This window comes from Tachypleus tridentatus, chromosome 13 (genome assembly GCF_004210375.1).
Source record: "Tachypleus tridentatus isolate NWPU-2018 chromosome 13, ASM421037v1, whole genome shotgun sequence".
NCBI classification, from domain to species: domain Eukaryota; kingdom Metazoa; phylum Arthropoda; class Merostomata; order Xiphosura; family Limulidae; genus Tachypleus; species Tachypleus tridentatus.
The window spans coordinates 169,609,756-169,729,378 of NC_134837.1; the positions used below are offsets into that span (position 1 = coordinate 169,609,756).

The 119,623-nt window shown below is 33.9% G+C and overlaps 1 protein-coding gene across 1 annotated transcript; it reads left to right on the forward strand.

Moving 5' to 3' along the window:
- Positions 1 to 14,638: 14,638 nt before the first annotated feature.
- On the forward strand, positions 14,639 to 61,213 carry LOC143238315 (T-box transcription factor TBX10-like). Its single transcript, XM_076478417.1, has 8 exons — positions 14,639 to 15,315; positions 25,529 to 25,787; positions 52,018 to 52,134; positions 52,446 to 52,602; positions 54,860 to 55,012; positions 56,051 to 56,118; positions 58,567 to 58,700; positions 60,835 to 61,213. The coding sequence occupies exons 1-8, from the start codon at positions 15,033 to 15,035 to the stop codon at positions 61,152 to 61,154; spliced, it is 1,491 nt and encodes a 496-aa protein (XP_076334532.1). The 5' UTR covers positions 14,639 to 15,032; the 3' UTR covers positions 61,155 to 61,213.
- Positions 61,214 to 119,623: the final 58,410 nt, after the last annotated feature.

Here is a 119,623-nt window from a genome sequence, read left to right on the forward strand (position 1 = left end):
ACAAATAAGACTCTCACATCTCATTTGCTCTGGAGACATTTAGAGTTCGTGGTTGTTAACATTTAGGGCATAACAAAATGCGATTCGATTTCAATGAAAACGACTCACTTAAGTAAAAGTACATATGACATTTTGTGAAAAATTTATGCATGATGGAGAAAAAATAAAGATCAGGATTCAGTGTACAGGGATTACTGTAGAACACGTACAAATTTCAAGACAATACAACCATCGCAGGTCAGTGTAGTCAAAGAAATAAAGAGTTTTTGATCGAGAAGTGTTGTCAGTGTCTCATCACATTGAAGGAATATAATTCATCAGTTCATCGAGAAAAAATGAAATAAATAGAGAAGAGTTTTGGAAAAAATAATCACAGATTAGAGAAGAGTTACTGATATTAATCAACATAATTATTAAATTATCGAATGTTTGTTTGTTTGAATTTCACGCAAAGCTACATGAGGGCTATCTGCTCTAGCCGTCCCTAATTTAGCAGTGTAAGACTAGAAGGCAGATAGCTAGTCATTACCACCCACCGCCAACTCTTTGGCTACTATTTTACTTACGAATAGTGGGATTGACCGTCACATTATAATACCCCCACGGCTGAAATGGTGAGCATGTTTGGTGTGACGGGGATTCGAACCTGTGAACCTCAAATTACGACTCGAGTGCCTTAACCACCTGGTCATGCCGGGCTATATCGAGTGTCACCAGGTTCACTACAATAATTTTCTGTGATTTCAGAACACTTTTTGAGTTCGATACAGAAGTATACAGGATTTTTTGTTTCTTCTGTCACCAGTTTACTTAATAAATGATTTTTTACCACATATTTATCGATGGATATATATATGTATATATATACCCCCACCATCTTTATAAATACTTTTTTATGCGCCAGTTTTTTTAGGCCCATTAATTAGTTAGTTGTACGGCCGCTCATAGTAACAAACGTGTCAATCAAAAATAAAATGAAAATAAAAAGCGAACAAAAATATCATCAGTCATGTTGCAACTGGCCTTTATAATTGCGGCTTCAAGTTCCTTGTGTATTTTACACAGATAACTGAGATTTAGTCCACATGTTTTTATCAGTTTCTTACGTTGGGATCTAACGTGACTTCGTGGACTGCGTGTGTTGACTGTGAATCCAAGGATTTGTAGCTGATGTTCATTTAGCACAAAAATACTTTGTATACTTTGGAGCCGTGGGTGTTATACAAGAATGACAATAAAATTCCACTATTAGCGCAGATCGAAGTAGTTTAAGAGTTGGCGGTGGGTATTGAGGCTAAGAAACTGACATTACTTCTTTTAATAACGCTAGCCAGAAAAAAAATTTGGTCCAATGAGAGTCTGGCTTGTAATACTTAATTAAATTTTAAGAAAAATATTGGCCATTGTTGTTTTCACAATTAACTAACTATTCAATTATAACCATTGATTATAAAGGCAAATAATTTACAGTAACGGACCTATTAGACAGCTCTGAGAAGCTAAATGAAATGCACAGCTTGCTATACACCAAAATCATTTTTCACGAAAATACAACAGACAAGATAATCTTCCTGAGAAGATAATCGTTTGAGTTACTACGTTACAGTAAAGCAGTTGGGCACCAAATTGTTTAAGAAAACTAGCTTTACGTTTCACTGTGTGATATTTACCAGATGCAGAGAGAGTTAAGGCAGAGAAGACAAGTACAGTAATACTGTTAAGAGTGCTAATAAAAAGTGCTTACAATTAACACTGAAGGACATCTACCCTTCATTCCACGTATTAGCAAAAACGCTGGTGGTTGTATATTATCTTCAGTGTACAGACCATGTACGATCAAAGCTTATTGATTGTCGATAATAGATTATTTAGCCAAACAGCTTCAGAATCTGATAGAATAATAGAACAAATAAACAATAAAATAACACATATGCTAAATGTTCAATCAGAGACTTTAAGCTTCAGGCATATTTATCTCTAACTTAAAGCTTCTGATAAGAGTGAGACGAAAAAAATGGCTGCCAGTTACTAGCATTTGCCACCTATACGGCTATTATTAACAACGGGTTTAAATGTCACGGTTATAATATAATGAACGCTCTTCAAATGAAAGTGCGGAATATGTCCTGTAGTTTATCATAGCTCAAACCTTGGACCTCCAATATTACGGAGCGTTAAACATTAAGTTGTACCGAATTCCTGATACGCACCACTGATTATTCTAGTAAAATGTAGCTCGTCTGTATTTTTCTGTTTAAGCTATGCAGCCTACTGAAGTTTCATTCTAAATATGCCATAAGAAAAATGTTACATCTCATATGCAGAACATTCATTTAGACAGGTGTAAAGGTCAAACAATATCTACGACTGTATTTTGTTTCACGTCACTATAATACAACAAACACAACTACAGGCATTTAGATGTTGAAAGGGGAAAAATAAGTGCAATAGTTTGCAAAGAAGTCCACAGCAGGATGACATAAGTTACACAGAGGTAAACAAATATAAATATCACCTGAATTCTTCTAGAGGGATAATAAAATACCTAACTCCCAGACATCCAAGCAAAGCTGTTGTAATTTCTAGTTATGGACGAAGCTAAATTATTGTTTAAGAGTGAGAGGAGAAAATTTATTGAAGGACTTGCAGTAAGATTAGATACAAAGTTTCAAGGTTCTATGAAGTGCTTGTATTGGTGATACAACTATAGATAGTAGTGGATAGCTGAAACATGTAAAATGTATCGACCCACTTCTGAATCTATATGAATGAATTCTGATGCATAGAAAGCATTGAAAAACTATGGGAAATCAGGTTTCAAGAAAATTGTGGCACACAAAAACCATCTCAATTCAACGCTTCTAACTTGTGAAATGTTTATTACAGAAAAATACACACGCATATATAAAAATAACCATGCAACATTTCGGCTTCCCACTTTGGTCTTCATCAGGTAAGAGGAAATAACAATAATTTGACACATTGGAGAATATAAGATTAAAATAATGTTCTAATCGCGGGAAGCGAGAACAACAATAAACTCAAGCAATAATATTGTTGACTATTTACAAACTTTACTACGGAGACAGGGAAATAAGATTAGAACACCCGTACTTTTTGGTTTGCTTTTATCACAATTATTTTATTTCGTATAAGCATCCTATTTAAAAGTGGTTTATTATAAATTCGTATTTTAGTATACGAGTAAGTAGCTTTAATATAAATTAAGCCTAAAGGGGTGACTGTGTTATATTTAAAACGGGGACCATTTTTATACTTATGTGCCTATTTTCTGTAATAAACAAGTCCTTAGTATGATGATATAAGTTACATAGAAGTAAACAAATAGAAACATCGATTGTAATTTGCAAGGTAGAGGCAATGAATAAAAATTGGCTATATTCATCATTTCTGCTAGTTGTGATGGAGATATTTCTGATGGAGATGTAATTATAACTCTCATCTCATAGAGCCTACAAAGAATCTAAGAGAATTCTTAGTTTTGTAAACCAAGCTTTAGCTAAGCTGTTCAGTTCTTGATAGAAATAAAACTGTATATCTTGTTAATAGAACAAATTGTCAGATCAAAAACGTCTAAAAATGTTATAATCTTATAACATATTAGTGTTGATAATGTCAACAAAACTAGGTTAGAGAAGTAACTTTAGAAAAATATTTTTAACCAGCATGGCATATTGAATTCCATAGTGCCTACCTAATCAAACTTTTAAAAATAAACTGGTAGAAATTGTTAAACCACAGGTGATCTGATTACGGCAGAGCAGATTATAAAAGTGAATAAATAATTTAAATGCATTTATAATGGGTGATTAAGGACTTTAAATCAAAGCGTCATCCTCTAGAAATAATAGGTATATAAATAGTTTTGAGCAATTTGGATCTATTAATTTATTTCTCTGTCTGTATCGCCTATACGATTAATTATTTTTTTCCCAACAAACTATGGAATTACAGAAGAGTTAGTATGGGATTGAGAGAGGTGATATAATAATTACGAGAAGAAATAATAGACTGAAACAATATTCGTAATCCCATTGCGAATAGAGAACTGAGTTTCTATCTGGAAATACTTCAGGTATTTTATAAAACTAAGAAACTGTAACTTTTATGGAAAGGATAAAAGCAATATTGAGTAGAATTAGTACATTGTAAGGTATTGTAGTATATTTTTTGGAGACTAATATACATCAGTAATATCAATATTTTCATTTCTCCTCTTATTTTATGATATTTATGTTTGTATTTAGAATATCAGAAATATTGTTATATTTGCTCCTTAAGGGGCATATTGCAACAGTATGGCATGAATTGTAAAAGTTTTAATGCGTGTAACTGCATACAGCTGATTAATTTAAAAAAAGTTTTATCAAATAGTCATCTATATCATTTACAGCGCATTTTTACCCACTTGTTGATTAGCCAAGTTTTAAAGTATATTTATATGTATTGCATATATATCAGATTTAATGTCTGACTATCAGTAATAAATAACAATTGGAAACAAATGTTTTTAGAATTACAATATGATCAACAGAAAAGCAAGGAAACTTAAATTTATTACTGTATGATTGAGTCATAAAGAAGAGGAGTATTAGCGAACTAAAGTTTAACTTAGAAAAGAAATCAATGTATTGTGAGTAAAGGTAGAACTTCGAATGAAGCAATACTTTGTTGATCATGAGCTAAAATACACTTAACATTACTTCAAAACTTAACACCATACTTGAATGAGAAAGTTTTCTGCAGTTGAAACGATGCATCTTCAAAGGAATGTGAAAGATCCAACAAAGAGTCATGTTCAGTACATCTTTAGTCTTTAGTCCTTAAGACACTCGACTCGTAATCTGAGAATCACAGGTTCGAATTCTCGTCACACCAAACATTCTCCCCCTTTCAGCCGTGGGGACGTTATAATAAGCGGTCAATTCCACTATTCGTTGGTAAACGAGTAGCCCAAGAGTTGGCGGTGGGTGCTGATGACTAGCTGCCTTCCCTTTAGTCGCACATTACTAAATTAGGGACTGCTAGCCCAGATAGCCCTTGTGAAGCTTTGCACGAAATTCTAAACAAACCAAATCCAAAAAAGTCAACAACAACTCCAAACACTGAACTTAAAATGAGAATTTCTACAAGAACATTAAATATCATCATCAGTAAAAGTCAGCGGTGTGAGGCCAATCAAGCTAGCTAGCTAGCTCAAGTGACGTGTGAAAATATCAACTTACAATTAATTTGTTCGTTGCCGACATGGCTTGTCGATAATATATTCATTTCTTGATATAAGACTCAGTATTATTTGTAAGTTTGTAAAAGTGCTGTATATAAGCCATTATTTCTAATAATTATTATAATAAATCGTATTATTTTGTTTGTTTGTACATTAAAATATACTCTTCAAAAAAAGAAACGCAAAAGGGATATTTTTGTTATTTTAAAGAGAAATATATGTAAAAACGTCACAAGCTCAGAGTATGTGATGTTACACGTGTTAAGGCACTGATTGTCAGACCAAAATGACAATAAAAGTTGTGCACTTTGAAAACGGAGGAATACATCGGATTTTTCGCCAAAACGCATTCGTGTCCATTAAATTTGTTTGAGAGATCTGCATGTTCTGCAAGTGCAACATGTGCAAAATCCCTATAAAAGTGACGGGTTCTCGGTTTCCATAGCTCAGTGTTAAGCCACCGACACGCAATACAGTTACGCCAAGACTGACTGAAGCACAACGCAACAACGTCATTGGTCGCTTGGAAGCAGGCGAATCTCGATCAGATGTTGCCAGAGCTGTGAATGTCCACCCAAGCACCATCACAAGGCCATGGAATCGTCACCAACAACATGGATCAACTCGTGACCGTCCACGATCTGGCAGACCTCGTGTGACCACGCCCGCACAAGATCGCTACATCCGGTTACGTCACCTTCGGAATAGGAACACCACTGCGACGTCTACTGCCTCAACCATACCAAGGCTGCGTAGGATTTCCGATCAGACCGTACGCAACCATCTACGAGATTCTTAGGCCCCATGTGCAACCCATCATGGTGAACGTCAACGACGTTGTTCAACATGACAACGCCCGTCCTCACACAGCCCGACTCACCACTGTCTTCTTGAGACACCACAAAGTTCTTCCCTGGCCCTCCAGATCACCAGATTTAAACTACATCGAACATCTTTGGGACGAGTTGGACCGACGTCTGCGACGACGACAACCTCAACCGCAGACTCTACCTGGGCTTGCAGCAGCTTTGCAGGCTGAGTGGACAGCCATTCCACAGGATGTGATTCGTCATCTCATCGCTTGCATGGGCAGGAGATGCCAAGCAGTTATTGTTGCTCACGGGGGGGGGCATACTCGTTATTGACGTTGAGTGACGTTAAACTTTAACTAGTGAGCGTGGACCTCGCCTTTGCAGACTTTGGATGTTCAGCAGTGAATGTGCAAAGTTTCACACATGTCATACAGAACTACCCGGAATAAACTTGTTAACAATATGTCTCAAATTTTGCCTTTTGCGTTTTTTTTTGTTGAAAAGTATACATTTGTGTTGAAAAAGAAAATTGCGTGTATCAATCTTGTTAGGAAACACCATAAGTTTGATGCATATTTACATTCAATGAACTTCCAAATTCAAATTTAAATTTTCGGTTATTTAAAATAGTAATACGTAACAGATTTAATGACACAAGCTATACTGATGAGTTTTAAATTGGCGAATATGCTGTCCACAGCATAAAATATAGTGAATCAAAGAATATATGATTATATTTTTAATTTTACTGTTCGTGAAACAAAAAAGAAATCTGTAATATAACTACTAAAACTGTATTTTCTACTCTAGTGGTACAACGATGTGTCTGCGGACTTAAAACGCTGGACACTGGATTTCGACATGTTTCAATTACAAATCACTCAACATAATGCATAATCACAGATAAGATGAATATATGTTTAAATTTATATGTATTTCCTTTCAGATCCGGGCACAAGACAGGTAAAACTTTCGGCGCCTGTCCTGTGAAAGTGGATTTTCTCGGGGCACTCCCTTTCTCCCCACATATAAATCTCAGGCATTGGATCTTTAGAACCCAGCCAATGAAATACTTTTCTTTTACCCAGCCCTGAATCAGGCCGTTTAAAGCTGATATCTCATCCGTTTTTCGGACTTCGGGCTCTGGACTGATTTAATTCTCTTGTTTCGCCCCTCCCCCTTCATTTTCTCACCCGTCATTTTTATGATGCCCCAATACACTTCATCACCTTAAACAAATCAAAGTAGAATACAGGTAAATTTCAAAGCAAAATTAAATAATCTTTCATGTGAGGGGACGAAGAGGAACCACAACGTACCTGACCACACCTGTTGGGGAGAGAATTCTCACTTTACTGACTTCTCTCTCTCTAAACTAAACCCCTGCCAAGTTCGTTTTCGTTTGCGTTCGGCACGCGTACTGGGCAGAGCAAACGTAACCTATTGTGTTGTTTTGTGCGTAATTACAAACAAAATTTATACTCATTCGAAGTGTCTGTACATGCATATCCTGATTTTTTTTTCAGTTTTCGTTTTTGTCATCTGAGTCTGTGTTGTTATTCACTCTTTGTCATTGGAACATGAGTATTTATCTATTTTCTAATTTTAAAAGTGCTAAGCTGGTAACGTGTATGCAAGCTATTTCAGATTTTACGTAAAGAAAAAGGAAACTGAAATAAAGTTTGTTATTATATTCACTAATATGTGAAGTATTCCTAACATTCAGTAAAACTATTTCTGAAAAATAGACACCTTTCTGTTAATTTGTTAGTTAAGCATGTAGTAGAATTTGTTGAATGCGTTACTACTAGATATTTTAATATGTTGGAAGTTATTTCATTGCATTAGAAAAAGAATGAGGCTTAAAATACGAGTCTTACAAAATGATCTCTGTTTTAATATAACTATGACAGTAAATAAGGTTATTTCCTTCTTTGCTGCGTATTCAACATCAAAAAGTAACTGTTTAAACAGATTTTCTGCACAAAAGTCCTATTTTTCATTCCCATCAGGCTGCTCCAAAGTTACTGATGTAATAAGGAGCCTTCTTCTCATCTTTGTTTATCTGGGAGGTCGTTAAACGTCATGTTTTTGACGTAAAGGTCTCGTGCTGTATACAGCTGAGAACACTAAGCTGACGTCTGGCCGCGTTTGATAGATGGCAGGGTTAATTAATTTTATGTAAACACCAGAAACGGAGATAACGCCCCTAACTGCAATTTCCCACCGCAAATCAGTGTTATGTCGGTACCACAATAATCCATCATAACTTGGCTCTCGTAAAATACTTGGTATTCGTCCCACTGAAATATTTAATTATTCCAAACTTTTCTGTCGCAAAATACGTGTCACATATACACAAGTATTATTAATTAATTGATAAGCACACCTTCAGAAGAGTTAAGACCAATTGGTTAAAATTGAACTTAACGTTCGTTAAACACGGAAACAAGAAATTCGGTAACGATTGGTCCTTAATTCTGATTTATTCGGAGGCTTATTTGATTGGTTTGGTTTGTTTTGAATTTCGCGCAAAGCTACACGAGGGCTACCTGCATTAGCCCTCCCTAATTTAGCAGTGTAAACTAGAGGGAAGGCAGCTAGTCATCACCACCCACTGCAAACTCTTGGGCTACTCTTTTACCAAGAAATAGTGAAATTGACTGTCTCATTATAATGGCTCTACAGCTGAAAGGGCGAGCATGTATATGAGCAAAAGTATTTCCGAACAAGGAATTGTGAAATACAAAAAATTAGGAATAATTGCTATCATACATATCTAATTCCAGTTAATAAAAATCTAACAAAAACTTTTACTAACTGTACAATGAAAAACACTTGCTTAGAGATGGACCATTTGACGCTAAGCACCCGCGACACAAGTACAATGTAATAAACTTTATTCCTGTTGTAAGGAATAAACCGAGGTGTCTTAACTGGATAGTCTGATGTAATTGTATTAAACTCTTCCCGTCAACAACTACGAGGTTTTTAAAAATAATTAAAAGAAAGTTAATTTATTGTGTTAATTAAAGGTTAATGATTTATTATACCATAGTCGAACTTACTGTGGTTGAGTTGAGATGGAAGCAAGAAAGAGCTTATTCAATTAACTGCTTTATCACTAGCAAGTCTGAGGACTTGCACTGCTAAAAACCGGGTTTCGTTACATGTGGTTGGCACAGCACAAATAACCGATTGTGTAGCTTTGCGCTTAGCAACAAGCAAATAATAAAACAAAGTTTTTTGTTGTTGTTTGACCTAAAAATATTTGAGATCGTTAAGTGCAAGAAATGTTTACGTTAATTAGGTTCAAACATTCTAATAATATAAACTGGGCTGTATAAAAAATGGTAATTTGGGCTTATATTAGTAAAAAAATAGTAAATTTAGGTTTCCTGCAGCATTTGGGTTTTTGAAGTTTCTACAATATCTCACTTTTGGTAATATTTTTACATTTAATCCACCCTACTCCTACCTCCTACCTCTCCATATCATTCTACGGAGCAGAAAATCCTGAATTCATTCCTACTTCATAGAGTTTTTTATTAAAAAGTAAGAACTATATCTTAAAACAACACACATTTTTTCCTAAGTAACTGGTTTCATAAGTATAAATGCTTAGGCATACAAAAGCACACAGAATTGACATATAAAGCTAGTACCAGATACAAACAACAAAAACTTAATAACCTTAGTAGGACCACTGATTAAATTCAAAGACAAGTAGTAAATAGAATGATATATCAGTGTTAATATTTATTTGTTGTAGACATAGAATGTGCAAAGGTTATTGTGTTTCCTTTCCGACAATACTTCTATACATCTTAAGAAAAGCAAAATTTCCAAACTTTGACTAAAGTGTTAGAGAAGTTAAAAGTATTAGCTTAGGAGTAAGAAAGGAAAGAACAAATATATATATACTATGTGTGTTAAATTTAACATGTAAAAGAAATAGTGTTTGAAAAGCAGCGTGTCTAGTTTTGACAATATTTTAAAACAACTTTTCGGAAATCAGAGCTGAGAAGGCGAAAAGCGTCACTCATAAATGACAGACCCCTGACAGATAAAGCTATGGTATAAAGTGTATCGTACAAATATTAAAAATTTTTAGTAAGGCTAACACCTGTAGAAGCTGAGATATATTATCTCTCAAATTTAACTTCTAGACGTAATTAGAATTTGGAAGAAGAATTCCAATTTTTTGTTCGTCTAGTAATTTTAAACTAGCCATTCAAAGATTCCTCGTGTCCCTCATGAAGAGGGTTGAGTTCGTTATATGAAAATAATTTTGGAACATTACTACGTCGTTATAGTTAATGTTGCTACGTTCATTCATACTTTATCTGACAACAATACATTTTGACCACATCTATACAGTATAGGTTTCATTGCATTATTCTCCTTCTTCATGCTGTCATGTACAAAGCAAACTGTTTCTCCCTGCATTGTTTCCATAATATATCTAGTGTACAAGGACGACGTTTCGTCAGCGCCAATTTCAATGATCGGTGACTTGATCGGTAAGTCTTAGTATAATAATATAGTAACATGAATATTCATCTCATTCTCGGATGCTTGAAGTTTGTTATGATTGAAAGAGAAATATGACTGAAAGGCTTATCTACGTAAACTCATACAATTTTGGTCTCGTTATCATACAAAGTCGGTATATTTGTGTGTTACAAAGTTTCTAAAATGTTCCTCTAATAGCAAATAGTATTTATATTGACCTTTGCATACAATCTCCTGATTTCTCATTTGCCCTTGACACAGTATTGACGACCATGCTGTGAACCACTTCTAGAAATACTTTCACCCATTGACCAGAAGAAAATGGCACGGGATTTTTTTACAGTTATTAAGGTAAATATATGGTTCGTCGAATGTTACTACGTATTGTCATTTTTCTTCGCTTAGGTACTCCTTGTGGTATATTCAGGTGAAATGAATTACCTCGAGAACTATATATTGGGCTACTCCATTAAGCAGGACAAAATATAGTGGTATATTAGTTATGAATGTTTGCTGGTTGATCTTATGTATAGAAATAATAGAACTGAATAAAACTGTAAGACACCACGAACACAATATTGGGTAATTCAAATACAAAAACACAGGGTGTGCACTTGCGCGGAGAAGTCAATGATTGCCTTTACTGGATCAATGTATGGGTCTTCAGGTTTCCTTCTTTTGAGATGAGTTCCTGGAGAACTGAACGTGTTGAATACAAAGTATAACTGCTTAAAAACGAAGCTTCCAAATCACTAGAAACCTCTTTTTCTTTATTTATGCTTATATAACCATGTGACTGGTTACTCTCTCAAAAGATTCCACGAGTGAGACGTACAGAGGTTACTCAATCGGCCAGTGGCCAGCAGAATAATTTTTGCAAGTAGAGTGGGCAACACCTGATAAGTAAAGAGAAGACTAAGCTACATGGCAACGACAACTCTATGAAACTTTGAAGCTTACACGTACCATTTTATCTCTCAAATAGTCTAGATTGTATTTTATTTGCCTGCTTTCTGTTTGTTTCCTGGTTAGAAGGTTTGAGAAGTTTATATATATATAGAGTAAAACTTCACACGCACCTAGACAAATAAGTGTGTGTGCGTTTTCGTATAGCAAAGCCACAAAAGGTTATCTGCTCAGCCCACCAAGGGGAATCGAACCGCTGATTTAAACGTTGTACATCCGGAGACATACCGCTGTACTAGCAGGTGGCAGACAAATAAGTCGTAACCACTTAATTCTAAAAAAAACACCTTTTTACCCTAATAAAGGATGTTACTGTCAGTAATTACAAAAACAAAATAGAAAGCTTAGAAGTAAAATGAATGGTTCCGTCTTTATTATGATGGGCTTTAACAGAAAAATGGTAACATCAGTGATTTTCAGATTGTGTATAATTAAATATCAGTAAGAAAGAAAGCTGTTCGAGCAGTTTTTCAAACATCACTGTGGCCAAATAAACCTGCTACAAAGGTGGAGATGTCATATAGCAACAGATGAGGCGGAACTTTCCTCTAAGCATTGGCAATACGAATGGCTATTGGTTTTGTAGGTATGGGTGGAGCAGTTGAGTTCACCCAGAGATCAAGGGCGTGGAATGAGCAATCACTGGTGATGACAAATTTGACTCCCCCTACTGTCACAGTAGTTAAATATGATCTCACTAGGGGGCGCGTATAAAACACTATATCTGCGGCTGTAACTTAACCAGTGGGAGGGAAGAGGTGATGATAGGGACAAGCTGGGAGCATACAAAGTACTTTTTAATGACTGTGTTATGGTTAACAGTAATGGATTTAATTACACTTCTTAAGATGTGTACGTAGATGTTAATCTCTCGTAAACACTTCTTTAGTTATCTATACATAATCTTGGAATATGTACACAGATGCCAATCTGTTGTCAATAGAAACTTCTTAACCTGTTATATATTCACGCACCTTTTTAACTGACTATAAAAAACAAAATTATTACTAGGAGTCGATTTCAGAATGAAATTTTCTTATTGTGTTTACGTAAGAAACAATAAAAGAGAAACTAAGTTGTCATACGCTGTGTTTCTTAGTCTCCTGCTCTACATAGGAGAACATACGAACAAATATGTTCTTATTTTTGCTGAAGTGGCGCTTATTTCATTAGCTTCACCTAGATGGCGGGACGACACTAAGGCAATACTGGATTGTGTCTCTGTGTGTGTGTGTTCTTATAGCAAAGCCACATCGGGCTATCTGCTGAGCCCACCGAGGGTAATCGAACCCTTGATTTTAGTGTTGTAAATCCGTAAACTTACCGCTGAACTAGCGGGCAATAAAGGAAGTTTAATGGTTGTTTAATCCCTGACAATAAAACAATGAATACAGTAAAGATTTAGAAACCCTGTGGAACATACTCAATAACTTATGAAGGTTTGATAGTGGTCAAAGGAGCTTAGGAAAGTATTGTCGTCAACAAAGAAAGAGACAGACATAAGATATTTTATTGTGTAGGTAAATTATATTTTGTTATTTTCTCTAAACTGTGTCTTCTGAGGAACGAATTTTACTTTTCTATTCTTGAAACATATATTCAATATTTTTTATTAAGAGAAAGTTCACTGATTACATGAGACCTGAGCGATTGTTTATATATAATTGACATAAAACTATACACAAAGCAACGAGGCCTTTTGATTCCCAGCTTATCACAAGAAAAGGGAGACAGTTTCTTCACAGTTTTAAACTTCCAGAAACAGCGTAGCTTTCTAAACCTTTTCGTTTTGAAAATTTTAGATCGAATTACTCATGTCTTACGGTCTGATGATAAAAAACAAACATTTTTTGTAGAAGACACTAATACTTTCGGTTTTGTCATGAGAACAAACGATTTAGCATGCAATTTTATCTATTTTTCTACCTGCCACCTTTACGTAGCTTAGGGATAGACAAAACAATGAATCGTGTTAGAGCATGGTAATGCATAATTGTTTAAATATTCTTTTAAAAAAATTTGATTTTTCACACATTTTATTCAATTACAAATAATAACGGATATTAGGCGATGAAATGAAAATGTAAAATCATATATAAGCTATGAGTATATAAAAAACATGCACTTCTATATCACGCATGCCATACGTTGTTGTATGCAGGTGTGCGCCATTTACTAACAACGAGAGTTAACTTTAACCTTTATTACACCTACATTTGTACGCGATAGATTTTCATCATTTTAGGCTTAAATATCAAGGATTTAAAAATTACCGTTTGATCAAAATGAGAGAGAAACTAAAGTTTCTGAAAACAACAACAACTCTGAAATAATTGTTTCTTCTCCTTTTAAAAAAAGTATGACAAATTAAATCATAGAGCAAAATTTCTAAGGATTATCTCGAATGAATGGTTGTCATTTTATTATTCCGTTATTACACGGTAATGTCAATATTTTAGCAATTACACCCGACTCATTATGTATATGAAGTCATTTTCAGATCTTACTTAACTATATTCTTTCTCCTCTGACGCCTCCTAGTGGCACAGCGGTATGTACACAGACTCACACTGCTAGAAACCAGGTTTCGATACCAGTGGTAAGCAGAGCACAGATAGCCCATTTGTTTAGCTTTGTGTTTAATTCCAAACAATCAATCATTTTCTGATGACACCAGAAATTCATGTAAACTAGTAAGTTCGGCTAGCAATAGGACTGTTATTAGAACCACAAATATTTCTTCCATATCAAATTTTATCAAGCAATTATATATACTGTGTTTCAATCTTGAGTAGTGCACCGTAGATACAAATTGAAAACAGTCTGAGTCGAATGTGATCCCATTTATCGAAAATATATTTTCAGCCGAAGACACGCATGTAATTTAATGAGTTATTCTACAAGTTGAAAATGTTTCGGCTGATTAATTGATTTGTATGAAGCAACATGTTACTCTCAAAACATCGCTGATTCGAACAGAACATTAAATGACTCTAAAGAAAGCAGGTTGTCCTACTAACATCTGAGACGAAGCCAAACATCGCAGAAGTAGACCACCCCCTGCCTCGTTTGTTTCACTCCTACATGGTGAGATCAAGGTGACAAGACAGAGGTGTCTTGTAACGAGGGAGAGGTCTTTTCATCCAGCTGCCGCTTCTCTGTGAGAGTTCGAAGAAACATAAGCCCACACAGATGTTATGGAACTGTTCAGGAACAAGGCACAGAGACAAAATGTTACAAGATATATTCTGCCTGCAGGTTGAGGCAGCTGAGTATATCAGGAAGCTGTGATTTTCTTGGTTATCTTTCCTATTGCACGTAATTAACAGTTCTTCTTGAAAGACGGTGATGTGGTTAACGTCATTCTCGTACTGTTTTAACATTTTACTAACTTTTCTGCGATTGTACCCTTTAGAAAATTATCCTGGTCAGTGGAGGCGGAGCTTGAAAGTATACGCGTGTTTTCTTCTCCCCCCATTACACAGTTGGGGATGCAGTTGGATCTAAATGCTGTCGTCTTCGACCACAAAATAAATATGTTTAACTCGTTAGCCCCAAAGACCTGCGCCGTTACCATTAATCCCTTGATAACCGAAACTACATCAGACCCTTACCTCGCGATAACAGACCAACAACCCAGTCTGCCTACATTAGAACTGGCAACAGGGACCGCAGTTCGTACTTCAGAGGACTGTTACTATGGCTGGGCAAGTTCGCCTCTGCAACCTTCCGTGGTTAGTCACAACTCTAGATCTCTGGTCAAAGACATGGAAGGTAAGGTCTTATTTTCGTACGACACCTCTGCCTACTTCATTTGTTTAGTAAAATGATTTAAGAACTTGTCAACACTTTTGTATACGACAGAAACACGTTAACTTGTTAATATGTTCTGTATTTTTATTTCTATGCATTTGTAGACTGCACTAGTTATAGCACATGTAGTGTGACATGTTCATCTTCAAGAGTTCTTAGGAATAAATATACTATCAATGCTAACAGCCATTCTGTATCTTTAATTTGTAATCATGAAACTTTTTCTATTATTTTAATATTTTTAGCTCTGCTATGGTTTCATTTTAATACGTACAACCCCAATTCATTAGTAAGTAATAATAATTCTATCTGTTTTTACTAAATTGTGTCTGCAAAATTTGATCTTGGGGCTAGATGGTACTTAATAAACCATTACTGTCTATATTGAGAATTTCAAAGATTTTAAACTGCGGAAAACATTTATAACTACAACAAAAAACTGGGCTTTATACAAAACTTTTCAAATGTTATTCTTATATTTACTGAATTTTTACACTGCTCTTGTTTTCTGAGAAATAAACAGATGTTTTTAAACAAACAAAACTTTCTCAGTAATAATATACAGAATATGCTACCATGAAAGTAAGCGTAGTTTAAAATAAAATAGTGATTAACTTGTTATGACACATAATATAACAGTAGAGTAGTCTTATAAGTTTGCACTTTTTAAAAAAATTGTTTTTGAAATATAAGATTCTCTCAGATAATACTTTGACTAAGAGAATATCAAATACTATACGTATAAAATTGAGAACGAAAACTGTGGTGTTAAGGTTTGAAACACACAGTGCTAATACTGGTAATATATCAAAATACATGGTGATAAGGCTGGTAGAACATTTACAATACATGTTGTTTACACTGGAAAAATATTTTAAACAATGGAATGCTAAACACTGTTAGGTTGCCATGATATAAGAATATGTTTGTAATAGTTCGAACAAGCTTATTCCGATAACCCAAGTTTATATATAAAGCTTTACTAGTTACCAATTACACTTTAAAACGGTGAGGAATATATAATAGACTCGACTAAATTCAGCCTACTTATTAACTTACAAAGAAATTAACTAAAACAATAACCCATGAAGTTTTGTAGAATACAATTCGAAAATGCTGTCAAAGTTTTTGTTTATTTCGAAGACTGTAAAATAATTACGTTTGCGAAGAAAACAAAGAAAAAAAAGATGCTTCAAAACTCCAAACGAATAACATGAAGATTTGATTTGTATTATCTTAGCGCAAAGCTACACAATAACTTATTTGAGCTTTGTCCATTGCGATGAATCAAAACCTAGATTTTAGCCCTTAAATCCCGAAGCTTAGCGCTGCTTTATAGAGAGATGAATATAAGGAGCGTCGATATTTAGTTATACTATTTTAATAGTTATTTCTATGCAAGTTTGGTGAATATGAATACATTAGGCTTAGCAAAAGATCTTGGATTTTAATTTGTATTCATAAGTTTTATTACTTTTATTTTATTTTAATAAATTTAACAGTGTTATTTTTGTTGTTATTACGTATGGTAATCAGTGATATTTAAAAAAAAAAGAAAAATTATGTAAAACAACTATTTATCCATGAAATTTATGTATTTGTGTGAATTTATTAGGATATCAGTATTGTGTGCTACGTACTACAATTTCAAATAGGCTGAAACTGAATCAAAAGATAATTTAAATTTAGAAATTAATTAAATATCCAATTTATGATATTCACCAACAAGTTTGGTACACACAGTTTTCTGTTTTGATATAGATATATTTTAATATACAAATAATAGCACAATTTACAAATAATGATCTATATACAAAAGTTTTACAAACGTACAAGCATTATCAAGTCTTCTTTCCGGTGTGGATCTGCCTTCATGTCGTATCGATGGTTCACGGTAAGTGAGTTAAATTCAAGTCGATAAAGGTACAATTCATTTAATACAGAGCAAGCTAGTCCTTCGCTGATCACACGTGGAGTTTCTCACAGCTGAAGTTATAGTGTAATGTCTTCGTTAAACTACTTATAGCTAATGTTAATCCACTGAAATAAATGGTTTGTAATGTTTGAAATTTATAAATGTTTCTGGTCAAATATCTGAAGTCCCAGAATAATAAGCTTTAATTACAGTTATAGCTTCCGAATTTTATAGTATACCAGCTGTAGCAAACAACTATTATTTGAGTTTTATAGCTTTGTAATAGTATAATTAGTTTTGTTTGTTTGTTTTAATCAAGCTACACTATGAGTTATTTGTGTTCTGTTCACCATGGGTATCGAAACCTGGTTGCTAGCGTTGTAATTCCGCAGGCATACCGCTGTGCTACTGAGGAACATTGTTATTTGTACATTACAATTAAATCAAGAAAGATTTATTTTAATTCTTGAAAACATGCATTAATTTTTTTATTATTGCTTTATCAACGATAAATATCTAGATCTTTAGCAGTTTTTAGTCTTTTTTTTTAATAAGAGAACATACTGTTGCGTTCTTTGAGTTTTAAAATAAGCACATGATGGAATTTAGAAATTATTTGTAATTATTTCATTTTAGTGTAAAATATATATTTTTTCACGAGCATTGCAGTGAAGGCATAATGTTTGTTTGGTTTGTTTTTAATTTCGCGCAAAGCTACACGAGAGCTATCTGCACTAGCCTTCCCTAATTTAGCAGTGTAAAACTAGAGGGAAGGCAGCTAGTCATCACCACCCACTGCAAACTCTTGAGGTACTCTTTTACCAAAGAATAGTGGGATTCACCGTCACATTATAACTCCCCCACGGCTGAGAGGGCAAGCATGTTTGATACGACGGGGATTCGAACCTGCGACCCTTACATCACAAATCGAGTGCCTTAACCATCTGGCCGTGCCAGGCCATCATAATGTTGAATCTTGTGGTCTTGCAATATAAAATAGTTTTGTTCGACTCTAACATAACATATTTCATGTATTTATTTGTCATAAAAATATCTAAAATGTTTCAAAAACAAAATGTATGAAGGTTAATTACAAACGGAAGCTTGGGATGTTTTTCCATAAAGAGAAAAGAGCTTGTAAAATTATTGTTTCGAAAATCATTTCTACATTATTAGTATTATAACACTGAGAGAAGTGTCCATTATAGTATTTATTTAAACTTACCTAATGATAAAATTACAACCAAACCTGAAGCTTATATTACAAATTTATCTGACAAAATAAAACAGTTTATTTAAAGATATGACAAAAACTTAACGTTTAGTCCTTTTACTTAAAGCTTTGATTACAATATTTTAAACTGACAAAACAGGTTGTTTGCGAATTATCTTTTGATAGTAAATTATTTTATAGCAAAGTAATCATTGTTAGTTTTGTTTAACATCTTGGTAAATCCCAAGAAGACATTACCAGGTAAACATTTGTTAATAAAATCAAATCTTTTTGATGATCATTGGTGCACTAATGTTATTGTTGTCCTAATTGAAACCACTATTGATGACTATTTCTTTAACTTAAGATATTTTTATGGGACATCTTCGGTGTCCCCACTGTAAGTCTGGTTTAGTTACTCGTGGCGCACACAATACAGATAGCACACTGTGTAGTTTGGGGCTTAACGACAAACAATCAAACAAATGTTTACATGTAACCAGTGAAGGTAATAACTCCCCCTCTCTCTCACCCTGATGTTTTTGGTTTGTATTTCGCACAAAGCTACTCGAGGGCTATCTGCGCTAGCCGTTCCTAATTTACCAGTGTAAGATTAGAGGAAAATCAGCTAGTCATCACTACTCACCCCCAATAGTGGGATTGACCGCACATAATAACGTCCCACGGCTGAAAGGGCAAGCATGTTTGTTGTGACGGGGTTTCGAACCCAGGATTACGAGGCAAGTGCCTTAACAACCTGGCCATGCTGAGCTCTCTCCGATCGTCTTCAACAAACTTGTGTTGTTATTCATGGTTTCTAATGAGTTTTGTTAATCACTTAATGTATTCACGTATTTTAAAAATACTCTTCTGATGACTATTTTTATTTGTCAACGTGATTGACATTATTTATTGACAACTAAGATTATAAGTATTTTAAGACTGTTTCAATTTTTACATTTAATTAGGAAAATAATGATAATTAAATTAATTGCAAAGAAATATACAAAATATATTCTACTTTTGTCCCTGCTGTTAAAATTAGTGTATACAGTATATAATGTCTGTAGTTTTAACTATTTTTAGAGGGTAAAGGGCGTTCTCGTAGCTATACTCTGGTGCTGATGTTTTGTATTTTGCGTCCGTTACAACTAAAAAATTCTCACTCCACAATTTGGGCCTTTTGATTTGCTATAAGAGTGACGGTCAAATTCCACTATTCTGTTTACTAAAAGTAAACCAACAGTTGACGGTAGGTGGTTTTAAATAGTTGCCTTCTCTATAGTCTGTAAACTTATAAATTTAGAAACGACTAATAAATATAAAAATTCCTCGTGCAGTTTTGGGGAAAATCCAACAACTAAAGAACAGTTGTTATTGATGAGTTAACCTATTTTGCTGCGTTCTGTTTAGGATATCTGTTTCTTATTCGTACGAGGTAACTTTATTTTATTTTGTTTTAAAGCAGAAAGTAAAACAAAAGTAAGTCGACTTAAATACCTAATAATTTTATCTTCACGATAGTCTGGCTTAGGAAGACATATGATTATTGCATGATACATATACATATAAATGTAGACTTTCTGTGATATATCCTAGAAAGGTATAGTACCAGAAAAACTTAGATACTCTATAAAGACATTCAAGAATCAGTAATGAAGTTGTAAATAAGATTTCGAATACATAGCTATTACTTATCCTATATAAAAATATCGCTAGTTTCACTACTTAGTAGAACTGTAATAATTGCTTATAAAAATTCAAGAAAACTTTATAATCTCTTCGTGTTTAATTGTTTTCTGAGTTTATCTTTGTTATGTAATATCAAAAGGATTCTAATTTTAGGGAACAAAATCCAGTTTTGGAGCAATGTCCCCAGAAGAAATCTATTCCTGATTAAGATAAAATTTAATTCCGGGTGTAAAAAAAGAATTAAATCGTACGTTTGGTTAAACCGATTTATAACATTACTTTGATCGAAACGAATTTTTTTTAGAATTTCGCCATTATATCGTGATAGCTTATTTACAGTCATGTGTAAAAATTAGAACACCCTATGAGAGCCTGTGTATTTTTGTAACATTTTTGGATATATAGATATTTAATTTTAACAATACTGAGAGATTATAGGAATATAACTAAACAATTAAACCTGAAGAAAATACTTTTCAAGATCTTCTGTAAATTTAATTCTACAAAAATGCATATTCTACCTGAGGGAAAGGTTAGGACATCCCCACATTTATTCCCACTTAAAATGGCTCAACACACATACAGGTGTATCACAACAGGTGCACATGATTAGAAGATCGTTACTCAGCATTGTGAATGAGGCTTGCCCTATTTAAACCTCAGACATTTAGTTTGGTGTACTCTTGACTGTTGAAGTGAGAGTGAGCACCATGGTGAGAGCAAAAGAGCTGTCTGAGACCTTCAGAAAGAAACTTGTAGCAGCTTATGAGTCTGGTAAGGGATTTAAAAAGATCCCAAAAGATTTTGAAATCAGCCATTCCACTGTCCGGAAAATAGTCAACAAGTGGAGGGCTTTCAAAACAACTGCCAACATGCCCAGGTCTGGTCGTCCAAGCAAGTACACCCCGAGAGCAGACCAAAAGATGCTAAAAGCGGTCTCCAAACACCCTAACATGTGATCACGGAACCTACAGCAGGCCCTGGCTACTGTTGATGTGAAAGTGCATGCCTCTACAATCAGAAAGAGACTGCACAAGCTTAACTTGCATAAGAGGTGTGCAAGGAAGAAACTTTTTCTCTATAAGAGAAACATCAAGGCCGGACTCAAGTTTGCCAGAGAGAATGTAGACAAAGACCAGGACTTCTGGAATAATGTTCTTTGGATAAATGAGTTCAAAATTGAATTATTTGGACACCAGAACAGAGGACATGTTAGGCGTAAATCAAATACAGCATTCCAGGTAAAGAACCTCATACCAACTGTGAAGCGTGGAGGTGGAAGTGTCATGGTTTGGGGCTGCTTTGCTGCAGCAGGACCTGGTCAACTCACAATCATAGAATCCACCATGAATTCTACTGCGTATCAGAGGGTGCTTGAGGATCATGTGAGACCAGCTGTAAGAAAATTAAAGCTGAAGCGGAACTGGACCCTGCAACACGACAATGACCCAAAACATACCAGTAAATCCACCAAGTAGTAGCTGAAAACTAAGAAATGGAGAGTTCTGGAATGGCCGAGTCAAAGCCCAGATCTTTAACCCATTGAGATGCTGTGGGGTGACTTGAAACGGGCTGTACATGCAAGAAACATCTCACAGCTGAAATAATTCTGCATTGAGGAGTGGGGCAAACTTTCTTCAGACCGATGTCAGAGACTGGTAGATGTCTATAAGAAGCATATCACTGCAGTTATTTCAGCCAAAGGGGGTAACACTAGCCATTAGGGGGTAGGGCGTCATAACTTTTTCCTCAGTTAGAATATTCATTTGTGTAGAATTACACTTACAGAAGATCTTGGTCTTTTCTTCAGTATTAATTGTGTAGTTATATTCCTATAATCTCTCAGTATTGTTGAAATTGAGATTAAATATCTATATATTCAAACATGTTACAAAAATACTCAGGCTTTCATAGGGTGTCCTAACTTTTTCACATGACTGTACGTAATGAATTATTTTATTTTCACATATCACTTTCACAACATATTGAAATGAATGTCAAAATCGTGTGACCTTGATAAGGTAAGTCTCTAATGTCTTTTGATAGAGTTTTTTTAATTTTAAACTCTTCCAGTCCTTCTCGTTACCTCAGTAACTCTAGTCACTGTAGCATAATATTCTGTTGTTGTAAGTTGCTAACTACGGGAAAATATTCTCATTGGTCAGTCGGTCAAGATCTTTAGTAAATGCGGTCGATTGCTTTCAAACTTCTGAAAAGCGTAGTTATATAATAGATTTTCATTTGAGGTTTTTGGATTGACAAATAAACCATGATGAAGAGCAAAACCTAACGATTGTTTTGAAAAAAAACAGAAACATTAGAGTTTGTACAGAATTTTCAAGTGGAAAACACCAATTTGGTTAGATTTTTGCCTCTTTTATTTCTTCGGAAATGGCATGTTTCACTTCTCATATGTAAGCTTATGTTACCATTTTTACAAATACTTACAATGTCTCAGTTTTCATGCCAGTATTCTAGTGCTCGCTTAAGACTACACCGTAAAATATCGGTAATTATTTAGACTTAAAATGTTAGGCGGTAGTTTATATATCATGGAAAATCTAATTTTATCGGTTCCGTTCAGCAGGAGTGATTTCAACGGCTATATTTCGAAACGTAAAACATATGATATCGAAAGTGTGTGTTTTACTTCTTTATTACTATGTTGATGACTATAACTGTGATACACACACGCATGCATTGTGTCTTAGTACAATAATAACTCAGATCATGTCGGATACATTTATGATATTAGTGTTCATAGATCAAACCTTAGATTTATGGATAACAGCCCTCTGATTCGGCTTTGATATTCACATTTAATCGATAATAAAGATACGTTTCAGTTTTGATCGGACCTGTATGGCCAGGGGGATTAAGGCGTTCGACTCGTCATCTGAGGGTGGCGGGTTCGAATCCCCGTCGCACCAAACATGTTCGCCCTTTCAACCGTGAGACCGTTATTATGTGACGGTCAATCCCACTATTCGTTAATAAAAGAGTAGCCCAAGTGTTGGCTGTGGGTGATGATGACTAGCTGCTTTCCCTCTAGTCTTACACAGCAAAATCAGGGACGGCTAGCGCGGATAGCCTTCGTGTAGCTTTGCGCGAAATTCAAAAACAAAAGTTTTAATTTTTTTCTTGCTGATTTATCTAAGAGTTAAGAATTTGTGCCGTCACTTAATCTATATGGTATTTGATACAGATATACTGAGAAAAGGCTACATGATACTTGATACAGATATATTGAAAAGATGTTATATGCTATTTGATATATATATATATATATATATATATATATATATATAAGACGTCATATGTTGTTTGATATAGATATCGTAAAATTAGGTCATATGGTGTTCTTGAAACAGTTAATCTTATTCTTTATTTTTACAAGCATGTCTCTGCTTTGCAGTAGGTCTTATAAAACATATGTGGTTTTTGTTTTATAAAGTAAGTTAATGTTTGAGACAGTTGTTTTACGTGAAATCAAACAAACAAGAAATAAACAACAAACTTTAACAAAAAGTTTAAAAGCAATCAGGCTTACACTGGATCTTTCAAGTTTAAATGAAAATAGCTAATAGGTTTTTAAGCTATAATGTTTTTAGATACGGAACTACTGAGTTTTTTTTAATCATAATTAATTTCTAAATCGAATCTAGTTTTATTCTTGACATAACAAAAAATATATTTTTCAGCCACCTGAATTTTTGTTAAGCACAACTAGGAAACAAAACAATGGCAAATATAGAAATCTTCAGCCTAAATTGCATTATTATTTACTAAAGTTTCGTACATCAGTGCTATTAAAAAATTCTAGAATCTCTAAAATAATTCGTATCCAGAAAACCTTAACTGATACATTGTTTTCTTTTAAGAACGAGAGAAAGATATTGAGATGTGAAAAAATTCGGGCTCCCTGCTGGTATAGCAGTTAAGTCCACGGATTTACAATCCTCAAATGAAGGGGTCGATTATCCTCTCGATACTCAGTGGATAGCCCGATGTGGCTTTGTTATAAAAAACACAAAGCAAAGTTCGAAATGTTAGCGGAATAACATATTTAAGCTAAACTGATTAACATTACAAAAATATCAAAAGGATTTTTTTTTGTAAAATAAATGAATGTGATACTTGTGGGAAAATGTGTTTTTGATTCCTTTTACACTGACTCTAAACTATGATTATTAAATTAATGTTTTGTAATGTTGCGATATTTTTTGGAGTTTTAAAAATATTTTTGCAAAAAATGGTGAAATTCGAATATCAATGCAATGATGGAGTAACAAAACTTAAGAAAATTTAAATAAAAGAAAAAACGTATAGATTTAAGTTCTAAATTTTAAAGGAATTAAAATTATTGTCTCTTACAGTTGTAAGATATAAAATTATTTAGGAAAAGTAGATTACAACATTAGATGTTTCAAGGAACGAGAAAACAATAATAATACAATGACTGCTGTATAATTTTAAGAAAATGAACTCGTTGCAACCTGATTAGAACGTCTTTTCTCGCGGGTATGTGAAATAAGGGCATATCGTGTTCAAAATATAATATTAATAATAATGGAAAAAAGTGAAAATTTATCATCGAATTAATAATTTAAAGATATTTAAACTTTGTGAGTATTTGTAAATACAGTTTCTGATTTAGTAGTTGGTCTTAATAAATTGTCTAAAAAGGCTTATAAACCTTATACTAATGCATTAGTTAATCCATTCAAGTATACTAGTAAAAGTGACAAACTAAATACTTGCTACATTTGGTTGTTTGCCAGTTTAGCAAATGTTCTTTTTACATCTATACTTTTACTATTCTTTATCGTGGATATATATTTTATTAAACACAAGTTTTAAACATATTTTTAATCTCCACATCACCCCTAGTGGCCCAGGGGTAAGTCTGCTTGCTTAACACACAAAAATTGGGTTTCAACTTCCTTTTTGCTCAAAGTGCAAATAACCCATTGTGTAGCTCTGTCTTTAACAACAACTGAACCAAATCAAGCGCATTTTTTACTTTATATAAAACTGACTGGACTATACTTGGGAGACACATGAATTTCAAACAATAATTAGTATTAACAGTTATTGAGATACAGCCATCAAATTCCGATGACGTGTAAAGTAGTTGAATTTCGGTGCAGTATCTGTTAGGGCGGATGGTTCTCTCCTGATCATAAAGTGGCACTAGGACTAGTTAGATTAAATACTTACAAATTGGCAAGAATAAGTATAGTTAAGTTACAATGATCGCATACTAATTTACAGGATGCTTTTTCACGCGAATTTATAAACATTAAGTTAGATCATAATTTCTAATTCGTCTAATTTTTATTCTTATCTTACAGAATTCCTTCTAAATAGTGGTACAGAAAGGCCGAGTTTAACGGAGGCTTACCGGGCATCCTCGGCTGACTCATTTCACGTCCAGCACTTCAAAGACCCCGGGAACTGTTCGCAATCTCCTGTTAGTTCTGTCCCTTCATATAGCACAAATAAGCCCATGCATCCGAAGTTAGTGAATGTCAATTGTACTTTAGAAATGAAACCACTGTGGGAAGAATTCAATCAGATGGAAACGGAGATGATTGTGACTAAAGCTGGGAGGTGAGTTGACATTTTTCTTTCACAACTATTTACGTGATAACTTAATTAACTGAATTCATTATGCATTTGGAAATCTCATAACATCATTAGAAAGTGCCACGAAAATATTTTTTTGAAGCGAGACGAATATTCTATACTGATTTATTTTTAACGAGACATTCTCTTATGCCAGTGTGAACAAAATTCTTATTTATCCTTGCCCTTCCGTTTTTTATTAAGTATGTAGATTGGATAACGTGTGCACTTACTTACTCTTGTAGCCTAGGACTTTATCAGCAAGCTAGTTTGAAGTTTCTGTCGGCTAGAAATAAGGTCTAGTTTATTAATATACTGCTGAATAAAAGAAGTATTTGATGAGGATATTTATAATATTTCCGTATATTACGCACTGGTCGGTACAATTTATATATTTACAAGAATATCGACATTTTCGGCTTAATTGTGCAATAGACATATATTAGAAGAATACTTTTATGTGATCTGTGTTCTTTTAATACTGTATTTGGGACTTCTATTAATAATTTCACGTTGTAGATGAAAAATTGTCCAAATTTTTCTCACTGTGTTTAGCATGCTGAGATATAAGCTAGTGATAAGGTTAGTAAATACATTTATTTCAGTACTAACCATAAAAATACTTTCATTTTTTCAATATAATCTCAAAACATGTATCGGCAACTTTTTAAATCAATTTAAAGAAAACAATGCTTAAATATAATTATTTATTTATTGAGATTGTTTGTGCAAAGCAACACGAGGGCTATTTGTACTAGCTGTCTATCCTCTGGTCTTACACTGCTAAATTAGGGACGGTTCTTGGACTACTCTTTTACCAACGAATAGTGGGATTGATCGTACATAATAACGCTCCCACGGCTGAAAGGACGAGCATGTTTGATACGACAGGGATTCGAATCTGAGACTCACAAATTACGAGTCAGGCGCCCCTAACAACTTGGCCATACCGGGCCGCTATTGAGAGAGAAAAGTCCGCAACGTTCGGACTACTTGGAATAACTGTGGCTTGGTCGTTCATTTTCCTAAATGTCTTTTTTTATAATAACATCGATAATCATGTATCGCCCACTGTATATAGACCACATTATATTGCTTAATATTATTAGTGCAGTTTTATTTTCTTTGTATTAAAGTGACTTTTAAACAGAAATATTAGTTTAGAAAACATATTTCATGTTTACTGGATCATTGCAGTAATCGTGCAGCTGCGAAAATAGAGGAAGGTCAAAATTAGGTCAAAGTTGGACTTACGATGTGTACTAGGTTATTTTTAGACTTACTTGTATCAATTTGGCTCATTATGAAAAAATAGCCTACTTGTACGTTTATCTCTTATAACAGAAACGTCATATAGGAAACTTGATGAAGTATTACAAAATGTGTTGAATAAATGGAAATGCTTTTAGGAAAATAATATATGAATGTTGAATAAAGCTCTTGATAAAAAGTTTAAAGTACTTTTTCCAATAGGGTATTTTTGTTACAATTGCTTTAATAAAATAGGATTACATTAGAGATAAATTGCTTATCCTTTCTTTACCAAATAATGATTTTCTTCGAGTAACAAGTAAAATCATTGAAGATATTAGCGACCATTTTTTTTATTCAAGCAACTGACAGGAAAAATTTAAACAGGACTGTACCTAACTGTCCCTGTAATAAAGTTAAGGAAATATATTAACAAATAAGATGGAGATTTAAAACTGGAATTAGGATATAAGGAACGTCTTGAACATATGTATTCGATTTTTAAGAAGGTGAAATTGTACGAGTGGGAATGCATCTATATTCGGGTACTTTATCTTAAGATGGTCCTTCAGTCTAATATTTGTTGAAATCAAAGCATTCAAAACAGTTGCTTTGGATTTCTAGGAGGTAGCTAACCGTTTTCGCCTATTCCTCCACCACCAGAAATGATTTTTAAGGTATTTTTTGTAGCAAAGCCACATCGGACTATCTGTTGAGTCCACCAAAGGGAATCGAGCCCCTGATTTTAGCGTTGTAAATGAGTAGAATTACTGCTGTACCAGTGGGGAGCTTTAAGTTTTAAAAGTTATTCTCACCTTTTTAGACCTTTCAACATCTGCTGCGCACTTTCCACGTTTATTTTTTTATATTAAAAAAATATTGCGCATGATAACTCTAAGCGGGTCTCATTGACCGGGTTCATAAAAATCCAAAATCCAATGGAGACAAATAATTTAGATTTAGGTGTAAGTCAGAATCGCATTAAACAATGTATATATAAATCGATATATATATATATACTTCTGTGTGTGTATGTTTCCACAAAAGGAAGCAAATAAATTATATCCCTTAACCATCACAGGTTTGTTTCTATAACATTATGCAGTCAAACTGACAATCATCAAATTATTGTTTTACCAACTTAAACATTATATTAGACAAAATTTACATTCAATGTCGATATTATTTTAATAATTTATTTTTCATATTTTTATTCACATTTTTAATAGTTTACATTTTACATATTTTAACTTTTAAACAGGCTCGGCATGACCAGGTGGGTTAAGGCGTTCGACTTATAATCTGAGGGTCGCGGGTTTGAATCCCCGTCGCACCAAACATGCTCGCCCTTTCAGCGGTTGGAAGCGTTATAAAGTGACGGCCAATCCCACTATTTGCCAATAAAAGAGTGGTGGTGATGACTAGCTGCCTTCTCTCTAGTCTTACACTGCTAAATTAGGGACGGCTAGCGCAGATAGCCCTCGTGTAGCTTTACGCAAAATTTAAAAAGAAACGATCTTGATTTAGAATAGCTTTGATATTTCATTGCTCGCCCTTTCAGCGGTTGGGACGTTATAATGTAACGGTCAATCCCACTATTCGTTGGTAAAAGAGTAGCCCAAGAGTTGGCGTTGGATGGTGATGACTAGCTGCTTTTCCTATAGTCTTACACTACTAAAGTAGGGACAAATAGCGCAAATAGCCCTCATATAGCTTTGAGCGAAATTTAAAAAAACATATTTTAGTGTTTAAACGACACATAAACATTTATTTAAATACTTGGTCTTTTAACTACTTATTTTCTATTGATGCTCACCGGTATTTACAGATGTTTATCATTTTATTCTGTGTTATACTCATTTGTTTTTGTTTTTTAAAAATCACTGTTATTCTCTTCTCTGCCTTCTTTTTATTTCTTATAAATATATACTTCTTGGCTTAGTGGTGAGAATGAGGGCTTATAAAGCCACAATTCAGAGTTTAAATCCTCTTTGTGGTTACAGTACAGTTAGCCTACTGTGTAGTTTTGCGCTTAAAATAAACGAATATTATTTTATAAATAGATAGATTTTTGCAAAACAAATAACAAGCCAAACACTTAACATTCATTGAAATATCCATCTAATTTCACTAAAACGTGAAACTATATTTACAAAATAACTTCCCGTTTGGTTCTCACTTTGTTCTCTACGATATCTGGAAATCCATTATGTGTTAGGAATGGCTTTAGTTAGCTTTCTTACCTTCTTTAGTTCCAACTGGACTCTCTGGAGGTTGTTTAAAATTGGCATAATTTATCCACAGTTTCTGCATGGGCACTATAATTGTGTAATAGACTGTAACGCAATCATCTGCTTAAATTCACAGGATGGCTCTAAGCATGGCGATCAGTAGTTTCTGGCAGTTGATGTCTATGATTTCTAAACGAAATGATTATCCATTTTCTTTATTATTGTGAGGACTAATTTGGAGTTGGCTTTAATCGGATAGTGGGTGTATATTAGTCTACCATTTTATGCAGGTAGATCCTGGGGGATAGGGGATACATCCTCCCCTTCATTTTAGTGGGGGGTATGGTGCATACAATCATCCCACCCCTACAGTTTGGTCTGTTGAATTGTTTTATTGAATCACAGGCTTACAAATTGTGTGTTTGTTCTTGTGATTCTCGTGTTCTTACCAATCGAATTACATAATTAGGCCTAGATGCAGGCTTTTTTAGTAGCCGAAATGTACATCTTTAATATAGGCGTGCTTCTAAGCTTTTCAATCTAAGTGATAGTTCGTAAGTATCAATCAGTAGGCCTAAGTATACATGCAAGGCTTGCAAGCACTATAACAGAATCTACCTACGTCTTGTACATAGTGTAAGATTAAGCAAAATTTTCACCACAACAGATTGAACAGAGCATGAAATTCGAAAATATTACTCCCAAGTGTAAACTCCTGTGATCTAAATCTGGCAGACCATTTGTAGCTTGTAGCTGCATCAATGTTATGTGTATATTGTGCGGTTTTCCTACGTCATTTGTTCTTATGCATGTCTAACCGGTTTTATTGTCGAACGCCTTACTCTCCTTAGCTGTTGAAGCCGCTAAACATAGTGTACGTTTAGTGTACAGTTAACGACAGGTTCGGGCCGCTCGGATCCAGACGCGGCCTACATCAGCCCCTCCGCTCCCTTTAGTCTGAGCCTCGATTTTACAACAGGGCTCATTAGACCTGTGTTTGTGGCCCTCATTAATCCATGAAATTTCAGATTATCACCGCTCTCTAATAAAGTGCTGGTGCTTTATGGTAAAAGAACAATATATTCTATTGTCATAGATAGTAAAAATATTGTATTTTCTTATATAATTAGAACAGAAAAGGAGCGATTTTAACGGCCTAAAGTCTCTACTCGAATTGTATTGCTAGTTTTTGTTTAGGTGTTTCTATTTAACAGACGTGCTTATAGATATTATATCACAACGTGTTTGCCTTTTGATGAGCTTTAACAGGAAAATAATATAGTTGTGATGGTTTAAGTATTTTTCGAGAAACTTGCAATTACTTGTGTTGTAACTAGAACACATTATTGTTCCAGCGATGCCCAGACGGTCAGTCGGCTCGGTTGTCACTGTGAGGTTCGCGCGTTCGACTTAAATACATTGTACAGTTCAGTCCTACTTCCATTTTGTTCTATCTTCGTTCGTTGTACGTTAATAGTTTTTCAATAAAGACTGTATTTTAGCCTGTTGAGTCATCTGGGAAACATATTCCAATTATGACTGGCAAGCGTCTGAAACTTTCCGATATTAGACACTTTTGCAAGCCAGTTACTTGTACTACAAGTGACAATGCAGACGCAGATAATCCAACAACCTCAAGCAAAGGAATAGAAACTTGACATACAGAGGAAATACCATGTTCATCAGAGGACGAGTCTGAAAATGCTTGTGCAACTATTGCACATCATGAACCACTAGATAGTTGTGAAACAAGTTTGTGTAGTAATGAAAAATCTAACACTCCACAGATACAGATACATCCAAACGCACAACTAATACCACGACAGAAAGCAAAATCTCAAAATATAAACTTCCAGGTCAAGTGGTTTGATGAGTTCCCATGGCTGCACTTCGACAATCAGACTCAAAAAGTCATATGCTTTCATTGTGCCAAGGCGGAAAATAGAGGCCTTTTTACAGGGAAATTGGAGAGGCCAGTAGAGTATACCTTCATATTCACCAGTTTTTGCAACTGGAAAAAGGCAAACAGAAATTCAACGAACACCAATCCTCCTCTCAGCACAGATTCGCTATATCTCCAGAAGGCTCACTTGATGTAACTCCAGTGACTGTCCAGCTACATGATGAAAAAAAGAAGCAGCAGAAAGAATACAAAAGAAGACTAGCCAACATATTCAGAAGTTTACGTTTCTTACTGCTTCAAGGTTTAGCATTACGTGGACATACTGAAACGGAGGGGAACTTCTTGCAGTTAACGAAGCTCCTGGAAGAGGAAGATCCTGAGTTGACGGCCAACTTGTCAAAGAAAACCACATTCACATCACCCTAGGCTCAGAAAGAAATAATGAAGAGGTTCAGCCATCAAATACTGAGGAACATAGCACATGAAGTGCAACAAAGTAAAATCTTTGCATTAATGGTTGATGACACTCAAGATGATACAGGTGCCAAACAGGAAGCAATATGTGTACGATACGTGGATGAGAACATTGACGTCCATGAAACATTTCTTGGTTTGTAAAGTGTTTCCAATACAACTGGTGAAACAATATCCTCGTCTATACTTGATGTACTGACTAGACTCAATTTACCACTGTCAGGATTAAGAGCACAAACTTATGATAAAGCCGCTAACATGAGTGGTGCGTACATTGGATGCCAGGCAAAAATAAAAGAGAAGCAACCGTCAACTTAGTTTTTTCACTGCGGAGCACACAAGGCTAATTTAATAATGTAACATGCAGTTGAAGCTTGTGAATGTGTTCGAGATTCAATCCAGTGGGTACATGAACTTGGTGTCTTGCTTCAGAGGTCAGGCAAATACAAGACAATATTTGAAAATATTGCATCGTCAGACAGCCACAATGGTCCAGTTAAATACATCAGCTCACTGTGTCCAACATGCTGGTTGTGCCGTCTATCTGCAGTTACATGTGCTAATGATCACTACAGTGACATTGTTGATTCTTTGTCCGAATTAGCAAATGAAAAATCAGATGTAACAGTGAAAGCATCCATTAGCTGCATTAGAGGAACTAAACCGTGCATTCCAAGCAAAATCAGCGACAGTATCTGGCATGACTGAAGCATCTGCAATGACAGTTTAGCAATTGCGGGTATTGCAAACAGAGAAAAATTACAACAAGATATTTGATGAAGCTGAGAAAAAGATAACTTCCCTAGATCTAGTGCCCATTGAACTACCACGCATTCGCAGATCCACCAGAAGAATCACAGGTGATGGCTCAGCACACCGTTCTGCAACAGCTAGAGATTACTACAGAAGCTAATATTTTGAATCTGTGGACACAGTCATAGAACATCTGACCACTAGATTCAATGCAGACAACAATGACTTGAGGCAATATCTGGCACTTGAGAACATGATCACATCTGGGAAGAATGAGAACTCGGTTATAAACTTCTATCCAGAAATCTCTGAACAATGGCTCGAGTTTCAGTTGTCCATGTTCAAAGGAACAACAAAAGTAGTATCTCTGAAAGATGCGAAGGATGCTTACTGTAAAATGCATGAAACAAGCCAGCAGATGTTTAGTGAAGTGTTTCTTCTCATGAAAATTTTGCTTCTATGTCCAGTATCCAGCTGCGAATGTGAACGCAGCTTTTCTGCATTAAGACGGTTGAAGACGTGGTTAAGGTTAAATATGTTTCAGTGCCGCCTCAACCATGTGGCAGCTTGTCACAATCACAAAGATGAGGTCGACAAGATAAATATAGAAGAGCTTATGAAAGAATTCATAAACAGATCATCACAAAGGAGGTCTACGTTTGGGAGCATGTAGACTAGAGGACTAAATGAATTTTACTTCAATGAAAATTATGAATAATTATGTGCTACATTGTATTGATGTGTAATTTTCAAGAGTTCGCAAAGATATTTTAATTATTTTTACCAAAGAACATGAAGAGTTTTTCAGTAGATATAAACTTATTAAGGGTAATTACTAATTTTATTAATATTTGAAAACGTAATTCATTCAATGAAAGTTATTAGTAACCTTGTAAAGTATAATAACCATCTTTTATACTGTGCAGTGTGCAGGAATAAATTCATGTGGCAGTTAATTTGTGACATATTTGTCTTTATTCTATTAACATTTTGAAAACTGTTCACAACACCTTACTTGTACAAACCTACATGGAAACCTTGAAGTATCGTGGCAACGAGATTACTCTGTGACTGCATGTTTACAGCTTTCAGGTTGACGTAATCAGAGATTACCAATTTGCAAATTGAACAGTCCACATAAGTGGTTGCAAAAATCGTCACCCCATCGGGTGTAAAAAATCTACACCCCTGATTTTATGTCTTGTACTTAGAGTCTGACCAGTCTTTCCAGTTATCCTGGATATGCATTGAGATTAATGGTTTCTTCTCAGTTACATTTAGGCAAATGGGAAATACGTTTCAATTTTCTTTTGGCATGGCAAACCCAGAGATGTGGCTCTATCTAATTTTTGTGATTGAAAAATGTTTACTACATTTCTTAGTAGAAAACTGAAAAAACAACAACTCGATCACTCGATTTAAGTCTATGAGAGTGGATGTTGCTGCTGCAGTTGTAATTTGCTGCTCAGTTGATCTTAGAAGTTGAGCTTCAATTTTTAGAATGGTTACTTTATCAAGGATGTCTTCTCCTGATAGTAATAAGCTGAGTAATTCGTCCTCAGAGAATATGGTAACTAGCAGAGATTTACTTAGAAAAGTTGTTTTTGTTGGGTTCATACTCACTGATTATTCTGCTAGTTTTGATTGTATGGCCATAAATTAAGCAGCTGGATGGTAAGATACCAGTGCAATAATGTACTCAAAAAGCTAGCTATAATCTATAAAGAAAAGCTACGTCAGTGTTGTTAAATACAAGCAAATAGAAGTAATTGTAAAATTATAAAAGATAGAGTATCATTTTCTCTTAGTATTACCGAGTCGAGTGTTGTCAACGTTATTATACCAAAAGCAAGACATTCCCTCTTATCTTCTTTCAATAACCAGTCTAGTGTAGGAAGATAAAAGTTTTCCATTGCATGTTTCAATAGTGTAATCATAAAAAACTTCTAAACTTTGTATACAGCAACATCACCGGTATGTTTTCATGGATATATATTTCATTATCTAACTGTTTGAAGTGTACAGTGGTTAAATGGGAAGTATGACCAGAAGCTTTATCTTGGTGGGCGTATAATCTGTCTGCCTCATTTCCATTTTAAACAAATATTCCTGTGGGTAGAAGGGTCAGAACATTAGTTTTTGTATTGCTTCTTCAGATGCTCTATCCACTAATTATCCTGAATTATTTTGAAAAATTGTGTAACATGCCATGTACCACCTTTGGAACCTTTTCATCCATTATCCAGTAGAAATTGTCACAAGACTTATGACAGTTATAAAAGTACACATATGTTTCGTCACTTACCATAAAATACTGCCAATTTACTGACTAGGAATCATTTATACAACTTTAATAATTGATTTGTGTTTCTTGGATGTGACGTAATTTGTGTTGCTTTATCAGGTAGACGATGACACTTCTTTATTACGGTTTGTACTGTTACATGGAGTATGTAAAACCTATTGCTAGTGATAAGTTTACTTAGATTCTTACACATACAAGATGCCACCTTTGCTTATCGCGGCTGAATGCATCTTGTTTTATTCCTCATTCTAGAAGGTCTTGATATCCAAAGTTGATTCACTTTTATTTATTTTTCGATGTGATTAAGTACAAGAGATACACCCACAATGATCAAAATGACATGTTGTTCTATAGCTGTAGCTCTCATATGACTTTTTGAGTTGCATATTTGAAATCGTTTTAATGTAACGTTATCTTGCTGAATATAGGTACGACTGATTATACTCTAATAGGTTTTATACTGGCGTGTCATTTTCTGATTGGTTGAGTAACAACAACTGTCATTATAAACTTGGCAAGACGTTACACTGGCACTTTCATTTTCACACGATAAAGGAGTACAGCATTTTAGCATTTGCATTTTAAACTCTTTATCCTTATAATTTCCATAGTTAATTTTCAATAGTGTGTGCTAAAAAGACAATTATTAAAGATAGATACTATCGACAGAAATGTCGTTCAGTTAAAAAAGGTATAAACTATGTTCTGTATTGCAATTTGAAACAGCCTGAAACTGAGTAAAATATTGATATAGATTTAGAAGTTATTAAATGTAGAGATATATCAAATGTATAATGTTTGCCAACAAAATTAAAACACACACTTTTCTTTTTTAGATGAGATATATTTTAATATACAAACAATAATATAATTTATAATGACGGTCATTACAAATATTGATTTATATACAAAAGTTTAAGACACTTACAAACAATATCGAATTTCCTTTCTGGTCTGGAACTTCCTTGATGTCTTATCTATGATTCATGATAAGCGAATTAATTCTGAGTTGATGTAGACACAATTTATTTAACTGGAAGCTAGCTAGCTCTTCACATATGAGATTTTTACAGTTGAAATTGTCTAATGTTTTAGTAGAAATACTAACGTTCGATGGTAATCCATTGAAGTTTAATGATTTTTAATGTTCGAAACATATCAATATTCCTGGTCAAATATCTGTAGTTTTCCGGTTAATAAGCGTTTATCACAGTTATAGCTTCCGAGGTTTATAATACACCCACTGCAGCAAACCAGCAATATTAACCTGTTTCTTCGCGTTGTGCTTGTTACCTTTTATAAGCTTTAGGGAAGAGTTTTCTTGGAATTACAGCTAAAACAACAATAATGATATTTACACATGTATACACATTGTTGATTTTTACGCTCGAGAATGTTCTACAAATTTAGTGAATAGGCGGGAATTTTGCAATTCACATTTAACAGTATAAGTTACATCCATTTATAAATATATACTTAACTGAAATAAACATCCATACTAAAACAAATTTATAGTAATCAAGCCATTATAAATGTAATGTAGATCTGCGGCTAAAACTCCATTCCGAAATCATGAAACAGTGCCCCGCTGGGACAGCGACAAATCTACAGATTCACAACGCTAAATTCAGGGGTTCGATGGACACAAAAGATAGCTCGATGTTTGTTTTGAATTAAGCACAAAGCTACACAATGGGCTGTCTGTACTCTGCCCACCACGGGTATCGAAACCAGGTTTTTAGGGTGTAAGTCCGCAGACATGCCACTGTGGGGCCTAGCCCGATGTGGCTTTGCTGTAAGAAAAACACACATGAAATATATGTAACAATTAACTTAAACTTAAAATCTGAGAAATTTTATGTGAAATTCCTGAAAATGATTACATATATATATGATGATATGACGCAATTGTTGATATTTCTAGTCTACTTGAGTTTACATATTTTATAAAACAATTAATTTTTGCTTCAAACTATGAAACAAATTTGTGGGTCGAAAACCTATTTCGAAGGTTCTACGTGACTTAAATAAAAAAATTGCTGTTCACTAACTTAACTTGGCTAACACTGAAGTAGCTGCTCACGTGGTTGATAATATAAACAGAGTGTCTGTTGTTTCCTGTGAATGTTTGTTTTGGTATTTCGCGCAAAGCTACACAAGGGATATCTGCGGTAGCTGTCTCTAATTTAGCAGTGTAAGACTAGAGGGAAGGCAGCTAGTCATCACCACTCACCACCAACGCTTGGGTTACTCTTTTACCAACAAATAATGAAATTGACCGTCACATTATAATGCCCCCACGGCTGAAAGGGCGAGCATGTTTGGTGTGACGGAGATTCGAACCCGCGACCCTCAGATTACGAGTCCAATGCCTTAACCACCTGGCTATGCCGGGCCTGTTTCCTATGTGAAAGGCAACTTCGGCACTAGATAATACAGATATATTTTGGCCAACATATTATGACACTAGCTGGAGTACTCGCCTCTGGACGGAAGTTGTGCAAATTCGTGATGAATGAAAGGTATTTTGGAGTATTAAAAGTTGTCTCCCTTATGTGTCAATGTAAAAAAAAAACAAAAAACACACCTATAAGAACAATAAAATATAAAATGTGAAACCGAAAATGTGCCTGTGTCTCCTCATGCACCATACAAACTTCATTGCAAATTTGGTGAAGATTCATCAAGAGAGAGCAAAGTAAAATGAAAAAACTGAAAATCTGTATATCATTAAACTAGTTTTGATGAAGATCCATTTACATCCGGCAAAGCAGTTACATGGACATACAACAGACGGTATTATTATGTTTATATAGATTCTTCTTTATTAAAGAGTAAATGAGACCAAATAGTTGGATCTGACCTTCATTTTCATAACGCATCCGCAGCCTCAAAGTCAGAGGTGCAATTGGTCTTCGTTTTTTTGCGACACGTACCTTGGATATTCAGATAAACCGTCCGGGATGTTGACCACTGGGCCTAAAAGTTTGGAATAAGGAAAGCTTAAGTAGATGGAAGTTAGTATTTATAATTCATTTATCCAGTAAGAAAATTTTCATTATTATAGTTTTTAAATCACAAAGTCCTTTCATTCCATTTCAGCGAAAGTATCACAGAATGCTTGCGATATACTCTTTAACCCAATACTCCTGAAAGTACAATAAATATATCAAAGAGTCCTTTAGTGAATATGAACTAACAACCTTAAATTCCAGAGTTCGATTCCCGCGTTACACAGAGTGTCAATAGTCCATCGTGTGGCCCTGCACCAACCCACAATAAAAATTACCAAAGATTAAAATTGTCTGATTTGGCAGATATGTAAATGATCTTTAACAACATTTTGAGGTTGTGGTAATCCAGAACTGGTCTGGTTGTGTTGTTGTTGATAGTTGTCTGCTTTCTCCAGACTCCCGAGTTTAATGTTTTTCCAAATGGTTCCTGTTTCTGTTAACAACGTTTTGAACCACTTGCACTTAAATTGCAACAGTTTGATGTGATTGGCTGATGTACAGTATTCCAATGACTCTCCTTATCTGAGGTTATTCTTCACATGAATGAAATATCCAAACATCTCTTTGAGGGATAGCCATTGTTCATGATCCACTTATATCATTAATTTTTAACTCTGTAATTTATTATAGCTGAATGGGTAAGCAAATCGTTCACGTTTTAAATTACATATTTCATATTTATTATTGGCGCAACGATGAACTAAAAGGTATGAGATATTAGTTATTACACTTATTTTGCTTTACAATGTCTATATCATTACAAAATGGAATGATCGTTTAATTATTTTGGACAATATATTCAGATATTATTATTGTAGAAAGTATAAAACAGTATCTCAAATAAAAATTGTAATTATGGTGTGGTAGTCTATGTGATTCAGACTCAGATATTAGTCTTATAAGTTTCTCAAACCGTTTTCTGTGAGATATCTTCTCAACAGGCAACATGTGGCCCTATTGTTAGGTCTTAGGGCTTGGAAACCGATGATTTATGGTTTGCGATCCGGTACCGCAAAGACAAAATCACTCATGGCCACGAGTGCACTATAAGTGTTTCATTTATATGCAACTATTCAGTCAAAAAACGAGTTGTACTAAAGTCGACAGTGGGTACTGGTCACTAGCTACTTTCAGAGTTCAGAGTTAGAGATAGCCCTTGAGTTGTTGTGTGCTGACTTTTAAAACCAAATAAATAAATCTGTTCCTCAAAAATATGTTTGTCTTAAACAGTTTTAGTTTTTATTTGAAATGAATGTTTGTGGATTATTAAAGCTTCCTGTGCCACATTTTCTCAGCTAGTCTAGAATGCAGAATTCTATTTTGCGTATACAAACTTATTTCACATAAAAGTACACATCAATATACATTGCCACCCGATCTGTAGTTAAACACGTGTAAGTATTACAGAGAGGAGCTAAATGTATACCTAGTGGTCATTTTAACATTGTTTTATTAATGAAGTTAAATATTAGAATTCTGAGGTATTTTTCTATATGGATATCATTCTGATACAGACCTACATTATATATATATTTATTATTTTTGAAATATATTCTATAAACGAAACGCTTTCTAGTCTGAATGGAAAAAAAATATTCTGAATTTTTTTTATTCAATTCATCAAATCTTATTCAAAGTTTATGAATTTTTCAGTGCATTGAGCATAGTTAGTGACACGAGATGCTGAGCAAGACATGATGCATAATCTTAGTTCATAGAATGCGTTTCTGGAAAATAACCATGTTGCCACTTATTATACAGCTGTTATGGATATTGGTCTGCACAAAACTTGTATACATGATAAGTCATAAAGTAAGACTTGATACTAGAGACTGTTTAGAACCTGTGGAACATTTGGAGTGACTACATGTTTTGTTTAGATTAAGTTCCCAAAACGGGCCCCGACTTCCTGGATTTCAAGAGAACACCCACTCTGAAAACAGTCAGTTGGCTATGATAAACTGTATAAAGCTCTACTAGAGAAAATCTTCCCACTGTGAGGCTGTTTACTAATATATAAATTGTATACATAAACGAATACAACGTAGGTAATTTTTCACGAACCAATGCTTTATTTTCCAGTGATACGCGTGTGAATTGCTTCTGATGGTCAGTAATCATGTGTTGTTTCTTGTAAGACCAAGTTAAATTCATGTTTCAAATCTATTTATTATTAAAAATAAAGCAAAAACCAACAAAAGGGTATATTATTTAGGAGGGCGAATAAGATAATGAAAATAAAACATCCTATTTCTGATCGTTTTGGATTACATACAATACATCTTTAGTCTGTAGTTAGTTAGTTAAATATGAAAATATGAAGATGAAATGCTATTTCAATGGTTGAAGGTACAGCAAATAAAATACAATATTTATAAATATACGTGAAAAGGTTTTAATTTAATAGAACTGGCAGTGTTGTTGAGAGTGAAGTAGTGTTTACTGATTATTACATGAGATGTCTTTGATTGCAAACCTGATGTCAAGATGATAATACCGTTAGATTACCATACATATACAAGGCATTATGACTTTATCATGGGGCTTGTGCTACAGAGAGTACAAAGTGGCTCAACTTTTAGTGCTGTCACTGCTAATTTTAAACAGAGCGTCGGCTACTGATATGTCTGTCATATCTCAGGCAAGCATGGACTGGTGAATGGGGCATTCAACTCGTAATTTGTGGGTGGCACGATCAAATCCTGACACGGAAAATTCTTTCTCTTTCAGTCTTGGGGCATTATAAAGTGACGGTTAATCCCACTTTTCTTTGTTAAAGAAATAGCCTAAAAAGTTACTTGTTTTGAATGTGATTAGGACTAATAGTGGGTTCTGCGACTAGATTGCTTATAACCTTCTCATGTGAACAAAATTTGAAATTAATACCTTCATTCAGCGGTTTCTGAATGGAACCAAAATTTACAAATTCGACCTGAAAACATTATATAAAAATAAACCCTGCTCGATGGCATTATTTAATGAAACAAACGGCTCGTAATACATTGTATATGCCTTTATTCTTTACCTTTACTTTGCATTATGTTATAAATAAATGATTATTGCTAAAAATTGCAGTAAGTTTTTAATTTCTACGTAGATAAATTGCCAAAAGAAAATTTTTGCACGAGTGTTGTATGAAGTCTGAATTACGTTTCTTCGTATAAACGCCAGGAATTACTTTGAAGGCGAAATTAAGATAACCTTTTACAAACCATATCTATTCCGCGGGAAGAAACATACTATGGAAACTCTGACTATATCAAACGTCGATCTGAGAACTGTTAAAGCGGAAGTATACATTATCTTTCTTTCAATCGTGAATGTTTACATATGTTCCCTGAAATATTCCCTATTCAAAGAAAGCTTGCTGAAAGAAATAATGGATTAGAAACATAATTTTAGTGTCATTTAAAAATTATTTTAATGAGAAATCGCTTACACCCTAAAAGTTGTGCAAAGAAACCACTGGAACTAAGCTTTACTATCACAGTTGACTTTTTGGCATTCCAGGTTATTGCACGTTACGAGTGCTAATTTTGTCTTTTCTTACGTAACATTACAAGTTTTTATTTTTCAAGTTATCTTTACACATTCATAGATATTTTACTTTTTTGTATATATGAAAACAACTGCTGCTCAACACGCAACGTCTCATTTAACCTTGAATAAGACAACAAAACTGTTTCCAGAGGAATACCATTTTCTCTATATAGTGTTAAAAAAAAAAAAGAGTAACCTGGTTTGTTTTGAATTTCGCGCAAAACTACACGAGGTCTACATGCGCTAGCCGTCCCTAATTTAACTGTGTAAGAACAGAGGAAAGGCAGCTAGTCATCACCACCCATCGCCAACGACAGGGTTACTTTTTTTTTTTTACCAAAGAATTGACCGTAACATTATAATGTCTCCACGGCTGAAAGGGCGAGCATGTTTGGACAGAGATTCGAACACCTTAATTACCTGGCCATGCCAGGGCAGATAAAATAAATAAATTCATTTAACTAAGACAAACAGTAAAGAATTAGATAATTAGTGTATTTTGGAGTTAAAGAAGAAATCGTCACTGATCTGTCTTATGTGTTTACATTGCATTTAAGCCATTATCCATCAAGTGCTTTGTTAAGCACAATTCTAGTCATTATCCATCAAGTGCTTTGTAAAGTCTTATTCTGTGTGCATACACTCGTTTGTGTGCTCACAACAATTAATTCTCTGATCCCTAAAATATGGGGGGGGGGTATGTAGTAAAAGTCCTTCAAGATAGGGAGACGAATAACTGTTCTTGTAAGAGTGGATTTGTCTGTCAGCAACAAATAGATAAGGCCTGTTGCAAAAAACAGCACCATTACCCCACCTGTCGAACGAACATGAACAGACATTAGGGCTAATGACTACTGCTATCCACTTGTTTCTTATTCTCTCACACTTTAAGAGACGGATGTCTCTGTCAATGACACACATTTATGTTTGATTGGACAGCTACAATTGGAAGATTTTGTTTTTTGCTTGTTTGTTACTAAATTTCGCGTGAAGATACACGAGGGCTATATCATCAAGCTGTCCATAATTTAGCAGTGTAAGACTAGAGGGAAGACAGCTAGTCATCACCATCCACCGCCAACTCTTAGGCTACTCTTTTCCCAACGAACAGTGAGATTGACCGTCACATAATAACGCCCCCACGGCTGAAAGGTCAAGCTTGTTTAGTGTGACGGGATTCAAACCCGCGACCCTCAGGTTACTAGTCGAGAGCTATAACCACCTGACCATGACAAGTAGAGGAGGTTCTAATCTTGGTGATCGATAAGAGCTATGATGGGAAATGTGGCTCTAAATATTTATCTACTACTGATAATTTTTACTTGATATTATTCGAAAAACACACCAAACTAACCAAGAGTAAAGTCATACAAGAAACAAGACGTCTTTTTGCTTTTTATTATTCATCTACATTAGATATGGCTGGGATGTTAGAATGAAAAATGTGAAGACTGAAATGACTTGTAACATCTAAACTTATCTCCAGTAAGCAATGTTTGCACTAGAAAATAATAAGGCCTACTACATACTGAACTTTGATGTTAAACATACTGTAATTGTTTGTAGATTTTTCTCTATCAAATTGGGAAAAGCTGGAGGTACAGATTTCACTCCAGGCTTACTTTGTTTTTATTAAGTTTCTTGTTTTGGTATTTTAAAGAGGACACTACACAGTTTAACATCTTTAATATCAAGGTATTATATAAACAAAATAATGTAGATACGTACAAGAGATGATTGCCAAAGTACTGTAGACATTCAAGTAAATTATTGTGCAAGAAAACTGAAACATATTTCTATAAATCGTTGACATGTGTAAAGAAGTTTGGAATTGTAGCCTGGTGGCTGCAATGCATATTAAACTTCTGAAGATAAAAAGTATGAAACAAACAAAACCTTTACTACAATACTGAACCTTTTTTAAATACAGCAGAGGTTCTCAAACTGTGGTTCGTGACCCCTGGGGCTGAGAGATAGTACTTAAGGGGATCTACAGTAATACATAATTTTATGAAACTATCATTTACTGTTGTTGTTGTTTGTTGTTAAGCACAAAGCTACACAAAGGGCTATCTGTGCTCTTCCCACCACGGATATCAACACTCGATTTCTTATAATATAAGTCCATAGATATACAGCTGTGCCACTGAGGAGCATAACTTATTGAAAGAGTAACGAAGACAATAAAATGATAAGACATAATAAAACTAAAATAGTAATATATATAAATATCAAATTAATTATTTTAATTAACTTAAATTCAATGATGTAAATTCGCTTTGCGTCTGACTCCTTTACCTGCCGATCGCAACAAACAAGACAGTTGATTTCCAATTGGTTTGACACATATAAAATCGAAGTATAGAAAATAAGATAAATATGGAGCCGGATATTTGTATGAAACTGTCAGACATTGACCCAGATATTTGCAAGATTGTTTTAGCAAAGCAGTATCATCCTTCACATTGAAGTAATTAATAATATTTGTTTAAGTTTAATATATGTAAATCTTTTTGATAGATTGTTTAGACAGAGTATTCATGATGAAACTTTGTAGAATGGACTGCAACTGCGTATTGTGGAGACACAAGTGTAGAGGACGACTTTCGAAACGCCGTCCTCTATACTTGTGTCTTCACAACAGACAGTTGCCGTCCATTCTACAAAGTTGCATAATATTTAAATCTCTTTCCATTGTTCTTTTCTTAAAACATGGATCACGCTGTAAAGCACATGATACGCAAGTTACACATGATAAGAGCTATTTTTAACTGAAGGTAGTCCGCTGATTGGATAAGTTTGGAAATCCTTGCCATATAATATTGCTTATTGCTGGTTTTGAGAGTTTCAAGAAATTTATGTTTATAATGGGGTCCCTGCTGAAATATTGATTTAAGTAGTTCTCACTTACACATGTAATTTATCTGTCGGAGTTATCAAGCACTCTGGAGCTTTTAACTACAGAACTGCAGGAAACTTCATTGTTTGTAACGTTCTCACGAACTTCCAAGAAAACTGTCTCACATATCTAGATAGCGCCCTCTACAGTTGTGTAACATAAATACTTAATAATTACAGATATTCTTGAATCTTTTAAGCATACACATATCTTCTAAAAAACTACAGACTTCACAAGTACTCAAGAAATATATTTAGGAATCTTCTGTCTCTTGACTTACACGCATAATACATTCACAGCCTCAATCTTATAACTTAGTTCTTTTAACATTATAGCTTAATGCTATAATTGAGGTAGCCTAGGTCTTTTAAACGTACTCATGTTATTTTCGGGAGCTTCTCGTTTGCAGTGTATACACATAGCATTTTCAAAACCTTTACTATTGTAACATACGTAAATAATACTTTTAAAAGTTTCGTTTTTGTGAAGTACACTTATAATAATTTCCAGAACTTCACTTTTGTAACGTACACACACATTCCATGTTTGTTTAGCTCTTTTAGTCTTGCAACATATACACAGATAATGACTTCTGAAATTCAAATTTTGTAAAATATCCATCTATTATATCCAAAATACAACGGTCTTGTAAGTTCATGTATTTTTTTATGAAATCTGTATTTTATAACATGTAATCCAACTTGGATCTTTATATTTGTAACATTTCTTTGTACTGTAACAGGCACATAATACCTTTAGAAATTCCAGTCTTGTAACATAAAGTAACATCTCTTGAAAGTTAATTTGGTTACGACACACAAACTAACTTATTTTCATCTTCAAGGATTTTGCTTTCTTAGCTTTAGTATTAGTCGCAAATGATGTCTTAAGGGAACTTAAAATATAGCTGTATTAATGAACACAGTGCTGACCTGGAGGACAGTGTTAGTTTGAGTTTCATTCACCTGCATTGAAACTAATTATAATTTTACTTTTATACATAATTATGAAGAAGAAAGTATCGTAACTTTGAAAATTCGGAAACATGTCCAGTTATTGGTTTCACAAGGTGTGAATTTCTCGCACTAACTTCTCTTTCAGAATGTAGGATAACGGACTTTGTAATGGTGATGTCTTCTGGAAAGTTAATCAAGGGAAGAAGTTTCCGAGATGCACCGTAGGTTAGAAATATGTTGAAATATCACAGTGATTGCAATGATTATTTTTCGTGGCTTGACAAAGAAACAAACAAACGCAAAATTAGTACAAAACTATATGAATCATATTGAACCCAGTCTTATGGTTAACTAGCACCTGTATATACACATGTCCGAAACGGCCGTCTGCATATAAGTTATTAGGTACAGTACTTTAACCAAGTTATGTTTGCAGTATATTTGTCAAGTGTCAAGTCGAAGCGATAATGCCTGACAAATGGAATGGGGGTGGAAAAGACTGAAATGGAAACCAGCTGCATGTTGAATATGTTGTAAGTTGTTCGTGTTTGACTGGATTCATGTAGGTATCTATGATGTCATTAGGTATTCTCTATAACTCCCACATCTTTGGGGAGCTGGTTAATCTCAGGTCGGATAACCTTTGACTTTTGACACTGATGCAGAGCACGATCATTTAAGATATTATCACAGTGACAGGTACTTTGTAAGAAAAACATTGTTCAAAATTTAGCACTTCACTATTTCATCTTTCTTAACAAGTAACACCTGGAGCAAATACCTCCAAATTTCAAATAATGTTTGCCTATTGATATTTAGGGCGCGTTTTAAAAATCCCTGGACCATTTCAGACTAGTCACTAAAGTAAATTAAAAACAAACTTCATTATGTCAGCATTTACATGTTTATTTTCTGCTTTCTTATTTATTTGTAAGAAACTTAAGTTTATTAATATACATATATAATACACAGGAAGAAGTAAAGATAAATTTTATTTATCTACTAGCTGCAATATCCGTACACTGGATGGAAGTTATATAAATTCATGATTAATGAAAGGTTATTTTAGGACATGCAAAGTATTTTTCCTTATATGTAATTTTATGAAACATCCATATATATATACCAGAAAACCGAAAATTTGGACTTAATGACATACATCGTCCATACCAATTTCGGTGAATCTCCATCGACACTCTGTGCAGTACTTACATGGTTTGTTTGTTTGTTTGTTTTTGAATTTCGCACTAAGCTACTGGAGGGCTATCTGTGCTCGCCGTCCCTAATTTAGCAGTGTAAGACTAGAGGGAAGGCAGCTAGTCATCACCACCCACCGTCAACTGTTGGGCTACTCTTTTACCAACGAATAGAGGGATTGGTCGTTATATTATAACGCCCCCATGGCTGGGAGGGTGAGCATGTTTGGAGCGACGGGGATGCGAACCCGTGACCCTCAGATTACGAGTCGCACGCCTTAACACGCTTGGCCATGGCAGGCCGTACTTACATGGATATACAACAGGTAGTACTATTAAATATATATATAATCTTATTTACCAAAGAGTACTATTGTATTTGTATCGATACATACATTAAAACACTAAAAGATTAGTTACCTATCATGGTGAAAATACTTTGAAACGCTTTTATTTCACAGTTTTTCCTTGAATCTTAGTGGAATTTTTGTCACTCAACAAAGTATAATTAAATCTTTCAGTATATTTTAAACCAAAGTAATGTATTTTTGATAAATTCTATTAAGATGTGACATGCACAATTTGAACAATAATAGCTAAAGATGAGTGCAAGTCAAATCAAGATAGTATGTTAACTTGTATCATGTATTTTCGTGTTTTTTCTTTAGGTTATTATGGTAAGACAAGAATAGCATAACATTTTTGTATGTGTTGATCTAAACTATCGTTTATAATTATTTATGAGTAGAACATGAGATAATTTCTGAATGAACTACTAAGATGTCTCATATGAAGTTTTATTATATTTATTAACATTGTTTAAAAATCATTTTTCGCATCACTTTTTTTGGTTATAACAATCCATCTCATTAACAAGAAGAAAGTTCCGTGTATAACAATGCGTATAATGTCTTTTTTTAGCGTATAATAACACAACTCTAAACAACGTCATACGTTATGCTCCAATTATTCATTATTGATTTTGTTTTACCAGGTACTTGTATTGTTTCTGTTTAAAAATCTAATGACTGATTAAACACTAGAAGAAATAAACTAAACACTTTTGGTGTTCCATTCCTATCCGTGTAGTTAATGACTGGATAATCTCTGTTAAAATGACATCATTCTCCATGAAGCCTGAAAAATAGTTATATAAAAATTCAGTTGTAATAATGCTGCTGATTTTATACGATTATGTTGTTTATCGTTGTGGAATGTCTTACAACTTACAACACATTCCTTTTTATAAACAGATGGACATCTTTAATATATATCAATGTTTTTTTGTTTTTTTTTTACAGTCACTTTATATGACTATAGAAAAAGTTAATTAAATGAGAAGTGCTTCTTGACGGGAAGATACCATAGATTGCCAAATGAATTATGGCTAGAAAGTTAATAAATCCTCAGGACCAACGAAATGAAATTACGATACATTAGTTTTTATCAATTAAAACTAAGATATGTAACTTAACAGAGAAGCAAGGGGCTCTATCAGTCACTGTGTTCTGACTCCCACCCTGGATGTCTGCGGACTCACACTTCTAGAAACTGGGTTTCGATACTCGTGGTTGGTAGGGCACAGATAGCCCATTGTGTAGCTTTGAGCCTAATTCCAAACAAACAAACACTATGTCTTTTTAGTAATAATATATCGTTAATTAGTTTTTGGTGTTGTTCAGAAACAGTTTGTATGTAAAAATGTAGACTGATAAAGCTTTGTTGCACGTTCCATATTGGAAAACAGTTTATAAAGCTTTGTATAGTTTTGTACTTAATAATAAACCAACAAACTAGTACCTTGCAAGTGCTTCTGTATGTACTGGTAATTTTGAGTTTTTCTCTTGGGTACTTTGACTTTTCTATTTTTAGTATTCGTACAGAACATTCTTATAATTTCAACTTTAATCTGAGATCGTACTAAGACATTCACAGATCGTGCTAAGACATTCACAGATCGTACTAAGACATCCATACATCGTACTAAGAGATTCACAAATCGTGCTAAGACATTCACAGAAACTATACCTATGTTGAATATTACTTGCTTCAGAGAGGATTTCAACAGAAAGAAAGAAAGAGTAAACTATATGAAATGAATACCAGTAAGTCTAGTTTCTGAGTCGTAGTTGAATTTATTTAGTTTCTGCGAAGGCTACACATAGAACCATATACGCTGTGCCCACTGCGAAAATCAAACCTCAGTTTCTAGCATCGTAAACTCTTAAGTCTACCACTGAGCCACCAGAAAGTGGTAAATGATAATTTAAAAAGTCTTGATATCTGGAGCAGAATAAAATCTCATTACAAATATGTTGTAAACTAATAATCACACACAATTAAGGTTACGTTTGAATTATATTTTATGATATACTTATTCACTAGTTGGCGAGAAGGTCCAATGCATATTTTTCCTACGTTGTCAATTCGTATATTGATATTCCTTTTATCTTGACGTTTATGATATTAGTTAATAACTATATCCAATGAATTACGTAAGAAACCTATTAACCATACCACGTAATTTTATAAGTACACTATTGCTTTTTACATTGTAAGATAACTAAAGAGTAAATGTAGAAAAACGTTAAGTTTTAGGGTTGGTGCTAAGTGTTTCAGAACAAACTCGTATTTGAAGCAATAAGGTGATCGCATTGGTCACGTTAGAGTCAGATACATAATGAAAAGGACGACTGACTGAACTAAGTGATACATTACAATAGTTTTCCCGTTGATTAAGTGATACACTATAATAGTTTCTCCGTTGATTAAGTGTTACACTATAATAGTTTCTCCGTTGGTTCAGTGATACATTATAATAGTTTCTCCGTTGATTAAGTGATACACAATAATAGTTTTCCTGTTGATTAAGTGATACACAATAATAGTTTTCCTGTTGGTTAAGTGATACATTATAATAGTTTTTCCTGTTGATTAAATGATACATTATAATAGTTTTCGTTTGTGTGTTTGTGTTTTTTTCTTATAGCATAGCGACATTGGGCTATCTGCTGAGTCCATCGAGGGGAATTGAACACCTTATTTCAGCGTTGTAAATCCCTAGACGTAATTTCTTGGAATTGGTATTCGTTATTCCTTTATAACAAGGGTGGACACGGATTCTGCTATATATATGCCTGAAAGTAAAAGCTGAATCTTGGAAAATGGTTGATAGACTGTTCCGTTTTGTATCAAGTTTGATCTGCATAATTTAATAGTAAAGATTGAAACCCTGATTCTAATCATCTTTATATTGTATCTCAATTTTCTATGGAGTGAATGGGGCATTTATCGAATAGGAATAATAAAATATAAAGGGAGAAAAAACTGATTTTGGAGATGCGTATCTCCTGTTACAACTGTTTGTCCTCTGTCTATGGATTTGCAACACTAAAATCAGGGGTTCGATTCCACTCAGTGGACACAGCAGATAGCCAAATGTGGCTTTTTTATAAAAATCACAACACACGCACAACTTCTAATACATTGAAATAAAAAATAAAACAAAACCCTTGCTAACCGCGTGCTTTTGCTAAATTAATTTACATCAGAATTGTATAAGATCATGTATTAACCTGCAGATGCAGTTTTCATAAAGATAGTATGATGATGGGTTCTGTGTTGGTAAAAAGAAAACAGAAATAAACCACATTAACAAAATACGAAAAAGAAACCTAAGAGTTTTTTTTCATTTATTGTTTTTTATAATAAACATCAATGAAGTCATTTTAGAATTATTTATTTCAAAACTACAAAAAATTACAAACTATAAAGGTCTCTGATCTGCTCTTTGACCTATCGTAAGGTGTTCAGCTCAATAAGCGCACAAAAAAGTATTCTATGGACTTTACCTTGTGTTTTACCTTTATTCCATAAAAATATGTATAGCTATGTATATTAAAGTATTATTTTTTCACAGCGTATTACCTTTTATTTTAAAGTTAGAAATCATTTACACAGATTTATTTAAAGTATTTAGCCAAAACAAACTATTATGGTGCCAAAATGTGAATAGGGTTTTTTATTGTTTAATAGAGAAAATTGTTGTAGATTTTTGTTTTAGAATTTCGCACAAAGTTACTCGAGGGCTATCTGTGCTCGCCGTCCCTAATTTAGCAGTGTAAGACAAGAGGGAAGGCAGCTAGTCATTACCACCCACCGCCAACTCTTGAGCTACTCTTTTACCAACGAATAGTGGGATTGACTGTAACATTATAACGCTACCACTGCTGGGAGGGCGAACATGTTTGGCGCGACGGGGGCGCGAACCCGCGACCCTCGGATTACGAGTCGCACGCCTTACGCGCTTGGCCATGCCATGTATAAGAGAGAAAATAAAGTCTAGTTACAAAAAAGAGAAAGAGTTAGAAAGTGTCATCCGATGACACGTTTAGTATCTATTTAAAGGGGGTGTTTTTTTTCAGTTTCTACATGCAAGATTGATTTGATGATTAATTTTTTCTTTTAGTTTTAGGTTACCATTTTATGCTTTCGATTTTTAAGGTTAAGTCAGCCTTATGTAGTTGGTTCTGACTGCTTTATTCTTCGTAAATTTTCCAAGTAAAAACAGGTGTATCATGAAATCGATAACGATAGCTACTATTTTGTTTTATAACCTATAATTTTTTTTATCATTATACGTATTTTGTTTGTACAACATTTTCAACAACAAAGGTTCTTCTTGGGTTGATAAAGCCGTCTAGCAGCCAACTAACGAAAAAACAATCGTTTAAGAACCAGTTTATTATACGTGAGAAACAATTAGTTAATTCACTCATGTGAGACAGAGGTAAACTCACCAACATTTTAAGAATGTTTTATATACTTAGTATTTCTGATATAAATTAAAAATAAAGAAACGACAACCAAACAGGTATCACTTTCGAAAAAAATATATAGGGTTTTAGTTGTTATTTGTGGTTTAGAATTCCGCGCAAAGTTGCACAGAAGATTATCTATGTAAAACTGCCCATAGTTTTGAATTGATGGACTAGAGGGAAACCACTTATAGAACCATCACTCATCTACATCTCTTGAGCGACTCGTATCTGACAGTGTAGTTGGATGTGACAGCACACTCACAATCCCAAGAAGAGGATGGCGCTCGTGCGGCAGCAGGACGCAAACCGTAATTTCTTGGAAGCACAGTTCGATCACATTAAACTACAGAAAACACATCGGGATTCGACCAAAGTCAAAACAATTTAACGAATTTCGCAAAATTCTCTACAAAAATGATAATTGTCATTGTTTTCATATTTCTTCCATGGGTCAACGAAACGTTTCCGCATTTAGAATGCACAATTCCGGGATATGAGTCCCCGCGGGGAGAAATTGCAAACAGTCTAGTGTGGCTTTGCGCTGATAAAAAACAAACGTATTAACTATTTAGTGAATGATGTGACGATTTTTGAAAGTTAAGACATCCTGAAATCTTTGGCTACAAACATATACGAACCAAAGGTCACAATATGTACATATATCTCCAGACAGGAAACAGTTTTTTTTTTGGTTTTACTGAGGTTACCATTCTTTGATATTTTACTTTTTTCTACGCCTTATTGTTTTATATTTACTGTTATGATTTCGTCTAAAGCGTCCCATCATATTTAACTACGTTAACTTTGTATCGACAACTATGGTATATTGTAAAACTTCTGTATTAACCAAGCGACTTTTGGTCACTGTTTCAGGCGAATGTTCCCGTCCTTTCAAGTGCGAGTGTACGATATGGACAGTCTAGCTGAGTATATGATGATGGCAGATTTCGTACCAGTTGATGATAAGCGATATAGATATTCCTTTCAAAGGTATGATTTACTGTATACTGAAATACATTTATAAGCACAGAAAGGGTTATTCATTTGCTTGTTTTTGTTGTTGTAGTTTGTTGTTTAGTGTCACAATTTCAGTTGTTCATACATCTATGAAATTATTGTACTGAGATGACACAAAGAGTTTGATAATTTTGTCGTGAAAACAATGTATAGGCAATTGAATAATGGATTACGCATATATAATTACCAAATTTTTTTGTGTACGTGTATGTGTATTTTTTTCATACACAGTGTGCATTTATTTTTTTAGCGTTTAATGTTGAACTTGGTTTTTGTCTTTCCAGCTCAACCTGGATTGTATCTGGTAAATCCGATCCGGTTATGCCACCACGAATTCACATTCACCAGGACTCTCCAGCAAAAGGTAGCCAATGGATGAAACAAGTAGTTTCATTTGATCGGTTGAAATTGACAAATAATCAAATGGATGACAATGGCCACGTAAGTAAAACTTGGGAGAAAGTTCGGGTGATGTCTAGTAGAGATGCATGTAAACGATTAATTAAAATCATGTAAATATATGTGTGTATATGATTTTTACAGGGTTGCTCTTTGATCAAAGCGTTTCAAGGTTTCTCATGCTTAGATCGTTAATAATATTGGTGATACTTCTCAACTCAATAGTTGTATGATATGCAACCATTTTAAAAAAGTAGCTTTGTTAAAATGCTGCGAGCTATATAAAATCTATCTACTACTGCCTACTAACCAAAACTTAATACCTACTGGCTGAAATATTTAAAACTCCATTCTACTGGATGGATGAGTAATTCGAAAGCTTTAAAATGGTTTCTTATATGGGGCGATAAAAATGTATAAAACGTGTCATTGCGGTGCAGAAACTGTTTATAGAGATGATAGAAGATACATTTTCACTAGTAGTTTGGTTTAGATGCAAATTTGTACATCAGTTATTCGGTTTCAGACACATATATTCATGTGGACGTGTGTGTGCACCAGCATTTGTTTTATTTTTTTTACATAATGCACATAACAGTTTTGACATGATAGGTCATCTTCAGGTTAACCTGAAAGCCTCTAAATACACAGAAAATCTAGTAAAACAGCAATCACATTTTATATAAATTCAAAAGTCCTTTGTAAGCAACACGCTGAGTTATGACTGATAAAACTAGTTTAAGACTTCGCTTATGCAACAGTTCCTTTAACATGAAACTACTTTTGTTTTATCATACATTCCCATATAATCTGAAGATGACCTAGGAAGGTCGAAAGTTGTTCTCTGCTTATCAATAAAAATGTTAACACCCATACTAGCCGTTCTGAGACATTTTTATTTCAAGTAGGTTTCTCGTCATCTGTTTTTCATAATACTGTTTGTCTTCAAAATCAAAATACTAAATTTAAAGTAACTAGTGAGCTTGGTGAACTGGATTTATGTGTAGGTTCTATTTTTTTTCAAATCACCTAAAGCACCCTGAGGGTTTGTCAAACGTAATTTGAAATAAATAAACAGATGACTGATTTTGGATGTTAGACTGTTTGGATTACTTTCAACAATGTTCCGGCTTTCGCCTTCTTCTTGATGTTTAACATAATGCCAAATAAAATTTTGTGGTAGTCTAAACATCCAAAAAAAGGCTATATTCCTTTTTAAGCAAGAAATTAAAGAATGGGCTATTTTTACAGTGCCAATTACGAGTATCGAATCTTCATTTTTGAGGCATAGCCTACCAAGCTTACCACTGAGTCACAGAAGGACTAAATATTTAATTGTTTGGCATTAAGCACAAAAATTCACAGTAAATTATATGTGCTTTGCCCTTTGTGGATATCGAAACATTTTTAGCATTATAAGCCCCAAGACTTACTTCTGAACATTAGGAGAATGGGCTAAAAAAGACAAAAAGGAAACTGTGACAAAAATAATATAATAACTTATTAGTTGACACCAGTATTTTATTTATTTATTTTCACTTATCTGTAGGTAACTCGCAATGATAAGAGTTTGTTTCGCAAAGCTACACAAGAGCTATCTGAGCTAGCCGTCCCTAATTTAGCAGTGTAAGACTAAAGGAAAGGCAGTTAGTCATCACCACCTAGCGAATAGTGAGATTGACGCGAGGGGGATTCAAACCCGCCATCCTCATATTACGAGTCGAGCGACTTGCTCATCTGACCACGCCGGGCCCAATCAGAAGAAAGCGTTATTGGCATCAAAAACATTAATAGCAGCTATTAGCAGAACCTTTAAACAGGCAGAAAGTCTAGTAAAACAGCAACTATTTATGAAATTTGACATTTTATATAAGTTCAAAAGTCCTTCATATTTTGAATTTTTCGCAAAGCTACACGATAAAGTGTAAGACTAGAAAGAAGGCAGCTAGTCATCACCAACCACCGCCAACTCTTAGGCTACTCTTTTACCAACAAATAGTGGGATTGACCGTTACATTATAACTCCCTCACGGCTGAAAGGGTGAGCATGTTTGGTGCGAACATGATTTGAACCTGCGACCCTCATATTACGAGTCGAGCACTTTAACCATCTAGCCATGCCGGGCTAATCTTTCGTAAGCAACACATTGAGTTATGACTGATAATTATAATACTAGTTTGAGACTTCGTTTATGCAACAGTTCTTTTAATATGAAACTACTTTTGTTTTATACCCATACATTCCCAGATAACCATGTGACAAGCCGTCTTTTAACATTCCCATGTTGTCTGTATCCAGATAATTCTCAATTCCATGCATCGCTACCAGCCCAGAGTTCACGTTCTTTACTGCAACCTTAAAGAGGAAGAACCATCTCAAACACAAAACTTCAAAACCTTCGTTTTTCCGGAAACAAAATTTATAGCAGTAACAGCTTATCAAAATCACAGAGTAAGTAAGAATTCTTTTTTATTTTAAATTATTTGAAAGTTACCCCTTTTAAAACATTTTAGTTTTTATCATCAGCTCTTCAAGATACGTTTAATTATTAAGATATATGATAATACTTAAAGATATGATCATGAAGTGAATACAGCTTTGATTTTCATTACGTTTTTTTACATTAATCACCACCAGATGTCCATAACTGTTAACATTCACAATTTTAGTGTATTAATAATGAAACTACGTTGTAAAAAGTGTTACGAGGTTTACCACTAGTGTTGTAAAACGAAACGTCTTATTCAATGAACTATGAAGTGTGAGGGTGATGCACACATTAGAAAGTGCACGGTTATATATAAACCTTTGATTGGTTGATTCTAATAAAATATACAAAAAATTAAACATTGAAGATTATACAGAAGTGTTATAATTACCATTCTCACTTGACAATACAAATGTATATACATAAAACCGTAATGTGCATGATATTTATTCACCTTTGATAATAATTTAGAAATACAGTTTTGATTTGTTTAATGTCTTATAATGTCATTTTCGATCAATGATAAAGGATAGTATTTGACCATTAAATTATCAACACTGTTGTATTGTTTTTCTGTAACATTGTTGAAGCTATTGTATTATGTCTGAACACTGTAAACTACACTTTAGTTGCACAATTTACTCTTTGAGAGAATTCTGTTGTAATTTCAGTAATATTTAAAACATTTAATGAAAAAGAAAGTAATATGTGAGAAACTTCGTGTACTATTTATTATATGAACTTATGAATGTAAAGAAGAGCATAATAATGAGTCAAAAACACTGCACGTGACGTATCTATTTGCGACGAGGCCATTCGTGATGGTTTTGGCGCTTCTTATATTACCAGTTACATGGGAAACAATTGTTATGGTGTGAACTAGGTTACCTAAGTAAAGTGTAATTATCATAAATATATACTTAGATCACTTACCAATCAGGAGTACAGCATGAGTTAATAATACAATGTTATTTATAAATACGTTTTCTGTGTCTTTTTAGATAACTCAACTTAAAATAGCTAGCAACCCGTTTGCAAAAGGTTTCCGAGAAGGAGACAGCCAAAGTTGGTAAATATCTTGGAATCTAACAAATTTCAATTATTACATTCATGTAATAACTAGTACGATCAATAAGACAAACGCTTCTAGTTACACGTAATGTATAAAATATTCAGAGTATAGCATGCTACTTAAAGGAAAGTGTCTGTAATGAATAATACACACAATGCGATGAGAAAAGTAGTGCTTCCTACAGATAAACTATTCTGAAAGTATCTAGCCCCACCGTTATTTAAATATCTATATTAAAGAACATAGGTGGTTAGAGACGCTTGACTCGCAATCTATGATCGCGGGTTCGAATCCGCTTCCCATTAAACATATTTGTACTTTTCGCCATGTAGTCTTTATGAAGTGATGGTCAATCCCACTATTCGTTGGTGAAAGAGTAGCTTAAGTGTTGACGGTGGGAAGTGATAACTAGCTACTTTCTCTCTAGTCTTTCACTGCTAATAGGTAGTCCTCATGTAGCTTTGCGCGAAATTCACACTAAGCATCGTGTGTGTGTGTGTTTGAGAGTATTGATTTGCTATGGACTCGGCGTAATGATCAAAATTTTCAAAAGAAAATAAAATACATCAGGTTGTTTACCTCTCCATAGAATATTCCTAATAAAAAGTAATACACTATGACATAATTGTTATTCTATATATTTTGTGGACATTACTCTTGGCGTGGCGTGTCCTGATGGTTAACCTTTAGAGTTGTATGTAGAAATGTCTAAGTTTCGGGACGCAATATGTTTCTGAACACGCTCAGCCATCTTAGCTGAGGGTCGCTATAATCATGATCGGTTATGACGTAGGCGTCTGAAACTACTGACTTGTTAATTTTTCTCTGGTTAAAAGTTTTAAATAAAACATGACTATGGATGGTAATTTTAATAACGTATCGCGTTAAGTGTGGTCGAAATTGAAAATACCAATGCATTTCTTCCGGATAATTCGACTAACTATGTACAGTACGAACATAAATGTTTTTGTAATTGTATTTCAAATATGGATTGTGATGTCAGTACATTAAGATAGAGTTTTGAACATAACTGGTAACTCAGGTATCTATTGATGTCTGAATGAAACATTTTGAGACCACCTTTTATATAACATTTTAAGGTTTGTTTTCCTTACATTCACACAGCTGTGATTTTAGCGCAAAAATACACAACTTACTATTCTGCCGTGATGAATCGAACTAAGATTTTAGGACTGCATGTTCGGAACTTACTGTTGACCCACTGAGGGCTAACCACTTAAAAAAAGATAGATGATAGTTTGTTTGTTTGTTTGTTTGTTTTGAATTTCGCGCAAAGCTAGACGAGGACTTTACGCCATAGCCGTCCCAAATTTAACAATGTAAGAATAGTGGGAATGCAGCTAGTCATCAACACTCACTTCCAACTCATGGGTTACTCCTTCACAAACGAGTAGGGGGCATGATCGTATTCATTATAATGCCTTCACAGTGAAAGTGCATGCATGTTTGATGTGACGAGGATTTGAACTCGCGATCCTCAGATGTCGATTCGATCGCCCGAGGCCCAGCATGGCCAAGCGCGTTAAGGCGTGCGACTCGTAATCTGAGGGTCACGGGTTCGCATCCCCGTCGCGCCAAACATGCTCGCCCTTTCAGTCGTGGGGGCGTTATAATGTAACGGTCAATCCCACTATTTGTTGGTAAAAGAGTAGCCCAACAGTTGGCGGTGGGTGGTGATGACTAGCTGCCTTCCTCTAGTCTTACACTGCTAAATTAGAAACGGCTAGCACAGATAGCCCTCGAGTAGCTTTGTGCGAAATTTAAAAACAAACACAACAAACAATCGATCGCCCTAATCACCTGGCCATACCGGGCCAAAATGACAGTCAGTTGAAGTCTAGACAGTAACAACTAAATTCAACTTGAAAGATGACAGTCAAGTGAAGTCTAAGTAGTACCAAGCAAATACAACTTAAAACCGTTGGTTTAGTTTTTAAGAAAATGAAACGTTATGAACTTAGACGTGCAATCTATATTGGTTTAAAGAACATTATCAACTACTCAAATTCTTTTCTGATAATTCGAACAAGTATAGAAATCATGTCATCGTTTATTTTGAAATAAAAAAAATCGATTTATGTTCTATGTCTCTTTCAAACTTTTGGTACTTTTTAAAATGAATTATTTTATATATGCTATGCAAATTGAATGTCTAAAACATTTTATGCTATTTAATCGTGTTATAATTGTAACGTGCAAGTTATTAAACAACACTGAGTGTTTAGTTCGCCCTCCAGTGGCACATCAGTGTGTTTACTGACTCACACCGCTAGAAACTGGGTTTCGATACCCGTGGGGCGGAGCACAGATAGCCCATTGTGTAGCTTTGCACTTACTCCAAAACAACTAAACAAATAGTTTAGACCTTATAGTGTAATGTCTGGAATCAACTTTTCAAATATATTTACATTATATTATTCTTAGGTCTACTTCTTCAGTGTTATCTGACATGTTTGCGCGACTACCTCCTATCCAGAGACCCAGGAATCTCCAAAGACCAAATTCTCTTAACCTTCTCGGCCTTTCTCAGGACAAGACGGTTTCCAAAGCTGAAAAAGGTATGTCGTTTCTAATAAACTTTATTTGACATTTTGCCACCCCTAATCGTCCGATTCTCAGCCCGGAAGCCAACAAAGGATAATATTTATTCAAGTTTATCGCACTGTATACTGATCTTTCGTGGTTGATACAGAATAACCATCTAAGATGTTAAGTTCTAAGTTATTACTTATGGCAGAATTTAACTGCCATTAGTATTAGTTTACACTCAGTTATGATCTATCACAGTAATTATCTATGATTCGAGCCGGTAGACGTAAAGGAAAAAAAAAAAAAAAGCAGATAATCTTAGATGCTGCCATATTTTACGAAATAGCATCTCTGTTGGTGCAAATAACAAAGTAAACAATAGCAAAATATTTTGATGCAGTGTAAGACTAGAAGGTAGGCAGCTAGTCATCACCACCCACCGCCAACTCTTGGGCTACTCTTTTACCAACAAATAGTGGGATTGACCGTCACATTATAACGCCCTCACGGCTGAAAGGGCGAGCATGGTTGGCGCGACCGGGATACGAACTCGCGACCCTCAGATTACGAGTCGCACGCCTTAACACGCTTGGCCATGCCGGGCCAGAAAATATGTAAACCATAGGCATTACTGTTAAATCTTCAGTGTGTGTACTAATGTCCAATACACCATATGATAGTCTGACTTCTTTGTCTAGGCAGGATTTGTATGAACACATGATTAGAAAATCTCTTTAGATTCTACATGAGTAGGACTATATCGTAACCTAGGCTAATGAAATTTCTGTACTAATGTTACTGTTTTATTTTTTATTTTTGATGAGTGCTACACATTATTGGGACGCCCGTTTTTTTGCCATTTAGGCCCAGCATGTGTGCGACTCGTAATCTGAGAGCCGCGGGTTCGCATCCCTGTCGCACAAAAACATATTCGCCATTTCAGCCGTGGGGACGTTATAATGTTACGGTCAATCCCACTATTCGTTGTTAAAAGAGTAGCCCAAGAGTCTTACACTGCTAAATTAGAGACGGCTAGCGCAGATACCCCTCGAGTAGCTTTGGGTGAAATTAAAAAAACACACACAATTCTTTGCCATTTAAACTTCCTAACAGTTATACTCTCGTTAGTAGTTCTCCTTCTGTCCAATCAGTGTTTTTGTTGCTGTTGTTTTTGGTAGCTATACTCTCCTGAGACGTTTGCTTCTCCACTATTCAGTGTTCCCATGTATATTTCAAGCATGCTTACAAAAAAATATCACTTTTTACACGAACCGGATTGGTCCAATAACCGCAATCTCTCTCTCTATTTTAAACCATTGTAATGAAAGCTTAGATTTTTTCACGTGTTTGAGAAACATTTAAAAGTAGATATTCGGAAAAGGATATTTGATATTGATTATGCACCAAAACTAGATTCAACGATTATGAACATTTTCTTTCATGCAGTTATTTTAAACTAGTTTTTTTATGTTTAAATCTAAGAACTGATCATCAGGTTAATACAGCCTCTTTTCAACCGTTTCGATGCCAGGGACCGACTTGTGTCCTTTTCAAACCAATGCAAATAGAATATACAAAAACCCATTACTATTTTGCTAAGAATATTTTGAATACTTTTGTTTGTTTTATGAAACCCCAAGGATCTGGCAAGGTGGTTGTAACGCACCAGTGAGTAAGAAACACCTGTCGTCCGCTAGTGCAGGTGTTTTCCCAAAGTAAAGCCACATCGGGCTATGTGCGGAGCCCACCGAGGGGAATCAAACCCCTGATTTTAGTGTTGTTAATCTGTAGAAATATCGCTGTACTAGCGGAGGGCTTTGCTATAAGAAAACACACGCACGAGAAACACTAACCTGATAAATTATTGACATGTATTAGATTTAATACATTTAAGAAGAAACTCCAGTTTCTTCTTTGTTAAGGCTAACTTCTATAACTTTTTGAGATTTAAAATTAATTAATTTCATGTAATATCAACGTTTTGAATTCTCGTGTACTAGAGAATGGTGTTGCCATTTGTTTGAATCAAAGTTTGTTGTTTCTTGATGACGCACGATTATTAGTCTTAATTTATTTAATTTATTTTTATATTCGATGTCAAAACCGGATCTTATTGGAGAAACATTTACGATTGTTCTTTTTTTTACATATTATTATTCACAGAGGATCAAGACGACGAACTGTCTGATGGAAGTCTTTTGTCTCGGGTGATCGGGTCGAGCTTACAGCTAACTGGAGGACTCCACGTTCCTTCGCAGCTGTCCCATTGCGATCAGGGTGGATATACTGTGGGACAGTCTTATGCAGGAGATGTGTGTAACTACGGACCAGTTTATGACAGTTACATGTATCAAATTAAAAATAACAATACGCCCTATTCCAGACCCCCCGTTCCCTACTCCAATTATCAGAGTACCCCAAAGTATGACGGATTGTATCCAGCGAGACCAGTACAGGAAGGCTTTAGTTACTCTCCGAAGTGAACGTTTGTGCAAAATATTGTGGTGTTTAATTTGTAAATAAAAAGAAAACTGAGAATTGAATACATTCCGGTTAAATAGCGGAGTACTGTACAAAAAAACCTTTTACCAATAGCGGAGTACTGTACAAAGAAACCTTTTACCAATAGCGGAGTACTGTACAAAGAACCCTTTTACCAATAGCGGAGTACTGTACAAAGAAACCTTTTACCAATAGCGGAGTACTGTACAAAGAAACCTTTTACCAATAGCGGAGTACTGTACAAAGAACCCTTTTACCAAAAGTTGAAATCGAACTCGTAAATAGAAGGTAGAACTATAAAAGATAAATTTATTTTTTAGATTAATTCTTGAGATAACGATGAATTTAAAATATATTAATGAAAAAAAAACCCAAACACCGACAACAATCACATTTCAAGGTTTCAATATTACATAACTTATCTGAGAGAAGTGATATAATGAAACGGTGTTAGCACGTGAAACAAACTTTTCGTGCCTATTTATCTTAATCACTATTCAAAAATACACATACACATATTAAATGTATATAACTTCACGCTATTCTTATGAAATATTGTATATTCTAATCTGATGTCGAAAGAATGTTTGTTACAGCGTGACCGAAATGTTCCTCTAAATATTAAGATTTATAGAGAGAAAAATAAGAATATGAAAGTAATAAATATTAAATATTCTGACCACTGTCGATTCATTTGTTATATACAAAGCTACACATTAGTGCCCTGCCTACCACGGGTATCGGAATCCGGTTTTCATTAGTATAAGTCCGCAGACACGTAACCACTGTTGTAAATGAAAGTAATAATAAAAAATAATACACCGATTTCTTGTCTCCATGGCCCGGCATGGCCATGTGTTTAAGGCACTCGTTTCATAACCTGAGAGTCGCGGCATCGAATCCCCGTTACACTAACCATGCTCGCTCCTCTCATACAGGGCGTTAGAATGTGACGGTCAATCTCACTATTCGTTGGTAAAAGAGTAACCCAAGAGTTGGCGGTGAGTGGTGATGACTAGCTGACTTCCTTCTACTCTTACACTGCTAAATTACGGACGGCTAGCACAGATAGCCCTCGAGTAGTTTTGCGCAAAATTCAAACCAAAATCGTAAACGTAATGCTGACCCATTGGGAGGATGGGCGTTATATTAGAAATTACAATCTTTGTCATTTGCATTTCACTTGATTTTCAAAAAATAAGAGAACATGGAAAATGGCTCAAAGAAAATTAGATTTTTATTATGATTAAAGATGTGCTATATTATTTTATTTGCGTTTAAAATATCAAAAAACGTTGTTAAAATCCTATCTAATTAAGTTCAATTTATATTTAAAGTTGAGCGAGTCAGGTACAAACATTAGAAGAAAAATCGTTTGGGACAGAACTACGTACATGATAAGAAAGTTATAACAATGATAAGGTTAATATAAGTTGAAACTATTTCCAGTAAACTTCTTTCTGAAAAAGCTGGTAAAGACGTTTCTTCTCATTGTCATCGTATTAACACATAATACATATATTATTTACATTAATCTCTACTATAGACTAAAACTTTAACAAATGTGGTGAGTGCAGTAAATGGTCAACCGAAATTATAATTGTTAGAGCGTAGGCAGCAAATTAATTTACAGACGTCAACAACTAACGAAAAATAATTGTTTTGAAATATAAAGACGAAACTAAGTATTATGATACTTTTAATAATTTTAATATGTTGTTTCAGGCCATTAACGCATCTTTTTACCTGATATTAATAAACTTGTTATTAGACTGTGAACTAAGTTTTTATTTTTATGTGATTCATTGCAATAACTGGTTTAATGTTCATAGCAGTTTTTAAAAGTTTGTATTTCTTAAAAACGCTTGTAAAATGTGACTCTAGAGATACCTTAGAAAACTATATTGAATAAAATTTATATATATATACACGAATATATTTACGCATAGAGCAGTTAGCAAAAGAAATGTAAATAAAAGAAAATAACGAGAGCCTATTAACTCGTGATTAATAAAACTCGCATCAAATATCACGAAAACAAATATCCGTACATCATTCATTCTTATGAGTTGAGCGAAGTTTTATATGAAAGGGTGCAGCTTGCAAGAGATGGGTGGCATTCTGCAGAATTTTCTTGGATTTATTCAGCTTTCAGAAAGTTTTGAATTTCATGGTAGAATATCACGATCTTCCCAAAACAAATGTTCGTGTTTGCAAGGCTTCCAATTTCTTGGTCATCCCACTAAATCCACTGACAAGTCCAACTGAATCAGTTGTACTTGTTAAGTGTCAACTAGGGGTGAAAGAAGGGAAGGCGATGGGGATGGCAGGGTGATAAACGACTAGCAGGAGGGGCGATCAGAAAATGTAAACCAGATGGTCAATAACTATGGGCAACAGCTTTGAAATATGTGACAATTCATGTACCACGGGTGGCTGAAGCTGGAAGGCAGTGGAGGTGAGAAGGGATGGCCTATGTCACTTTCATAATGGGCTGGAACCACTAAAGCTTGGATAGGATGAACACCAGAGGCCATCAGTGACCACCTTGCATAATAAATCAATGTCGTCGCTGATACTAGAGCGCGTCGGACGTGAAATCTATTTGTTTTCACAAGTTTAGACCAAGGAAAGAATAAATAATTACTTTTTCTTATCTTTTTTTTTTTAGGTAAATTATCTCGGTGAATTTTTTTTATTTATTTTTCATCGCTTTCTGGCATGTGAAACAAGTCAATTTTAGACCGTACTTCCCCTAACGGTCACTGCTTGTAAATATCACAAGTTTTTAGAAGTATATCTATTTTTTTTTGCAAAGTTTCATTCAGAAATAAAATCCCATGAAAGACTAACTGTGTAGCATTATTATATCTCTTCCATAGCAGCTATAAGACCCACTCGTATATATAATTATTATGTGAGTTAGACCCCTTATGATTACCTTTACATAAACCTTGAAACATTTGCTTTATTATAACTGTTAGGCTTAAACAAAGTACAACAAATAATATTTTATTACGTCTCACAAGTAGAGGACTTCGTGAATATTTCTTATTTTTAATTTAAACATGCAGAAAGGCCCTTGAGGCTCTCATTTATTCGTCACAGAAGATGGCCACAATTTTTATTGTTGTACTAAAAATATTAAGCACCATCACAAAATTAATATGAGATTGTTTTACAATAGAGGAGTAATGTATTCGCGATTTTTCTTAAATACTTCCTATAATTGTATTACGATAGTTTGTATTGATGTTAATTGTGTTCAAATAACCACAGCCATGTTATCTGTGTCTGTGCGTTCATTGTGCACGGTCTATATTATATGTTTATTCGCACTAATTCTAACACAGTAGAAATTTATCAAAATCCAAAAACTTGATAAAAATGCAGGAGTGAATAAAATGTGAGATTCACTGTGAACGATTGAAAAAGCGTCCGACATGGCCAAGTGGTTAGGGCGCTCAACTTGCGGTAGAAGGTTGCAGGTTCGAATCCCCATCATACCAACCATGCTCGCTCTTTCAGCCGTGGAACCCCCACGGTCAACCCCATTATACCTTGGTAAAAGAGTAGCCCAAGAATTGGCGATAGGTGGTGATGACTAGTTGCCTTCCTTCTAGTCTTACACTGCAAAATTAGGAACGACTAGCGCAGATACCACTCATGTCGATTTGTGCAAATTTCAAAAACAAAACAAAAACAAACAAAATTAGGGAAGACTAATATAGATAGCTCTTGTAGTGGAGCTTTGCTCGAATACCCGAAACAAGCAAACGAAGTTTCTAATAAAAATTCACACTTCCAGTAATTTGATGTAAAGTGACTTATTTTACATTTTATTTAGTGTTAGGTTAGTAAATACGATGAGATCTTAAAAATATTTAAGACAGAAAAATAAACTTCATGTGCTTACTAAACTTTTTAGACATCCTGAAGAGCAAACCAAAGAAACAAAAAACTTCCTTGTTTTACTGTTGGAAGAGACAGTGGAATCAGTGTTTGGTTTCAAGTTTACACGCCCCAATTTGGACATAAACATACTAGACCATTATTTCAGTATGGTAATTTATTCGAGCTAACGAACAGTTCGAAGTATGCCACTTTTTTCTTTTCAATATAATATAAATAAACTTTGTACAACCTAACACATTTCACCAGCTATAGCGTTTTTATTGTGCAGCTCCAGTGTATATTAATTAGAAAGAGCAGATCATCTCATATTTTATAGTTTTACACCACTTGCTATAAAATGCCTGTTGATATACAGTACTTCCTTTTAGGTCACAGAAAATTACGAGTCCTCAGTGTATTGACCTTAATACATGGATTTGATGATGTCTGAAAAAAGAAAAGACATTTGACGACTTATCTTTTTTTCTTCTTCTGGTGTGTTTTGAATTTCGCGCAAAGCTACGCGAGGGTTATCTGCGCTAGCTGTCCCTAATTTAGCAATGTAAGACAAGAGGGAAGGCAGCTAGTCATCACCACCCACCGCCAACTCTTGAGCTACTATCTTACCAAAGAAAAGTTGGATTGATCGTAACATTACAACGCCTCCACGGTTGAAATGGCGAGTATGTTTGGTGTGAAGAGGATTCGAACCTGTGACCCTCGGATCACGAGTCGAGTGCATTAACCACCTGGCTATCCCGGGCCTTGTTTTTCTGTTTAGTGTGTTGATATTGCACATATCAAATATTCTTGAAAAGCAACGAATGTTTTTTTTACCAACAGTTAGGAATTTCACATCAATAACTAATCGTTAGTTACGTAAGGAAATGCATTTAATTTAGTAGATATTGTTGGGATTTTGAGCCCTAACAGTCATTAATGACATTCCTGATGATTTTGTAAACAAATTAAAAACATCAGCAAAACAAATATTATTTTTCTCTCTGTATCGCTACTTATATTTTTATTTTAAATTTATTTTATTAATTACTTTTTACTGCAGTATTTGTACTTATGAAAATATTTTATATGACATAAGGTGGCATTTTACGGATGTTACATTGCAGATGTGGCCTAAGCCTCTGAAGAAGTGTGAAATGAGTGATAAACAGGTGTGAACTCTGTAATATGTATCCGTGTCTCGCTTATTCTGGTGGTCTCTGTGCATTTTTATCCTCCCACGATAAGGATGAAAAAAAATCAAAATAAGAATGAGCTTAATGTAATCAAAACCACATGTTTTGTTACATACTTGTTAAAGTCCGGTGGAAAGCTAATAATCAGACATTCTCTTTGTTAATATTGAGAAAACAATTAAATACATTATCAAAATTTGCAGGAAAAACCATAACTAATAAACCAATATAATTTTTTATTACTATAAATATCATAATGATTAAAGTAGATTTTTCCAGGCTTTTGGCAGACGTTGTTGCTTAAGCTGTGGCGATTATATTTAAACTTTTCATTTTAAACAGATTATCGTGTTTTACACCTTGTAAGATGCTACATCGTGAAAGACACCCTAATTTTGGAAAGACAATTCTAAGAAAAAAATATTTTGACTCATCAACCAACATCTTTGACTTTTTTTTCAACCTACTTTTTAAATACAGTCAAATACATCATAGTTTACACAGTATCTTGACAATATTAGTTAAATTGAATGTTTTATGCTATTGGAAATGCTTGTAATTGGTACGTAATGAGATTACGATCTGTATAAGAGACAATTTTTAGTAGACCCTAAGCTAATCTATTGCCTTAATTCACCCATTTTGTCTTGGAAGACGGATGGGGATTTTTCAAGGTATTCTTAAAAAAAAAAAAGTGCGTCTTACAAGACGTAAACTACGGTAATTACGAAACAAAATCAAATAAAAAAGAATAACTAAAAGTACAGTAGCGAGACATAGACTTGTAATAATTGAATATAAATCGTGAAATAATTTAAATTACAGCTTTAGAAATATTTTCCCAATTATTAGTTACCAGAAAGAGAAATAAGAACAAATTTGCAACAATAAAAGTCACACAGATTCACCTTTAGAATTTACAAAATGTTTGTAAAAACCTTGTTTAGCTGTTCATCAAACAGCAGCAGCGATAATAATATTTTGGAAATAAAAAAATAGAAACAAGTCGAAAAATTTGATTCAAAAATACAATAATAGTAGGTTTTATAATAGTCAGATTTTTATTTTAATAATAATAGTGTTACGACCTATAGTATCGAGTCATCATCAGAGTTATTCTTACCAGATGATGACTCAATACTGTGGGTCAAAGTTAGTCATTATTAAAATTAGAACTTGCCTATTGTAAGAGATTCTGTTATTAATATATCTCAGGATGGCTGGTATGGATATTACACTTTTGCTGATAAAGCATATTAATTAATTATTCAGATCAGTAGGTTTCTCACTAAACATTCAGTTGGAAAGATTCATTAAAAAAAACATTAAGATAATTTTGAACTTAATAACTGAGAAAATCGTATTACAAACTAAGTTATTTTCTTTTAGACATACTAGAGGTACTGTTCTGATAATATGTAGTGGTATCATCAGACACGTGTCAAACATTTAAAACATTAATTAATTAATATATATATTTAGCTTTAACTTGTGGATGTTTGCAGATCAAATTACAATGCTGTGTGGTTATGTGTTAAAAAACTTTAATAATGTGCTTTCTGCTAACAATTATCCATTCTCTGATAAGTATACATTACTGTGTTTGATAGATAAAAAGGTTTTGTTTCATCAATCTACTTTTCTATTTTTTCCTCCTTAAATACCAACTGATATTAAATCTGGTGGTAAAATGGACTTAAACGCGTTTTTACTTGTATCTTTGGCCAAAGAGAGAAATAAGATGAAGAGAGCAAACATAAAAATAATGATTAATTAGAGTTTAATTTTAAATTCGCTATTTCAGAAATACTATTTCAACCGTCACTACCAACTTTACAATGAAGCACTTTTCAGTCAACCGTAACTTGCGTTTTGTTATCAGATGTGAGAAATAATATTTCTTATTTTCGGAACTAATTTCTCAGAGGATAAGAAATTTTTACCTTTTTTATTTAATATCGAATGAAAGCCACTTCTGAGTGCATTAATAAAATGCAAACATGAAATACAGCTGTTGCTACTGTAATATTCATGTTATTTATTTATTGAGTTTCGTGACCGTGACATTCGTCGTCTTTTAGTAAACAAGTAGCATTTTAAATCAGTCTATATTACTTTTTTATTGTGTATGGACTGTAGCTAAGTGTGTTTACGAATTATTTGATATTAACCCTTCATGTTCTAATATGCAAAGATTAATTAAAGTTGTAGGGCAACAAAATTTGTACTAAGCGTGATTAATAAGCAATTTGGCTTCTAATCATTTTTATAAATATTTTAATGATAGCTACTTTTTATATAAAGATTAGCAAAAGTCACATGGTAGTTAAAGAGTTAATTGGATTCACTTGCATGGTTAACCTCGCCTGGTCACAAACGAAAAAATAATTTTATTAACAGCCGAAGAGAAATCGATGGAATAAGTATTTACTCAGTGACTAAATAGATTTCAGATGCAAACATAAATCCAATGTTTGATTATTAGTAACAGTGATCTAAATGTCTCATAATGAGCACTCTTGAATAGTTATCAATGTAGCTGAAATTTAATATGTTTATCAATATTATGCCATTATTTACTAACACATTGAAATAAAATAACAATATACAATTAGAGAAATAAGGTTTATAAGAAAGCTCAGGTAACTTGAAAAGTCGGCTTAAAACTTTTGATGCTACCAATTACAAATTTATGTGTTGAAAATATATAGTAATAGATTATGCGAGGTTATTATAAAAAAAACGTAACTTATTTAGTCATGATTTTTTATAGATGAAATAGAGAAATGTTAAAGTATGAACACGATTTTAACCGAAATTCAAGGTAAGAACTAGACATAGTAGTTACCTATTAAGGAATTTTTAGGCATATCTTAATACTTTCTTTAGTTTACTGTGATGTATCAGATTGATATCCAGAAACTACATAGGTTTTGTTAGCTAGTTTAATACTTGCAGATATTTTCGATAATGAATTAACTTTTAACTCTCTTGAACTATAGTTATTTTCAATTTACTTTATCCGCAAATATATATTTATATTTTATAATTTAAAATTATAAGATTTTCTATGACGCTCTATCTTTAGAATATGGAATATTCATTTATTTTATGAAAGTTAAGGAATGAAAATATCTGTTTATTTCAGAAATATTCGTGGAAGGCTACGTCAAGGACTATATCTGCGTATAACAATCATTGTGATTGAACTGACAGACTAGAAGGCACACAAATAGTTAACTACATCCCATATCTCTGGGATTACTACCGTCTGTCTAAACTGTTAGATTTGGTGGTCAATCTCTTGGTGCACCACGAAATGCGAGCTCTGAATCTTCGAATTTACAGTTTGAGCACTATGCTACTCTTTACTCAGATATGAAAAAAAATTAATTGATGGCTCACTGGTAATGTTAAGAACTTATAACGCTAATACCTGGGGCTCAATTCCTGCCGTGGTCATAGCACAGGACGTCTATAGTGAAGCTTTGCATTAAAATAAAAACAAGTGTCTTACACAGTAACACCTTAACCCCGCATAGCCAGGTTGTTAGGACGTTCGACTAGCAATCTGATGGGCGAGGGATCGAATCCCCGTCACACCAAACATGCTCGTCCTTGCAGCCGTGGGGACGTTATAAAGTGACGGTCAATCCCACTATTCGTTGATTAAAGAGTAGCCCAAGAGTTGGCGGTGGGTGGTGATGACTAGTTGCCTTCCCTCTAGTCTTACACTACTAAATTAGGGACGGCTAGTGCAGATAGCCCTCGTGTAGCTTTGCGTTAAATTAAAAACAAACCAAAAAAAAACAGTTAAACCTCACGCAAATTTCGCGTATCATTAAATCATAGTAATTCCATGTATTTTTCGATAAACAGACCGTGTACTCTTACTCACCATTAGTTTTTATTATGTAAAGGAAAACAGAGTGAAGTGCACAAGATAACTTAACTTTACCAAGATAAAAGTGTTGAGAGAACTTCGATTAGAACTCACAGAAAGAGTAACAAAAATTTCGCAGTATATCTCCGTGAGATAAATACGCCCGACAAGACCACTGGCGGCAACTGAAGATCATAAAATATCTACTGTCTCGTATTGAAAAACCAACAGTTTATTTCAGAAATTCAGGAACAATTCCTTTGTTTTTGTTTTTAGCACATATAGTCTGTTTCACGAATTAAAGGCCTTATTCTTACAAACAAGAGACTGTTTTATAAATAGTACTCACTATTCATTTCACAAATAAAGAACAATTATTATTCATGTTAACATCAATAGTTTGTTCAACAGAATACTTAAAGAGCACGTGTTGTGTTTGTGAGGAAGTATTTTAATGTTTAAGTTGTTCTTGATTGACTGGCTTTAGATTTTAATGTTTATTTGTTTTACAATTTTTGCATAAGTGACACAAATATCTCTAATACCCAACTGATAAGCTAGCATCAAGAGATAACAAGTTTTTATCTTTTTAAATATTGGGTTTGACCGTCACTTTACCCACAGCCTCAAAGTGTGGAACATGATTTTTTCAGCAATGGAACGAAAACCACGAATCTTCAGATTCACAGCTCAATAACCCCCATTCTATCGTAATTAATATATTTAAATCATAATTTTCATTATTTCAAATATATATTTATTGTCAGCTGCAAACACAACAATAACTAGTGATTGTAAATGTTTTGTAAAACATGGTGTTGAAGTGCAATAATGTTCTTTGAATTGCGGAAGTTAATAATAACAAGAACACAAACATCGTGAATCACAAAATGACAACAGTTAAAACAGCTTGTGAAAACATGAAGTAAAACGTGTTAGCTTATTATGTGTTATTACAGAACAGCAAACAATATAGGATTATTGTGGGAAAATAAGTTATGATGAATAGCCAATAAATTAGTTCTTAAATATTTAACATAATATAAAGGAACCAGTAGAATACGTTGAACACCAATAGACTCTAGCAGCTTACTATAGCATTTAAACTGAATGTTTTTGTTTACTGTTGCATATTCTTGATGACTAGAAACCCACTTGAAATAAAAATGTATTTCAGAAGTGTGGTTGGTGTGTTAGTTTCAGGTTAACCTGAAGATGACCTCAGAAGGTCGAAACGTTGTTCTCTGTTTATCAATAAAAGTGTTAATACCCATATCAGCCGTTCTAAGAAACATTTTATGCGATTTGTGACGTTATTGTTATTGTCCACTCCTGATTCAATCTCTTGATCCTTCAGAATCGTCTCTCCTACATAGACTGCTCATCTGCACCTTCACAGTTTCCTATATTGGTTTCCTTATTCTGGCCTAAAAAAGAGGCTGTAACTTGCTGTTGGCCTGCCAGTTTCCATGCTACGACTTGAATGAAATTATAATGAAAAACAAATTGTTATACATTTTAGTAACTTCTAGATTTCCTTAGAGATATGAATTATTTTGTGAATTAATTATTAATACAAGAGGTGATAATATTAAATAGAGGTTTTACCGTCACAAAGATATGTAACAAAGAAAAATACTTCACGATCTATAGGAACTGACTCTTAACATTAACCACATGGTTAGAAGTAAGGCAATCCTGGAAAAATGTAAGAAGAAACATCGGTACTTACATGATTACAAAGTATTATAAAATTATAGGTTTGATACTTTCTGTAAAAAACAAACAAACAGTACCATATTTTTTGTAAGTGAATGTTTTATCACTTTTATAAGTAAACATCTGTTTAGAACAGAATGGATTATACAATAACAGAAGATATGAGTAAAACCTCAGAAGAATACGTTATAGAGTTAATTGAATAATGTTTGAATATTCAAGTGTTGTTCTTCCTCAAGCACTCACCATTCTTTCTTACCATGGTGCCTCAATGGCTGTAATGTCCAACTGAAGATGCTCATCGAGTACATTCAACTCATGTTGGATGAATGTTGTTATTTTTATGTTACTTTCGTTTAGGCTATTTAAGCCTAAGATGTGAATAATAATAGTGTCAAAAGGAAAGCAACTTAGGTGTGCTACATTGTCGAAAAAGTTAGTTTTGTATAACGTTATAATTTTCCGTTCATTAACCAACAGAATAAATTCAATGTTCTTTTTTTAAGTGCGTTTATTTTTCAATTCATTAACTGTGAGAAAATATTAACATTTTCCGAAAATGAAAATAAATAGGCGTATATATTTTTAGGTGATACGGAAAATTGGTGTACGTTTGTTAAAATCCCAATAATGAGTCACGAAGAGACATTTCATGACAATGAAACATTTAAGATACTTAAGAATTCCACTTGCACAAACACACAGTGATTTGTTTTTTCTAAAAATATATTTTCCTATTTAAGCAACACATGAAATATAAATGGAAGGCTTTAAACTTGAATTTTATAAATTGAATGTAACGTACACACAAGCCGAAAACGTGTCTATGGGAATATTATATGATACACACTATTCCTGACTTTTATGTTTTATGTTTATTACTAACGGATCCCTTTTTATTGAGTATGCCAGATGTGTACAATCAGCATACAAACAAGAAGACAAACAACATTATTATGCATAATCGCACAAAGTATTATAAGAATCCTGGCATTTTTAAGTTCTCTTTCAAAGTAAGAAAGCGTCTATTAGCCTCTAAGTTAAAAAAAAAACAACAAAAAACTTTTAATGGTGAGAACAGAAAAAAAAGGACTCCCAGGCAAAAGTACACGTGTATATGTCACATGTGGAATCATAGAACTTCCGTTGTTCACACTATTTCCTTACATAATGCCAGCAAAAGGCGCAATGAGATGCAGTTTACGCTTTTAAAATTAACGCTTGCTCTTTATGACACAATATTAAAAGAGCTGAGCTCAGACCGATGGTTAGCTTGCTGTACTGTAGGTCTGAATTTCCGTGGACTGCGTCCTCATATCACAAAAGCTCCCCAGTGGCACAGCGGTATGTGTACAGACTCGCACCACTAGAAATTGGATTTCGATACCATTGTGGGCAGAGCACAGATAGCTCATTAAGTATTTTTGTGTTTAATTATAAACATATATATATATATATGTACAAACTAACTATAAAAAACAACAACAAAAACAAATAAAAAAGAACCTCGTCTCAATATTTGTGTGCGTTACAAGAGTGACACTAAAATCCCACAATTTGATCTTACAATAACAGTTAAAGAGTTGGTAGTGAGTGGTGTTGACTAACTGCTTTCCCTTTAGCCTATCGCTTCAAAATTAGGGGCGGCTAGCGCGGATAGCCGTAGCGTAGCTGTACGCGAAATTTAATGAAACAGACAAGCAAGTACAAAAACATCCAACAATAAAAAAATATGAGGTTTGAAAGAAAGAATTATTTTAATTATGAAGTATGTACACACTTATTATACTTCATAATCTTAAAATTGAATAAATCACGTGGTTTGAAAAATTTCACTATTAGTACATATATGCCCTTCGTCTCTTCTGAACGTAAGATGAATCTTACGTATTATTTCCGTAATACGCCATAAATTTAAGAGTTGAAAACACAAGCTAAGCTATAATTACGACAATCATATTTTTTTAAAAGAGTGTTTGACTTATGGAAAGAATTACCATCGACTGAAATGGAAACCCACGTTTTACAAGAGTTTAGAAAGGAACCGATGATTTTCTGTGAAAATAAAAGTTTCTAAGTTTTTAAATCCTAAAAATAGACATGTAAAGACAGCTTTGAAATAAACCGTATAGTTTCTTATTGGTAGCTACTAAAAACACTAATGAACATTATATTACCATAACAAGTTGTGAACTGCACTGCGATTATATAATGTTGTCCGCAACATTTCCCCCTACGTCTTTACTGGTCTCTGTGATGCTATGTTCAGCCCCTCACCTTCCATCCTTAACTAAGTTGGGAGATGACTTGTATGTGGTAACTTAGTTGACACCTTGCCACAGTAGACAGATGGCTTGTATATTGTAATTTATCTGATGCCTTGCCGCGATAGGTAGATGGCTAGTATATTGTAATTTATCTGATACCTTGTCACGATAGGTAGATGACTATAATGTGGTAACTAAGTTGATACCTTGCCACGGTAGACAGATGGCTAGTATATTGTAATTTATCTGATGCCTTGCCGCGATAGGTAGATGGCTAGTATATTGTAATTTATCTGATACCTTGTCACGATAGGTAGATGACTATAATGTGGTAACTAAGTTGATACCTTGCCACGGTAGACAGATGGCTAGTATGTGGTAACTTAGTTGATACCTTGCCACGGTAGACAGATGGCTAGTGTGTGGTAACTTAGTTGATACTTTGCCACTGTAGACAGATGGCTAGTGCATGGTAAATTATTTGATACCTTGCCACGGTAGACAGATGGCTTGTATATTGCAATTTATGTGATGCCTTGCCGCGATAGGTAGATGGCTAGTATATTGTAATTTATCTGATACCTTGTTACGGTAGGAAGATGACTAGCATGTGGTAAATTATTTGATACCTTGCCACGGTAGACAGATAGCTTGTATATTGTAATTTATCTGATACCTTGCGCGATAGGTAGATGGCTAGTGTATGGTAACTTAGTTATAACTTCGTCATTATGGTAATGACGAAACATTTATGTTTCAGTAATCAAAAAGAAAAATCTTGATGGATTATAAGGCCTTATTTTTTGTGTTGTAGGAATAAACGTAAGACAATACATCATGTATCTATATACATCTGTATTACAACTGTCTAGAACAGTTCATCTGTTTTTTAATTATATCCTGAAAATTTTCTAATTGGAATTGATGTATGGTGTATGTATGTATGTATATATATGTAATTATTCACTTGTTCTGGCATGGCCAAACGTGTTAAGGCGTGCGACTCGTAATCTGAGGGTCATGGGTTCGCAGCCCCGTCGCGCCAAACATGCTCGCCCTTTCAACCGTGGGGGCGTTATAATGTAACGGTCAATCCTACTATTCGTTGGTAAGAGTAGCCCAAGAGCTGGCGGTTGGTGGTGATGACTAGCTGCCTTCCCTCTAGTCTTACACTGCTAAATTAGGGACGGCTAGCACAGATAGCCCTCGAGTAGCTTTGTGCAAAATTCAATAAATAAACAAACAAACATTTTATACCCTTAGTTCAAATCAGATTATTGGAAACAGAATGAAAACTATGGCATAACAGATCAAAGTTTTGATAAACGTATCCATTACATACCCACTGTTAGGTACAAAGCAACACAAGTGGCTATCTCTGCTATGCTCACCTCTGGTACCGAAACCATATTTTTAGCGTTATAAGTCACCAGATATATCGCTGAGCCAATCACACATCAGGTAAGTTAACTACATACAAATTGCTTGTTTAAAATAATAGTCATTTAGTATTTTGCATATAGTCCACACAACTGCTTGTCAATTTTGTATGTACTATGCAACTATAGTATGAGAGAATTAAAACAGCATACAGTCTTTTCTGGAAGCCTCTGTTGTCAGCATAAGAAAAATGTATATTAACTATACAATAGAAAATATAAGCTTAAATCAAAATCAAGATTATGTTTTTCATAGTTCGATCTCCAAAATTCATTATTTATTGTCTAGTTAGTTTTAAGGATTAGTCGCACTTGATAAGAAACACATTTAAAGTCTAGTGGTGTCTTGAAACTACTTCCATTTTTGATCTTGCCCAGACTCATGGCTATGATTACTGTACTGGATGACACAGTTTATATTGTCACAAGTATCTGAAGCCAGTGTATCTTGACAACTGCTTCACAGTCTTTCCAACATATATAGATGTTGACTTTTAAGAGCACATTTAAGCAGACCAGAGACTCAGAAGTCCAAACTCAAATAGTAGCTCCAGTAGACTTGACAGATGTGTGGTAAAATGGATGATTTTAATCTAGTTTTCTTGGCCAACCATCCTTATTAAAATAATTGTTGGCTGCTATTTATCACAATGGCTCTGCCATATGTCTCAGTACAATATTACCTGCAATTGTAACAAGTTGACCGAAATTACATTTACATCCTATAAATTTCTACAATAATGTTATCCTTACACCCCAAACATATTGACAGTATAACAAGAAAAGAGAAAATTCAGCATAAAGAAACAATATTATATTAAAAATATATTTTCGTAATATTCGTAGTGGAATGAGTCAGTATATTAGGATTTTATCAAGAATTTAATTTGTTTAATCTTAATGTTACAGCAGTACACACATGGATACAGTTTGTTCTTGGCGTAAAAGGAAAATAAAACTGTAGCGTTATCGAAATATACACTTATAGAGGATTTAAACACAGTTTACGCTGGTAAAGTTTTATAGAGCTGATTATAAGTGTACACAAGCTAGCTACTTTGAGTAACGTTTCATAAATAAATATAATATCAGTAACAAGATGATTGACTGTAAGAAAGTCTGGGTGAGCCTACAACAAACGTCAATAAATATGTGAGCTATCAAATAAATGGGACGAAAAACATTTTTTGTACAAAATCTATAATATCCAGTTTCATGTTTGGGATATGTAAACATCTAAAGGTTTCTTCGCTGGCGTTAACCTTTATTTAAAACCTTTTACTCTAGTTTGGTAGTAGGGTTACACATATATCACGGTAACAAGGCCTTACTTTGAAAATCGTTTTCTTACGAATTTATCCTTGTTCTATGTATTATCGTATTCTTTCATAAAATGTTTTTTTTTTCCTCTTGCTTTACGCTGTTAGGCAGGTTTAACTTCTAACTGTTAGGAATATTTACACATCTTTAGAATAAATCAGTATAAAACACTATTCTAGTAACTGCTACTTGTTTAGAACGTTCACTATTGAATTAGGTTACTTTACCCGCTAGAGTTGGTTTAATTTCTTTAACTACTTAACAATTTATAGGGATATTTTTGTTATTGTGAAGGTAGCTCAAGGAACTCAAACTTATTGTATTAATTTTCTCTTGACTGACAGTTACAAGCAACCCTCTAACGAGATATTGTATATGTTTCTATTGTTATTGGTTCGTGAATGTATGTGGAGCTATAGTGTTGCCAAATAAAATATTTATCTACTTACTTGTGAGTATTCACTTGATGGTAAAACCTGATGGAACTGGAGGAAAATAATGACTACGCCTAGAAGTTTAGAATACGTGTATACGACTCAAATTTTCTGAAATAACCCATATTAAAAAGCCACGTGATTCACAGATACTGGCTTACGGCAACAAGTTAATTTCCAATGATCAAATTTTGTAGGAAACATTTTATGTTAAAGCTATTTTGAAAAATTAAATTACATGGTTCATTTCCGAAGCAAGCTCCTGCGAGAGATGTGGGTAGATATGCAACGGAGGTAAAATGCAGATTAATTTGAAGCAATGATATCTGATGTAACTCAGATTTTAAGGGTTTTCGTTGTGGAACCTCTCATAAATGTAAATTCAATATACGATTCAGTGATCCAAAATATGTTTCTAATGACTTATAAATCGATGGTCTTAGACTTGATTTCGTAAAATAATTACATAATCATAGTGACTTGTTTCTATACCATTAACTGCTGCTGTGGCTTATATATTGTATCGTATTGACTAATTTTTACACTTTTTTCCTGCTACAATATATTAGTGTAAAAAAAAAACTGGTCAAAATGTCAGTAAAATCATTCTTTTCCTTGAAAAACATAGAAGATTCCAAGAATAATTAATGGAGTTAACTGCAATACTAAAAGTGGTTTTGTTTGATTCACATTTATTATGGGAACCTTGCAACCAATAAATCTACAAGTAATGTGGTAAATAAATGTATTCAAATAGCCAATAAGCCATATGGTCTCTATCTGTAATTCTAAAGTGAAATAGCCTTTCGTTTTTGTTCGTTTCAATATTTTCCCCTAAATTTACACAAAGGGTTATCTGCTCATAGTCTTCCCTAATTTCAAACCAGTAGACTATGGAGGGAAAGCAGCTGGTCAACAGCACCTACAACTAACCCTTGAGCTACTCTTGTCTTCCCAGAGTTTGACCGTCATTGTTTAGCATACCTACAGCTCAATGTGCAGAAAATGGCCGCAAACTGTGAACCCGAATACTCACACTATAACAGACCATTCCTAACCAAACTTTTCTAAAACCATGGCTAATGATCTTATAAGGAAATATTTTAATCTTGAAAAATGTTCCGATATAAAATTAATATTTGTAAGAATGTTCAGAAGTAATAAAAGTAAGTTAATATTTTTTGGTACGTTAATGAACGTGTTATAGAAAAAAAATTACGATCATAATAGATAACAGAAATTTCGATTCACTAGGAGAGGTTAATTGCAATGAAATATCAAAACTATTCTAGGTCAAGATCGTTTCTTTTAAATTTTGCGCGAAGCTACACGAGGGCTATCTGCGCTAATCGTTCCTAATTTAGTAATGTAAGAGTAGAGAGAAGGCAACTAGTCATCACCACCCACCGCCAACTCTTGGGCTACTCTTTTTATCAACGAATAGTGGGATTCACCGTTACTTATAACGCCACACGGCTTAAAGGGCAAGCATGTTTGGTGTGACAGAAATTCGAACTCGTGACCCTCAGATTACAAGTAAAGCGCCTTAACCATCTGGCCATCTCAGGCCGCTCTAGGTCAAGACATTGGGTTTAGAGGTTTAAATAATAAATGAAATGAATTATCCAGCAGTGATTATTATGTAAAAAAGAAGACCAATTTACTAAACAAATGTTATTACTAAAGGTTGGTGTTATATTTTAAATTTGAAACAGTGCCTTATCTTAACTACATAATTAACAAAACTGATTTACTTAATTTCCAATATATTAAAATATGCGATAGAAATAAGTGTTTGTTTGTTTTCGAATTTCGCGCAAAGCTACTCGAGAGCTATCTGCGCTAGCCGTCCCTAATTTAGCAGTGTAAGACTAGAGGGAAGGCAGCTAGTCATCACCATAACTCTTTTATTGGCGAATAGTGGGATTGACCGTCACTTTATAACGCTCCCACTGAAAGGGCGAGCATGTTTGGTGCGATGGGGACTCGAACCCACGACCCTCAGATAACGAGTCGAACGCCTTAGTCCACCGGGTCATGGCGAGCCCCAGAAATAAGTGAACTATTAAGGAAAAGTCAAGAGGAAATGAAGACACTTTACACTGCTAAATTAGGGACGGCTAGTGCAGATAGCTCTCGTGTAGCTTTGGGTGAAATTCAAAAGAAACCAAAACCTAAAGAGGAGGTGGATTCTGAAATTGTTTTATATTCCTTCATTCGCATTTTATCCATAAAATAAACCATTCTGAACGTTAGTACTCTAAGCCAAGCAAACCAAAATATCTGGGCACCTGGTGCTATCTCTGTATGGCATGAAGGTAGAACATAATACATAATACCATGAAACAAAAAACATGAAAACCAAAATATTCCTACTCTGATTTTAAATGTGTCAATAAATCGGAAAATTCTGACATAGCCGTTCGACTATATATTATGTACTGTCCAAGTATCTACTCTAAGGAAAATATAACTCTTAAGCCTCACACAGATGTGTTTATCTAAACTGTGTTTCCACATTAAAGTGATTTTGACGGTATAAGATTTTTATTTCCTGTCAACGTTGCACTTTGAGCTTGAATCAACCATCACTCAAAATGAATGAGCACGATGACAAATTTCGTATCGTATGGAGTCACTAACCAGACGCTATTGCGTCTAGAGAAGTCACGAGATGCTGAGTCAGTTCCATCTTGTTGAGTTGTGTATAAAGACATCAAATGTCGTCGCGTAATTGTTGTCATTATAAGGTTTGAGCAGTTCCAAAACGTCAAAACTACTTTTGGGTTTGAACAGAAGTTCCATTCTATTGACAACATAAAGTAGTGTATATCAAAGTTCATCACAAAATTTGTGTCATCATAAGATGTGAACAGCTGCAGTAGTTACGAGAGAGAACTGGTGAATGTTTGCACTCAGATCTTACGTACAGAGTATAGCCTGCAGTGATAACATCGACTGTAACCAAGGCCCAGCTCAGTGATATAATAAATAAATACTTTAACATATGAAGTTAGCTACCTGGACCTATACAAATACATTCTCTTAAGCAATAAGTATACAGCATCTCGGTAGATAAATGTCTAGAACTGATTATAAGTAGATGGAAACAAAATATATAGGTAGTTTCTATACCTATAGTATGGTTCCCTGCTTTCCTCATGAAACATAAAATTGCCATAATGTTATCACTATTCAAAATTCATATGGGTATGAATTTTAATCAAGATATTCTTGTTCATGTGCTTTTTTTATACCTTACGAATGTTACCTGAGAGTACATTATCTGATTTAAAACAAAGGGTATATAGTAAAGTTTGTTTGTATAATTGTACAAATTAACATAAAAAATGCTCGAAGTTTGCGAATAGAGGTAAGTTTTTATTTGGCGTTTCACTGTTATCTTAATTCTTTACCTGTTTTTAAAGCAATGAATCCCTTTATTTAGCCACAGTTCTTTAACTGGTTTTTAAGTCGTGAATCCTTTTATTTAGCCACAGTTTTGCGTGTTTTTTTAAGTCGTGAGTCCATTTGTTCAGCCACAGTTCTTTATCTCTTTTTCAGTCATGAATCCCTTTATTTAACCAAAGTTCTTTACCTGCTGTTTAGGTTGTAAATCCCTTTATTTAGCCACAGTTTTACCTGTTTTTTTGAGTCATGAGTCCATGTATTTAGCCACAATAAAACCGAAAGATGTAACCGCCTTATTCATTTATTTTGTAATAAAAGTCATTCACTACTTTCTCTACATTTATCGCAAGCTTTCGACTATATCATTATTATTGCCCTGTAAACAGTTATTTGTTTGCATCACAAGCACCAACAATTAAAAATGTGTAGTAAGTTTACTTTCAAGGGTGTATGTTGACATATCTCACATAATTATGCAGTTATTTATCTTTAAAATCATTTTTATTAGTTTGCATGACGAAGAATGAATGATAACAAGAACTAACTGTATTATTCTGTATTCGGATTTATAGAGCAGAATATTTTGGCTGAAGGACTTTGGCGTGTTTGTCATGCTGTGGTTGAACTGAAGCACTGTCAACAAAAATTATTTTCGTTCTGGGTTGGGCATGACCTAGTGATTAGTCTTGGGAGTGCGGATCGAAGGGTTTTGTTAAACATGCTCCAGTCTTTCAGTAGTGATCGCTGTTCGAAATTAACAGTCAATTCTATTATTAGGTTCAAAATTAGTTATGCCCGTATTTGAACCTCAGAGATCTCTTACTAGGTCGTTTAACCCAGGTACATGTAATGTTTCATTGAGGTTGAAACCCTGATTCTACTTCGGATAGCATAGTTCCTACGTTGATTAAAAATACAAAAAAATGATCTTCAGTCATTTCACTTTACAACAGCATTTGATAACTTTGTAATATTAAAAGTTAAGGTATAACTATACAATATTCAGGGAGATTTTTTTTTTAAATATGCGCACATGTAAGACTGTTTTAAATCAATCGCTTTCTTATATTTAGCCAGGTTTGAGCTCTGTTTAGCCTTAAAATAAAAGTACTGTTTTATCTAATAATGACAACAACATTTGGATAAGAATTTCAATGCAGAGTGAAAATAATACCAGTTTTTATTAAATTTAAAGCCTGGAATTTAAAGTACAATGGAATAACGGAATCCTGTCTATATACGGAAAAATCTTACATATAATATCATCAAATAAATAGAAAGTAATACTGCTTGGAACATTCTTTTAGACTTACCGTAATGTCAATACATCATTTGAGTGATGCAATTTTTTTGGCAAGTAAAAATAATTACTACTTTGAAACAACAGATATGTTGACTCAAAGTATCCCATAATTATCGCTTTGAAGCTACCGGTATGCTGACACAAAACTATTTTATAATTACTACTCTGAAGCTACTGACACGTTGACACAAAGTATCTTATAATTACTACTCTGAAGCTATTGACACGTTGACACAAAGTATCTTATAATTACTACTCTGAAGCTACTGACACGTTGACACAAAGTATCTTATAATTACTACTCTGAAGCTATCGATATGTAAACACAAAATATCTTATAATTACTACTCTGAAACTTCCGATATGTTGACACAAAGTATCTCGTATCGTTTTAATTTTCCTTTTACAATACAGCATTTTGATTAACTTTTACTAACAAAGATATATTAATTTTTCAAATACAAAAACGGAATGTCCAGGAGGACCAAGCAAAATTTTCCTATAAAGAAATTACCAAGTATTTATTATTCTTAGCTGTACATGTTAATATGATCTTGGTATAATTTTTCAGTAGAAGATTCAGTAAAAACAGTTCCAACTTGTCTATTTCAAACAACCATAGTAGTTTTTCCAATCTATCAACATTTATGATTAATGTTTCTACTGGTACTGATATTTGGCCCGGCATGGCCATATGGTTAATGCACTCAACTCGTAGTCCGAGGGTTCTGGGTTTGAATCCCCGTCCTACCAAACATGCTCGCTCTTTCAGCCGTGAGGGCATTATCATGTGACAGTCAATCCCACTATTCGTTGGTAAAAGAGTATCTCAAGATTTGGCGGTGGGCGTAGATGACTAGCAGCTTTCCCTCTAGTCTTATACTGATAAATTGGGGATGACTAGCGTAGATGACCCTCGTACAACTATGCGCGAAATTCAAACAGTAAGGATATTTAGCGAATATTAAGAATGTCTTTTTTCTGTATCTACAACGCAGCATTGAAACATCATCAGTTATTAGTAGAGTTCCATTTCAAAGCTCTGTTCTAATTTATTGTTGGTTTTAAGGTGTTTTTCATTTTTAAGGGACAAATAAAAGGTGTGAAAATAAATTAAAGCATGATAATTTGAAACTGTCAACAATCTGTAAATTATACAGAGAAAAATAAAAATATAGAATGAACATGACGTACATATCATCAGATCACAAACTTACTTCAGTGCAGTAAAACCTCGCTCGTGGTGAATATCTTAAGTTATAAGTGCGTGTAGTCATTTAGAGTTTAATATGATAGACTGTGGCTCAAAGAGTTCAAGGTTCGAAACGTGATTCACTAATGCACTTTCAACTATAGACGTGTTAAAAAAGTGACAGTCCTTTCTGGTGGCCTGGGATGGCCAGGTGGTTAAGGCACTCGACTCGTAATCTGAGGGTCGCGGATTCGAATCCCTGTCGCACCAAACACGCTCGCCCTTTCAGCCTTGGGGATTATAATGTGACGATCAATCCAACTATTCGTTGAAAAAGAGTAGCCCAAGAGTTGGCGGTGGGTGGTGATGACTAGCTACCTTTCCTCTGGTCTTACACTGCTAAATTAGGGACGACTAGCACGGATAGTCCTCGTGTAGCTTTGCGCGAAATTCTAGAAACAAACAAGCATTCTGGTATTCTGTTCAAAGAGCAGGATGAGGCTGGTTATTAGTTAAAAACTAACACTAGATGTTTATGATACAGCCGTTTAGCTCAAGACTGTATAAAGTGTAGTTTAGGTTGAAACATTCCTACTTTATAATAGCACTGAGCTAACTGACAACACTAGTATATCGTGACGTTTAACGGCCAAATTGTGTCAAGTTGCAAACTTTCATGACAGATTTATTATAAAAATCAAAACAAGAAAATAGGAAATAATATCAATATATTGTAAAAATATATATTTCATAATGGTTTTATTGGTTAGGCTTACAATACTACTATTCGAACACCAATTTTTTTCAACTGATGCATCAGTATCATCAGATGTTTCTGTATATTAAGGAAGTTTATTCATTAAGATTTATGTAAAATAATTTTGGGAGAACAATTTTATAGAAAGATCCATATTGAGAATTATTTAAGTTAACTGTAATCAAATAATTTTTTTGCAAAATTAAAACAATTCTCGAATGCGATAACCTTTGTTTCAGAACATTGTATTTTTAACCCGTTTTAAAGCAGAACGCTTAAAAACTAGGAAATTGTTTAAAGATAGCGACATTCAACAACTAAAACGAGTTACTATTTTTGCTGAAAGTAGAAACTTGCGATGAGAATCTGTATGATTATAGTAATCAGTATTTCATAACTTTGAGCCAAGCCTGTCCTAATTTTAACCTTTTAAAGTTGGAAATGGTATTTGAAGTCGCGTTATTTTGACTTTAATGTGTTTTTTAAATAGTTCGTAATAAACCGTTTTGTGTATTTTATTGTTTTTAATGACTATGATATATTTTTAATCCGTGTATTAGTTTAAGCCATCGACTGGATTTTATCGTTTACTTGTCTTCGTGTTGACAAGTAAGCACTGTGCATTTGCGAACATTTGTAAATGTTATTTTGTTCTTATGTTAAAACGTAGAATTCAAAGTTATTTCTTCTATTTGGCATTGATAAAAACATAACGACTAATGTTATAAAATAATATAATTGAGGAAAGGTGTGAGATGTATATTGTTATATAGATGATGCAGCATGGTTTTAAACGATGAGGTATCTGTTTGCTCGAGAATGTTCTGGAAGTGAGAAGCTCTTGTTGAACATCTATCTTAATGCCATTTAAAGTATGAAACTAACTCAAATCAAATGTATGGCAGTTTCGTTTATCCGTTAGCTTAGGTCGACCCAGTGATTAACATGCCGTACAATGAAATTTAGGTGCTGTGGTTCCATCCTGTTACCGTAAAAAACAACAACAAACAAACAAAAAAACCACTCTTCGGCTCAGTAAGTGTGCTATGAAAGTGACGATAAGTCTCATTATACGGTGTGACAAGAGTAGGCCAGGAGTTGGCAGTGAGTGGTGTTGACGAGCTGTCTTCCTTCTGATCTGTCTCTATAATCAAAAACGGTTAACACAGAAAACTTTCGTGGAAGCTCATAAGTCCAAACTCTTAGTTCTGAAGCCAATGATTTGCGTCTACTGTCGATTAAACCAATAATGAACTTAAAGAGAAGTTCAAGAAACTTTCAAAACATTTTCTAACTATCGCTCTTTACTCCAACTTACAGTTCAGTGAGCTGTATGTAAATCTACTAAACCTTGTCTTCTCAGAAATATTATATATAATCATTCATTTACATTTAGTACATACACACTTATATACGAACCTATTTGCTATAATGTAAACCCATTTTGCTAACTCATTATAATTCTGAGCGAACTACGTGTTTTTGTTTTTGTCCAATTTATCTTCTGGTGAGCTTGGATTATAACTGTAATTGTCATATTGTTAAGAAGACATAAACTGCATGAAATACAAGTAGTAATATATTTGTATGTTTAAAAATGCTAGCGCAAAACAACAAGAACAAAGAAACAAGCAAATTAAAACAGCATTTGTGGTTTCAAAACAAATATTACATTATAACATGTTCACAGGAATGAATCTCAAGCCCTTGCATTCTGGCGCAGATAAATAAAGATGATTATGTGTTGTTTTCTCATGATTTTAACCACACGTCGGGTGAGTAGAAAGACGAACACTGAGTACATGTTTTCGTGATTGTTGAACGAAAATATCAGCCAGATGTCCCAACCAGACAAAATGAGAGTGTTAATTAATCGTAATGAAAGGAGTTCGTCGGGTTTAAGTACTTAATAATAAACATCTCCAACGTGTAATATATGTGCGTTTTGATTGACATGCGACACAAACAGATACATGTAGCTAATCCGATATATTAATTACAAATAGCATTTTCAAAGTTTTGATAATAATCCATAACGAAGGTCACCGTGAAAAGTATCAGCCTGTCTCATAACGTTGTTTTACACACACGTACACATAAAAAAAAAAGAATTCATCGGTCTTGAACTTAGTTCATGCTACGTGATCAGTTTGTTTTTCACCGTATAAATATTCTATCGAATAGTGTGTAATCTATGACCTCAGATACGAAGAGGTTACACTTGTTTAGAAATTTCAGATCCATACATCAGTTCATGTACTGTTTAACGTATAAACAGTCATTATCTGAAGCTCATATATTTTTGCATGTATAGAAAGATTCGTGTTACACGATCTGCTGCACAAAATTGCAAGTTTTTTCCTTGAAAAGCATTTTGTATAAGGTGCTGTAAAAACTAAAACACATAAAAACTATCCTAGAAATATTAAATTCAGTATATAAATAATGATGGTCGGTAGTCCACAGGTAGCTGAATGATAACATTGAGGGTGTATATGACTATTGTACAATTCTGCACTAAAAGCGAGAACTGAAAATAAATATATTGTTATCTCGAACATTATTAAAAATTATAGTTCTCGGTATTGAGACTATAGTTCTCGTAGACATATCGTTGTTTTGAATTTTGCGTAAAGCTACGAGAGCTATCTGCGCTAGTCATCCCAAATTTAACAGTGTAAAATTCTTGGAAAGCAGTTAGTCATCACCATCCACTGCCATCATTTATGTTACTCCTTTTACCCACGAAGAGTGGAATTAACCGTGCGTTATAAAGCCTAGATGGCTGAAAGGGTTAATATGTTCGGGGTGGCAAGGATTCGAACCTGTGACACTCAGATTACGATTAGAGATTCCTAGCCATCTGTCCACGCCGGGCTTTAGCCGTAATAACGACAAGCAGCAGAGTAAAACAAACTAAAGTCATAAGGTATAATACCAACGTTATATAGGTGATTCTAAACAAACTTAAAAATGTAGTCCTAACTATCATTACTTTTCAGGCTGACTGCTACAACTACCATATTACTCACGTTCTCATGATTGAGAAGCAAAACGCCGAGGTGATTACATTTCATATTCGAAGCACCTTGAGAATATCTCGGGAACGTATTTTGATATTTTTGTTTTAGTTAACAAAATAAAATGACACGTTCAAACTGAAGATTGATTTTTGTACATTCTTTATATAACTGCATGTTTTAAAAAGCGGATTCTCATGACAAGAAATCCATTTGAAGTAAAACTGTATCTCAGGACTGCTAGTATGGAAAGTAACACTTTTACCAAAATAAAGCAGAGAACAACGTTTCGACCTTCTTAGGTTATCTTCAGGTTAAGAAAGAGAGAATTTACAACTGACCTTTGTTGGGCACACGTCTCACGGACGAGAGTGTAAATGGGTACGGGACTGTAGGGAAACAAGTATAAACAGACGTGAAATCAAAGAAGCCCTATTTATACAACAACTACAACAAAAATTGAACCAATATGTAGGAACACTTTTATACCTATACTAACAAATAACTTAACATCTAACGGCAACGCCCCCTACAATTCCATACTCATTTAACCCATTTAAAGGGCAAGCATGTTTGGTGCGACCGGGATTCAAACCGGCGGCCCTCGGATTATGAGTCGAACGCCTTAACACGCTTGGCCATGCTGGGCTTATTAGATAATACAATGTTTTATAATTAACTAGTAAATTTAACTACGGCAAATCTAGCACGTGAAAATGAAAAAAAAGAAAGAAAAAAGAGAGAATATGTGTACAACGTGCACTGTCCCCCTCTGTTACAGCGGTAAGTATATCGACTTACAACGCTAAAATCAAGGGTTCGATTCCCGCGGTGGACTCAACAGATAGCCCACTGTGGCTTTCCTATAAGAAAACATACACAAAGTGCACCTTCTTTAACAGAAGAGAAGAACTATTAATTAAAAAAGAAAGATCTATATAAAACCAAAACTTTACAACTCGTAATATTTTAGATGCCACTATGGATAATATTGTTGTAACTCTTTAAGGTTAAATACAAAAATAACCACGTAAATGAAAGATTTAATAAATAGTTTTGAAACATTTTAATGTTCAATGAAGGCTTTATCTTATTAATACAGCATTCTAATATTTTACCCTACAGTATTGACCTATTGATTCCTGTGTCATGATAATGAATACCTTTGTTATTTAGAAACACTGTCAAAGACTGGATATATTAATTAATTAGTTAATTATAAACGAAAAATTACTTACGAAAGAATGATTCAGTTAATAGATATACAATTATTTTCCTTCTGTTAAAATAACTAAAACATACAATTTCGATAGTGTAAACTCAAATTTAGTCTCATAAGTCTTTTCTTTTTTGATTTAGTGATGAACCTACAGACAAGTATCAGCAGGTATTGAATCTAGATAGAAAAGACTGTATTAGAAAGTTTTAAGCATTTCCTATTACCTACTGTATGCTTGCTTGGATCGACCAAGAGTTGTTACTGTTAACTATTGTTTAAGTTAATAAACACAAATCATTTGAATAATTTCACAAATGAAACTCAGGTAATTAACCGATCTTTAGTTTTGAGAATAGACCTGAATAAATTCAAATGATACGGAAAGATCTTCGTATAATCAAAATATTTTAGCTTAAAAATAGTTTACTGTCTGAGAAAATATACTCCCCTAGTGGCACAATGATATATCTGTGGACTTATACTAGTAGAAACCTGGTTTCGATAACCGTGATGCACAGAACACAAACAGTCCTTTGTGTGGCTTTATGCTTAGTAACAAGCATAAAATATATGTAGTATAGTGATAACCCGTAGGTAAAATTCTTACATGCATATTATAATGATAATACATAAATAAAACGCTTGTTCTAGGTCGTCTTCGATTAAGTTACAAAGCGATGTTCTTAAATGCCTCAGAACATCAGGCAAATTGATCAAATTTTAACTAAAGACACTTTTACACGTTTGCCTAACACGTTAAAGTTCAACTTGTTAAAAAAACAATAATAATAAAGATATTTGAAAATATTTCATACTTGGCACTTAATACATATATCTAGCATTGTAAAAATATATATATACATTTACTGCTAGCTGATGTACCGTTCAACGCACGGAGAAAACACAGGGTTCCCCCACATCATGAGTAGTTTGCTCGTCTCAGAGGAACCCTAAGAGTTCAGGCCAAGTGAAGTGTTTAGCTAGTTACAAGTGGACTTATACGATCTTTTGTCAAATAATGTTTCAGATAACAATTTTGTGTTTTTATTATGTTAATACCTGAATGAACACCTGAATGATCCCCCCGTGGGTCAGTGGTAAGTCTAAAGGCTTATAACGTTAGAAAATGAGTTTCGATTCCCGTGGTGGACCCAACACAGATAATCCATTGAGTAGCTTTGTGCCTAACAAGAAACAAATATGAATGGAAATCTCCTTGTTGTTGTCGTCACTTTTCGACTGATCGCAATAAGAACAACAGATATTTTCTTACATATGGTGTACTACGTGATGACGAGAAACTCACTTGAAGTAAAAATGTATCTCAAGACGGCTGGTATGGATATTAAAACTTTTATTAAAATAAAGTTGAGAACAACAATGCATTTCTCGACCTCAAGATCACAAAAACCGATACACAATTCAAAACAGAAATACACAGAAAAATCACCCATACTGGACTATACATTCCCTAAGACTCAGCACGTGAAACAAAATAAAAATTCAACACATTAATAAACCAAATAAACACAGCCACTAAACTATGCTGAACCGATAAAATTAACAATGAAAGAAAAAAAACAAACATTTCATGAACACCAACAAATTTCCTCAAAAAGCCGTGGGAAAAAATATACACACATACCCAGGCCAACAACCATAAATCCCAAGATACAACAAACTACAAAATTCTATACTATTGCATACCATATGTTCCCGACATCAGCGAAGAAAACAACAACAACTGGAAAGAACTTATAACAAAATACAACATTCCAGTAAACATCAAATTTATTCGGAAACTAGGTACAAAACTAAAATCTATACAATGTAAACACTATACTGACAAACACAACAACAACATTATTTGTAAAATACAATGCAACAAATGCCACGACTTCCATATTAAAGAAACAAGCAGAAAAATAGAAACCAGACCGAAAGAACACAAAAAAACACCTTCATATGTTTTTGAACACTGCAAATCAAATAAACACAATATAACCATAGAAAACACCCAGATATTAAGTAGGGAAACAAATATAAACAAACGTAAAATCAAAGAAACCCTACTTGTAAAACAATTAAAACAAAAATTAAACCAGTATAAAGGAACACCTTTATACCTATACTAATTAATAACCTAACATCCGACTGCAACGCACCCTAAAATCCCGTACATGTTTATAATCTTATACCTGAGACATGTGCCCGGCATACTTCTGTTGCTGTTTGTTGTTGTGCTTATTTAATCACATGCATTTGGAACACACATTTTCATTGGATAATGTTTGTTTATTTACTTTTAAATTTTGCGCAAACCCACACTTGGGATATGTGTGCTAACCGCCCCTTATCTAGCAGTGTAAGACTAAAGGAAAGGCAACTAGTCATCACCACCCACCGAATACCTTTGGGTTACTCTTTTACCAACGAATAGTGGGGTTGACCGTCACATTATAACGTCTCCACGACTGAAAGGGCAAGCATGTTTTGGGGTGACTGGGATTCGAGTCCGCCACCCTCGGATTTCGAGTCGAGCGCCTTAAAAACCTAACTACGCCTAGCCCTGGTAAAATAAAACTGAGTAAGAAAAAAATAGATGTAAATGTAAGTCTTTTTGTATAAATACAATTGCTATTGCTTTTCGATTTCCACAGATTATATATATATATATGTAAACGTATGATCATATGATTTACGCCTCCTACTTAGTTCCTACACCAAGAAAGTATGTATAGAATTATTACCGTGTTTGGACTATATATTCATAGACCTAAAGGTTCGAGTACCAATGCTACAAGAACACGTTCCGCACGTTGGTGTAACGTGTGCACAATAACTAATGACGGTGAAGCTCCACTATTCTGTCAGACAAGAGTAGCCCAAGCGTTGGTTATGAATGCTATTCACTATCTGTTTTTTCTCTAGTATATGAGTACAAAATCAGAAATGATTATGCGCATGTAACCCTTGATTAGCTTTTCGCGAAATTTCAAAATCATACGCACATTTAGGAGCGTGTTCTTTACGATAAATTGAAAGGTACTTAAGTAATCTTGCATCATTGAGTTAAGAAAAAACATACGTAACGTAATAAATATTGTTGGAGTAATGGAAGTAGTCCACAAGAAGAAATGTGTGCTTTTTGGCCACACAAAAGTTTATAGTCTTTAAACGATTATCTACACCAAAAAATAAAATTGTTTCAAACAATTATTTCTCAACTTTCTCTGCGTCGCCATCTAGTGGATGTAAATACAGTTAAGCTATCATAATCAACCATCATTTTACGTGTGATATCGGAGCAGCCATTAGATGTCGTAAAGGTTAAGAAGCAGGTTAGCGAGTTTTTGTCCAACAGGGGACTTAGATCAAAATAGACAATGCATACCTCTACCAATAGATCCTGTTTTCATCATAACCAACTCAAATAAATAAACTATAAAAACAACAACAAGAAACAGGGATGACTCGCTTTGACACGTGATCAAGGTGAGCTTATATAACATAAACGTGATCAAGGTGAGCTTATATAACATAAACGTGATCCAGGTGAGCTTATACAACATAAACGTGACCAAGGTGAGCTTATATAACATAAACGTGATCAAGGTAAGTTTATATAAAACAAACGAATGAGTTCTCGTTTTCAATTAGTATGTGTAGCTAAGTCAGAAAGACTTCATATCAAACATGTTGACTAATAACATAGTAGATTAGATTACACGAACGTCAGTTTTTACATATCACGTGCCCTCTATGCTCTTTTCCTTTGCTTTAATGTTATTTAGATTCTGGACAAAGGCCACATAATTTGATGAAAGAAGCAAACTTGTTATGCTTATTTCTTTCTGTACGTTTTCAGGTATAATTTGGGTAATTAATGAGCTAGATGTTTCGTTTTGATAACTTTGCTAAGAAAATGTATTAAGAACCTCGGACACGAAAAACAGATCTCTGTGGGGGTCACACCATATTTTGAAATATTTTGTCGCATAAGGCGCTGTTTTGTGGAATTGAACTACTAGATTCTACTATTCAGATTTTTTTTTTCAGATTTAAAGTCCATAAAATATGAAAAAGATACAGCTGTATACAGCAGTAATGGTTTTAGAGGTTTTAACGTTTTCATCTACTCCATAATTAATATCATACACCTTGCTTTCTTGTAATCTAATTAGATTTTGACCTCTCAGGTCACATGTCCTTCTCAGTACTCTTTTTTCTTCACTTTCAGTTAATATGACTTGTTTTATTTGAGCATGAATTCAAAAGTAAACATCTTCTACAAACATAACAGGTGAAGCAGTTTTCTTTCTTTTCATAGTTATGTCCCTGACAAGGCATTTTACAGATTTCATTCATGAATACACTTTTTCTATCAAAATAATATATTTTAGATTGTGGTATTGGATTATGGTTATATAGTCTGACGTTTCTAAACTGTTTTTAGGCTTTGACGATTTTCCCCTGAATTTGGGTTGGTTTCTCGCGACCGGGGGTCTTAAATGTTTTCTTTTCACATGCGTCTTTTACATAAATCGTAACGACGAATTCTGGTTTCACCTTGCTTTGCCAGTGACACCTGAATTTATTTTATTATTATTTTCAAGCTGTTTGCAGAAGAATAACAAAAAAAGTGTTTGTTTTATTAATCAGTAAAAACAATTTAGTCAAAAGGCTTAGTATGTCCAGATAATGCCGCAAAAACAAGTTTAACACTACTAGATCGTAGATTTTAAAAAAATAGACGGTCAAGTCTAACTATTCAGTCAGATAAAAGTACCTCAAGAGTTGGAAGTAAATATTAACTACCTATCTTTCACTCTAGTAGCTTAAACTTCAAAAAAGACTACACACTGGTTGTCCTTGTCCAACATTGTTCAAAATTCTGAAACAAAACATTCTGCTCCCTAGTGGCACAGCGATATATCTGTAGACCTCTATCACTAAAACCAGATTTCGATACTCGTGGTAAACAGAGCACAGATAGTCCATTGTATTGTTTTGTGCTTAACTTCAAACAAATAAACCGTTAAGTGTGACCAAATCCTCAATTATAGCAATAACTATATAAACAAGCAAACAATAAAAAAACACATTACAACTGTACATTGTTATTGCAATATAATGCGGTGATTGGAGAAGCCAGCACAAAGACTCGTTCTTTGAAGATTTTATGTCATTCGATTAAATGTACCTCTGACTTTGATTTCGTGACATAATTGTTTATTTAGCACATAATAGCACTCAGTATTTTGTGCTGTAAAAACTGCTTTTTTGCATATTGAGTCTCTTCGTTAACAGCATTAGTTACTTTTGTATATTGGATTTCTATGTTAGTAGATTTGGTTATTTTTGCTTATACTAATAACTTTGATAAAATTTACTAATTAAGCCTCTGTTTTAACAACTTTATTATTTTTGCCTAATGAGCAACTATGTTAATAGCTTTGGTTATATTTGCCTATTGAATCTTCATGTTAACAAATTTGGTTATTTTTTGTCTGTTGAGTCGCTAGTTTTAAATATTTCACTCTGTTTTTTCCCTGAGTTAATAATACTGGAAAACATACAACTTTAATATTTTATAATGTTATAATGATTTCTCATGTTTGTTTCAATACGATTCCTTAATGTCAAAATTCTTAGGAAATCATTACGTTTTTATTACTTTATATGATGTAACAACTAACATTCAGAACGAACATGCCAGAGACTTACAAAACACGTTTAGGTATTATACATATTTTGAAACACCAAAAGCTATGGAAATAAAACGAAATAATTTATAAAATATAACCAGTTTCGGTTGTTTTTTTGTTATTGTTTTTGTGAAATTGCAGTTTCTATTATTTTTTGTAGATTATTGTACTTAAGATTATTTAAATAATTATATTTCAGGAGAATATATTTTTTTCTCTTTTTTTTTTTGGCTCGGCGTGGCCAAACGAGTTAAGGCGTGCGACTCATAATCTGAGGATCGCGGGTTCGCATCCCCGTCGCGCCAAACATGTTCGCCCTTTCAGCCGTGGGGGCGTTATAATGTGACGGTGAATCCCACTATTCGTTGGTAAAAGAGTAGCCCAAGAGTTGGCGGTGGGTGGTGATGACTTAAGCTGCCTTCCCTCTAGTCTTACACTGCTAAGTTAGGGACGGCTACCACAGATAGCCCTCGAGTAGCTTTGTGCGAAATTCAAACAAATATACTTTTTTTTTAATAAAGATAATTTATAAAAAACTTTCAGAAAATGTTATCATCATAATGCATTGCTAAGACTACGTATGAAAGTCATATGTTTCTTGGGCAAAGGTTTAATATTACAGTCGAAAAAATCAAATTTATTTACCAGCACATTTCCTTTTTTTTCAGTTCTTCTTAATACGCATGCTCAGAGTCATCAAGTTAGTGATTTATTGGATTACTTTCACATGTTTAAGCCAATGCTTAATTATAAATATTCTGTATCGGTAGTCAAAGTTTTTGCCAGTCACCAACCATCAGCCAATACTAACTCTGATCTAGCCTTGAGTTACCAAGTAAAAACGTTACGTAACAACTGCTCGCGAATTCGACTTATTAAGTTGATAACAGATCACAAGTGATTCATCATCTCAGTCAGATGAAGAGCAGTGGCTCTATATTGCTAACAAATCACACACTGTTTCGTAAAGTCAGTTGATTGAAAAGTCATATCTCTCTAAGTTGATAACAAGTGGCTTAAATGTCTATCTGAGGGGTTATAACTTTAAACTTCGAGGTTCGATGCTTGTCGAGAAAACAATCAAACAAGGTATGAAATACAGCTGGAACTGACTCCACAAATACACACCTCCGGATGAGCTTATTTATTTCATTGTTTAGATTAATATCATTGTTGTTAATTAAAAAGAAACCAATTAAAATACCTGAAATAAAATGGAAACTACTAAAATAAATATCTGGATAAAGCTATTGTAACTGAACAATTAGACCACAGTTTAGCGGAAGTGGGAGTAAATAATAAGGTTCAAACCACAGATATATTTCTCACACCAGGACATATATCTTATTGTTCACGTTTTACAACATTGTTTTTAGTCTTGACATTGAACGTGGGGGACCGGCATGGCCAGGTAGTTAAGGCATTCGACTCGTAATCTGAGGGTTGCGGGTTTGAATCCCTGTCACATCAAACATGTTCACCCTTTCAGCCGTGGGAGAGTTATAATATAACGGTTAATCTCAGTATTCATTGGTAAAAGAGTAGCCCAAAAGTTGGCGGTGGGTAGTGATGATTAGCTGCCTTCCCTCTAGTCCTCGTGTAGCTTTGCGCGAAATGCGAACCCAATCAAACCAGTCAACTTGATTTAAACCACAAGTTTATTAAAGACATTGTGTGCTATTGTTATTGCTTGAAATTAACATCACAAGCAAACAAAAACAGCATACATATATATATATATATATGTTGAAAGAAATTTGTGCCAGCTAACTAGCTCATTACTTTACAAGTTGTACTGTATACATTGAAGTTTAGTTGCCCGTGATGTTCTTGTTATTACCCTCTGTAATATCGATCGTGTCCTCTAATGGTCACGAATATGTATTATTGTTGGATAAACGATTTCTATTGTAACAGGCCATTACGAAAGACAAGGTGAGTGACATACTTTGGAAACTTTTCACAAGCTCTCCACTGTACGTGAAAGTTTGTTTCTAGGACCACATTTAAAAAGCCCGAAGACATATAATTTTATTGGAACTGCATTCCAGTCCATCTTTTCCACGAAAAAAACAACAAAAACTTTTTACTTTGAAGTGCAGCTGGAAAGCTGTGAACATCTGAACTGTAAGCCTTCATCAAGCTCAAGTTTTTACTTTTATGTCTCTACCAGACGATACGCTGCGCTCGTTTGCAGTGGCTTTTTGGGTTTGGGGCTGGAAAATTCTATTTCGTTCCCATAGTCTTCGTCGCGCCAAAAATGCTCACCCTTTTAGCCGTGGGGGCGTTATATGTGACGGTCAATCCCACTATTCGTTGATAAAAGAGTAGCCCAAGAGTTGGTGGTGGGTGGTGATGACTAGCTGTCTCCCCTCTTGTCTTATACTGCTAAATTAGCACAGATAGCCCTCATGTAGCTTTGTGCGAAATTCAAAAACAAACAAAAACAAACCCATAGTCTTCACTTTGTGGATTATGGTGGTGTTTATCGATTAACATACAGAGAGTCCTGCTGTTCTTAACGCCCTGATTTGCAAATTTTCTTGGCTTCAAATAAAAGCATTGAAAGTCCTTTCTGCAAAATCTTTTGTTCTTAAGATCTGTATTTTTTAACGATCTTGCTGTACGAATAAAACTGTTCTGAATAAGGATAATGACATATATTTCCTCTTCATTTTTTAGGCTTGCGATAACTCTGCAGTTAGCTCTTGAATTATAGAAAATTCACCATAAATCAAATAATTAGGCACCAAACATGTTGCCGGTATTCATTACGAAACATATGAAATTCATTCACATGACATGCGATTAATCTTTTGAATAATCATAACATTACATGTGTTGAGTTGGGTGTAGCACGCCTATTAGAGGGTCCTGGGGCAAATGGTTTTTGATTTGAAATAAACTACTAAACAAGCTATTGGTGTATAATAAAATTAACAGTAAGTATTATTATATTATTCGACTGAAGGTGCTACACATGGCCAATATGACAACGAGTACTCAAAACTGGGTCTTTAATATGCCCATTTAGCCCACGTGATCTTAAGATCCCGTTTAAACTGAAAATTTCATTACATTCTAAGTGTTGTGTCTCTGAGCAACGAATTTTTAACGCTCAAGATATTACATGAAATGTAAAAAATTGCTCTTATATAATTGGGATTCTATATATTAGGTTTTGGCTACTTAATTACATGCAGTAAACATCAGTCTGCCGTTATGAAATGTATAATTTGCTAGTGTTCTTTGCAATCAGTATTCACGTAATCACAGATCAAAACCACTGGCTTTAAATTAATTGTAATTGATATTAATTTCACCCACAGTCGTACGAGTAGGATATATTAAAAATATATATTTCAGTAACTAAAACAAGAAATATAATTGAATCAAAGGAGTCATTTAATAAAGAAGATTCCTAAGCGATGAAGAATGTCTCACTTAATGTCGAAGATTTTCATTTAGTTGTGAATGGAAAAATAAATCAGTTTAGTTGAAAGTTGAGTTTTGAGTTAAGTTAGCCGAAGGTTTAAAGAAAGAATCAAGAAATAATGATAATTTTTATCTTGTTTATAAAAACATAAAAACAAAGGAAACTATCAAACTGAATGCCATCTTATACGCACGTAGTCTAAATGGTCAGGCCAGAGCCTTCCATTTACAAGTACGTCCATTCAGATTTTGAATTTGTAACCAAAGAGTATAAAGCCAACTGCAAGCACTTCCCACTATAAGGATTTTGAGTATGAATTCAAACAGAATAAAATATTTCAATTTTCATTTTTTATTTAAATCGTGTGCAAGTGAAAGTACAGTGCATCGTCTGTTGCATCACATTTCTTTTGATTTTGAAACAGTGTTGCATTTAGCGCCATCTCTAGCAATATTTTATACTTTTTATATAGTAATGATATTTAAAATGTTAAGAAGTGATTCTGCACTTTATAATTAATCTTTTATTTTTATTTTGAACATTAAAAATATATGATTTATCTTTACAACAAACGCTGAAGTTATTTAGAGTGGTTCCTATCTTAATTTGTGGTTTGAAATCTTTTAAAAGTGTTGAACTTGTCTGTTGGTAAATGTCTAGCTATTAAAGGAAAGGTTTGCATTTTATCAGACGATTGGGTCCTAGGCGGAAAAGTTGTGAGACTGAGGGCTTATAACACTAATAATCAGGTTTCGATATCCGTAACGGGCAGTGCATGGGTATCCCATTGTTTAGATTTGTACTTTCCAACCAACAAATGGATATGCGTTTCTAGAAAATAAGATTAAAAATATTTGAGAAATGCTGAATTTTTTTACATTTTAGGTACACCGTGAAAGAAGTTTCCATTATGTGATGCTTAATAGATTAAGAAATTATGAAGATGTTTGCAAAAAATAAAGGCTTATTTTTCTGGAAGAGTGACAGTCTATCCTAGGGGAAGCTATAGTAAACTAAACCTTGAATAAAAAGAAATACTTTATTGGTTGTTTAAATAGAAGATTTTTAAACTGGTTGACCTGAGCCTTTTTTTTTCTTTTTAAAATATTAAACCAATACTTGAAGAGATGAGAAAAGTTTTAATACCAATTTCTTTAAGAGGTTGAGATAAGTAGCAATGTCGTGTGCAGAATAATTAATGTGTGTATACAATGATACATATAGCATAAGAAACTATTATAACGTAAGATAATATACAAATACACATTTCTGAGTACGTTATTAGTTGATAATGATGTTATAAGATGGCATTAAAAGCAATAGTCATTAAATTTTGAATACCAGAGGTTTGGCTCCACTGAGTTTGAATGACAAAATGCTTACATCGTTGTAAATGAGCAACTTTCGTCATTTTAATAATATGGAAACTTCAAACAAAAGACGGATACTACAATTATGTAATACATGTTATATCAGTTTAGTACAAGTCAATGGTTATTTGTGTTACTGAGAGAGTTTTTGCAGAAGTAAATATAAGAATTTGAAAATTTCTTAATAAGTGACGTGTAAACGTCTAAATTAACGATTTTTCCCCCCAGGTTTAAAGTATAAACACTGTATTCGGTCTTTGTGAACACGAAATGGAGAATTTCATAAAATCTTGAAAGATGGTACTTCTAGATTTTAATATATAAGCTGAAACAGGTTGTATTTATAGATTTAAATATATAGGTTGATACAGATGGTACTTATAGATTTTAAGATGCAGATTGATATAGATGGTGTCCGTAGATTTAAAGATGTAAGTTGAAACAGATGATACTTATAGACTTGGAGATAGCGATTGATACGGATAGTACTTATAGTATACGTTGAAAGAGATAGATTGATACAGATAGTACTTATACAAATAAGTGTGGGAATCACCATACTAATATCAATGGGCTATCCATTGTTAACGTGTGCTTTAAGTCAGTTTGATAAATGTGATACTATATATCTATCTACGTTTAGCTGAAGGGATTCTAATTTGCTTGAACCAAAAGTTTTATAAAATATTTACTATTAATGGTAACATTTAAATTACATGAAAACTCATGAAAAAATTGTTCATGATTATTTCAAGAGCAAATAAGCTTCATAGAAAATATTTGGAGGATTAACACTTCCTTAAGTTAGATTTCTTATGTAATAACATGTATTAATGACGTTTAAGTAGATAATAAAATATTTGAAACGGATTATTTTGCTAAGGTAAAGCTTTGCTGGCCATCATAGTAAGTGTTTTAAATCGTTTTTAAATAGCGCGTTTAACACTTACCAGTCATGATTTTAACTGTAGTATTCCTAAATATTTGAGCTTTTCTGGTAAACGCTGCCTATGTAAAACTTCCACAATGAAATAATTTAATATTTGTATTTTTTTTCTGGCTTAAGGCATCTTTCGAAGCTTTCAAACATTGGTAATTATCTATGCTAATAGGCAGAAATTACAGATTTTAAATGTATACAGAAGGTTATTAACTACTAATTAGAGACAACTACTGTGTATATTCATGTATATATCAGTTCATACAAACTACATGAATTGAGCATACAAGAATAAAAGTAAGGTTTGTTTGTTTGTTTTGAATTTCGCGCAAAGCCACTCGAGGACTATCCACGCTAGCCATTCCTAATTTAGCAGTGTAAGACTAGAGGGAAGGCAGCTAGTCATCACCATCCACCGCCAACTTTTGGGCTACTCCTTTATCAACGAATAGTGAGATTGACCGTCACATTCTACCCTCCACGGCCGAAAGGGCGAGCATGTTTGGTGCGACGGAGATTCGAACCTGAACCCTTGGATTTCGATTTGAGTGCCTCATCCACCTGGCCATACCGGGCCGAGTAATAAAGCCTCTCTCTCTTAGATTGTAGCCCAAACTGGCACTAAAATAATATTTTAGTGTAATCAATAACACAATGTTCTGAGTTCAAAACATCATGATAATTTATGTTTTTTGTGTTTTTTTCAAGTCAAAAACAAAGCTCCACAATGGGCTATTCGTGATCTGCACACCGTGGCTTCTAGCGTTGTAAGTCTGCAGACATACAGCTGTGCCAATTGAGGGTTGGGTTTCCTCAGGAAAAAAGTTTAGGAAAACAGAATATCGAAATGAATATTACTATTATTTTATTGCAATAAATGTTTTACTTGTGGCAATAAACATTCCTATTTATATAATTTATTCGTTTTACACACGATTAACTTTCACACACAGAGTCTAAGAAACATCTCACTTACAGATCATCGATGTTCGCTTAGTGTTAATATACATTTACAAGATACGATAGAGATATTTGAATTTATATCATACACGCTTCTCTATCAAAGTCCTACAAAGCTACACTGCACAAATATAAAATGTCCACTCAGTTGGAGTGGTGATGTGCATAACAGTTGCAGGACGTGAACATGTTATTTACTTAATACCATAACAAACCGGTTACAGTGAAGGAGTACATGATATTCGTATTAAAGTACATTTAAGAGCAGAAGATAAACGTGTGTTTCACTTAATACTGTAACAAGCTTTATTAAATTAAATTAGAACTTTCTCATGATCAAATGTAATAATACTAAATAAACATTGTTGATACATAGGCCTTATTGGTAAATATTTAGCGTTATAAGCAAAATTAATTGATACAATAACGTTATTAGGAAGCATATGATTAATTAAGATATTACGTTGTAAACTACATAAACCAATTCAATTATAATTTATAATATTTCATTTATGACAATGTGTGTGTGTTTTTTTTTCTTATAGTAAAGCCAAACCGGGCTATCTGCTCAGCCCACCGATGGGAATCGAACCCTTTATTCTAGCGTTGTAAATCCGGAGACGTACCGCTGTACTAGCGGGGGGCCGTTTATAACCACATAAAACCAATATAAAATAATTTCGATTTCCCACAGCAGTTCGTTGTTATTTACATCAGGTATCTTATGACAATTCGTATCATTTAAATAGTATGCAAAGAGAACAGAACCTCCTATTGCCTTGTCTCAGTTTTCACTGAGATTAAAGTGTTTTAATTTTTCGATTTACTCTTTTCTGGGTTGCTGATATAGAGTAAAGTTTCCCGAAACCAGTACAAGTCAGTATCAAGTGAAAAATGATAGACTGGGCTTCACGTGTATTTTTCATTAGTTTAGTTAGCTCCATGAGTAGACCTGAGAAAGGTCATTAGACATTAAGCAATTAGATCTGACGTGTATATACTTTACTCACGTAGAAAGCCATTAATAATATGGAAGCTAGTCAGTTACAGCTTGCCATTGTAAATTAGCTTTAAGTGTATCAACGTATTGCTAGTATAATATCTAACCACTTCCGTACCATCGGCTACAATTTCTTTGTTATTTGGAAAGGTAAATCTTTGTCCTCAACACTAACAAGTGTAAACTTCACATCATCATAATCATAGGATACCTGCTACGAGACTGAATCAAATATTTACAGCCTCAAATGGACGATGTGTCAGGATATAAATGTTTAAAATCCAGTTTTCAAAGAGTATACCTCTATATCTGATACCAAGTAAAGTGTAGCTTACTCAAAGTAAGGCACAAAAATGGGTCCTTTGCTCTGGTGCCAAGAACAAGTTTCATGGATCACCAAAGTTTGAAGCAATATTCTTTGTACAGATGTGTTATACTTCGTCTTGCAGCCATGTCAAGAAAATAAGCATATATGCGTTCGGGAAAGATATACAATCAGACCAAGACATGCGGATGTTGTGGAAATATAGTGTGACAGGAACAGAGATTGGTGGATGTACTAACCCGTGTATTCTGTGAAACTGTATTATTAATATCATACATTATGAGAACCACGTCCTACGACCTTTTTATATGTCCATGCAATTTGCTCTGACTTCAGTCTAGGTAATAATAATGCCTTCAGTTACCGATCGATACATGACTTGAAAAGAGGGAATTGTCTGAATGATATGCTTTGTATGTTCACTGAATTTCAAACTCATCAGACTAGATTATTTTGAGAGATGAATATCATCCGTCAATATCTTTAGATACTAAATAAGATGCTCAGAAAAAATGTTATTTAATAGGAATAGTCGAGAATGATTCAGAACTTTAGCAACACTGATCTTAAGAATATAGCAATGACATCACGCTATACTTGCTGATGGTGGTGTTTAATCCAGTTAAGTGACCATTAAGGGTAAATTTTGATGAAGGTCTGTCCAGTGTCATACTGATTTGAACAAGATAGGAAACGTGTACTGCTCAGCAAGAAGTCCTCATTCGAATTCCATTTAGACCCATTTTTGGAAACCATATATCTCATTGTGATAACCTACTGCATGGAATAGGAGGACTGTAGTTACACTGGCTGAGGAAAGGGAACTATCCCTGCACGAGACTGCATCAATGCGAGTGGGAGACACAGTTGTTATTGACGGTTTCTTCTTTTCTCACTTTTTCAAAGAAGCTTATTCAATCAAATTTGCCCCTGGTGGTCTAGCGATATCGAGTTTCAATATTCGCGATGGTCATAGCAAGATAGCTCATCGTGTGGCTTCGAGCTTAACAACAGACAAACAGTCAAAATTTAAACATATACACTTTGAATCTGAGAGCAACCAATTTTTGTAATTTGTATTTAGTCATATATATCCAATGAAAGGGATTCGTATGTAGGTTTAAAATGTATTAATGATGACTAGCCTACAATGAATTATTTTGTCATAAGATAATAGTATTAGGTCTACTGCATTTTAAGAATAACAGTTTTTATTTATTTTTCTAAGTTCATGGAATTTTTCGCCATCACAAATCCAAATATTTTGTGAATGTGTCAACAGTTTATAACAAGCTATATAAATAAAACTGAATTTATCTTGTATTACTATTAGTATTTTATGTTTTTTGTTGTTTCTCTCCGTAAAAAATAAACAGTTTAAAATTCATGTCTTTATAGAACCTAACTTATTTCCATACTTCACAAAATTCAGAGAGTGAAATCATAAGTGTATTAAAAGAGATTTTTACGTGATGATTACATATTTACTTGTAATACAATTTGTCTTTTCTTCTTTAAAAATGGAATCGTAATATTTAACTTCTGAAAACATTGACAATTTTTACTACAGGTTAAAATAAATCGGATATAAATAGAACTAAATTTAGCTTTTCCAAAAAATATTCACGTGTTTATACTAGGTCCAAGTATAATCCATCTAAATATAAGTAAACTGTTTGAAAGAACTGTTTGACAATATCTTTTATATGCACATTTCTTGCAGCATAAAGATATGGAGTACGAAAGGATTAGATCTTTCGAAACGTTATAAGAAAATGGTTTGAGTTGTTTTGAATTTCGCGCAAAGCTACACGAGGGCTACCTGCGCTAGCCGCTCCTAATTTAGCAGTGTAAGACTAGAGGGAAGGCAGCTTGTCATCATCACCCACCGCCAACTCTTGGCCTACTCTTTTACCAACGAATAGTAGGATTCGCCGTCACATTATAACGCCTCACGTCTGAAAGGGCGAGCATGTTTGGTGTAACGGAGATTTGAACCCGCGACACGAGTCGAGTGCCTTAACCACCTGGTCATGCGGGCTCTAAGTAAGTCACAACATATATATTTTTGTATATATACATTTATATGTTTGTTTTAGAAAGATTACGTCATAGCTTGAAAAGGAATATATTTTAGCAAAATGCATCGACAGCTTGGCTATTATCGTTAAGGTTGAATTAAAAGCTATTTTTGATAGAATCTTTGAATCTATAGAGACTCATACAAAGTTTCCAGTAAATAAGGAGTTATAATAAAGTAGATGTGGGTCCTGTATTACTTTGCCATCTTAATTAATGATGTCATTAATTATAAAGAGCACCAGTGGGACTCACAGCTCATTCGTTTTGAGATTCTAAAATGTTACATGGATAATATTCCCTCCCCCACATGAATAAGGAGTTATTATATAACTATGCAGATTTATAACTAAGCGTAGCTTATAATCGTCCTTTAGTCAGCAAAGTATAATACGCTTCTACTTAAAGGTTGCGATATGGATGATTATGAAGATGCTTATGGAAATATATGATGTACTTCCATACGACTATATAAATTATTGTACATTAAGTAGTGCAAATCTCAGATGTGTACTTTAAAATAACGTTAAATAGGTATTCCGTTACTTAAAATATATCGGTTTAATGGCGAGAGCAGTTCTTATATATTAAACGTATAGATTAGTTTCTACAGAATGTATGTTTAATAAATTGTTTTTATGTAGTTTTAATATTTATTAAGTATAATTTTCCTTAATTAATGAAAGTAAGACATCATTTAAACCATAATTTTTTATTATTGTACAAACTTAAATATTTTGCTATATGTTTCGAGTACTTTTTTTACAATAATATACAATTGTCATTTAAATGGTGTATTACATTTATTCGTTAAATACCACAAGATATATTTAAGTAAAACAAATATTATAGTTTTTCTATGTAGCTGTTTAATTTCAATTGTTACATTCTATAAACTATTGATTTCACTCGATTTCCAGTGTTCACTGAAGGCGGGTTCTTATTTTTCACTTAATGAACTGCACACTAGATTTACTTCAGTTTTGTTTCTATTTTATTATCTTTTAATGTTATGTGGGCTTCCTTTCTTTTAATATACAACAAACAATTAATAAAATTTATTGGAGTATCATAATCTGGTAATTGTAATACAATTTTATAGAAAATATCATTTAAGGAGTGGTTACTAACATTTTCTGTTATTTGATTGTCTTTTATCTATTACCATGGTAAATAGTTTCATTGTGAGTTTATTTACTGATTGGGTATTATTTTGTTACAAATCATAGCATTTACAGTAAGAAAGATTTTTTTTTGAACAAATACAACGTTTTGATCACTGGTGCGATCAATCTAAGTTCACAACTTTTAACGGTAACGAAGGTTATAGTATTTGAATCAAAGCTCAATGATCTAACCCTGTACTTATATTATGGAATATAAAGTAGTTACTCACACAAATGCACATCAACTTGTGTGAATTGACAGGTTATTTATTTATGGTTAAAAAAAAAACAGCAACAACGACAACAAATGAATAAATATAAAAGTATGGAATGTGTGCAAAATATTTACCTAAGATGAAGAATGCCTGGTGATATTACGGGCCCTCGTGTAGTTTTGAGCGAAATTAAAAAACAAACAAACTAAGAGGCTTCACTACTTAAATTATTACAACAAATACACACCGTGGAACTTACACAAACTGGTTTTATAATTCACCAGAAGCTAGGCGCTTTAAAAACCCTCTTAAATTTAACATACACTATATGTAGCATAGAAAAGAAGTTGCCCACATAACACTCTCAAAAGGCGAGTATGTATGGTGGGATAAGGATTCGACCCACGAAATAAAAAATAAACCACCGAACAAAAAAAAATTAATCACTTGAACTATTCTATATATAGATAAATATAGATATGCCCCCCAGTGGCCCAGTGGTATGTCTGCGGACTTACAAACTAAAAACCGGGTTTCGATACCCGTGGTAAGCAGAGCACAGGTAGCCCATTCTGTAGCTTTGTGCTTAATTCTAAACAAACAAACAAATATAGATAAATATATGTATATAGATATAAAACATCAGCATATCTCTATCAGATGTTTCGAAAGGACAACCAAATAAAGTTAAAATAACGACGAGGTTCATTTTCACTGCTTGAATGAAAATTGAATTCGTTTTAAAAAAAAAGTTATACAACGAACTCAGTCCACCAGAATATATTTACAAAATAAGATGAAACAATTGCCAAGCCTTTTACATAAATGAAAAAGGATATAGCTAGAGGGTCAAGTTAAAAGAATACTTAAACCACATTCCCAAGTCCATGAGTATATGAACAAAAACACACACAGTTTTTCTGGACAGAATGCCACAGTAATAATATGTAGCAGTAAATTCAGCTAATCCCACAATTAACAAGTACCCAGACACATCTCTATATGTCTTTAAGTGTTATTTGACCAGACATTCATGAGGTTTAAGCAAATATTTCGCACAACATATTCCATATTTTTATATTGATTCATTTGTCAGTGTTTTCAGTGTTTTTTTCTCTTCAGCCGTAAATAAATTATCTATAAATTCACGAAGATTGATGTGCACATGTGTAAGTAACCACTTTCAATTGTATAATGTAAATACAGTGTTAGATCATTGAACATTGATTTAAATATTATAACCTTCGCTACCGTTAAAACTTGTGAACTTAGACTGATCGCACCAGTGATTGAAACGTTGTATTTGTTCTAAAAACATTTTTTTCTTACTGTAAATGCTATGATTTGTAACAAAATAATACCCAATCAGTAAATAAACTCACAATGAAACTATTTACCATGGTAATAGATAAAATACAATCAAATAACAGAAAATGTTAGAATGTTAGTTACCACTCCTTAAATTATATGTTCTATAAAATTGTATTATAACTACCAGATTATGACACGCCAATAATTTTTATTAATTGTTTGTTGTATATTAAAAGAAAGGAAGCCCACATAACATTAAGAGATAATAAAATAGAAACAAAACTGAAGTAAATCTAGTGTGCAGTTCATTAAGTGAAAAATAAAAACTCGCCTTTTGTGTACACTGGAAATCGAGTGAAATCAATAGTTTATAGAATGTAACAATTGAAATTAAACAGCTACATAGAAAAACTATAATATTTGTTTTACTTAAATATATCTTGTGGTATTTAACGAATAAATGTAATACACCATTTAAATGACAATTGTATATTATTGTAAAAAAATGTACTCGAAACATATAGCAAAATATTTTAGTTTGTACAATAATAAAAAAATTATGGTTTAAATGATGTCTTACTTTCATTAATTAAAGAAAATTATACTTAATAAATATTAAAAAAGGTACACAAAGAGCGCTGTATTAAACATACGTTCTGTATAAAGTAATCTACACTTTTAACATATAGGATTTTCTCTCGCCATTAAACCGATTTGTTTTAAGTAAATGGAATACCTCTTTAACACTATTTTAATTTTTTATCATTACACTAATTAATGTATACTAATCTGCATAGTCGTATGGAAGTACATCAAATTTCCATAAACATTTTTATAATCATTCGTATTACAACCTCTATGTACAATAATATTATATCTTGCTGACTAAAGGATAATTATAAGCTACGCATAGGTATAAATCTACATATATAATTTTCATATAATCATTCCTCTTTATTCATGAGAAGGGAAACATTATCCATAGAGGCAAAAAATCACAAAGAAACAACACTTGTTTTCAAGGATCAGGAATTCTTAGGGAATTTCCAACACCCTAACGGAGTTAACAATATCTAAATTTATTATATTTTTACCCTCTAGAGAACTTGAGCAGCGTAAAACAACACCGTTAATGCTGCATTCTTCTCAGTTTTAATAATATCGAATCGACTATTTCCTGTTTACTGTGATATTTGGCTGACTACAGATAAAGGAAATAAATTCTAATTTTTCACAGCATGCACCAGGACATATACATTTAAGTATTCCATTTTAAACAAAATATCCAAAGCAATTTATATAACTGTAGTTATCGTAAAATCAAAAATCTTTTAAGTGTCATAGAATAAACAAAGATATTGTTACTAGTTTTGGCCACCTCACTCTTACATATCCCTCTTTGAAGTTTACAGTGCGAAGAGTCCTATTATTAAAAACTTAATTACATTTTGTTTCTCGTAGGACACTGCCAACGAGGTCTTTTATTTAACACACGAGCTTTTTAATACTGCTGGGTTTCACTATTCAAAGTGTTAGTTGGAACTCTTTTTATATCATCTGTGTACGTGTCATTAAAATGCATGATGTATAAAGCTAATGACGCATTTTTTTCTTTTTTTACTACTGGCTGGTTACTTAAATGATTTTAATTGCTAGTGACTTTAATTAAGTCTTTACCCGCACTGATAGAAGCCCTTGGTAATAAAATATATTTAAAAGCGTCCTCTCTCTTTTTTGTTTTGTCGCACATTGTTAGTCTTATTGAAAGAATTTTTCTCAAGTTTTATATACATTCTGCATCAGCCATATATTATCTCTTGTAGAGGTTAGCACCACTTATATAATATACATATAATTAGGTATATGTGTACATTTACATGGTGCAAGATACATAGGCCCGGCATGGCCAATCGTGTTAAGGCGTGCGACTCGTAATCTTAGGGTCGCGGGTTCGTATCCCCGTTGCACCAAACATGCTTGCCCTTTCAGCCGTGGGGGTGTTATAATGTGACGGTCAATCCCACTATTCGTTGGTAAAAGAGTAGCCCAAGTGTTGGCGGTGGGTGGTGATGACTAGCTGCCTTCTCTCTAGTCTTACACTGCTAAATTAGGGACGGCTAACACAGACAGCCCTCGAGTAGCTTTGTGCGAAATTCCAAAACAAGCAAGATACATTCAATATATTATATCACGAACAATCAATCTCTTTGTTTGAAAGTATCTAAATAATTCTTTCCAGTTGACAATTAGGCTTGATAGTAAATCAGCGACATTCAGCAATGTTTTATATTAATGAAAAGCAATGCGACTATTTCAGGAAGATATTACATGAATTTCAATAAAACTTCAAGGTAAATATTTTTGAGTAATTTTAAGATAATTTCTCTACATATTTAATCTTAACTTGTTGAAAATTATTAACTGCTGCTATTTTTTTGAAACGGTAAGACATTGAAACTATCCTAAGCGCGTTGTTTATAGACAAAACCACTCCAGGAAATATTTCTGAAAGCAACGTTAACATCTCTGTAAGTTAAAATAACATTTTCTGCATAAAAAGTAAAACATTATGCTCTAGGGTGACACATTTCACAAACAACATTCTCAGAATAATTGGTGGATTGAGTAATCGTATTTTGTAATTTGAATTTTATCTAAATCATTTTCTTAAAACTTGAAATATCTGAAATATACATCCATTAAATTTTTGTTCAATAGCTGCAGTTCCCGTCCACTAAATCGAAGTTATTTTTATTCATGATTAATCAAAGTTTTTTCTTGTAATACGAAAATTGCTTCCCCTATGTGAAATTGTAAACAAACGCAAGAACGCCCATAAAAACAGAAAATGTTAAACCACAAATTTGCATTTATTTCGACATAAACCCAACAAATTTTCATGCCAAAATTAATAAACATTCAACCGTGGGGGCGTTATAATGTGACGGTCAATCCCAATATTCGTTGGTAAAAGAGTAGCCCAAGAGTTGGCGATGGGCGGTGATGACTAGCTGCCTTCCATCTAGTCTTACACTGCGAAATTAGAGACGGCTAGCGTAGATAATCCTCGCGTAGCTTTGGACAAAATTCAAAACAAACCAAAACTTACGGTATATTTTTTTTCTTCAGACGTATTGTGGCGTTTACCAAAGGATATCAAATTAGGCGTTTGAAAACGCTGATTAAGTTCGACTTACAAATATTGAATACCTTATTTTTTCAGTTGATCACGCTAAATATGTGTCTCATACATTTCATCAATAACCCTATAGTGTTGTTTTCAAAAGATCAGGAGTGTTTGGAGAGTAATGTCTCTCTTCTCTTGTGCAGCTTTCTATAAAACGACTAATGTCTTGGGTTAATAACTTCATAGCGCATACATAACAAAAGCCAACTGGGACAACAGCAGAATATTTTACAGATATGAGGTTGAATGGATATACTGTGATTCTAATTCATTCCGCCATCTTTCACATAAGAACTACCGCTGGCACTGATTTAGAGGAGTGCCTGGAACTTTCTGAGCCTTCGACAGTTTCACAGTGTCGTTCATTATCTTGTCCAAGTACCTAAAAGATGTTCTTCGCTAGGATGACTACTATTCGTATCTGTGGTCTACGATTTGCTCTTGACTAGCTTAGAGTGCAGCTTTAGTTTAGAGTGTAGCTTTAGTTTAGAGTGCAGCTTTAGTTTAGAGTGTAGCTTTAGTTTAGAGTGTAGTTTTAGTTTAGAGTGCAGCTTTACTTTAGAGTGTAGCTTTAGTTTAGAGTGTAGCTTTAGTTTAGAGTGCAACTTTAGTTTAGAGTGCAACTTTAGTTTAGAGTGTAGCTTTAGTTTAGAAAGCAGCTTTAGTTTAGAGTGTAGCTTTAGTTTAGAGTGCAGCTTTAGGGTCTTCTCATTCTTAAAAACCTGTACTTTATGAGATTTTCTGTTTCTAGGAAGAATAGCCGATATTTCCTCCTCTGGAATATTGTCAATTTTGATTCCTAGTAATTTATTTTCGTATAACTGCTTTTCTTCGAAAAGGAAGGTCATATATTCCAACAGTCACAAATCAGTTTCTGGAGGCGTTCTACAGGCTCAGTTGATGTGGGTTTTTTTCCTTTAAATATGAGGGACATATATGATGTGATCATAATTCTAGGCTTATACCGATATTCACTGGAAAGCGATACCTAAAATACAGTGTCCATAAATTAGTTTACACGTTTTAAAAATTAATAAGTTCATAAATATTATAAACAGAACAATCCGGTTTTATTTATCTTCGCGAAAAAGAGATAAGGTTTTTCTTGTCTAAGAATACTTTCACATGTGCACCGTTTGTTGCTCACAAAATGTGTAGGCGACACTCTCTTTCCCTCCAGGTGCTGTTCAGAATTTTAAGTTTTTCCAATGGCACAGCGGGATGTCTGCGAACTTACAACGCTATAAACTTGGTTTCGATACTCGAGGTGAGCAGAGCACCGGCAGCTCATTGTGTAGGTTTCTACTGAATTACAAACAAACAAAAATATTTCGGGAGCCATATTTCTTATCACATTGATTAATCTGTATAGGAGATTCATGATATCAGTATCTAATATACCTAATTTTTCATAACTTCCCACAAGAGAAAATCCAGTTGAGGTTTGTCAGAGGAAGGTGATTATCATCGTGTTGGTCCATCTCTACCAATCCGTCTGTCTGGGAGTACGTTATTCAGGAGATCCTGGACGTCTTTTCCAGCAATAAGTCTGCAACAGAAAGGAGAGAAAGAAACTTTATGTGTTTTTTGTCAAATTAAATAAAACCGGAGTGTTCTAGGTGTAATATTTTAGAAGTTATTAATTTTAAAAAATATTCAGGTAATTTACAGACACCATATATATATAATACTAAACCCAATTATTATTTTTTCTTTATGATTTATTTTTATTTTATTTTCTTCTTCTTTTTTTTTTGGAGAGCCGTCACCTTCCCATAACTGCCTGCAGGCAGTGAAGGGTAATATAGATTTGGAGCGTTGTAGGCTTGAGCACGCACATCTCGCTGTCTTAATTTCTATTTCTATTTATTTAATTATTTTGTTATTTAATTATTCTTCATGTGAGACTGGCGGTCGAAGGTTAAGACTGATAGATGGTGTACCCCCACCGCAATGTGAGTCCTATTTCATCAGTCACCTCCAAAGCCAAGGGTTCATTTTATATCTCACATTATAGCATGTACCTTGTGGATCTTTTTGATTCGTGCAGCATTTTTTATTTTTGTTTGGGCTTGTTTTTTGTTTATAATTAAATATATATACGTATATAAGCGTTTACATAGTCTGTAAATAACTTTTTGTTGCAAACCTTTAGTCTGACTTCAAGACTGACTGTTATTGAATTTTCCAGTGGAAGTGTTTTGCTTTGTTTTTGAATTTCGCGCAAAGCTACACAAGGACTATCTGCACTAGCCGTCCCTAATTTAGCAGTGTAATACTAGAAAGAAAGCAGCTAGTCATCACCACCCACCGCCAACTCTTGGGCTACTCTTTTGCCAACGAATAGTGGGATTGACCGCACATTATAACGCCCCCAAGGCTGAAATGGCGAGCATGTTTGGTGCGACGGGGATCCAAACTCGCGATCCTCAGATTACGAGTCGAACGCCTTAGCCCACCTGGCCATGTCGAGTCCCAGTGGAACACATAACTACTTATAAGAACTCACCAAAGCCGTCAGATTTTCACCATAAATGTTATCCTACCAGGTTAGTAAAGCTGGGCTCTGTTTGAAAAGCTGTGTATATTGTGGCATAATAATAATAATTACATAAATAATGTAAATTTGAGGATTTATGACTCCCTTCCCGTTGCTATAAAAATTTGCTTCACACATTGGAGATCGGGGTGCACTATAAAAATTACAGTTAAATCCTACTATTTGATAACACAACAGAAGCTCAATATGTGGCGGATGATGCTGGTGACTAGGCACCTTCTTTTTAATCAAATGGATCAAACACAAAAGTAGAAGCGATTAGCTGTGACAGTCATTCTGTGGCTTTTTTGCAAATATTCGACAAACAAAAAATATTCAAACTTAAACTAGTCAGTTTCATGAATTTCAAATAAATTGTTTATTGCGTCTTGAAGTTTATATTTTTTCTAATTAAATATAATTTCTGTTTAAATGTAACCTTTTACACAATATATAACTACAAGTTGTCATTTGTACGCAATAAGACAGGTCATGCTATTTGAGTAACCTATTTTCCTAAGGACAAAAGATACAAATGACGTTGTTTTTATTTAAAAATATTTATTACAAAATGTGTTAAAGGACGTACTTTTTCTTATTAACAGTATAATACTTTTATTTTTATCATAACTAAAATATCTTAGATCTATACGTTTCATACAGAATTCACATAAGTACAGTCAAGAAAAAAACACTTTATTGTTTCACATTGAATACAACATAAATTACATTGACCAGAAAGATATTTGCACTAATACGGACTAATTCCATACTTGTGGCAAAGCGTTGTGTAGAGGTAAAATATTCTCATCAGCTAAGTTGTTTTCAATTTGATGACAAAATGTTCTCAACTACTACTTCAAGGTTGTTGTTTACAAAGTTTCTATAAGAGTTTTGCACACTGATAGCTTCCAACGTTTTATTTGAATATGCATATAAAACTATAAGTTTTCAATGAGTTGTTCTGCTCTGAAAAAAAATCATAGTTTCAGTAACAGCTATCCACGGATCAGGGATGGCTTAGCGTAGATTGAATACCAAACTTAAAAACTACATATTCATTCGCGATAGCTTTGAACCTAAACATTCTAGGAATGAATTCAAAGTCTCAATCACGAAACCCCAGAAATTCAACGCTTTGCCCACCACGAATATCAATATCCTGTTTCTAGCAGTGTAAGTCCGCAGACATCTCTGTGCTAATGAGGGATAAATGCGTACAGACTAAAGGGGTTATAAAAGTATTTTTCTGACTTTATATAGTTAAGAGATGATTAATTTTTTACTATGTTTGTAAGAGTAAGATCCGAAAAAAACTTTGAAATTATGATTTTTTTGGTAAAAATATCCTTTTCGCATTATAACTGCACTGAGAACAAAAACAAAACAATTACTTGTACCATTTGTTCTCAATTTGCCCCTGAAGAAGAAAGGTCTACCTTTCGAAAGGGCTCGGGTTATAAGTTTCTAAGTCATTTTGATCAAAACTTTTTAAACCTACATGTTAATCTATTATGATAGTCCGGCATGGCCAGGTGGTTAAGACACTTGATTCGTAATCCCCGTCACACCAAACACGTTCGCTCTTTCAGCCATGGGGACGTTATAATGTATCGGTTGATCCCACTATTCGTTAGTAAAAGAGTAGCCCAAGGGTTGGCGGTGGGTAGTGATGACTAGCTGCCTTCCCTCTAGTCTTACACTGTTAAATTAGGACGGCTAGCACAGATAGTCCTCGAGTAGCTTTGCGCGAAATTCAAAACAAACCAAACATCATGATTGTATCATTTCCATAGTTTCTGTAATTACTGTTCGCTTTAAAGCACCAAAACGTTCTTTATCTTTCTGTTAATTTAATTTAGCCTAAGAAAAATCACTTCAAGTGTAATATACGTTGACGAATGCGACTTATAATATAATGAGGCTCCTTATAAAATAAGAACAACTGAGTGGCATTATAAAAAAGTTTTGATAAATTTCCTCAGTTTACTGACCCAAGCTGTGCTGATTAGCCTTCATTAAGCGAAACTGCACTCTATTTAACAAAGTACAACAAACTCAAATAATATATTAAGCATCTTCATAACAGATTATGTTTTCAATTTTTAACTTCAGTGAAAAGAAATTTATATTGTCATGAAGAGTATCTTTGCTCGGAATGCCACTGACTGCTCTTTCATTGATTTTGTTTCTCGAATAAATAACATTAAATCGAAAGATTGTAAACCTGTAATAACAATATAAAACATTTTGTTACATTTTTGAAATATGTTAAGCTGTATAGACAAGTCAAAATAAAACTGTTTCAAAAGAAGCGAATAATTTTCTGTTGACACGTCTCACCCTTATTACCGAAGACACTTTATGATAGAATTGTTCATTTTTAAACATTACATCCAAAGTATGTTGAAGAATAGACACACAATGCTGTTAAAAATTCTGGTATTAACTTTTTTCAAGCATAGACTAAAAAGATCACCATAGTCCCAAAATCAGATGGAAAAACAAAACAAATCGCATAATTGTTTTCGCCTCACTTGATATCAGTAGCAAGTAAGTGCTTGAGGTATGCTTTGGTCATATGCGGTCAGACAACAACGTTTCAGCGTGTCATAAGCGATCAAGTTATTATGTGATATTGAATCTTTCGTTCGGTTTTCCTCATTAACGTCCGAACAAACCTTCATGAATCAATGCTCTCAGACGTAAAAGACTAGATGAGAGGTAGCTAGTCAACACCACCCATTGTCAGTTCTCGGGCTGCTCTGCTAACAAGGAAAAGGGTGATTTACCGTTACATTAAATTGTCTCGAAGCTCAAAGTTTGTTTGTTTGAAGTTAGACAAAGCTAAACGAGAGCTAGCTGCATTAGCTGATCACAATTCATCAGTTTAAGACTAGAGGAAAGAGAGTTAGTCTTCACCATACACCGCCAACTCCTGGGCTATTCTTTTAACAACAAGTAGTGGGGTTGACCGTTACTATATAACGGTCCCCACGGCTGAAATAGCGAGCATATTTGGTGTGACGGGAATTTGAGCCCGCGACCCTCGGATTACGAATCGTGTGCCTTAATCATCTCGCCATGCCGGCCCCGATTTGGTGAGGGAAAGGGCCTATTTATTGAAGTTCAAACACTGCAAAAGTTCCAACTAATACGAATGTTCTCAGTGTTTGGTAAATTGTCAAGCAGCTAACAACAACAAAAAATCACGCATTTGTATTACAAAATATTATTAAGTATGTTTTGTCAAGTTAAAAACGTACAGCCCAACAGTGTCATATCTTTAAAATGACAATTTTCTTAGAGTTTTGTGAAGAAAAAGCTATAACTCTAAACATGAAAATATTAAAATACAAATCGTTTCCAGTCACTCAGGGAAAAGTTTAAGGTTTACATCACTAAAGTTCGAGGTTGAAGCCTTACGACGGGCGTAGCATAGAGAGTTGATTTCCAAGCTTCGTGCTTCACAACAAAAAATTCATTTGAAATAGTGAAAAATAAAATACATTTTTGGTTCACGATCACCTAGTTTAGGACTAAAAAACAAAACAATAAAAAACATGTACGAACCAGTAGTTTCAAGCTAACTGCTCTCCCTTATAATGTTTATGTTGAAATAATTTAAAGTTCTTATATATGTGTGTGTGTGCGTGTTTGTGACAAATAAAACAACGTTTGTTATCATTGATATATATTTTTTTCTCTCATCGACAATAGAGTATTAAGTTATATCACTAATAATATAAATAATAAAGACATGTATATATATAGGTCGTACTTCTAGATGTCTTCTCCAGACATTTATGGTTAAAAGAAAAAACATTAATTTAACGGAATATAAATTGTCTCAGATCATTTTTTTTTTTGGCGGTGAATTCTGTCTTTTGAAATATTTTCTTTGAGAATTCAACAAGTAAGAAATTTAACAAAGGAAAACCGACTTACCTTCTGAATGAACAAATAGTTTATTTCCATATACTATAATAATACTTCTAAGAAAGCAACTTCACAATTCTTCATGTTTACTACTATGAATAGACTAAATAATATACGAATAGGAAAACTGAAGTGATGATTATTGTAGGAGTAAAACATTTACTGCTTGTTTTTTCTCACTTATAAACTTACAGTAACTACAAACGTGTCATAGGCCCGGCATAGCCAGGTGGTTAAGGCACTCGACTCGTAATTCGTGGGTTTGAATCTTCGTCACATCAAATATGCCCGCCCTCTCAGCCGTAGGGGCGTTCTAATGTGACGGTAAATCCCACTATTCGTTAATAAAAGAGTAGCCCAAGAGTTGGCGGTGGGTGATGATGACTAGTTGCCTTCCCTCTTGTTTTACACTGCTAAATTAGACACGGCTAGCGCAGATAGCTCTCGTGTTGCTTTGCACAAATTCAAAACAAACAAACACATCTGTCATATATTTAAATTATATTCATTCTAACAGAAGAAAAGCTAAATTTGCACATGTTTGTATTGACACCAAAAAGATTGATAATATCAAATAATCGCAATGAAGAATAAAATTCAGAGAGATACATTTTAATGTATCATTTTAAAATCTCTTTTCGCTCATTTGATTAGTGTATGTATACGAGTTTATTTAAATATATTACTATACTTTAGCTGCGGTTGACTTCTGCAAGTAAATATAATGTGTAGTTAATACGGTTTTCAAAGTATTGTCGCAGAAAATACGAACGTACTAATTTGATTACTTATCTTTTGTGTAGTAGTTTAATTTTATCCTTTGTTTGATTATAAAAGTTCCGCAATAAAACTTAAAGCATACTTCTATTACAACTTTGTGTTCCTAGAAGAACAAATGTTTAAGATATAATAATTTATATTTGGCAGTGTCTTTATCATCATCCTGCATTTTACGCTGTAAACTTGAAGCCTTATTTATTTTGTTTTATTTGCATTGCGTAGAGGATATGATAAATGAGTTTATTTGTATTATTTTCTTGAAATACAAAAGACATTTTTTAAAATTTCTAACTCTACCGTAGAGTAGTATATTTCATCACTAATCGAATGCCAGATTTACGACATTAGGAATAGCACATTACTCGTATAGCATAATCTTCCAGAGAGTAAAATTAACCTCAGAAATGAACTATTGAAAAATGATTTTGTTTTTTAAAATTGTATGCAAAGCTACACAAGGGCTATCTGTTTTAGCCGTCTGTAATTTAAAAGTTTAAGACGCATTATAACACCCCCACAAATGAAAAAGTGAGCATGTTTGGTGTGACGGAGATTCCAAACTGCGACCCTCAGATTAAGAGTCGAGCTCTCTAACCACCTGGCCTCTGTTTAAAATAATCAGTTACTAAATTTTGACTAAACAGCTGCGACTAGAGTATTACTTACTTCTTTGTTTTTCGTATCTCACCCTTTCGTGAATAATCGAGTTAAAATGTAAACATTATTCCTCGGCTATGCTCAGTAAAGTTTTTAAGCCAATGTTGGTTTTGTTCTTCTACACAATTTAGAAACAAATAAAAATCGATCTTACGCAATCGATTAAAAATATCTCTTGTTAGTTTTTGTTTGTTTTCTTTCAACATTTTACTCACCGCCTCCTTAAGTATTTTTATATTCGATGTCATCATTCCTCTTGGTTCGAACCCACCAAGATTCAATTTTATATCAAAGGTTTTCAATTATAACGTCACTTGTACCTGTTTACGTATATTCGCTTCCTTGTGTAGGTATTTTTCTTTGTTTTTTATATATTACTTTAAAATAATTTGCTTGACCGATTTTGATGAACTTTAGTTTATTTCTGAAATATTTGTTCAATGGGCGTATTGTAAGAAGTCTATCTTCAGGGGCAGATTACGAGACAAATTTATGATTGAATAAGTAACCCGTTTTTATCACTTTCACAGTATTTGTTTTTGTACAGTGTTAATGATGAAATATGTTTTAATTATTATAATCATTTCATGACTGTGTGAAACTTTAAAACTATTCATAGTTGGGTGGCTCTTTTAACCTCTCTTGAAATATTCCGTTAACTGAAAATGCGATTCTCTTACTTAATGTTAAATAACTGTTCTTTTTCGTTCGTTTTTCTTGTTGTTTTTATTTACTGTTGTGCAAAATAAGTCTAAACATTCCATTACCGGTTCCGTAATTTCATGTTTCTTTTTCTAATTTTTAAATTATCTAAATTAAATATAATTATTTTACTAAAATGTGAAGATGTTGTCTGAAAAAGTTTATTTCTTTGAAGTTAGGCTACACAGTGGATTATTTGTGCTACGGGTATCGAAACCTGTTTCTAGCGTTGTAAGTTCGCAGACATGCTATATGAAGCATCTGTAAATCTTGAAGAAGACTTGACTTCGTTAGAGAAATAGTCATTTATGATTATATTCAAGTAAAGTTTTGCTATAGAGCGAATAACTGATTAATAAAATAAATATAAACACGGCCAGATAAAACTATACCTTTAATACCCCCGGCAAGGCCAGGTAATTAAAGCACGGGACTTCTAATCTGAGGGTCGCGGACTTGAATCCCCGTCACACCAAACATTCTAGCCCTTTCAGCCGTGGGGTCATTATAATGTGATGATCAATTCCTCTATTCGTTGGCAAAAGAGTAACACAAGAGTTGGCGAAGGGTGGTGATGACTAGCTGCCTTCCCTCTAGTCTTACACTGCAAAGTTAGGGACGGCTAACACTGATAGCCTTCGTGTAGCTTTGCACGAAATTGAAAACAAACAAACAATACCTTTAATAAAAACACCTTACTTAATGATCATTTTGATACAGTTACTGTTACGAATTTCAGAACTAAAAATCTTGGTGAGCAATTTTTAAATAAATTGGAAAATATTAAAGTCATACAGTAGTTTTTACTGCATTTTACTCACCTGTTTTTCGAATTGAATCTCGTAAAATGAAGAAAATAAGTACAACTTGAACCAAGCTAATACCTGTAATAGTTACTTATATCTTCAAAATATAAGACTTATGAACTTTTACGGTAAATAACCACGTGATTGTTCACTTTATTAAGAACCACGCCTAACTGAAATGTCTTTAATTTTAGTAACAGCTTGCATGTGATTTGTGATAAATTTTACAGAAGGCCAGAAAATGTCTTGTTTAATCATTGCCCATTCATGGAAGAC

Excerpts from the sequence above, each read along its gene's own strand:
- LOC143238315 (XM_076478417.1), top strand. The coding sequence starts at position 15,033 with ATGCAGTTGGATCTAAATGCTGTCGTCTTCGACCACAAAATAAATATG. Across the intron at positions 15,316-25,528 it reads TCTGGTCAAAGACATGGAAG|AATTCCTTCTAAATAGTGGT; the intron begins GTAAGGTCTTAT and ends CTTATCTTACAG. Across the intron at positions 56,119-58,566 it reads GAAGGAGACAGCCAAAGTTG|GTCTACTTCTTCAGTGTTAT; the intron begins GTAAATATCTTG and ends TATTATTCTTAG.